This window comes from Schistocerca piceifrons, chromosome 1 (assembly GCF_021461385.2).
Source record: "Schistocerca piceifrons isolate TAMUIC-IGC-003096 chromosome 1, iqSchPice1.1, whole genome shotgun sequence".
Classification (NCBI taxonomy): domain Eukaryota; kingdom Metazoa; phylum Arthropoda; class Insecta; order Orthoptera; family Acrididae; genus Schistocerca; species Schistocerca piceifrons.
Genome location: NC_060138.1, coordinates 329,893,950 through 330,038,128, shown reverse-complemented (window position 1 = coordinate 330,038,128; position 144,179 = coordinate 329,893,950). Strand labels below are relative to the sequence as shown.

Below are 144,179 nucleotides of genomic sequence, written 5' to 3'. Positions count from 1 at the left end.
AATTGTTTACACTGTGTGTTTGTTCAAATGTAGCAATGTTTCATTCCCTTGCCGATTCTTTTTCGCCTGCGGCTCTAAAGAAGTTTTCCAGGGCGGGGATGTAAGGGGTCCGCAGGCCCTTACTACTAGGTTTGCACTCACACAGGTCGACTGGGCAACTATCGATTAGTGTGTTGGGTCGCGAGAGCGAGAGTTGAGTCAAGTTAGTGCGTGTTGTAGGTTCCCGCGAGGCGGGCAGAGCTGAGCAGAAGCCAGCAATTGATAGAAATTACCGACAAAGGGAGTGGCGATCGCCGCGGTTCAACCCCTTTGTGTTAGAAATATACGGGAAAGTGAAAAAGCATAATTACTAGTGTGATTCAGTAACATTTTTGTGCCGATATTTGTATTTTCGCGTCTACCGCGCCGGCATCATTTGGATTGCAGTGTTGGATTGCAGTGTTGGATACAGTGATTAAAATCTGCGTGTGACGATAATGAATAACAAAGAGGACTGTGCTGAGATTAGCCGTTATTAACAGTGTATTAACGAAGGCAGTGGCTGTCTCCTTACTTTTGTGTTTTGGTGATGAATATAGTTCGTTGATTAATGAAGCTGTGTTGTTGTTCTTCTTGGCACCAGTCATTCATTATTACAGCATTCGAGAAGGACAAAATGGAATGTAACAACTCCGTAGCAGTCCAATCCGATTGCCAGCCCCATTAGGTACACGGTCACATCAATTAATATCTGTTTTGGGCTGCTATCAGATCCCGATCGAGCGGGATAAGTCAGTAAATTAAACCGGAGTGTTACAACCATCACTCAGTCTGTAAAAATATCATTGCTTTGACACAGGTCCTACCATGGCAGTTTCTTTCTCATTCACATACCTAGTTCTAGTCTATAAAATATAAACAGTACAGTAAAATATTTCCCCTCCAAAATAAGGATTCTTGAAATAGGTAAGCAAGTCACACGCTGAGTAATGCCAATTAAGATTACACTCGCGAACCTCAACTGAAATCGGATCAAGCACGCTCTCTGCACTTTATCTGTGCAACCATCAGTCACAAAGTCCCACGGAGACAGCGGAATTTCTAAGTACGCACCATATATTCGTGCTTGTCAGTTGGAAAGAAATCACGTGCAAATAATCTCAACTTAAATCTAAACGCGCTAGCCTCATTTCAATTCGTATCAAGCACACTCCGTTCTCATTGTCTGTGCAGCCAGCAGCCACGAGGTGCACCAATGGTACTTCAAAGTACTCACAATATATTCGTGTTTGCCCGTTCAAAAGAAACCAAAAGCAACTAATCCCAACTTAATAATACATTTCACTCACATTTAATCTCAACTTAAAACTAGCACTCACAGAAAATCATTAGCAAGCCTGGTTGCAAAGGATGACCTTTGTATAAGACAAAGGTCCATGGTTTTAAGTCGTTACTACTCAGTTTTCCTGGTAAGTAATTAGAAAATCACCCTTTCATTTGCTAGAAGCATTTCATTAAGAGGAACGGATTAGTCTGTAATTCAACATTTGTATTCCACATACAATATTCTCGTCGACAGCAAATTTAGCGGAGCACATACTAATGTCAAATGTCCATCTCCAGCGTCAGCGTCCGAGTGTCCAACATGGCGGCACCAGAGACCAGTCCCGCTTCCGGAAAGTGGTGGAGGGAAGGACTTTCTACCAAGTCTTCTGATCGTATATTGATTACTGTTGTAATAAAGCTTACTGCACCAGGAATAGATGAAACATCTGCTAAGTATGACGAGAAAATAGCTAGATCTACTGATGCAAGGTCTATCACGCATGCAGAACCGTACACGTCTTCCACCGCTCTTTCCTCCTTTGCTACCAATGGAAGAAAATTCAAGTGGGCAACAGTTTGGGTCTGTACAGGTAGCATATATGGAAGATTACTCTAACATCTGAGAAGACAACACACTCCACACCATTTGGCACCCAAATCAACAACCAGAAGAAAATGAAAATGAATCACATAAATATAATCGCTGAAACAATGAGGACACTTAAGGGTTAGTGAGGGATGTGCATTGAAAACTAAAATAACACAGTTTGTCACCCTTCCCCATAGCTTGCTGGTACCATTGTTCTGAAAAAAAATTAAAATTATGTGTACAAATCATTCCCTGTTGCTTTATCAGCAGTGAACTAAAGTGAAAGGGGTTAAATGGTCCCCTTTCAAGTGTGTTGGTGCACCTCTGGAACGCAATACAGTAGCGAGATATGTGGCAACAGACATTTACGCACAGGTAATCCAATTTTCGTAAATTACAGGCTAGTGCTCAGTGAGCGCTGAACCTCTACGCAACAGTGTCTAGGATGGGTTCCATCGAGTTCAGATCTGCTGAATTTGGTGGTCAAGGCGTCAACATAAGTTCACTGTCATTCTCGTCAAACCACTGTAGCGCGATTGTGGACTTGTGACACGGACAGTAATCCTGTAGGAAGACGCCACCGTCGTCGGGGAAGACATCAAGCTTGAAAGGATGCAGGTAGATCGCAATAATATTCATAGTTGTCATGGAGGCTCCCTGGAAGTTCAGGTGATTGTTCCCCACAGCATATTAGCGCACTCACCATGCTGCTTCGTGGCGCAGTTTCGCAGTTTATATTTCTGGATGACGGATCATCCTCGTGGGACAACAAACGTCATTCATCCCACGGGACGACATGTTTCCATTGATTCAAGGACAAATTTTGATAATCTCGTGCCATTGCAGTTCTAATAGACGATGTCACTGGCTCAACATGGGAACGCATAGGAGTCTGCAGCGGAGCCCCACGTTCATGAATGCTCGCTGAATTGTGTGCTCCGAAACACTTGTCCCAGCAGCAGATCTGCTCTCTGTTGCCTTCTTTCGGCAGTTGTTTATACATACGAAGGCTGGAAATTTAATAGTGGCAACTATTTATTTGCAGCTCGTACAAAATAGACACGTGTTTTAAAGTTTTACTGACCTTCAGAGCAGTCACCAGCATTGAGTATAACCCGTTGCCAGCGATGTGGAAGTCGCAGGATACTCTTAGCAGTGCCAGTTGTGTTGACAGTTCGAGCGGCGCGGTCTATTCCCCGACGAATTTGTAGCAGTTCTGAAGTGAATGCCGAGAAGTGTTTCCTTCAGTTTAGAAATCGAGTTGAACTCACGAGGGCTTAAGTCAGAGGACTGCAGTAGGTGGTGTAGCAGTTAGCAGCTCCATCGGTCAAACAAATCAGTAACAGCTTGCACTATACGTGCTTGAGCATTGTCCTGCAAAATGATGGTCAGGTACTGCAGAAAGTGTCATCACTCCTGTTTCTAAGCTGGTCGTAGACTTGTTCCAAAAATGCTGCAATTTCGTCAGGCAGTAGACCGCGCCGCTCGAACTGTCAACACAACTGGCACTGCTAAGAGTATCCCACGACTTCCACATCGCTGGCAAAGGGTTATACACAATGCTGGTTACTACTTTGAAGGTTAGTAAAACTTTGAAACGAGCTGTAATTAAATGGTTGCCAGTATTAAAGTTCCAACCCTCGTATATCCGCCAGAAAAAGAAATACAACATCTCAAGGACTCTGTCTGGTGGCACCATATGTACATGCTGAGGGGTTGTAGTTTTGTATTCATTTGTCACGCTCGTCGGCGATCACGTGGCGTCCCGGAGACCTGTCTGTGTGCTCTCTGTTTTGTCTCTGCAGACAGGAGCTGTGGTGAGTCTAGAGGTGAACAATGTATGCAATATTGACTGTAGGGTATAGCCATGCCGCGCAGTCGAGTACGTGCTCCTGTTAAACAACTCAGCCATTTGAATAGGGTTGGCTTGTAGGAAGCTGTATAGAAGTACCGAGGGCATCCTGCACATGTTGGGCACTATTGGGCACTATGTACCAGTAGTGTGTCACAGTTTTCAACAGCGATCGATGGATCATTGCCATATCCGTAGAGCAGGTTCTGGACGTCAGCGTAGTACAGATGCACATCAGTATCGACACTTTGTGATAGCAGCTATGGGTGACCTGATGTGTTGCTAAGGACCAGTGGTGACCGTCTGCTTACAGTAGGATTAAGATCACGTGTGCCTCTGGCCATGCTTCCAGTGACACTATGACACTGTCAAGAGCGGCTACTTTGGTGTAGTGAAAGATCTGACTGGGGAGTGCAATTGACTCTCATGTCTCCAGCGATGAGAGTAGGTTCTGTCTGTGTGTGAGTGATGGATGTACACGCGTACGCGTCGATCTGGTGACTACATTCTCCCACGACTTACAAGTCCCACCCCAGGCTTAATGGCGTTGGAGACTGTCAGTTACGTGGTCGGGTTATTTGGGGGAAGAGACCAGACAGCGAGGTCATCGGTCTCATCGGATTAGGGAAGGACGGGGAAGGAAATCGGCCGTGCCCTTTCAAAGGAACCATCCCGGCATTTGCCTGGAGCCATTCAGGGAAATCACGGGAAACCTAAATCAGGATGGCCGGACGTGGGATTGAACCGTCGTCCTCCCGAATGCGAGTCCAGTGTGTTAGCCACTGCGCCACCTCGCTCGGTGGTCAGTTAAGACTCGCTGTCACATTTGGTGTTCCGCAAGCTAAAGTAACCAGCACCCACTACACTGCATGTGTTGTTATCCCCGTGCCACTGTCATTTCTCCGATAGGGTGATGCGCTTTTTCAACAGGACAGTACACGTCCACATACGGCTGCTGTGAGGCAACGTGTTTTTTATGCTGTACAGCAACTCACCTGGCGAGCAAGGTGACCAGATCTCTCGCCAAGTGGAAACATATGGGACATGGAGAAGTGGGTACTTAGTCGTTCTCCAGAGACTGCAAGAACCATCGCTGAGCAGCAACAAAAGGTGCGACGTGTCTGGGACAATTTATCACAATATGTCATTCGCTACCTTTACGATAGTTTCAATTCGCTCCTGCGTTGTCACCAGAGGGATACACTGTATATTGATGTGAGTGTTGGAGGCATCCTTTCCTGTTACATGTGTGTTTCACGTGGTCTGAATTTTTTACCATATACTTCTACAATGGTGAACTACCTGTCACCCTACTTGTCAATAAAATGGCGTTGTCCTTGCGTGTGCTGAATTTTTTTCTAGCAGGACAATTAAAATCGCTAAAATTCCTTTGTTAAACTATTGAGTATTAACTTAAAAAAATTGGCCTGTAGTGCGTAATTTTGTTATTATATTAGGATTTATAACTCTAAAACCACACGAGTGTTAACCATTTTCATTCATCAAAACATCAGTGTTGGCTTGTTCTATGGTTTACGTATGTCAACTGTATACTCTCGTGGATCCTAGCAAACTGCCAGCCTCATGCGGCCCCCACATCCCAAACTATTAATTTGCGCCTCACATGACAATGTCTCGACTCGTAACCCCCCCTCCGGATAATTGTCGACAGCTGCTTTGAAACTGCATCCAGGATTATGACTGTTAACTACATGTTCCATAGGTGATATGAACGATTGTTTTTGACCGGAGCGACATGGAACGATTCTGTTTACAGGATATGTATACATGATTAGGCTTAATATCAATGAACATATTATTTTTAAGTCCTACTCTGCAACTACCCTTTTTTCTCCAGGCTACAAGCTTTTAGAGAAAAAATCGTTCATGTAAAAGATGGAGTTCTTCAGAAGAAATGTTTTTTGATTATATTTAAAACTTGCTTTGCGGATAAAGGGTAACCCTACACTTCTTTCTTACCGTTTCCCGTACAGTGTTCTTGGACAAAGTGCTGATTTATAACTAGAATAAGGCATTCCTACTGTGAGGTAAATTGTAAAATTTTTCATAACGGCAGAGGCCTGTAAAATTTTTCATGGTTGTAGAGGCGATATTTGGATTCAAAGGAAATGAAGAATGCTACAGACAGGTAAGGCAATTAGCTTGGATTATTTCCCATGAAAGGTTTTCGATAGTTTGAGAACGTTACCTCTCCTTTTTTGCCAAACTGAATACAAAATCGTGCCACAAAAAACAAAAAATCAACCATACGGAGTATAAATATTAGGGAAGAACTTATATATCTCAATATAATGTGCGGCGAAGGCGCTGAAATGACCCACCGTTCGGTTGCTGACGTGAGAGAACACGTTTGTGTTCAAAGCATCTAGGTTACGCCGACCTCCTTCAGCAAAAGTAGTACCTTCTTTTTGTCTGCTGTTCATACGTGTTTTGGATCAGTTACACCGTGAATACTACACGTTTGAATTGTTCCGTACTTTAAATTTGATGCATATATCCTATAAATGTACATAGATTTCATCGAGTAATATTCAGGTTCAACGTATTTAAGAAACTCTATCCTAGTTTACTGAAAAACGTAGCTCATTGGTATGCATCAATTGCACTTGATTCTCATCTAAGTACTGCAGTAAACACAACATCGACAGCAATGAAACGTACAGGAGTGCCCAAGGAGGGAACAGAACCCAAGGTCTGAGCTTTACGGAGTACCAGATCTATCAGAGATCACCGAGGACGACCAAGTATTAATTTACAGCTCTAAAAGTGTGTGTGAAGGTAGTCTCTGTAGTGTTTTATTGCAACGCAAGTCAAATACTTGCTACAAAAAGAATGTTTATAGTACTTTAAGACATATATTAATTCCGAGGTCTTGAAAGAACAGTGGATTACCAAGTAATAACTTGCCTGGTAATATGACTCAAGACGATTTCAGTAGCGTCTCATAGTGCGGGGGGCTCCAGACAGCAGGTGTGAACTTTCTACGACAATTGATAGGTAGCTCATGATTACTGCTTGTGCTACAGTCATAAAAGCTGCAAGCAAGTCACATAAGCAGACATATATAATTTCCTGGTCACTAAGAAAAGAACGCCGATATATAGTGGAGCTTCTTCACACGTGATATCACGTCTGTTCCATTGGGCCATAGCATCAGGAAGACATAAATAAACTTTACATTCTTATCTGTTTCACGTCTAAGAGGACTGCATCCTCGTATTGTTTCCCCAGTCTAGCATTTTAATGATAAATCAAACTCAACAAATGAATTATCTACATCTTATATTAGTACTCCATTTCTTTTGTGGTTTTTATCAATGTTTTAATTGCGGTTTTAGGATCCATACTGTTTTTCACAGAGAGGAGCAAGACTGTTCTTTTCATGGATCAGATCAGAAACGCTCACTCATTGGAATGAATCAGCTCTTTTTCATGACTCACCACTCAGTTACTAAAATAAGTGAGAGGAATGTGCTTCAATTCTTTAATTCAAGGTTACCCATGTGTATTTTTACCTTACTTTAACCTGCTTTGTTAGAAGATAGAACGAGGCTAAAGAATTTTCCTTTACATTTCTTGTGGCTTTAAGATTTTCAAAAATTCTACATTTTACCTTCAGTAAAAATTAAAAATATCACAACGAAATTCTGGATATTTTTATCAAGTTGGGAAATTATAAAAATAAAATTCATTCATTTTACTTCTTCATAATGTCACTGAAAACAAAATGTAACATAGAAAACACAAGGTAACTGAAATTAACTTATATACAGTTGTCATTTACAAACTTCATGAAAATATGTCTAGTGCGACAATTTCTGCAGTTGCCATGGCATGCCTTGGTTGGAGCTGACAGAGGGTGGCATCGAACTGCTCTCAGACTTAACAATTCCCACCTGCTATGGCAGTAACGGGTTGGTGATATGTCTTTTTTAAATTTCCTTGTATTTTAGTAAATTTTCTTGTGGTAAATTGCCTCTTTTGAACAAAAAATAACTGCACTTTTGACCTGCTCAACAGTTTTCTGTATCGGTTTTTGCATTGCGTTTAGCGCAATATGATTTAAATAATATGAAAAGCAATGGACATATGGAAGGTTCAGAAGCATGGCAGCTGATTTCATGTTTGAAGCTATGTACGTTATTACGGCAGTGAATTTAAATTTTATGTTATATTTGGTAATAACAGTCTTAAGGCAGTTTTAAATAGTTTCTGTATCATATTGTTCTTCAGACTGGAAGCGCTCTAGAAGGTATGGCTTTAACTGAGTCTTCTTATTTGCCGTGAGTGCATAGAAACTAATGTTATTTATAGCTGTCTCCCCAACATTTTTAATTTTATTAAATATCTAGGCATAGAGAGATAGAGAGGTTAGTAATGTTTTCGAATTTGTAAATAGTAATTTGGGCATAGCTCATTTACGAATTTTGTAAAAATGCTGTATATCCAATATCATAATTTTATGTAATGTGATCGGTTTCATAGCGGTGACAAATTTAGTCATGGGTTGCTGCAAACGAAAATAGATTGGGGTGAGAGTGTAACAAAAGAAATCGGGATCTGGTTGGGAACGAAATGACGCTAGTAGGCTGGATAGGTATTGAGATTCACACTGTCTTCCTAGAAGAAGAATTTAATCGGGATTGGAAGCAAACATCGGTGAAGACGATTCGCAACAAAAAATTCTCAAATTGCTGCTGCAGGATCATTGGTTGTTTCTGATCTTGATCGGCTTCCTGACCCACACCCTCCCAGGGATACTGTTGGATGCTTGGACTTTTAGACTTCTGTTCACGTTTAACGAGGAGACAAAAGAACATAAAGTTATCTGCAAGCGGTAACGACATTTTCCTTTTTTCACCCAGTGCGGTAAAATGATACACGTATCACTTTTTAAAAAACTCCTTCTTGGCAAAAGCGACGTGTTTGACTTATTTCCTGCAGCTCTGGTATATGTATTATAAGGAAAATTAAAATACTTACTCTTAAGACATGCTTTGTAATTTTAAATACTGCTGTAATCTATACATGCACTAATATATATGCAAAATTAAGTAAGGTAAATGTGCAACTGGAAAGGGTCACAGAATATTTCTGTCTGGGTCAATTTGGAAACAGGAAAGGAGACCTAAAATCAGAAATATTTAGACGCATTAAATCGGGCTGACAGGGTTGTGGAAGATACTCTTCAGGTTGGACGTCCAAGACGTCAGTTTAGCTGAAGAAAACAGTTTTTCACCAATGTATAGTGCCAGTAATAAATTATGTCCGTGAGACACTGACATTAAATGAGTTCATTGTTAAAAACTAACAGTAACCGAAAGAGGAATGTTCGAGGGAAAGATGACAGATGGACAAAATAAGTACTAGATTGGTGCCCAATTTACTAAAGAAAGACCAAGTGGAAGATTTCCAGACAAATCAAACACTTAAGAAAGAAAGGCAGACAGAATTGGCAATGGGAAGCTCAAGATCGGCAGAAATGGAAGAAGCTGCTGGATCCTATGTTGCACGCCACCTCAAAGAGGCCACACCACCAACTGATTGAACTGGCTGGTGATGATGATCATCATTATAATTATAATGGGGAGTATCCACTGCAAGCTGAACTGAAATGCAGAGTGTGAGAATCAAGTGGAATTGTGAACTGGATCAATGAAAGAGCCAAGATCGCTGGTCTTTTCAAGTGAAGAGTGGAAATAAAAGGCGAGAAAGTGTTTTCTGCGTTAATGCAGCGTTCTAAAGATCTGCCCTTTGCTTTCTGTTCCTTTCATGCTGAGAAAAGCCACTCACAACAGTATGGTGTATAAACAGTGCACAGCATATTTTTCTGTAGTAAGCTCTATACAATAGTGACTAATTTAGCATTTTGCGTAAATTGCTGCCCTAGAATCTTCGTTCAGCTCACTGACGCTGCAGGAGAGATATTTACGATCTGAAGGTCTATCAATCCTTGTTTCAGAGTCACTGATCACTCTCACCATAGAACGATGTAGCTCTTTGAATCAGTTCAGGAGTGTATCGCTTTCTGTAGCCTTATTGACGATAAGATGTTGGAATTATGTAGTGAACATGTTTTCAGTCTTCAAATGTCTCCCTAGAGTAGTGCCATTATTCACAGTATTATGTAGCGTGATGTTTTCCACCGTGTACAAACTCTAGGGATTGATCAATAAGAGGATACAGAACAAGAAAGGTCTAATGAAGTGATGTCTGGAAACGCATGGTTTCCATGTAAAGACCATTTATGCAGTCATACACTGTTACAGAGACTTCGTGCTGTATCATGCAGCCACAGTTACAGTATGTGTTGAAAATGGTTTCCAAGCGCCTCAACACATATGTGTACACACTGTACCATGTTCTGTCACACATTTACATCGACTATGCTGCATCCAAACAGTATTAAAGTCCGCATGAGTACACTGCTCCAGTATGTACACATGTTGAATGGGATCTGCATTCATGATACTTTTGAAATGGCCCCATAACCAGAAATCGCATGGATTGAGATCCGGTGAACGATCCATCGATCAGGGAAGACACGACTGAGATGCGTCCAAACGTTAACGGCGCAGTGGGCTGAGCCACCATCATATAGTAGCCACATAACTCTTCGAATCATCAACGACACTTCTTCCAGCAGGGGAGGCAAAGTCACTCGCAAGATACGCCGATAATTCCGGGCTGTTAATCGACGTGAAAGGAAAACTGGTCCCAAAATACGGTCGCCAATTATCCCGGCCCACAAATTCCGGCTGGACCGATGCTGATGATTCGTTGTCACCATACCATGACGACTGTTAAGAAAGCCACCACTCCGCGTAAAGATCTAGGACTAGGATGGTTGACACAAATCCCGGAATCGAGGTTGCTTGGTGAAGAAACCAGTGACAAAACTGCTCCCCATGCGGAAAGTCTGTCGCTAGTAAGCCCTGCGCACGCTGTAAGTGTTAAGGGTAGTAACAATGGTAATCGAGAATGTTCCATACGTTCGTCTGGCTTACTCTCTACTGCCAGGCCAACTGCCTGGTACTGACACAGAGGTCGCCTTCCAATGCGTTAATCACATTTTTCTCGATGTCTGGTGTCTGAACATTTCGGGTGCGTCCTTCATGATTTCCTGCTTCCTGCAACGACCCTGTCTCAGACAAACGGCGAAACACTTTTGCAGACATTGAATGCTGTCGTTGTTGTCGGCGGGTGTACGTATCCTAATACAACGTTGCCGTCCACTGCCCATTGCCTTTCCTTAAGTAAACACCTTGTCGGCAAGCTCTCGAATCGAGTATAAGACCATTGTGTACAATGTTCTATCACATACATTGCAAGGTGAGACAGAAAGAGAAGTGAATCAGACACAACATTATCAATTATTACGGCAAGAGAGGCATGCCAGTACCACTCCCTAGGAGGAAACCATGCATACTGTAACTGTGGCTGCATGATAAAACACGTATTAGGCCGCAGTCTCTGTAACGAAGTACGATTGAATAGTTGGTCTCTAACATGGAAACAATGCATTTCCGGACATAAGTTCATTAGATCTTTTCTGTGTCATAACCTCGATCCGTAGAGTTTGTACACTGTGGGCAAAGTAACCACGTAGAATAACTGATTGACTTTTATGTAATTTGATGTTCAGTCACGGTTCAACTAATATGTTACAAAATAGAAAAAAGTGATAACCCTTCCTCCAGGGCTGCTAGTACAGCAATGTGTGCCACAGAACTGTGAAGTTTGGGAAGCTTGAAAACAAGATAATACTGTCTTAAAAAGTAAACATAGGACCACTGAAGTTTTATATGAAAATTCTGAATAAAAATTCAATGATTTGCAACAGAAACAAATCTAGTTGTTTATTGTATGGTGTAAGATTTACCAGCCTTGACGACGCATCGCATGTTTGCGTATCAGTGTCGGGTCTATATATACCTATTGTCTCTCATGTGACCTCAGATCGTCCGGTGAGCCATCATCCAATACGATTCATGCACAAACAAATTTAATTTTACTGCCAGGAATCAAACCAGGAATTTACACATGATCAGGGAGCAACGCTGGTAACCACTAAAGACGAAGATGCTGCTTTTTCGATCTATGTAACTTCTGTCTTGTCTCAGTTGAGCTTTGTGCATGCAGAAGTGGCTTAGATTTTGTTATCAATCTTGCGGATTGTTGATTTTTATAAAAACTAACACAGGATTTGCAGCAGGCTATCCACCTCCCAGCTAGCTAGCTTATGCATTTGCATGCTCCGAGGAGAGCTCTAATCGCCATGAATGATCGCGATTATAATGCTAATAAAAACACAAGGGGCTGAAACGCGACCTATCGTGAAGAACGCCATTTTAGTCCTTATCCGTCCAGACAAAAACTTCGGTAAATATTCGCTTTAATGAGAAACGTATGCACACGTAATTTTCCACAAGGGAACCTACCTGCTAATAGCACATATTAAGTTATTGCTCACCTTTCGTGCCGGCCGGTGTGGCCGAGCGGTTCTAGGCGCTTCAGTCTGGAACCGCGCGACCGCTACGGTCGCAGGTTCGAATCCTGCCTCGGGCATGGATGTGTGTGATGTCCTTAGGTTAGTTAGGTTTAAGCAGTTCTAAGTTCTAGGGGACTGATGACCTCAGAAGTTAAGTTCCATAGTGCTCAGAGCCATTTGAACCATTCCACCTTTCGTAATATGAGTAATGAAACCATGCGGACCGTATTTCCTCGAATTTCGAATTTTTCATGAGCTTCTTACCATGCAATTCGGTCGTCCGCTGCGGTTAGATTACTCTCTGATGAGAGAGGTGTCGCATTTTCGAGGCTACTTAAGCTTCTACCATCTGCAATGAGGTACTCGTACATCTGTAATCAAATACTGATCCGAACACAAAGCTCAGTTTTTGTCAGTATTCATTAATGGAATACTGACGAAATGTATATTCGTTTAATGGTACATCTATATTTTTCTCCTAAATATAAAACATTGCTGCTATGCATTAGTACTCATTAGATCGTTGATATTGCTTTCTCCTTTTAAATTCGATAAAACAGTGAACAGGAAAAATGAGACCGAACGGAAGAAAAACTAAGACGAAAATGACAAAGAGTAAGAAAAAGTCAAAAAAGAGGGGAGGAGGAGGAGGGGGTGGGAAGGGGTAGTAGGCGAGTAGTTTAGTAAGTAGTAGACAATAAACGATATGTCATCTGATTTATTACCGTTGAAGATAGTAATAAAGAAAATCCTGCGACGTGGATATTGTGAACGTAAACCTCACCTTCTTCACATAATACTGATAACTTTATTTCAATTACTGATTTTATCTGTAGAAATTACGGACTCTCGACATTAACAATATCACGTTCTTAAGTAAGATCGCAGAAATGACTAATGTATGGGTTGGTATATGATGATCTGTTTTATAAACAAGTTATGTTGAGATATGTGTGACCTTCGATTCTTTTGGGAAATGTTGATAGTTTACCTTTGACGGCGGTTACTTTTAATGTTCAAACGTAAGCTGTCTCATGTGTATATCACATTATTTTCCTATCTGTAGTCATTTTCTGCATGTATATAGTCACAAGTACAGCATATCATCTGCAGGAAGGGATGCCGTTAATGAATTGGCCCAATGTTTTCGACAATGGAGTCTTGTAATTAGTGTTACTACAAATGTGTTTGCAGATTTGTTATTCCGTACCTGTTAATTACTCCTCAGGCACTCTTTTTTTATGTGAGCATTGCCAGAGCGTTTGCTCTTCTTCATTTTGTTGCTGATTTCTTTTGCTACAAATTACGAAACCACTCCTTCATCGATGCACAAAAACTGGGAGAAGTTAAGCTTGTTTGAATGTATTCTTCTATAACTTTTAAAGAGATTCAATACATTTATTTGCCGATTGTCATCTTGATGAATGAATCAGATGAAAACAATTTTTAGAAACATCTTGTGTAGACTAACACATATATTCAGGAATAAAACTGTGAAAATTTATTGAAATCGATGCGCTGCGGCAGAGAAAAACTGTGACCTCGGTTTCATATTTAGCTTCTAATTAAGAGAATAACTTGAAGAGAAGCACATGTAAACAAAAGTCTATTTGTCATTACAGCGCTGGAATTATTCCAGTTGTATTTGCTTTGAGTATAATCTGAAGGTGAACTCAGTGAAATGTGTGAGGAAGGCGCTTCGATCACGCTGGTGACGTCATTTTGCCGGTTGATCCGTGGAGGAGTGTCAGGGGTTGAAGCCGGCTATCTCCGTGGAGCCTGGATCGCGTTGGCGTGGAGCCTGCAGCGCTGGTTGCCTATCGGTGAGGAACTCGGCAGTGTGTGCTGCGCTCGTCCTCCGTGAGGGGGGCGGAACTGCTGTTGTCCGCCCGCGGCCCACACGCGGCACTGACCCCGAGTTCAACACCAGACCCAGCGACTCCTCTCTGAAACATAAAGATGAAATATTCTAGTCTTCAATAGGGTTTCTACACCGCTGGCCAAGAAAATTGCAACACGATGAAGGTAGAATGCAACAAACGTTGCACTGGCACTACATGTTTGGATATGTTGTGACGTTATTGACATGATGTGACGTTACTGACACGTATTGCTAAGAAATAGTATTCCACTTCGCCCCTGTTTTGGTTATTTCAGTGAATATATTGGACCAGAGTGCTCACCACACCGCAGTGGCGTGTCGCTGGAAATTATCCATGGCTTCTTTAGTCGGCAGAAGGCAGTCAATGAATCTCATTAGGTCAAGAAGGTCTCCTTTGGAGGTAAGGGAAGTTTCACAGAAGATAGTTAGTGAGTCGCTCTGAGCCTATTGAAAGGAGGGCAGCCTTCTGCACCCCTTGTGATCAGTGAATGCCGCGGTCAACGCACATTCCCCCAGATAATAACTGAGCACAACATTTTCTCTTCCTGCACGTACTTCAAAGAGCCAGATCTTTTTACAGTTGTCAACACTTTTCACCCACACTGAGACAGATTCCGATTCATTTATTTTACGACGATTCCTGGTCCTGAGAACCAAAGGCATAGTCGACATGTAATACGATGAACCCTTATCTCTGATGTAAACTTCACAAATCTGAAATGTCTGATAAGTGATGACATCACGTGCGTTGAAATTATCTAGCCCTTTTACTTTATCGACTTTTGGGCCACGTACAAGAGCAACGGTGACCCAGCCGTTACCGTGTTCATTCGTATCCTTGTTAACGAGAGTGAAGTTCAAAACTGCACCGCAACACACCGATGGCCCATGCAAGATGACTTGGGCGCTTACGTAATTATTGGTAGTAATAGAAATGTGGTCTATTGCTTTAAAGACTGTAAGACGCGAACGCCTACTACTCCTAAAATAACGCGGCATAACTAATCTGTCTCGATGTCGCTGCACGTGCGGCTGCTCGACGACTGGCGGTCTTTACAGATTCATTACTTATATAGCCCCCATCATACCAGTGTGGGGGAATCAGTTGCATCACTCTAAAAATTTGTTTCAGTGAATATACTGCGTCACTCTGGACTGTTCTTTGCACGGAAGGCTGACCAATGGTGAAGGCACTGTTTCAGTCCAGTACCAATATTCTGTTTAAAAATGTGCACCTGATACGTAAAGGAGGGAAGTCACTTCCAGTTTTCCCTGCTTTTGATGAATTCTGCACAATTCTCGACTGTCACATTGGCAACAGCATAGAGTCTTCTGCTCCACGTAGAGCTTTTCTGAGATAGGGAGAAAGAAGGAAGTTAGAATCAGTCGGCTCCCGGCCCCATCTCCAGAGATGATTATACGGGGATCACGTCCTAGTGGCCGTATGGTGCTGTTTGGCACATTTTGCTGTTCCTGAGGAAATGTAAGATCACAATCTATCTTAGTGGAATCCATATTATGAGTAGCCCGCTTATTTGTATGTTTCTGATACACGATTCTCATTGCCGATTTGATTTTTCGTTCTTTAACTTTGAATTCGTGAGCTGCACATATAAATATCTTGGTGTTTTATTTTCCATGTAATTTTCAGGGTCAGTTTTGATACTTTCCACAGTGTTAGAGTCGTTATTGGCCATTTAAATTTGAATTTTGAGAGCACTGTGCCCTCCATCAATTTGTTGTTAATTTAATGAAACTTAGTGAGAAAATAAACTTTTGTGATAAACAGACGTGACTTAAATTTCAAGATCCTTTAGCTTGCACCACGGCTTTTCCTGGTTAGGCGACAGATAAAAAAATAAATATAACATGTATGTCCAGCTGGTTAACTTAGTTGTGCCCACATTGTACTTGTGCACAGTGGCTAAATACAAAATAATTCATTTATTATTTTGTGAAATCAAAGGATCGTTTCACACACTTGTCTTGTATCAGTACGATTTGGATTTTACTAACAAAGAGGAGCACTGAAAATGGTAAGCATTTCAACGCAGCCGCCTAAAGTAGGCAGCAGAAACACCTTCTACAGTCTGTATGTGAGGCACTATTACACAGCGCGTTTCTCGTTCAGTAACCACATTTTACTGTTCCCTAATAAAAGAAAACATGATCAGTAGTAGTCCGTAATGCAGACAATCTTTGTTTAAAACGTGCTGTAAAATCATTGTCTGCATGCATCTCCGTATATCGTCATGTGTAAATAACACATTACACAACTCACATTAACATACCATCTTATCGTGCAAACTTCTACTTACCTGTGGAATATTGCGTATTACATGTCATAATTGTGAAATGATTTTTCACCACTCGAAAAAAGCAGGCGATATATTCCATCCCCGCACTGTTAATAGATCCCCATTAACGTGACAACTTTAAACATCATACTGTAAACTTTGCACTAAACACTCAAGCTTGACAAATAACAGCACCTGATATTTTGTTATCAAAGATACACGTTTACCCAAACACTGTAAGACTATTGATAGCAAATGTCAGTCGCACATTACATATACTGCTGTCGTGCAGGACTTCGTTGATGTGTTGTACATCAGAGAATCAGCGACCAAATACTACTTAACAGCATACGAACAGACATAATAAAATATTTTACACAGTACGTTAACAATAACACACAAGAAAAGTATAAATTTTACAAAATATTAACAAAGGAATAATCCATTAATTGTTGGCGAGCCAGACTTAACGAATGCCTTGTGTCGTAGGTCATCAGTGTCTGAAGGCTATGTATGGACATACGGAAACCAATATATTGACACTTTGTACACAAGGGTAATTCATAAAAATAAATTTTCATAGTATTTTCAAATTATATTGTTACTGAAGAACTAGCAGAATCCTATTACAGAGGACAACTTATAAACATAAACTTTTGTCTGTATGTTGGCTTTACATTTAGTTACGTGGGGAACTAATGACAGTACGTAACAAAAGAGCAAAATTTTGCGAACGTAAATGACACTCACTTCTGGGTACACCGTCCTGGACACATGAGGGAAACTATCCTCTCAAAAACGTATATACCATCTTACTTTAATCAAATACATAGTAACCCAACACATTATTTGAGAGAAACGGATGGGATTAAGTAACAAAGTTTAGAAACTGCTTGTTTCATTAATGAGAGAAACTAGGTGTTGAAGTGACATTCGTTAACATTTTTTAGAAAATACATAGAAGTTACCAAAAGATAAGACAAGTTTTGACATCTATAAGCCATTATGCAACGCGAGGCAAATCGGCAGCAAATGGTCCTGCGATAAGAACGTAAACAAAAAAAAGTTCTTTGTTTGCGAGAAGAGTGTGTCATACCACGTGTATCATCTACGCAGTTTCTCGGCCCGCTATATTACCGGCCATGTAAGTCCATGGTTCACACCTGTCTTGCGAATGTCGTATCGAAGGGATCAGGAAAACTATCCTTGAGCCACATTTCAGCCAGGAATTGGGCTTGTCTGCAGCAAGGTAAGCGGTGCAGTGATCTCCGCTGTACCACGGACTGCCTTCACGGCGCCCGTTGTTGCGACGTCTTTTGGAGCAGCAGCAGAGAGACGCTGCCCAACAACAGTGGATACAGAAGTGGCCCTAAGTTCCCTTTTCAGGCGAGTTTTGATCCTGCAAGGAGGGGCATGATGAACATTTCCATGTGTGGAGGCTCCCAAGAGAACGAACGGTGTCAGACCTCATTCGTCATTTTCGTACAGGACAACCTCAGGTTCGCATTGCCTATGATGTGGACAGCAGGCGCATTTCTGAGCTGTTAGGCCGGTGGCAGTGCCTTACCTTCGAGATCTCCAGGACGTAATTGTTCAACCAGATAATGCAAGACTGCGTGTTGCATGTGCTGTCCTGCCTTGCAAATACGCTGCCGATATGGTTGCACTATTGGTCGAAGGATGGCATTCACAGCCGCTACGGCGCCTTCCATGACCACAAGCGGCGTTCGTCGGCCCCACATAATGCCACCCCAAAACAGCAGGGAACCTCCACGTTGCTGCACTCGCTGGACAGTGTGTCTAAGCCTGACCGGGTTGCCAGCAAACACGTGTGCGACGGATGTCTGCTCGAATGCACATGTGACACTCATCTGTGAAGAGCGGTCCATTCGGCTTGTTGTTGGGCCCATCTGTACCGCCCTGCATGGTGTCTTGCATGCATAGATGGATCTCGCCATGGACGTCGGGAGTGAAGTTTCGCATCGTGCAGCCTATTCCACTCATTTCGGATCGTAACACGAAGTCCTGTGACTGCTCCAAAAGCATTATTCAACATGGTGACGTTGCTGTCAGGGTTCCTCCGAGCCATAATCCGTAGGTAGCGGTCATCCTCTGCGGTAGTAGGCCTTGGGCGGCCTGAGCGAGACATGTCATCGACAGTTCCTGTCTCTCTGTCTCTCGTCCTTGTCCGAACAACATCGCTTTGGTTCACTCCGAGACGCCTGGATAGTTCCCTTGTTGAGAGCCCTTCCTGGCACCGAGTAACAATGCTGACGCGATCGAAGTGCGGTATTGACCGTCTAGGCATGGGTGAACTACAGACAGCACCTCCTTCCTCTTGGAATGACTGGAACTTATCGGCTGTCGGACCACGTCCGTCTAATAGCCGTTGTTCATGCATGGTTGTTTATATCGTTGGGTAGGTTTATAAACATTTCTGAACAGTCAAAGGGGCTGTGTCTGTGATAGAATATCCACAGTCGACGTCTATCTTCAGGAGTTCTGGGAAGCGGCGTTATGAAAAATATACCGTCCGCATTGGCGGAATGTTACGTGATACCACGTACTTATACGTTTGTGACTATTACAGCGCCATCTATCACAAAGCGAAAAAAGTGGTCCAACTAAAACATTCATATTTCTTTACGTACTACACGAATATGTAATAAAAATGGGGGTTGCTATTTAAAAAAACGCAGTTGATATCCGTTTGACCTATGACAGCCTCATCTAGCGGGCCAACCATAGCGCCATTTGGTTTCCCCCTTCAACTAGACAAGTTTCGTTTTTTGTAGTTTTTTCGTTTGACGCTTATTTCGTGAGATATTTGGCCCGGTCACGATCAATGGGCCATCCTGTATAGATCAGATGGGGCAGGTCTTGGACACTGCATGTACACACAAGCCATCTAATAAGCCACACCAGATGGTAACAGATACATTATTGGCTCAGTAATGCTTCACTAATTCTTATGCCACCTGTTTGTTGTTCGTTCTATAGGTATTGTTATTAAAATAGCAGTGATCACTTTTCCGATTTTCTATAATAACGCAAATTTAAAAAGGAATGGGAAATTTTACGACAAAAATTGCTCGATATTTAGAAAGGTTCATTTAAAAAAAATTTGCACTGCCGCTATTGCTAATCGATATTTCGATTTTTCACCCATTTATTTATAAAAAAAAAATAAGAAAAAGCATCTGTTACAACCGAGACGAAAGAAATAACGAAAAATGCCGGATTCCAGAATTAAAGTAGCGGTAGCTGTTTTAACTGGTCGGTGTTTCCTATACCTAAGATGGAGACAGGAGCGGCACTGCAGGTCTTTTCATACCAGTGCTGGTTCCGCGTACAGAATCACGATCGACCTATTCGTGTGTACAGGCTCCGAGGAGAGCCAACACTTCTATAGAGTGGCATTCGGTACATAACACGATCACTTCCGGTTCACATAGCCAGTTCGTCTGTTGCTCTGGATAAAAAAAAAATGATCACCGGTCGTTGAAAGACTGCATTGCCATCGCTCGCCGCCAGTATGGCTAATGAAATCTGGTTTAGAGTTGAAGCAGCATGGAGTGATGTACCAGTGCCGAAACACGACGTAGCATGGACTCGACTAATGTCTGAAGTAGTGCAGGGCTGTCCATAATTGCCGGCCGGAGTGGCCGTGCGATTATAGGCGCTACAGTCTGGAGCCGAGTGACAGCTACGGTCGCAGGTTCGAATCCTGCCTCGGGCATGGATGTGTGTGATGTCCTTAGGTTAGTTAGGTTTAATTAGTTCTAAGTTATAGGCGACTGATGACCTCAGAAGTTAAATCGCATAGTGCTCAGAACCATTTGAACCATTTTTGAACCTGTCCATAAATGCGTAAGAGTACGATGGTGGTGATCTCTTCTGAGCAGCGCGTTGCAAGGCGTCCCATATATGCTCACTAATGTTCACGTCTGGGGAGTTTGGTGGCCAGCGGAAGTGTTTAAACTCGGAAGAGTTTTCCTGGAGCAACTCTGTAGAAATTCTGGAAGTGTGGGGTATCGTATTGTCCTGCGGGTTCAAATAGTTCAAATGGCTCTGAGCGCTATGGGACTTTACATCTGAGGTCATCAGTCCCTTGGAACTTAGAACTACTTAAACCTACTAACGTAAGGACATCACATACATCCATGCCCGAGGCAGGATTCAAACCTGCGACAGTAGCAGTCGCGTGGTTTCGGACTGAAGCGCCTAGAACCGCTCGGTTACCGCGGCCGGCTGTCCTGCTAGATTTGTCCATGTCCGTCGGAATGCACAATGAACATGAATGGATGCAGGTGATCACACAGGATGCTTACGTACGTGTCACCTATCAGAGTCGTATCTAGGCATATTAGGGGTCCCATATCACTACAACTACACACTCCCATTACAGAGCCTCCACCAGTTTGAACAGTCCCCTGCTGACATGCAGGGTCCATGGATTCATGAGGTTGTCTCCATACCCATACACGTGTATCCACTCGAAACAGTTTGAAGCGAGACTCGTACGATCAGGCAACATGTTTCCAGTTGTCAACAGTCCAGTGTCGGAGTTGACGGACCTAGTCGAGGCGTAAAGCTTTGTGTCATGCAGTCATCAAGGGTTCACGAGTGGGTTTTCGGCTTCGACAGCCCATATTGATGATGTTCCGTTGAATGGTTCGCACGCTGACACTTGTTGATGGCCCAGCACTGAAATCTGCAGCAGTTTGCGGAAGGGTTGCACTTCCGTAACGTTGAACGATTTGTCTTCACTCGTCGTTGGTCCCGTTCTTGCAGCATCGTTTTTCGGCCCCAATGGTGTCGGGTATTTGATGTTTCACCCGATTCCTGATGTATACGGTACACTCGTGAAATGATCGTGCGGGAAAATCTCCACTTCATCACTACCTCGGTGATGCTGTGTCCCATAGCTCGTGCGCTGACTATAACACCACGTTCAAACTCTCTTAAATCTTGACAACCGCCGGCCGCTGTGGGCGAGCAGTTCTAGGCGCTTCAGTCTGGAACCGCGAGACCGTTAAGGTCGCAGGTTCGAATCCTGCCTCGGGCATGGATGTGTGTGATGTCCTTAGGTTATCAGTCCCCTAGAACTCAGAACTACTTAAACCTAACTAACCTAAGGACATCACACACATCCATGCCCGAGGAAGGATTAGAACCTGCGACCGTAGCAATCGCGCGGTTCCATACTGAAGCGCCTAGAACCGCTCGGCCACACCGGCCGGCTGGAATGTACTATAGAGCATATACACAACAAGTACAATATTTTTATTCCCTATCCTTCTCCTAGTTACAATTTTAATGGCTAGCGGTGTAGTTTTATGTAACTATTAGTTGGCGCATAAAAACTTGATAAAAACGTTCAACAGCTTAGATCACATAAAATATTTCTTTATTTAAGACAACCTATTCGACAGAGCTTGCTGGAAAATCTGTCGAAACCGGTTGTCTTAAATAAAGAAATATTTTATGCGATCAAGGCAGTTGAACCTTTTTTAGTAGGCATAACAGATCACACTTTCAGTACTTTCAAAATGAGAAAATTCAGTTGGTGCATAAGTTTGTAGCGTCCTTGTTTTGCTCGTTGGTATTCCGGTTGCTATGGATTTATTTATCGATTGTCACTTTTTATTTGTAGTTCACTGTTGCTATTTGCGTTTGCATATTGTCATTGTGTCATATGCAGTTATTAAGTGGAGCAGTAGGCTCTAGAAAATGGAATGCCAAGTGAAGAACTCGGAGCGTCCGGCACACTATTTGAGTTCAATAGAGGGATAGTGGCAACGGAAGCAACCAAAAATATTTTCGCCATGTATAGGGATAGTGCCATTGGTCAGAGCACGGAAATAAAATGTTTTTCTCGTTTTCAGGACTTCCCACATTCAGTAAGATCTTTGGCGTTTGATGAAGAGCGTTTAAAAACGTTAATCCACAATGATCCACGTCAGTGTACTCGAGAACTTGTAAATGTAATGAGCTGTGATCATTTCACCATCGTGTGACATTTGCATGTAGTGGGGAGATAAAAAGATCGGGTGTATGCGTATTGCATGCTCTGAGCTAAAATCACAGAAATCAGCGGGTCGCCGTATGTGCATCTCTGCTTGCTCGTCGTCAATTTTCTCTTGAACGACATTGACCATTCCTACCCTGTACCGTTACTGGTGGCGAGAAATTGTGTCTCTATTGTATTGTATGCTAATCGGGGGCCTAGTAACGACGTAGAGGCTCCGTCCCTGCCGCAGCCGCAGTGGTCCACAACTCCACGACGACTACCGCGGCCTACCTCACCCCTCCGCCGTCGCCGTCCCACACCGAACCACTCTTTCAGGGTTATTGTTGTATTGTTGTGCTGTTCGGTCTCCTGTGGGACCCCCCCCCCCCCTCCTCAGGGAACGTCTCACACCAGACGAGTGTAACCCTTATGTTCGCGTGGTAGAGTATTGGAGGTGTACGCGTACGTAGAGAACGTGTTTGGGCAACAATCGCCGACATAGTCTAGCTGAGGCGGAATAAGGGGAACCAGCCCGCATTCGCCGAGGCAGATGGAAAACTGCCTAAAAACCATTCACAGACTGGCAATCTCACCGGACCTCGACACAAGTCCGCCGGGAGGATTCGTACCAGGGACCAGGCGCTCCTTCCCAATTCTGAAAGCCGTGCGTTAGACCGCACGGCTAACCGGGCGGGCATGGTGTCTCTACGCTAACATAAGCAAAAGAAAGGAATGGTTGAGACCAAACGCAGCAACTCCCCGTACAGAGACCTGCACGCATCCACTAAAGGTAATGCTATGCATGTAATGGACTACAGACAGTATGGTGTAGTTCGAATTGCTTCCCGGAGGTGACACCATCACCCATAACATTTATTGTCAACGTCTTGCAGATGCAATCCAAGAACAACGACCAGGAAGATGCTACTCCCTGGTGACTTACGCCCATATTTTGCTAGACGCTATACAGGAGATGGGTTGAGAAGTAATTCCGCACCCAATCTTGCGCTCTCGCATTCTCACCTTTTCCACTCTGTATCGAACAAGCTTCCAGAAACTTCCTTTCCAGATGAAAATGATCCCCGAACCTGGCTCGACGAGTTCGTTACCTCAAAACCACGTGATCTTTACATTCGTAAAATCAAAAAGTTACCTCAGGGTTGGCCGATGTTGTAAATAGTGAAGGAGAATATTGATGACTAAAGGCTCTGTTATGAGTATCTGCTGTGTTTATCAAACTTATGATAAAACGATTATGCACCAACCTAATATAATTTTGTCCAGTAGTTGTGCCTTGCAACGAGTTCTTGTAGATCAACAGACTAACCACATAACAACGCGACTTAACGCTTGCTAGTCACAAAGATGAGGTCCGTTATGTTACCTGCTGGTCCAGTGAAATTCATTTAAAATTTTTGTATACTTTCTCAGTGATTCAGCCACCTCAACAAGTTTTTATTAGCACAGCAGTCTCAATTGTGTGGCTCGTCATTCCCAGATGTGCAATCATCCGTTTATATGAGCTTATTTGTAGGTCTTTCTTACGTGTGGACTCAAAGTAATGCAAAAGAACGTCACTTCTAAAACTAGCCGCCATATTCAATTCTGCATATCAAAGAATCGTTCAAATGATCTATAGAACTTGTAACTAATTAGCTAACGAACTAACTCCATTAACTTTCACTTTTCACGGAACTGGTGTTATCGGAAACCAGGGATTCTAAAATCCTTACCATCAATATTGTCAAGTGTGGGGTATATAAACAGAAGATATTTCTTAATGACATGCATTATCACGTCTTTATACATTTTAGATAACTTCGGAAACAATCTCGTATCATCATCATCTTAACATAAATTCTCTTTGGCTACGCTTTGTAAGTGAGTACAACCAATCTGACGGTCACTGCAACTACATCTATACTGTGCAAACGACTCTGAAGTGCCTGTCAGAGCGCATTTCGTATTGTAACAGCTATTGAGTCTTCTTCCCGTTCAATTCACGTTTGGGGCCCAGGAAAAATGATTTTCTAAACGCTTCTTTGGGGGCTTTAATTACTCTAATCTTGTCCTCGCGATGCATAGGGGGTTGTGGAATATCCTCAGGATCATCACTTAAAGCTCGTTCTTGAAAGTTTGTATACAGACTTTGTCGGAATAGTTTGCGTGCGTCCTTAGGTGCACAGTTTCTGCAGCATTTCCGTAACACTCTTCCAAAGGATCAAACAATTCTGTGACGATCCGTGCTGCCCTTCTTTGTGGTCGCTCAATATCCCTTGTTAGTCCTGTTTCGTACAGGTCCCCACAAATTATTACTCCAGGTATTTGTATGAGTTGACGTAACCACGTGTCACTCATTGAAATTATAGTTATAGGACAATACGTAGTTTCGTTTTGTGAACTCCACAGTTTTATTTTTCTGAACATCGCTTTGAAATCATATCAAGATTTATGTAACTTTTTACAGACATTACTTCATTATAGATGATCCCATCATCTGTGAAAAGCCTGTGTTTGCTATTAATATCTTCCGCAAGATCATTAATGTGCAACGTGAACAGCTAGGGTCCCTACACACTCCTATGGTGTATACACGGTTCTGTATCAACGACTCTCCGTCAGTCAGGCACTAGTAGCCGACCGAGACAGACGCAGCAACAGGGAAGTAGCCGCTTTTGTGACATTTACGAGTTCCTAACCAGGAGCGAATTTTATTATATTATCTGTGTGCTTTAGTATTTAAGTTTCTTGAGTTTATGCGTGTAAATTTAATATTTAATAGCCACACCTCCCGCGTTTTCGTTTGCGTTGGAAAGTAAACCGATTTTGTGACATATTACAAGTTCCTAATCAGGGGAAAATTATTTAGTTTCACCTGAGTGTTTCGGTAGTTAGGTTTCTGAATATCTGCGTATTACTAGACACTGTTCATGCGTTTTCGTCAGGCTCTACAGTAGAGTTGCGCAGCACGTGCCGATAGTCCGTTTATCTGCATAGTTTGGTTTTCCACGGTCTTTAGTATGGACAGGGACTGCGATTGCTGTGTTCGGATGCGAGCCAAGTTGGTGGCACTTCGCTCTGAACTTCAGGCTGTGATGGCTTCGGCTACACAGCTTGAGGCTGCAGTGGATGGAGACCACTGTTGTGGGCCGACCGTGGGGATCCAACGGACGTCCAGCACGTCAAAGTCCTCCGATCGGTCCTCACCGGTGGCCAGCCCAGTTACTGCTAGCACTGAGGCTGACCCCTCACCTGTGGTCGAGTGGGAGGTCACCCCGGGCGAAGCAGGCGGCGAAAGACTTCCCAGGGGGCCGCACGTAAGGCCTCCCCGGTTTGTCTGACAAATAAGTTCCAGGTGCTGTCTGTGGCTGACCCTGTCGCTGAGTCCTTCATAATCGTCTACATCTACATCTACATGGATGCTCTGCAAATCACATTTAAGTGCCTGGCAGAGGGTTCATCGAACCACCTTGACAATTCTCTATTATTCCAATCTCGTATAGCGCGCGGAAAGAATGAACACCTATATGTTTCCGTACGAGCTCTGATTTCCCTTATTTTATCGTGGTGATCGTTTCTCCCTATGTAGGTCGGTGTCAACAAAATATTTTCGCATTCGGAGGAGAAAGTTGATGAATGGAATTTCGTGAGAAGATTTCGTGGGAACGAAAAACGCATTTCTTTTAATGATTTCCAGCCCAAATTCTGCATCATTTCTATGACACTCTCTCCCATATTTCGCGATAATACAAAACGTGCTGCCTTTCTTTGAACTTTTTCGATGTACTCCCTCAGTCCTACCTGGTAAGGATCGCACACCGCGCAGCAGTATTCTAAAAGAGAACGGACAAGCGTATTGTAAGCAGTCTCCTTAGTAGGTCTGTTACATTTTCTAAGTGTCCTGCCAGTAAAACGCAGTCTTTGGTTAGCCTTATCCACAACATTTTCTATGTGTTCCTTCCAGTTTAAGTTGTTCGTAATTGTAGTACTTAGGTATTTAGTTGCATTTACGGCTTTTAGATTTGACTGATTTATCGTGTAACCGAAGTTTAACGAGTTCCTTTTAGCTGTCACGTGGATGATCTCACACTTTTCGTTAGTTAGGGTCAACTGCCACTTTTCACACCATTCACATATTTTTTCTAAATCGTTTTGCAGTTTGTTTCGATCTTCTGATGACTTTATTAGCGAAGTTTGGTGAGCTTCTCTCGGGTCCGCAGACTTGGGTGATGTCTTGCGTTGTCATGGAGAAGGAGAGGTTATTTTGTATTTTTGTGGCGACGAATTAGCTGAAGTTGTTTCTTCAGTTTCCTGAGGGTAGCGCAATACACTTCGGAGTTGATCTTTACCGTACACCATTAGGGACGACATCAAATGAATAACCCTTAAAATCCCAGAAGATTGTCGCTACGATCTTTACGGATGAGGGTGCAGTTTTGAACTTCTTCTTTGGAATAGAGGTAGTGTGGCATCACACCATGGCTTGCCGTTTTGTTTACGCTTCGAAGCGATAAACCCATGTTACATCGCATGTGATGATGTTCGACAAAAAATTGTCTCGATCAACCTCGTAACGTGCAAGCAATTCCTCACAGATGGATCTTCGTTGCTCTTTACGGTCTTCTGTTAGGAAGCGAAGAACGCAGCGGACACACACCGTTTAGTTCCCCACGTGGCGGACGTCTGTAACAGCACTACCAATAGAGACGTCCAGAAGTGCAGCGAGGTGTTTACTGAGATCCGTCGTTCACCTCGAATCAGAGTGTTCGCACATTACAACATGGCAGGAGTTTGAGCTGTGTGCTGCCGGCAGACACGTAGGAGATTGGACAGGTTAGCGCGACGTTGTGCTTGGAACGCACTTTCGCTAGAGACGCCATTTTGAAGGTTACGTATAAAACCGCCTCCAATCGGAAAATCATGAAACGGTAAGTGCTGAAGCTATAGTATTCCACTATGTCCCACAACAAATTCAGCACTTTTTCCGCCGAAAGTGGACGAGCAAAAAAAACGTATTGCATTAATTACAGCACGTCCCTCGTACACAAAATGTGTACGAGTAACGAATTTCGGTTGATACCTCGGACGATAACTCTTTCAATGGAAGAGCTAGGTATGGTAAAGAGTAAAAAGCTATTATGTAGTCAAGAAATGCAGCATTTATATGAGTGTCGGGGTGCATGGATTTCACGATGTATTGTGAAAAAGTACAAAATGAGTTTTGTCTCATGATCGATGTTTTCCGAACCCGTGCTAGTCGGCATGGAGGAAGTCATTCCGTTAGAGATACGCTACTGCCCATTAAAATAGCTACACCAAGAAAAAATGCAGATGATAAACGGGTATTCATCGGACAAATATATTATACTAGAAATGACATATGAACACATTTTCACGCAATTTGGGTGCATAGGTTCTGAGAAATCGGTACCCAGAACAACCACCTCTGGCCGTAATAACGGCCGTAATACGCCTGGGCATTGAGTCAAACAGAGCTTGGATGGTGTGTACAAGTACAGCTGCTCATGCAGCTCAACACGATACCACAGTTCATCAAGAGTAGTGACTGGCGTAACGTGACGAGCCAGTTGCTCGGCCACCATTGACCAGACGTTTTCAATTGGTGAGAGATCTGGAGAATGTGCTGGCCAGCGCAGCAGTCGAACATTTTCTGTAACCAGAAAGGCCCGCACAGGACCTGCAACATTCGGTCGTGCATTATCCTGCTGAAATGTAGGGTTTCGCAGGGATCAAATGAAGGGTAGAGCCACGGGTCGTAACACACCTGAGATGTAGCGTCGACTGTTCAAAGTACCGTCAATGCGAACAAGAGGTGACCCAGACGTGTAACCAGTGGCACCCCATACCCTCACGCCGGGTGATACTCCAGTATGGAGATGACAAATACACGCTCCTAGTGTGCTTTCACCGCGATGTCGGCAAACACCGATGCGACCATCATGATGCTGTAAACAGAACCTGGATTCATCCGAAAAAGTAAGATTTTGCCATTGGTGCACCCAGGTTCGTCGTTGAGTACACCATCGCAGGCGCTGCTGTCTGTGATGCAGCGTCAAGGGTAACCGCAGCCATGGTCTCCGAGCTGATAGTCCATGTTGCTGCAAACGTCGTAGAACTGTTCGTGCAAATAGTTGTTGTCTTGCCAACGTCCCCATCTGTTGACTCAGGGATCGAGACGTGGCTGCACGATCCGTTACAGCCATGCGGATAAGATGCCTGGCATCTCGACTGCTAGTGATTCGAGGCCGTTGGGATCCAGCACGGCGTTCCGTATTACCCTCCTGAACCCACCGATTCCATATTCTGTTAACTGTCATTGGATCTCCACCAACGCGAGGAGCAATGTCGCGATACGATAAACCATAATCGCGATAGGCTACAATCCGACTTCTATCAAAGTCGGAAACGTGATGGTACGCATTTGTCCTCGTTACACGAGGCATCACAACAACGTTTCACCAGGCAACGCCGGTCAACTGCTGTTTGTGTATGAGAAATCGGTTGGAAACTTTCCTCATGTCAGCACGTTGCAGGCGTCGCCACCGGCGCCAACCTTGTGTGAATGATATGAAAAGCTAATCAGTTGAATATCACAGCATCTTCTTCCTGTAGGTTAAATTTGGCGTCTGTAGCACGTCACCTTCGTGGTTTAGCAATATTAATGGCCAGTAGTGTACCTTATCACGTATGAGTTCAGATTGTGTTACAACATTCTACAACAGACGGATGTCATGGATACTGGATGGTACTGTTCTACAGATATCGTTATCTGGATTGGGTGGAGAGTCGCGTGATCTAGAAGACATTTATGTGCACCTGAAGCACAGTGAGCTGCCTGGGTAGCAGCCCCTGATGTGTGGTGCACACCTGATCCGTTTAGAGAATCCCCACAGCTTTCAGCCCAGTTCTGAGCTACGATGAGCGGTCTGAAACAGAGTGTTGTTAAGCAGACGCACCCACCTGTGGCTGTTAGCGAACGCCTGCACGACCACTGGGAGAAGCAGCAGCAGCTTGCCCAGAGGCGCCATCGCGGCCATGTCTGCCGGCCTGTGTCTCGGAGCTCACACTGGTCGCTGTCCGCACACACGGCCGCCTCCATAGTCGCGGAGTTTCCGGCCCTCAGCCACTTGCCGCTTCCTGATGGACGGCTTCCTACCGCTCCTGTCGCGCGCTCATTCATCATCTATCCCTTTACCGACAAGCCGAGCACTTCTCCTCTGCCGCTTATGCAAAGCTTACTAAAATTAACGGTTACATAACAGGACGTACGAAGAATGAATGCCGTGACCAAGTAGTAGGCAATTATACTGCGCGATTTGTATGCTCGTAACAGTCATATTTGCAGCGATGCGTAGGTGCGGGAATCTGGGCGTGCAGAGCCTCTGTGGTGGTTAATGGGTGCCTTATACAGGGTGATTCACAATGATTACGACTATTTCACAAGACTGTATCTTTTACGCGAACGGAAACAGAAATTTGGGGTGAACTTTAACTTTTGCTTCTGAGTGTCAAGATACGGGCTAGGAACAACATACTACGTAAGCTGTTCGGAACAACCTGGGGCTCCACTGGTGAAACTCTGTGCACTTTAGCACTTGGGCTGTAGTAGTTTACCGACAAGTTTTTAGTGTTTCTTCATTTTGTACGCAATATTTCGTTTGAAATAGCATGAATCCTCTGCAAAAAAGTGGAATTGATTTTGAGTCCACCATCTAACATTGCAGACCTTTTGGAATCAATGAACGACGACTTGCTATTACGGAAGGTCGGAATTTACGAAATACCTTGTAAATGTGGTACGGCTTGCATAGGATAGACCACATTCACTGTGAAATAACGCTACATCTACATCTACATCTACGTGATTACTCTGCTATTCACAATAAAGTGCCTGGCAGAGGCTTCAACGAACCACCTTCAGCCCGCCGCGGTGACCGAGCGGTTCTAGGCCCTACAGTCTGGACCCGCGCGCACGCTACGGTCGTAGGTTCGAATCCGCCTCGGGCATGGATGTGTGTGATGTCTTTTGGTTAGTTTGGTTTAAGTAGTTCTAAGTTATAGGGGACTGATGACCTCAGAAGTTAGGTCCCATAGTGCTCACAGCCATTTGAACCATTTGAACCACCTTCAAGCTGTCTCTCTACCATTACATTCTCGAAGGGCACGCAGGAGAAACAAGCACTTAAATTTTTCTGTGCGAGCCCTGATTTATCTTATTTTATCGTCATGATCATTTCTCCCTTTGTAGGTGGGTGCCAACAGAATGTTTTCGCAATTGGACTTGAAATTTCATGAGAAGTTCCCGTCGCAACGAAAACGCCTTTGTTTTAATGATTGCCACACCTATTCACGTATCATCTCTGTGACACTATCTCCCCTATTTCGTGATAATAAAAAATGTACAAATGTGTGTGAAATCTTATGGGACTTAACTGCTAAGGACATCAGTCGCCCAGCTTACACACTACTTAACCTAAATTACCCTAAGGACAAACACACACACCCATGCCCGAGGGAGGACTCGAACCTCCGCCGGGACCAGCCGCACAGTCCTTGACTGCAGCGCCTTAGACCGCTCGGGTAATCCCGCGCGGCACAGTTTAGTTAGAAGACGCTTGTGAGGCACGGTGTCGAAAGCCTTTTGGAAATCTAAAAATATTAAATCAATTTGACATACCCTGTCGATAGCACTTATTACTTCGCGAGGATAAAGAGCTGCATCGAACATCAACATTCCTCTCGCCTTTTGCAGCCAAGCAAGTCCGCTACAGCCGAACACTGTATTTCCACTGGACATACAATGGGGTATGATAGAACCATGATTTTGACCACAGAAACATCTTTTTTGAACTCCATTATCAAAGAATCCATGTCTGGTGGATAATCTGATGAACGGTGATAGCGGCCACAGTACGTGGAACGGCATTACCTCCACAATTTGTTCTAATCGAAGACGATAGAATGCGTCAAAGGCCTTGGCGACCGTTACCCCAGAGGAAAACTGCGTTCCGCGGTTCCACCAGAGAGCGCGCTGCCGCCGGGATGTGTGGTCGGTCTAACTTCGTTTTACCGTTTGAGGGGAATAGTCGCAGAGCGGTGCATGTTACGGAACAGAGCAAGTTTTCGTCATGTTTCGGTGGCTCACCTGAAGGTGACTGGCAGATGCTCAGTCGAAATATCGTTCGATGAATTAAACGACGATTGACTGCAAGCGCGAAATTTGTTTCAGCATTCAATTCTCCCGGAAAAACTTTGAAATTCACTGAGTAATGATAATTTTTCGTGCTTCTTAGGAGTTTACACTTCACAATAATGTAGCTAATATTGTAAACTGCCACATCTAACTACATATGAAATCTTTCTCAATGATTGCTCAGTCCTGTGCGCTTGTACAACTCTGACATTCTGCAACGTTTTGGCACCAACAGAAGTTACGCCTGCTTGGAGTGCTGCCAGCTCCAAAACGATGTACCGCAAGTTCCTGTCACAGGGTAGAGACTCTTTTACAAAATAAGGTTTAGCATATTATTTCTAGTTCTTCAGCAGAATCTATGTATGTTACATGTTATTTGACAGTCGCGCGGGATTAGCCGTGCGGTCTGGGCGCTGTAGTCATGGACTGTGCGGCTGGTCCCGGCAGAGCTTCGAGTCCTCTCCCGGGAATGGGTGTGTGTGTTTGTCCTAAGGATAATTTAGGTTAAGTAGTGTGTAAGGTTAGGGACTGATGACCTTAGCAGTTAAGTCCCTTAAGATTTCAGCCCGCATCTCGTGGTCGTGTGGTAGCGTTCTCGCTTCCCACGCCCGGGTTCCCGGGTTCGATTCCCGGCGGGGTCAGGGATTTTCTCTGCCTCGTGATGGCTGGGTGTTGTGTGCTGTCCTTAGGTTAGTTAGGTTTAAGTAGTTCTAAGTTCTAGGGGACTGATGACCATAGATGTTAAGTCCCATAGTGCTCAGAGCCTTAAGATTTCACACATTTCACACACATTTGAACATTTACTTTTATTTATTTTTTGTTATTTGACATCCCGCAGTGTTGCCACGGTGCACTTTTTACGCAAGAAACTTTTTAAAAAATTTTCTCCTATAAAGTTTATGATCTGTCACATGGTGAAGACCTTGGGTGCGAATTTCGTAACACACTGTACGTATAAAACCATAAATTTTCACGTTTCATTTCGTGAGTTTCTGATATAAGAATCATTTTCACCTATTCAGATTTTGTAAATTTCTGTTGAATTGTAAATTAAGCCAGGCGATCACTTGATGTCTGAACTTACCTCTGCAATTCGTCTGTAGGGGAAGCAGCCGTCACGACATCATCAGCACAGCAAAATAGTTTATCATCCAAAATTTGTTTGTTTCTGTTTGGATGAACATTTAAAACACCTTTCATTCGATGTGTGAAAGTTACTGTCGAATGTCCCACAAGAGAGCCGAACAAAGTTTGTCTGAGACTGCAGTTCTCGCTGAATAGCCTATAGAGCAAGGCTGGCCACGGCGTGCCAAACTTCTCCCGTGCAGCCTGTCATTCGGGTTTGCTCGGTCCTTCTCGGAAGGGCATCTCATGTAGCAGTGCGACGTGGCACTGTCTCTTCCGTCAGACGTGCGGTACTTTTCGAAGTGCCAGCTCTTGTATTTCTCCCCATCTGTTTAAGGTTGAAAGGAAGTGTAAAGGAATAGTGGTTATTGGAATGGCGCATACACTCAGAAAGAGGCACTACGTCGCACTCTCACGACCATTTAAAAATGATTGGGAACTACAGTACTTTTTCAAAGAGAAGGATGGAAATCGTCGGTTTCTATTACGCACTCGCATAATCGTCAGGCATCGCAAATATGCTATAGAGCGGCAATACACCACAATGCACAAGGAATTTCGAGATTTAGATGGCAATGAAAGAGCAAACACGTTGGAGGACCTAAAAAGGTTCAAAAATGGCGCTGAGCACTATGGGACTTAACTGCTGAGGTCATCAGTCCCCTAGAACTTAGAACTACTTAAACCTAACTAACCTAAGGACATCACACACATCCATGCCCGAGGCAGGATTCGAAGCTGCGACCGTAGCGGTCGCGCGGTTACAGACTGTAGCGCCTAGAACCGCTCGGCCACCACGGACGGCCCTACAAAGGTGTAGTGTTGCACAGTGAACTAATCTCAACGTGAGTAGCCCGTGCAAATCATTGTCTTTGCGCTGTTTGTGCGTATATCCAATGTGCTTGCAGTCCATTCTGTTGTTTGTTATTTTCAGCCGGCAGCCAACTCCAGGGGCACGTCATTAAGAGCGAGCTATAAAATAGCGCTCAGAGTAGACACTGCTAGCTAGGGCATAACCACCTATGGTAAACTAACATACGCAAACAGCGACAAACGCCAGTAAGCCCCTGCATATCAGCAACACTGACTGGCAACCACCAGCTGCTATTAGAGCCGACCAACAGGCCACAGCAGGGACACCGACGAGCTCGCCCACAGAAGCACGAACAATCTGCCAACACTCCCTCACACTGTGTCTCCGGTATATGACCTATCGGACACAAGACCGATAACAAACCTAACTGTTGCAGGTTGCAGGACGCTGAACGAGGACTCTGTACCAGCACCTAGCGCCAGCCGCCTAGCAGCACAAACGCACAACGTCAAGGTATCGACATGCATGATACCCACTACTAACAAAGCCTATCCTTGCACAACCTATCGCAGGCAGCAAGACAACCGCTACTGCTCTTGCCGCCCGACCTAACTTTCGCAGAGGTTTTTTCCCCTTGGCTTTTGCTTTGGCACTTTTTTTCCTCTGCCCTTCAAACCGCTACCCTTCGTCAGATTTCGACCAATCTATCTCCAGATGAGCGCATATTAATGGTTAATCCTAACCAGACGTACGCAAACATCGCAGTACCCACATCCTGCGACACCTCACTTTAGTCAATACTAACCCTTATGCAGAGATGGCAGTAGACCTTTTGTGTTGGCCATCATGCCGGTGTGGGCGTGGAGGGGCTCCACCTCTTTTTTTTTTTTAAAAAAAAGGTAGTTGTAATAAACCTTTCGGCGGAGGCAAGTTCGTTAAACAGTCCATTGTTGAAGCAGCGGAACTCGTGAAGCCATTGGAGGTACAAAAGGTTTCCGAAACTAGTTTGTCAAGACAAACAGTAACTCGCCGCATAGCTGTCATGGCAGCGGATGTCTAGAGGCAGTTAACTGACAATGCCAGCAAGTCCATCGCATTCTCAGTTGCTTTGAACGAGTCGATAGACATTTCGGACACGACACAACTTGCGATTTATGTTCGTGGAGTTGACAGCAGTTTGCACGTGACAGAAGAACTGTTAGATTTGGTGCCAATCGAAGACAAAACGAAAGTAGTGGACTTGCTGAAAACTGTTGAAGAGGCTTTCAGAAACCGTTGGCCTGAACTGGAACATGTTGGTCCCAGTTTCTGCCTACGGAGAGCCAGTGATGTGTGTGGCACAAAATGAACTCGTAGCATTGTTGCACAAAAAACTACATCGATTAACAAAGAATTTGTGCGGAATTCATTGTTTCGTGCAACAAGAAGTACTTTGTGCAAAACTTGCACAAACTTTCATGCACGTCATGAAACTGGTGGTCCGAATAAAAAACTATCTAAAGTTACATGGGTTACTACATAGTCAGTTTAAACAGTTTCTGATGGAAGTAAAAATTAAATGAAATGACCGTACGGCATTGCATTGTTGGCCGGGAGGTCCCAATCGGGTTCAACCGCCAAGTGCAACTCTTATTTCAGTTGCCGCCACATTGTGCAACTTGCGGCCGATAATGAGGATGAAATGATGATGAGGACAACACAACACTCAGTCCACGAGCGGAGAAAATCTCCTACACGGCTGGGAATTGGACCTGGACCTTGCAAATGGACCTGATTGGTCTATAGTGTCATTTCCGATTGAAACACAAATTATATTATGTTAAAACTGTCCAGGAGTTGTACGAAAAGTTTCCATGTCTCTCAGGCTGCAAAAATGATATCCATGATTGGGTCAACTTATGTTTGTGAAAAATTGTTTTCAGTAATGACACTAAATCACTCACTGTTACGTGAGGTAGAGACGAAAAGCAGCCGCCAGGCCCACTGTCACTAACAGGGATGATCTGTCGCAGACTTTCCTATAGGTACGTTTCGTTGCCTTGGTCCAGTGACGGAGGAGTTTCATCAGTTTGAACTTACGTGACTAATTCTACGTGCTGTATTCCACCTTAAGTTACCGTTAATTTAATTTAAATAGTTGCTGTGTTTTATTATTTAATTCTAGATGGACACCACTTCCTACTTCCAAAGAGTTAAACAGAAGAATTTCACACAGCCATATTTGATCACCAAATCCGAAGGTAAGCAGATTAAGGAATACGCCGCACAAGGACGTAGCCAAACGGGGAGGGGGTGTGCGGTGATGGTCCGGACCCCTCCCCCTCCAGTCACCTAAAAGAAATAACACACGACCTGTACTAAAATTGAAAGATATTTTGGTTTTCAATCAGACGACGAAGTGAGAGCAGTTGCATTATCGTCATGCAAAAGCCATGAATTGTTTCGCCACACATGCGGGTTTGCCGCAAACTACGTTGAACATATATAGGCAGAATTTGTCATTGATCGTTTTACCTTTTGGCAAGAACTCATCATGCACTATGCCGCCAGAATCGAAGAAAACAATGAGCTGAACCTTCACATTCGATCGCACTTGCCGAGTTTTTTTCCGTCTTGGCAATCGCGAAAGCTTCCACTGGCACGAAAGAGCCTTAGTTTCACCGTCATACCTCTACACTCATGTTTCATCACCTGTTAGGACACGTTTCAGTAGTTCTGCATCGGTGTTGACTTAATTTAGAAACTCCTCGGCAACTGCCATTCTCCGCTGTTTATACTCGAAATTCAATATATTTGACACACATCTTTGTGTCACACGTTTCATACCCAAAACATCAGGAAATATTTCAGGGCATGAAGCAAATGATATGCCAATATCATCAACAGCTTCTCTAATTGTGATTCGGTGATCGTTCATAATCACTTCTTTCGCTTTTCACACGTAGTCATTGGTTGTTGATGTGCTGGGGCGTCCAAAACATTGTCATTTTCAACTTCCTTACGGCCGCCTTGGAAACTCTTATACCATTCATAAACCCATGCTTTATTCATAGCAAACGCACCAAACGCAATATTCAACATTTCCAAAACCTTGTTACATTTTTTCCATTTTCCTGCCAAAATTAGCTGCAAATTCTCTGATCCGTTTTTAAAACAAATAATCGCCATTCGTAAGCAAACACATATAGCCTACTTGACAACTGAAGAGATAGACTAAAAATTCAATATGGCTACTAGATATGTTTCAGACATGTTTACCAATATAACAAAGAAAAATCGCTGGAATTGGACTAATTTAATCCGCGAAACTACAAAATTGCCAATACTTTTTTAACACATTTTATATACGATTATGTCATACATAAAAAACGTATTCCTTATTCTAAACAGATCTATTTTTATAAAAAAATCCTACAGGTATAATACGAGTAGAATGCACATTTTATGAGCATAATGCAACTCTCCGTAGTTCACGGGAGAACTACCCCCGACACACCAACGCTGCTGGTTCCTTCTCGGTTGCCTGCCATGCCCTTACAACCATTCACCCATAACAGCATGTTCAATTTATTGTAGGTTTTTACAGATTAACAGAATTAATATGAAATTAAATCTCTCTTTTATTTACAATTTCATATTTTACGTGTTTGGAGGATGAAGTGCATAGTGACTTTAACTCTTGTTTCTTCGATTTTTTTCCTTGCTTAATCCATTTTGAACGTATGTCTTTTCTTCTTCTTCTTCTATGGGAGCATCATAATCTCTATCGCAGTCATCTCTACTACGAATGCGTTAATCAGTTTGCGCACTGGAACATGAGTGACTTCTACGTAGTTTTGCAAGTGGTATTATACGTCATGTCATTTTCCCTGCAGATCCTCATAGGCAACTTTTAGAACATGTGCAGCATATGATTGCCAGGATTTGTCTTGGTGCTGCCGCGCGCGATTAGCCGAGCGGTGTAAGGCGCTGCAGTCGTGGACTGTGCGGCTGTTCCCGGCGGAGGTTCGAGTCCTCCCTCGGGCATGGGTGTGTGTGTTCGTCCTTAGGATAATTTAGTTTAAGTAGTGCGTAAGCTTAGGGACTGATGACCTTAGCAGTTAAGTGCCATAAGATTTCACACACATTTTTTTTCTTGGTGCTACTTCTTTATAAGTGGTAACTGGCAAGAGGGTGAATTTGTGGTGTTATATCCCAAAGCGATGGGTGCACTTGATTGTTTTGCCACGTTTGCACTTGCAAATACGTTCCCACTGCTTGCTTCAGCGGAATTTTTGTCAGTGTGAAGGCTATTTTCTTTCGATATCTTTGGCTGACATCTATATATCTGGCCGACATCTATATCTCTGCCTGAAAATGTTATTAGGTGTGGTTTATTTGCGTTTTGACAATACTAAAACATATTAGTAGGTGGAAAGTTGAATTCACAAGCCTTTACGTGGAAGGCAAGATTTATGCATAATGAGTGATGGAAAAACTGTGTTTAGGAAACGGAGATTTCACGGAAATCGGTTTACCAACAAAAAAGAGGAAGCTGTTCGAAATGAAGAACATAGGCTCTCAGGTTCATCATCGAAACTTGAGACAGGAGAATTGTACAGGGTGTGAATGATGTTGGTATGGATTCCACTGGATTCAGACTTATTGATTTAGAGCTTCTCTGCCAAACTATAAAGTTTTCATGTTCATGTGTTAGCTGCAAAAGTATGGAATGCATGTTTGTTGTTGAAGAAAGAAGAGTGGGAATAGCTTGTCATTTTTAATTAACTTGTGATTCGTGTGGCTACGAATTTTCATTTTCCCCCTAAAAAAAATAATAAATAAATAAATAAATAAATAAATGCAATTTTAGGTTAGCATATGCTCTGAGATGCCTTGGACAGGGCAAAGAAGGAGGTAAATTATTGTGTGGTTTTCTGAACATGCCACCAACTTATGCAAGGTTTGAAAAAATAAATAAAGAAGTGTCTGATGCCGTATGCGATACTGCCAAAGTTTCTGTGAGGCAAGTAGTGGAGGAATTGGTGGAAATAAACCGAAAAGAAATATATTCTGGGATAGACGTTCATGACAGTGAATCTGTTACAAATGTTACTGACCTGTGTGTGTCTGTAGATGGGACCTGACTGAAAAGGGGTCGCATATCTCTGAATAGAGTTGCATCTGTTATTGGTATTGACTCAGGTAAAGTTTTAGATGTAGAAGTTATGTCTAAATACTGCCACCAGTGTGCAACAACGGAAATGTCCAATAATGAAGACAGTGAGAAACTGTGGCAAGAAAAGCATGCAGTAGTATGCTCTAAAAACTATAGGGGCTCAAGTGAGGGCATGGAGGCTGCTGCAGTTGTGAGGATGTTCTCCAGATCTGATGACCAGCATGGTGTCAGATATACTAAATACCTTGGTGATGGGAACTCCTCTTCGTTCAAAGCTGTAGCAGATAAAAATACGTACAATACAACAATAGAAAAGTTGCAATGTGTTGGCCACATCCAAATGAGGCTTGGTGGTAGGCTTCGTCGCTTGCTGAAAGAGAAGAAAGGTGAAGAACTTGAGAATGGAAAACCACTAGGAGGAAAAGGCAGGCTTACTCTGAAAGAAATTGGTTCTATTCAGTTATTTTATGGGAGAGCTATCAGGAAAAACACACATGATTTAGAGGCAATGAGGCGTGCTGTGTGTGGAATTTTTTTCCACAAACTATCCACTGACCAAACACCAATACACAATCTGTGTTCGAAAGATGATTGGTGTTCAACAGTTCAAAAACAGAAATGACACGTATTCACATTCATATTACCAGAACCTGTTATAAATGCAATGAAGCCCACATTCAGGTTTCTTGCAAATCCTGATTTATTGAGGACGTGTCTTCATTGAAAGACACAAAACACAAAATATAAGCCTGAATAATTTAATTTGGTTTAGATGCTCAAAAAGGACATTTTGTGGACTTGAAGTACTTAAAAGGTGTCTATGATGCAGTTTTATGTTGCAATAACGGAAATAATGACATAATTGAGGTGCTGAAGATAGTTGGTAAAGGTACTGGTGTGTTTACAACAAAAGCACTTTACACCATCGACGAGAGCAGGGTCAAGAAAGCTAAGAGATCGGTGTCTTACCTCCAAATGCAAATACAGGCCAGACAGACCAAAACTTTAGAACTTCCACATAATTATTTAACACTCGCAATCTGTGGCCAATAGCCATCCGCAATAAAAATAGAACCTGGAGGATGAGAAGTAGTAATATGGAGGATTTTAAAACTGAGGTAAGCGTATTACATGTAGAAGTATGAGAAGAAAATCTTTGAACCTCATTTTCTCTGTTTTACATTTTTTTACGTTATTAGAAGCCTTTTCTCGAAAAGTATACGCGCTAATGCTATGAAATTTTCAGAAACTGTTCGCAATGTGTTGCTGTCTCCGTGGAATCAAAACATACGAGATCCTGCAATGAAATTCTGATTTTTAGACGATTGTACCTAGGAAAAGTTAATTTTTGATGTGCAAAAATAAAAATCTGTTAATGATAAAATTTGTACCATAAAATAATAACTGCACTTCAATGGTCTTATAACCTTCTCAGTACACTACAATAAAATTTTCAGATTAATTGCATGATTAGAATTTGAGTTATGGCTATTTATAGAAAGAACAATAAAAAATTAAAAATTCTGAGTTGTGTTTTATTATATTTTTCTGTTAAAACACAGCTCTTTTTCTTTATACAGGCAAAATTTTAGATTTGTACATTAATAAATATTTTTTAAATAAATGTTTACATTTTACCGTTACATCCTCCCTTAATGGCATTAAGATGTTTATACTGGAAAAATTTGTAAGAAAGAAAGAGATTCACCGCAGTTTATAGGGCTAATATATCATATATTTTACTTGTCAGTATTGTGAAGTTAGTGTAGAAAACAAACGAGTTGATTACCAGTAAACGTTATGCATTTTCTTACAACAGTTTTATTCTTTTCTTGCTATTCCTTAATGTTTAATAATTTGCTTTTAATCTCTTCCGTCCGGAAATAAAAATTTATCAGGGAAATTTTACTTTCATATTCTCTGGAAAACAAATAAACAAGCATGACACAAACGCAAATAAAATATTTTGTCATGATTCACTAAGGCACGAATGGAGGTCCACCTCAAGTCTCACTTATTGTGAAAACGTACTACTCTTCGCACTGTATTTTCTTTCCCCTTTCTTCAACGTAAACATTTTATTCAGCAATTCATAAATTATAAGAAACAATAAAGTCTGTACGATATTGCACATCTGTAAGTTGGACGGAAAAGAACAGTCCAATGAAGTTTTGAGAGCGCCTCTCGAGTACACAGACTTACGTGAGGCCTTGCGTCATCATGGAGAAGGAGGGCTTCATTTGCATTTTTGTGGCAATAAACAATCTGAAGTTGTTTCTTCAACTTTCTTAGGGTAACATAATACACTTCAGGACTGATCGGTGCACCATGAGGAAGAAAATTGAACAGAATAACCCCTTCAGAGTCCAAGAAGATGGTCACCATGATTTTTCTGGCTGAGGTTGCGGCTTTGAACTTTTTCTTCGGAGGAGAGGTGGCGTGGTGCACCTCCATGGACTGCCGTTTTTCCGGATGATCCTATGTTGCATCGCCTGTGACGATCTTCTACAAAAAATTATCACAATCAACCTCGTAACGCGCAAGCAATTCACAAAAGATAGTCCTCCTTTGTTTTTTGTGGTCTTCTGTTAGGTGGCCATGAACCCAGCTGGCATACACCCTTCAGCACCACAACTGGTGGAGGAGTGTGTCAGCACTACCAACAGAGACGTGTAGTCGAGTAACGAGATCTTCTATCGTGATCTGTCGATCATCTCGAATAAGAGTGTTTGCACGTTCCAACATTGCAGGAGTCACAGCTGTGAGCGGCGGGCCGGCACCAAGGAGACCGGACACGTTACCGCGACCTTGTTGCTATGGTGACACACACGTCTTCCAACGACTCACCATGCTTTTTCTCACTGCCAGGTCTTCGTAGACATTCTGAAAGCGCCTGTGAATATGTGCGATGTTGTTCTTTTCTGCCAAAAGCAACTTAATGACAGCTCCCTGCTTGAAACGCACCGCTGTTGTAGACCCAATTTTGATGGCTACGTTTAGCATCGCCGCCCATCAGAACTTTATGTGAGTATACGGTACGAAGCGGGAATATTCCATGAGGTTTCACAACAAAGTCCGCATTTTTAGAACCGAAATTGGCCGAGAAAAAATATGTTGCAAAACTTATTGAACGTCCCTCATACATTTAAAATGGTTTAAATGGCACTAAGCAGTATGGGACTTAACGTCTGAGGTCATCAGTTTCCTAGAAATTAGAACTACTTAAACCTAACCAACCTAAGGACATCACACACGTTCATGCCCGAGGTAGGATTCGAACCTGAGACCTTAGCAGTCGCGCGGTTCCGGACTGAAGCGCCTAGAACCGCTCGGCCACACCGTCCGGCCTCATACGTTTATCATTTTAATTTTTGTATAACACAATATTATGCCTGCAACGTGCTATTTTTAATTTTACGTATTGGAAGAAGTAGTATATGAATATTTAACTAGTTTTTTATTGTTTAGAGGAGGTGGTGGTGACAATGTGTTACATTTCGTCGACTACACCAGTAAAGCTTTTGAAAAATTTCTGCCAGTATGTACGATTTCTCATTGAGGAGGTTTTGCTCCTATTTCCAGTTGTGTATGAAGATTTCTAAATAATCATGAATGGTAATTTTGTGGTTTATATTTAGGTAGCGCTATAAAATTATCGTCTGTCCTACCAAAACTGATCACTATTTTTATTGCGGATGGCTATTGGCAACAGATTGCGAGTGTTAAATAATTATGTGGAAGTTCTAAAGTTTTGGTCTGTCTGGGAAAGATTCTGTATTGGGTATTCATTTCACCTAGACTTCTAAAGGTGAAAAATTTGTCAGTATTTGCTCTTACATGCAGTCAATACTACAACTAATTATTATAGTATACTTTGATCATCTGGTGAAAACTTTGCAAAAATATCGCAGCCATAAAAACAAGAATACAACTGCACTCTTACTCGAAATATGTTCCAAACTGAGTTGCGCCAAATAGACAGTAACACTTGCGACTTCCAGCTGGGCGAGGTGTCTGCTGCCATGCGTGGCCGACGTCACAACGCTAAAGGTTGAACACTGGAAATAAAATGGCATCTGAATTTTGCTTTTTCTTATGCTCAGAACGAAGACACAGCCCAAAATTTAGTATTCTGAGACTCTTAGAAGTATCTTATACTTCTTTCATATTCAAGCTTCCGTGTGTGGAAACTAGGGAACGATTTTACCTGGACCAAATGTTCAGAGTTGACATTTGGCTCATCCAGTGGATTTCAGGCCGCTGACTCAGCAAGCAAGAATCACTTCTGTGTGATCACCAAATTGTGCACGTCATTTTACCAATGAAAATGGCCAGACAGACTCACTGCACAGTAGCATAAAAAATATACAGACTTAGTTATGACCACGAGAAAAAAATTCTAAAACCATTGAAAGGATGACATTCTACGAGTCGGAAGCCTGAATGAGTTAGGGAAGCTAGAAAATTTGGAAAGGGAAATGCAGAGGCTGGAGTGGGGTCACTGAAGAGAATCGGGAAAAAGATGAATAAAGGGTAATATCAACGTAATACGGAAATGGTGAAATAGGACTAAGATTGATTGTGAATAGGAAAATAGGACAAAGAGTAATTAGCTCTAACTGATTCAGCGTTGGTACTGTTCACATCAGAATGGGAACTAAAACAACGGCAACAACAACATTGCAGGTACACAGGCCGGCGCCACAAATAGAAAATGATGGAACAAAGAGAGCACACATGGGAACAGAAGGGGTAATCCCTCCATATTATAAAAGCGTATGTATGTGTATGCATGTACGTATGCATGTTCCACAGCTCCTCCTAAAGGAGGACCGATTTCAGCCAAACTTGGTATGCATGTCACTTACTTCCTGGGAAGAACCACTGTCGCAGTAAGAACGGCTCAAATGGCTCTGAGCACTATGGGACTCAACATCTGTGGTCATCAGTCCCCTAGAACTTAGAACTACTTAAACCTAACTAATCTAAGGACATCACACACATCCATGCCCGAGGCAGGATTCGAACCTGCGACCGTAGCACTCCCGCGGTAAGAACCACCTCACTCTGAAAGGAGTGGGGATAGAAGTGCAAAAGGAGGTAGCTCACGACGCGCAAGTAGCCAGGCCATATTCATCCGGTTACCCAGTTCTTGAGAGTGAGAGCACTTAGTGACCTGCAACGAACTTAAAATTTCGAACCTCTAAGGGACTTTTCTTCGATGACAGCCTCCTCCTCCTCCCCCCCCCCCCCCCCCCCCCCGCTTCCCTGAGACGGTGAATGGAAAAAAAATTCGCTCACTACATCTTCGCTGTTCATATTGTAAAACTGCCAACTGCCACATCAGATATGAATTTTTAATTAATTACTTCTTTACTACTAACTGTATTTGCAACACATTTTGCAGACATTATTCTAATACACCACTCAACACAGCTTATCTGCAGAAATATATCATTGTACGGTATATAATTCAGGAGATATGACGTCATAAACACTGAGCTGTGTGAAAGACTGCCGCACCATCCATGATGTTTTAATTTATTGCCCCTTTACCACCAACTCTATTCGAAACACATTTCTCAGACGGTATCCACTGGATCTACCTGCAGAATTATATCATTATACAACGTATAGTTCAGGAGATATGACGTGATAGACGTTGATAACATTGATGTGAGTGAATAGAGGGACACGAGTGAAGAGAGAGACCACATCAAAACTTACTAGAATATCAGAGTCATTCAAACGCATTCCCTCTAATCGACGTAAGAAACTCGCCGAGTTCTTAATTTGGTGCTCACACCGACCTTCTACAGAGCTTTATAGAGTAGCAAGATGTTTTGCACCAAGATATGTCAGAGGACCAATGTCACTCACAATCGAACGCTCTCCTTATAGACCTTAAGGAGGTCATACAACCTAGGAGAACAGCACAATAAGATTCGAGACTCTTTGCGATAAGAATCCTTCCTTCTTGGTCTATCCTCTTGTTCCACTGTCTTATTCGTTACGGTTGAATGAGGTCAGGTTTAGTGCTGAATTAACGAACCTATTTCGACACGTGTTGACTTCCACTTACTTTTTATTCAGTGACCAGTACTACGAGCTGACAGATGGAGTTGCTATGGGAAGCCCGTCGTCAGTTATTATTGCCAATTTATTTAAGGAAGATTTCAAGGAAAGCGCCTTGGAGTAGGTGGACCGGATCCTGTGTGTTTCTTCAGATATATAGACGATACGTTAGTTGTTTGGCCTCAAGGCAATGAGAATTTGAACGACTTTTTAGAACATCTGAATTCAATGCAGCTGAAATTCGTTTCAGAATGGATATGCAAAAGAATGGCTGTCTTCTTTTCCTTGATGTGTTGGTCAGGAGGGAGGTGGATGGTGCGTTGGGACATTCCGTTCATAGGAAGCCACCTCACTTTTGACTTGGAAGTGTGTTTTTTATACACCACCTAATATCAACATCCTTTTAGGTTGCGTAAAGCCGGTTGTTCACCATGTTCCTTGCAGATATCGCGTGTCATACAGGCCTTTTCGTCAGACTATCAGAACTGTGGAGGACCGTTGTATTAGTGTAAGCGGGATACACGCTTAGAACAGCCGAGCAAATCCGCCATCTCAAAATATTGTCTTGGCACTGGTCATCCTGTGGAATATAACGATTCTGGCATCACTTCCAGCTATTAGGACGGTGTTATTAAGGAAGCTGTTGAAATTAAATTAACAAATAACCTTATGAACAGAGATGGTGGTTGTTGTTTAAATTCTGAATCGAATCCTGCTCTCTCACTTGTTAAAAAACAAAAGGACTGTGTGTATGCTACCTCATCCGTTGATTATTAATTTCACTATCGATAAATTCTGACAACTGTCATTTTGGATTTGTGATGGCGCTAGTGTTTACAGTGTGTGTGTGTGTGTGTGTGTGTGTGTGTGTGTGTGTGTGTATCTGCGTATGTATGTATGTATGTATGTATGTGTGTGTGTGTGTGTGTGTGTGTGTGTGTGTGTGTGTGTGCGTTATCTTTACGGAGTTTCTCTGAAAACCGAGGTTTTAAATTCACTTGCACAGCTCTTACTTGCTGCAGTTGTGCATTGAAAATGGCTCCTGTCGAAATATCGGCGGTTGTCGACGCGTCATCTGGCTGCATTCCCGTTAAGTTATTTGAACTTCGCACATTCCGGGTGAAACTAAAGTGTCATATCACTTACAATCTGGGAAGGAATACTGTAGGGGTAAAAACCAGAATCCTCTTAATGGGGTGGGAACAATGGTGGTTCGGGATTAAAAGAGAAATGAAAGAGGAAGAGATGGATGGAAAGAGAGGGAAGAAGAGATGGACAGGGAGGACAGTAATATGGAGATGGACAGAGAGAGGTGGAGGGAGGAGATGAATTAGTAGAGGACTGGGCAGGGGGGGATTCGAGGCCATTACTAGGAGCGAGAGACTCAAAAGAACTTGAGTTCTGGAATAGATTTCAGCTAGTAAATGCAATTACATTGTTCAAAAATTTCAAGAGGACGAGGTAGGAGACACAGGATGATATCTGGCGATTTACGTCATGGTGAAATAGATGTACAGAAGTAAGATATTGAATTATAAGGCGTGTCCAGGCTCAAACATATGAGAATCATTAGGAAAATCATGACAAATCACTCAGATTTATGGGCTGTCAATTCAATTAAATACCTAGGGATAACAATAACAAACAACTTAATCTGGAAAGATCACATAGGTAATGTTGTGGAGAAAGCGAACTAAAGACTGCATTCCACTGGCAGAACACTTACAAGATGCAACAAAGCCACTAAAGTGATTGCCTACTCTACGCTTCTTCGTTCTCTACTAAAGTATTGCTGTGCAGTGTGGAATCCTTACCGGATAAAATAGGTGGAGGACATCGAAAAGGTCCAGAGAAGGGCAGGTCTATTGTATTGTCGCCAAATAGGGAAGAGAGTGTCACAGATATAATAAGTGATTGGGGTGGTAGTCATTAAAAAAAAATGGCGTGACGTTCTCATGAAATTTCACTGACCAACTTTCTCCTCCGAATGCGAGAATATTTTGTTGGCGTCCATCTACATGGGGAGGGATGATCACCTTGTAAAATAAGAAAAATCAGCGAACGTGTAGAAAGGTATAGGTGTTTTTCGATAGTGGAACGGCACAGAAATGGTGTGAAAATGGTTCAATAGACCCTCTGCCATGCACTTAAGTGTGAACTGCAGAGTAGTCGTGTATATTTAGCTGTAGAAGGATTTACGTATAAGAAAGTGGGATACTTTAGTACTGAGGGATGATGTACGTTCTGAGCTCACTGACAGTGCAGATACCGTGATAAGGAGTACTACAGCAGGTAATTCAGTTTAGGAGATACAACTGAAAAAAAAAGACTCAAAACATCGAACAAAGGAGGTTATATAAAAATCTTCAAGCCAAGAAATGATCACAAATATCACAGTGGTTCTAAAAATTTAATGTGAAATGGTTATAGGAAAAATGTGAAATTGTAAAAGACATTGTACTTGGAAGGCCAGTTTTAATACAAAGAAATATGTAAACATATGGAAGTCACAGGAGCCGGCCGGGGTGGCCGAGCAGTTCTAGGCGCTTCAGTCTGGAAGCGCGCGACCGCTACGGTCGCAGTTTTGAATCCTGCCTCGGGCATGGATGTGTGTGATGTCCTTAGGTTGGTTGGGTATAAGTAGTTCTAAGTTCTAGGGGACTGATGACCTCAGATGTTAAGTCCCATAGTGCTCAGAGCCAAGTCACAGGAGATTCAATATTATTGACAGTGGTTGTAATCAAACAAAGCAAAACCATTAGACTACATTACTTCTGAACGTCTAAAATAATTGGAGGAAGTGACAGCTAAGATATTATTCAAGTTATTGTGTAGAAACAATGAGACTAGAGACATTGCTTGGAACTTGCACAAGAATATCATCCACAGAATCCTCATAGATAAACGCGAGAACTGTCATACACTATGCCTGACAGCTCATTTATCCAAGTTTCTCACAAGAATAATATACTCAACAATGGACAAGATAATTCAGGAACTATTAGATGATGATCTGTTTGGCTTTGGGGAAGGTAAGAGGACTAAAGGGTACTTATGACTCGATAATGGAGACAAGTCAATCTACAAACATCACCGAAAAATAGCGCAGTACACAGGCTAACACTAGCAGTTACTATGTATTATTTTTTCGTATCTCTTAAAAACAAAAAGGGACTAGCTGTGAACAGCCAAATGTGTTTGTTGTAGTTTTGTCGTCTACTCTCCGAAGACTGATGTGATGCGGCTCTCCATGTTACTCCAGTCTGTGCTAATCCTTTCATCCCTGTGTAACTACTGTACTCATCATTGACTTGGGCCTGGTTACTGTAGCTAAGCTCTCATCTCCCTCTACAAATTTTGCTCCCCGCACTTCCATCCGTAACATTATACCGAGCGAGGTGGCAAGTGTTAGCACGCTGGACTCGGATTCGGGAGGATTGCGGCTCAAATCCTCGTCCAATCATCAAGATTTAAGTTTTCCGTAATTTTCCTACATCGCTTCAGCTAAATTCCAGGATGGCTCCTTTCGATTTCCTTCCCCCAGCCTTCCGTAATCCGATCTTCTGCTGCTCCGTTTCTAGCAACCAGGCGACAACCACATCTAGATACATACTACTCAATCCACCGTACGGTGCATGGCGGAGTGTACTCTGTACCACCACTCCCAAATTAGCGAGAGAAAAACGACTATTCTCGAGTTCTCTCCCAGGTCATTTGCTAAGGTATGAGGGTTGGAACTTTAATAGTGGCAACTAGTTATTTACAGCTCGCATAAAATAGATACGTGTTTCAAAGTTCTACTGACCTTCAAAGTAGTCACCAGAATAGTGTATAACCTGTTTCCAGCGATGTGGAAGTCGTAGGATACTCTTATCAGTGCCAGTTGTGTTGACAGTTCGAGTGCTGAGGTCTATAGCCCGGTGAGCTTGTATCAGTTCTGAAGCGAATGCGGTGAAGTGTTTCCTTCAATTTCGAAATCGAACTTACGAGGGCTTAAGTCAGGGGAGTGCAGTAGGTGGTAGAGCACTTAGCAGCCCCATCAGTCAAATAAATCAATAACAGCTTGTACTGTACGTGCTTGAGCATTGTCCTGCAAAATGATGGTCAGGTCCTGCAGAAAGTGTCATCAGTTCTCTGTCTATGCTGTTCTTTTTTGGAACACAACCTACTACCAGCTTAGAGACAGAAGTAATGACACTTTTTGCAGGGCCTGACCATCATTTTGCAGGACAATGCTCAAGCACGTACAGTGTAATTTGTTACTGATTTGTTCTACTGATGGGGCTGCTAAGTGCTATACAACCTACTGCACTCCCCTGACTTAAGCCCTCGTAAGTTCAACTCGATTTCTAAATTGAAGGAAGCACTTCACCGCATTCGCTAGAGAACTTCTACAAATTCGTCGGGCAATAGACTGCGCCGCTCGAACTGTCAACACAAATGGCACTGCTAAGAGTATCTTACGACTTCCACATCGCTGGCAATAGCTTATACACAATGCTGGTGACTACTTCGAAGGTCAGTAGAACTTTGAAACACGTATCTATTTTGTACGGGCTGTAAATAAATAGTTGCTACTATTAAAGTTCCAACCCTCGTATGATAGTGGCACTTATTGTATCCTTCGCGTACAGATCTTTTCACAGACGTTCGAAGCTCTACTAGCCTTTGCCTGTCGTCTTTTGCGCGTTCTTTTTTGAACAGCCTTTGCTTCCTGAGCGTCTTCCTCAGCATTTCGTTGTTAAAACATGGTGGGTCATTTCCAGCCTTAATCCACTTACTAGTCACTTACTTCTCGAGTCTACAGTTTACAGTCTATTCAAACTTTACCGATAATTACTCTACGTCTACCTTCTGGAACTAAGTGGTGTGAATCAACTGTCTAAGTGAGATCCTAAACAGCTGATTATCTACTCTTTCTAGCAGATACATTCTACTAGTCTTCTTGACTGATTTATTAACTTTCGCAACCATAGTTGCTGCAATGATATCACGATTACTAATGCCCGTCTCTATACTGATTCTGTCATGTAAGGTTCAGCATCTCTGTAAGTACAAGATCTAAGATATTTCCATTGCATGTGGGCTGCCGAACTAGCTGCTCAAGGATAACGAGGAAGAAAGACAACGAATACTACAAAAATAGTTCAAATGGTTTTGAGCACTATGGCACTTAACTTCTGAGGTCATCAGTCCCCTAGATCTTAGAACTACTTAAACCTAACTAACCTAAGGACGTCACACACATCCATGCCCGAGGCAGGATTCGAACTTGCGACCGTAGCGGTCGCGTGGTTCCAGACTGTAGCGCCTAGAACCGCTCGGCCATACCGGCCGGCTGCTCAAGACAGTTTTCAGAAAACGTGTTCAAAAGGTCTTCGCAAGATTGTCTGTCTGTACCTCCGCAGTGAATCGATAGACGTCCCAGTCTACCTCGGCAGGTTAAAGGCGTCTGCAGCTAGTATGGCATGATCTGAGTTATTTCACGTTACTGACTGTAGACTTTCTTTGAATGATTCTGGAACTGTCACAGGCGAACGAAGTGGATGGTAAAAACTTTCAACAATTAATTTCATTCCACGTAGACCTGTAATACGCGGTCAGATAACTTCACTGTCACACTCATTCTCAACCTCAATACAGGCAATATTTTTGTCAATTGCAGTCAACACTCCCCCTCCTATGGTTCTATTCTGTCTTTCCCATATGCATGCCATGAGTCGCTAAATATATCAGCGTTTTCTACTTTGTGTTTTAGCCAGCTGTCGGTCCCAGGGACCGAGCGAGGTGGCGCAGTGGTAGCACACTGGACTCGCATTTGGGAGGAGGACGGTTCAGTCCCGCGTCCGGCCATCCTGATTTAGGTTTTCCGTGATTTCCCTAAATCGGTCCAGGCAAATGCTGGGATGGTTCCTTTGCAAGGGCACGGCCGACTTCCTTCCCCATCCTTCCCTTATCCGATGAGACCGATGACCTCGCTGTTTGGTCTCTTCCCCCAAACAACCCAACCCCCAACCCAACCCAACTCGGTCCCAGGAATAATTTGAGTGCGAGAACCATTATAGATGGCAGTCAATTCGGGAACTTCGTTACGAATACTTTGACAATTTACTGTAAAATTTTGTCAGTCGAAGTGTCTTTACTCCGAACGCGACTGACTTCCCTTTCAGCGTAACGACCGACGAGTGTTCATCAAGAACAATGCTGCAAATTGTATCTCCGCCTGCGCACCGCGGATGAGGCCAGCAGCCTTCACCACCTGCGCCAGCCGCCTGTGTGAACTGAGGATGGCCCTCAGAACCCACAAGACCGGCGTAGTTCGTGCCGACGTGAGCCACGACTTGCAGAAGACTGCACCATGCATGGTCGATAGACGCACGGAAGGTCGTCTCCACATCTCGGATGAGAGCCCCCGGTAGACATACCGAGAGCACAGGGGCTCCATAAGAAAACTGACGTAGGAGCTCCCGCTAACTAACTAACTCAAAACTTATCTCCCTTCTTCCATAACCATATTACCTATTATTGAGACTTCAGGGTCTGTCGTATCTGAGATGGTCCGCTATCGATATTCAGACACATCGGCGTCGCGTCTGTTGATAATGCCTTCCCCGGCGTCATCGTGCAATGAGGCTTTAACGCTAGTAATACCAAGTCATTTTACATAACGTGGGAGGGGGGGTGGGGGGAATTTTGAGCCCATCCTAAAAAAAATTAGAAAGAAACAAAATTCATTAATTGTTGTTGAATTATATTAACAACATACTTTTCAAAGAGGTACTGATGTGTACAGGTTCCAGAACTTGAAAATGCTTTTCAATGCACTCTTAGCAATAACAGCGCACTTTCAAGTAGTGTGTATTACCGACTTCATGACCGCCATGAAAAATGAAAGAAAATACATATTCAATTCATTGTTGTTGACTTTTACTCTCAACACACTGTTTAAAGAGATACTGATGTGTGATTAAGGCCCTGAACCAGGAAATAGCGAATATGACAAAAATGGCTCTGAGCACTATGGGACTTAACTTCTAAGGTCATCAGTCCCCTAGAACTTAGAACTACTTAAACCTAACTAACCTAAGGACATCACACACATCCATGCCCGAGGCAGGATTCGAACCTGCGACCGTAGCGGTCGCGCGGTTCCAGACTGTAGCCCCTAGAACCGCTCGTCCACCTCGGCTGGCGTGAATATGACCTTCATTGGGGTAAGAGACATGTATTACTGAGACTTAAATTTTTAGGTTAAGCTTAGCTGAAAAATTTAAATCAGGTATGGAAACTGGTAAAAGAATTAATTAAAAACAACAAATATTTTTTCTTCAAAATTCTGAAATATAAAGGAACGGTCTAGATTACGAATATTTTCAAAAGAGAGGCATAAAGTACCCCCTCCCCTTTTGGTATTTCAAGGGTTAAAGCTCTGCACACGCATCGACTCATGGTATTGACACCTCTAGCGAATGCAAGCGCTAGTGAGTCTCGTGGGACGACGAGGGTCTTGTTCGCATGTGGAGTGAAGGCGTTGTTGCGTTGGACACAAGTTCGGCGGCAGCATTTGTAGCAGATGTTCCCAAGGTCATCTTCATGTGATATGGAATTCGAGTTATACTTGTTTCATCTGAGCACTGATAGGGAGGTGTTGTGCCTGTCGGAACGATTAATTCAGTGTCGAGATCACGAGGGTGAATGCGCGTTTGAAAGGGCAGCCTATTTTAGTTCAAGCACAACAGGCATGACGAGCTCAGCCCGTGTCATGTGATAATTTGTCATCGTATTGCCTGTGCATTTTCATCATCGCAAAGGGAGACTGCACAAACGAATAAGCAATGAGCTTCACAGTTCGAAACGCAAACATTTGTCAACTGTGGTATTAATGCACGCCACCGATTAGTCTTGTTTAAGTCTCACGGTGTTTGAGAGCATTATGTTCAGGTCTGTATTGTGAGTGGTACATTCTATGCCCAGACGATTCCCAGTTTTTTCGCATTCTGGTTTCAGCTGAGTGCCGTTAAGTTTTGTGTAGTAATGTTCATGTTTATTGATCTGATCTTTTGTAAAAAAATATACCCGTATGAGCAGTACTTCTCTTTTAAATAGTTTTAAAAGTAAATATATTTTATAACTATTCCCTTGATTACGATTAGTGATCTGTTACCCTTAGATAGATTTTGGCTAAATAGTGATTCAAGTCAAGTAATTTTCTTATGAAATCATCTTGTGGCAAAGGTTTTTTAATCTTTTGATACCTGTATTTGTCCAAGAATTGATAAAATCTTGTCGTTAAAACCATAGTTAAGAGTAGCGTTTTACTCGTTACGGCTCCTGATTTAAGATTTGTTTTAGTTCCTTTACTTGGTTCTCGGATCACATTAACAACGAAAGGATTCTCCTTTCTTTTGAGTGTAAAGCGCGTAGTGCCTTGTTTCACTTTAAAACAAGTATTGTAATTGTTTCTTACGTGTGTTATAGATTACTGAAGAGTATGATTCCCTGTGTATGATAACTAACATGTTTGAGACAGCGCACTGCATCATCGGAAGCCGGATCAGGTGGCTATTTTGAAGCTGTTATGAGCAGCTGGATGCCACAAAGGAATTGTATCTAATGTAGAGTTTGCATTGCACATATCTTAAAGGAAAATATGTGTTTCCCCTGGTATCCATAATTCTTGTTTTCAATTTTTTAAGCTGGCGTCTGGCTCTTTGCGCTTCCGAATTGAATGTTCTATCATGTGGTAATTTTGAGGTAACTCCGTACCGACCTATCCATTCGTTTAGTGAAGATGTCCAACAAAAATTCTTTTCTCCGCGATTCCATTTAGCATGTCTTCATCAGTTATCACATTTATCTATCTAATTTTCAACATTCTTCTGTAGCGCACCGAGCGAGGTGGCGCAGTGGTTCGCACACTAGACTCATTCGGGAGGACGACGGTTCAATCCCGCGTCCGGGCATCCTGATTTAGGTTTTCCATGATTTCCCTAAATCGCTCCAGGCACATGCCGGGACGGTTTCTTTAATAATACACGGCCGACTTCCTTCCCCATCCTTTCCTAATCCGATGAAACCGATAGCCTCACTGTTCGGTCTCTTCCCTCCAAATCAATCAAACACAATCTTCTGTAGCAACACATTTTACAAGCTATTCTCATGATGTCTGTTTTGTTTATTGTCCTTGTTTCACTTCCATGTGAGACTTCACTTAGTCCAGTGTGGTCCCCAACCTATTCTATCTGGTTCCCACCTTTGCAACCCCTGTGCACCCCCCCCCCCCCCCCCCCGCCCTCGTATGTTTTATTTTTTTTATTTACTTAGCTTCCTGTTTTGGTGCTCTGAAGCTGTTAATATCTACCATTTAGATAGGAAAAATAATTCCTGAAGAATACAAGGGACCAATTATATTTCCCATCTTCAATAAGACTGATGTTACACTAATATTCAACTACCTAAACATCTTTACAACGCTGCTGCTAAATCGCTCGAAATCGTTGGCTGAAGGAACTGTGAGCCACTATCAATGTGCCTTCGTCCATGGGTGGTCGTTTGTTGACCAAACATTTACCTTGAAGCAGCTCGTAGAGATATCTTACGAGTTCGTTCGCGAATCACAGCTTACCTTCATTGATTATAGACAAACTTAATGACAGCACTGGTCGCTACATGTTATAGAAAACATGCCATCGAACTACATGTGGCTAATTGCAGCTTGCTACTCTCAATAAACTTGTCATGTATGGGGAAGGAGGTCGGCCGTGCCCAGTGAAAGGAACCATTCCGGAATTTGCCTGAAGCGATTTAGGGAAATCACGGAAAACCTGAATCAGGATAGCCGGTCGCGGGATTGAACCGTCGTCCTGCCGGATGCGAGTCCAGTGTGCTAACCACTACACCACCTCGCTCGGTGCGCTACAGAAGAAAGTTGAAAATTAGATAGATAAATGTGACAACAGATGAAGACTCTATGGATGGATCGGGCATTAACAATCGTTAAAGAAGTGGAGCCTACAGCGGTGGAATGTGAAGCTGGAGACCAGCAACGGTGGACCATCATCTGCCGTAGACGTCTCCTTTGTTGTGAGTGATTGACCTTTTTATTATGCCTTTTCTAACGTGTTCGTTTATAATATTTGACAGAGTGTTCTTTTTTTCCTTTTGTTATGTGATTATTTCTTTTGCTTTCTGCTGTAGGTCGTTAAGGCAATAAATAATGATGATGATTTTGCTTCCTTTGAAAAACTTTATTTGACCGTAATTTGCAATCCAAAATTAAGTAAAAGAGGCTCATCAAATGTAGGGTATACAGAACTATAGCGTTTCAAAGGTCTTGATTACCAAAACATAAATGTTTTTGTCTTTCTTTAATACCTAATGTTATTGATTTCACTTGACAAGAAAAATTCGGAATAGCAGTGAGGCAGTTGAAACTGTTTTCTTTAAGTAGTTCGTGAATGTTCGGTTTGCAGTACTTAAAGCACATCTAAGGTCACTCCGTACTTTCAGGCGACTGTGGTGTTCTGCTTCCATAATGGATAGTCTAGATTCATGCGATTTAAATAATATCTTTTCCGAACAAAATCCTCTTTTGGTTTAGTTTTCAACGACGGATGAGCTGTTTTTAGATGACGTTCCCGACGCAAAAGCCGCAGAGATTCGTTACTAATGGCATTATGACACACAACACACTGTGGCCTTTTCACATTGTCTTTTTCAATAAACCTGAATCCATACTTACTGTATTCTTCATTATACAGCCTTCTTTTACCGCACATTTCAACCCACAAAACCAACAAGAATGGTATTTACTTCTACAGAGTACAACTGGCGTAATAGTGAATTAAGAATGCAGAGCGTAGACCGACGAATGTGTTGTCACCAATAACTTTCTGACGAAAAAAAAGGCAAAGCTGATGCTGCCAACTCTATGAAAAATGCACTCGCTAACTATAATAATTTTTGACTTGTCTGTCCGCATGTTTCTGCTCTCTTCTGATCTGTCTGCGAACCCACCTCCCCCCCGCCCACCCACCCAATAAATATTTCACGACCCTCACATCTCCCGCCCCCCGGGGGGGATTGTCCCCCCCCCCCCCCCAGGTAGGTAATCATTGCTCTAGACAGAAAGTTCAGAAACTACATCCTAACACTAACATTTATGTTAAATAGTAACACAACTCTCTTTCCCATAAAAGGTTCTCTCGCTATTGCGTTTGTTTCTTCATATCCTCTTTATCTGAGCAACAGTCGATTATTTTGCTGCTCAAATACCGAAACTTTTCTACTAAGTTCAGCACTTCATCTTCTAATCGAACTCCCTCAGTATCACCTGATTTAATCTGATGAGACAACCTTGCACTTGCTTTATTGTTATTTATGTTCATCTGATAATCTGCTTTCAAAACAGTACTCACTCCTTTTAAATGACCCCCAAAAACCTTGCTGTCTTTTTATGGAATTAACTACTCATCATCAAACAATAAGTTTGCATTTTCCTGCCAGAATAGTAATTCATTTCCAAAATTTTTCCTTGATTACATTTACTGGTTGTTCAATGTGCAGATCTGATGATTGAATCCCTTTCTTCTCCTTCGAGGGCGAGACCTGCAGTCTGGTTTCTGTTCAAATAGTAGGCTGCGTTTCATTCGTGTACGTATATATATATATATATATATATATAGATATATATATATATATATATATATATATGTGTGTGTGTGTGTGTGTGTGTGTGTGTGTGTGTGTGTGATATTCTTAGCTTTTTTATGCGACGAATCTACACGTGTAGCAACTGATCAGTACGGTTCAATAGATACTTTTGATTGTAGAGCTGTAACATCTGAAATTAAGACTAACTGACGCACCCTTTTGCGGTGGCATTCGACTCGGGGGCAAGACTGTTTGAACCATGGTGGGGAATCAAATTGTCGCTGCTGGTATTTCGCCGGAAAGAAGCGAAGAGATGGTGATGTAAGGTCCTTGACCATCAGTCTTTGCGTCATTGTCCTGGACTAAATTCCAAACCTCTCAGTAGTGTTTCATGGACTGAGGACGTCTGGCATTGACAATGGTGATCAGTCCATCGAATTTGGACGTTAAGCTCGGCGGTCCCTTTGCTGTTATTCGACAGTAGTAGCTTACACAACTCCCACATATCAGCAAGGGAAGGGCCAATATGTGCGGGGTTAGAACACCCTTTCCCGACAGGCGGTTGAAACCACCCTATGGGATATCTCAATGATCAGCAACAATATATAATTTTTTAATCTGGCGTGAGTAAGGTTTTCGATCTGAAATTTTAAAGGTAGATGGGTGATATAGAATTTTCCATGTGATTACACTAATATCATGATTCACATGGTAGCGCAACGGATTTTTGGTATGAATAGGACCTACAATGAGATGCTACAGAAAGTGAAATGCGAATTCTCGGGCTACAGGACTGCCTTTGGAGAGAACCTTCGCATCGTCTCATATAGAAAGTTCATTACATGTGATCGTTGGACTTCGAACGACGGCACCACTGCTGGGATACATTTAACTTCTTTAAAACGCAAGATAACTAAGCGTATGGGACGTCCAGGATGTGACAGAAAACGGTGTACTAGCTCCGATGGAAAAAAAATACTCCTTGACTGTATGGCCACTAAGAACAGTTCATCGAGATGTACAGAAGTCTTTCCCTCCTGGAGTAGGTTGCAGTAAAATTTTACTTAATGGTGTAGTCACACAAATAAGTATGTTCCACTATACATGATTACATGAGGTCAGGTCAATAAAGTTTGCTAGTCGTCAAATGTAGCAATTCCCTTCGTTTTATTTCACAGAAATTTTGGCAAGTGGAGGATGTGTTCTCAATTTATGATACAACGACTGTTAAAGAAGTGGTTGTTTTCAGAGACTTTATAAATGATGCAAAACTGTATTGCAACCAGTGATGGTTCTCTGAAAGCAATAGGCTCATCGCACCCGCCCCCTTTCCAAGAATCATGTATCTTGCCGATGTGGGGTGGATACGTGCCTCAGCGATGCAGATTACCATACGGTAAGTGCAACCCAAAGGAGGGGTGTATGTGAAGAGGCCAGACATTTGTGGTTACTAATCAGGGACAGCAGCCTCTCCAAGAGTCCATGTTTGGATGATTGACAGATCTGGCCTTCTAACGGCTGAAAGCAAGGAGAAATTACATTCGTTATTTTTACCGAGGGCATGCAGCTCTAGTGTATGGTTAAATGAGCGAGGTAAAATTTTTAACCATTCGGATCTCCTAGAGAGGATTAGTCAGGAGGATGTTGTCATCGGGAACAAAAAAACTGGCATTTTACGGGCATTTTCTCTAAATCTAAAAATGCAATTTACGCAGGTCTGCCTTTCTGTAATCTATCTTCTTAGATAATCAGTGATACTAAATATCTCCAGAACGCAAAATGATCTTCCCGGAATGCGGCTTGTAACAGTTTTTTTATTCTTCCGCAAATAATTCGTGTCAGTATTGTGCAACCGTGACTTATTAACATGACTGGTTTCGAAGACTCTGTCTTACCATTATATACACAACCTAAAACCTTCCACTATCTCCACGTCTCTTCCATGTAAACTTCTCATGTGATTCTTAAACTATGTTCTCTGCAAAATCCTACTAGGCACCTTTCTCTTTCTTTTCTTTCTTCGAGTCAGTGGTCTTCTAGTATTTATCCTTCTCTTCTTTTTCCTACAACCGAACTGCTGGGACCCACAACAATTAAACTTTTTGTCCTTTAAATATTTCATCATACATAGTTGTAATATAAAGTTTTACTTGTTTGGTAAGTGTTGTCTTCGTGTGGCTTGGCTGTGACGATAAGTTCACTCTATTGTACATAATAGCTTGCGCGCATTCCATTTTGTTATTCATTATTAAATCTACTCCTGCACTACCACTGTTTGATTTCGTATTTATAATCCTATACTCACACGACCAGAAGCCCTGTTTTCCTGCCATTCCACTTTATTAATTTCCTCTGTATCTAACTTCAAGTTGCGTATTTTCCTTTTTAAATTTTCTAACCTACTCACCTGACTAAAGAAAGTTCAGCGAGGCGAAATAAAAACTTTGAAGTTTGCCGATGACATTGTAATTCTATCCTGTCATCGCGGCAAAGCACTCGGAACAGCTGTTGAAAGGAATGGCTGTTGGCTTGAAAAGACGTTATAAGATGAACATCAACAAACGTAAAACAAGGGTAATGCAGATGAATTACATAGGTTATGCTGAGGGAATTAGATTAGGAAAAGAGATAATAGAAGTAGTAGATGGGTTTCACTATTTGAGCAGGAAAACTGATGATGGCCGAAGTAGACAAGATATAAAGTGCAGACAGGATATGGAAGAAAAGTATTTCTCAAAAAGAGGAATTTTTTAACACGTAATATAGAATTAATTTTTTTAACATGTGATATTAATTCAAGCGGTAGGAAGCATTTCTGAAAGTATTTCTCTGGAATGTAGTCTTGAAGAAAAGATAAAAATAGACGACAAGCAGTTCAGACAAGAAGTAAATAGGAAGCAGCCGCGTCTGTGTTATTAAGAAGTACGATTCAACGTTCATTCGAACAGGTACGAATGTTCGAAGAAACTTTGCATCGTACATGTTAATAATACAGGTAACGCTGTTTCATTTTATTTACCCATACTAGGCCCTCGATTCTCAATAAATATGCTATCCTTGGACGGGAATATATGTAGCATACGAGTGCAGGTTGCGACACATGGACGACGACATGTGGAAGATGGGGTATAGCCGTGATTTCTGCACGGATAGCCGAAGCGGGTAAGGCGATCTCTCGCGTAAAGTGGGAAATCTGGATTCGAATCCTAAAATTTTCAGTGTGGTCATTCCGCTGTACAGCCGATGAGTTGGCGGAACTGTCATTTGTATTCCGGTGTGTCACGTGAAAAGGTTTCCGAAGTGATTATGGCCGCACCGCATGGAATTAATAGACTTTGAACACGGAATGGTACCTGGAGCTAGACGCATGGGACTTTCCACTTCAGAAATCGTTAGAGAATTCGCACTTGCGAAACATTTCCCGGAAGAAGGAAACAGAAGGTTTGAAAATTTGGCGCTACTATAGAATGCTAAAGGTTACATATTGAGATCGAGTCATTAATGAAGCGGAACTCAATCGAATTGAGGGAAAAAGAGATTTTGGGACAACCTAACAGCAACATTGGGTCAATTAGCTGAACATATCTTAAGGCATCAAGTAATCAGAATTTGGAAGTGGGGTGAAGCCTGGGAATTAGATGGGGAGGCCGAGCGATGAATATAGAAATGATGTAGTAGTTATTGGGAGATGGTACTCACACAGGACAGACTAGCATGGAGATGTGCAGCAAACCAGTCTTCGAACAAAAGACTGCAACAGCAACAACAACAACAGTAGGCTCGTCAAGTAACAAGGTGAAAAGTCGTTTGAAAATTAATCCAGGAGAAAGGTGCATAATGTGATGATGGTGGTGGTGAAAAACTGCGCTCATTCGCATCTCTTCCACTGGGCGTCCAAATTCTACAAACGCAAAATTTCTTACGATATCAGGATTCGAACAGTACGTATCTGTGTCGAGTATCACAATACTCTGAGGTGACAATAGTCATGGGATAGCGATATGCACATATAAAGATGACGGTATAATCGGGTACACTTGGTATAAAAGAGCAGTGAGTTGGCGGAGCTGTCATTTGTATTCCGGTGTGTCACGTGAAAAGGTTTCCCAAGTGATTATGGCCGCACGGCATGGAATTAATAGACTTTGAACACGGAATGGTACCTGGAGCTAGACGCATGGTGCTTGCATGGAACAAACTGGGTCCTGACGAATTGTTGCACTACGCCGATCAAAAGGAGATCTGACATAATATTAGGAGATATCCCGCGTCTTCTGTCACCTCAGTCGACACTGCGGGTGTGAAGGGAGTTTACACATAATGTGTACTACTGGCCATTAAAATTGCTACACCACAAAGATGACGTGCTACAGACGCAAAATTTAACCGACAGGAAGAAGATGCTGTGATATGGAAATGATGAGCTTTTTAGAGCATTCACACAAGGTTGGCGCCGGTGGCGACACATACAACGTGCTGACATGAGGAACGTTTCCAACCGATTTCTCATACACAAACAGCAGTTGACCGGCGTTGCCTGGTGAAACGTTGTGATGCCTCGGTTAAGGAGGAGAAATGCGTACCATCACGTTTCCGACTTTGATAAAGGTAGGATTGTAGCCTATGGCGATTGCTCGCGTTGGTCGAGATCCAATGACTGTTAGCAGAATATGGAATCGGTGGGTTCAGGAGGGTAATACGGAACGCCGTACTGGATCCCAACGGCCTCGTATCACTAGCAGTCGAGATGGCAGGCATCTTATCCGCATGGCTGTAACGGATTTGCAGCCACATCTCGATCTCTGAGTCAACAGATGGGGACGTTGCAAGACAACAACCATCTGCACGAACAGTTCGACGACGTTTGCAGCAGCATGGACTATCAGCTCGGAGACCATGGCTGCGATTACCCTTGACGCTGCATCACAGACAGGAGCGCCTGCGATGGTGTACTCAACGACGAACCTGGGTGCACGAATGGGAAAACGTCATTTTTTCGGATGAATCCGGGTTCTGTTTAGAGCATCATGATGGTCACATCCGTGTTTGGCGACATCGCGGTGAACGCACATTGGAAGCGTGTATTCGTCATCCCTATACTGGCGTACCACCCGGCGTGATGGTATGGGGTGCCATTGGTTACACGTCTCGGTCACCTCTTGTTCGCATTGACAGCACTTTGAACAGTGGACGTTACGTTTCAGATGTGTTACGACCCGCGGTTCTACCCTTGATTCGATCCCTGCGAAACCCTACATTTCAGCAGGATAATGCACGACCGCATCTGTACAGGCTTTTGTGGATACAGAAAATGTTCGACTGCTGTCCTGTCCAGCACATTCTCCAGATCTCTCACCAACTGAAAACGTCTGGTCAGTGGTGGCCGAGCAACTGGCTCGTCACAATACGCCAGTCACTACTCTTGATGAACTGTGGCATCGTGTTGAAGCTGCATGGGCAGTTATACCTGTACACGCCATCCAAGCTCTGTTTGACTCAATGTCCAGGCGTATCAGGCCGTTATTACGGGCAGAGGTGTTTGTTCTGGGTACTGATTTCTCAGGGTCTATGCACCCAAACTGCGTGAAAATGTAATCACATGTCAGTTCTAGTAAAATATATTTGTCCAATGAATACCCGTTTATCATCTGCATTTCTTCTTGGTGTAGCAATTTTAATGGCCAGTAGTGTATATTGTAACTACAAAACCAACGTTATAGTATGGGGATTTATTGAAAGTAGAATACATATTGTAGAAAAAAGCTTGAAATAGTTATTCAATATTTAGTAGCAAAGCGGAAGTATAAGCTTCAAGGACAGGCAAACACACGTGCACATCTTCATCACTGTTACTGGTTCTTTCTTCATTATAGGTCACAGAAACGAACAGTCGTTATACACTGCCACAATAATATTTAGGTCTCAAGCTCGCCACATTTGTTAGGCAGACTCGCTGCTGTCTGCAGCAGACGTGGGGGTGCTCGTCGAGTTGTAGACGGGTAGCTGCAGTGTCGTCGACAGGGCAAGCGCCGGTGAGCTGGCGCTGGTTGCTGCAGTGGAAGACGGCGCTCTGGCAGTCGTGGTGGTGGTGGTCGTCGACGTCGTCGTCGTCGTCTTTCTCGTCGTTGTCGTCCGCCGGCGGCCAGTGGACGACGGCGCGGTCGTGTCGCTGGCAGGCAGGGGCTTGCTCGTGGTGGCCTTCACCTTCTGCCCGGTCGCGCTGCCGCCTGCGGAACTCTGCCCCGTGTCTGACGCCCGCCGGCCGCCGGTGCTCGTCGAGCCGGTCTTGGACGTTCCGCCGCCCCCAGAGCTCGTCCCCGTCTTGGACGTCCGGCTGCCCCCAGAGCTGCTGCCCGCCCTTGTGCCTCTCGCGATTCGCCCCGGCCGTGGCCCCGAGGTCAGCCATGCCGATACTTCCCTGCAACACATTACAATCGACACGCTTTTTTACCCCTAAAATTTGTGACATTGCAACAACCATATAAAATGACCTGAATAAATGTTAATTCTCCGTTTGTGTAGAACAGTCTAACAACAATATGTTATTAATACAGGGTGTTACAAAAAGGTACGGCCAAACTTTCAGGAAACATTCCTCACACACAAATAAAGAAAACATGTTACGTGGACATGTGTCCGGAAACGCTTAATTTCCATGTTAGAGCTCATTTTAGTTTGTTCTTCCACCTACGCTCAATGGAGCACGTTATCATGATTTCATACGGGATACTCTACCTGTGCTGCTAGAACATGTGCCTTTACAAATACGTCACAACATGTGGTCCATGCACGATGGAGCTCCTGCACATTTCAGTCGAAGTGTTCGTACGCTTCTCAACAACAGATTCGGTGACCGATGGATTGGCAGAGGCGGACCAATTCCGTGGCCTCCACGCTCTCCTGACCTCAACCCTCTTGACTTTCATTTATGGGGGCATTTGAAAGCTCTTGTCTACGCAACCCCGGTACCAAATGTAGAGACTCTTCGTGCTCGTATTATGGACGGCTGTGATACAATACGCCATTCTCCAGGGCTGCATCAGCGCATCGGGGATTCCATGCGACGGAGGACATTTTGAACATTTCCTGTAACAAAGTGTTTGAAGTCACGCTGGTACGTTCTGCTGCTGTGTGTTTCCATTCCATGATTAAAGTGATTTGAAGAGAAGAAATAAAATGAGCTCTAACATGGAAAGTAAGCGTTTCCGGACACATGTCCACATAACATATTTTCTTTCTTTGTGTGTGAGGAATGTTTCCTGAAAGTTTGGCCGTACCTTTTCGTAACACCCTGTATAACAAAGGGGCAGTGTTCTGTGATATGGCGTCCGCAGCGCGTGGTCGTGCGGTAGCGTTCTCGCTTCCCACGCTCGGGTTCCCGGGTTCGATTCCCGGCGGGGTCAGGGATTTTCTGTGCCTCGTGATGACTGGGTGTTGTGTGATGTCCTTAGGTTGGTTAGGTTTAAGTAGTTCTAAGTTCTAGGGGACTGATGACCATAGATGTTAAGTCCCATAGTGCTGAGAGCCATTTGAACCATTTTTTGTGATCTTGTTCAGAGCACGCACTGTAATCGATTATAGTTCGCTGTCCTGGTGCGGGTGGCGCTCCGGTGGCGATTTCCTATGACGTCGCTGGCGTGTGTGTGCGGTGGTCGGCGGAAAGCGAGAGGGTAGTTGGTTTTTTGTGTATTGCACGGAACGTGAAGTTCGCTCTGCCTGGCCTGCTAGTGACTAGCGCTAAGGTTGTTGTGCCTCGCAATGTGAGCAGAGTAGTCTGGGGCGGATGCGACTCGCCGCTGTGCTGGCCATGCGGTGGTGATTAATTGGAGTTGGTGTACTTGTTCTTCCTGCCTGTCTGATGTGGAGGTCCGGTGGGGTCCTGTGATACTCTGGCCCGGAGACAACTAGTTGCTGAATTTTGGAGTCGTCTGCCAGGTTAGGGTGTGGGGTTGGTTGGCTCTTCAGATTTTCCCCTGGAAGCTCCAGAAGCGATTTCTGAACTTTTCTCAAGTGGGATGGTGTTGTTAGAACTTTTTGCTGTGTATGTGGCTCGTTACGATATTTGTTGGTTCTAATTTATTTGCTCAACTGGAGTCCTGCCCGGAGTTGCGTTCATGTATGGTACATTTGGCAGTCGATGTGTTCGGTAAAGTCTGCCTAAGAAGGTTCAGATGGCTCTGAGCACTATGGGACTTAACTTCTGAGGTCATCAGTCCCCTAGAACTTAGAACTACTTAAACATAACTAACCTAAGGACATCACACACATCCATGCCCGAGGCAGGATTCGAACCTACGACCGTAGCGGTCACGCGGTTCCAGACTGTAGCGCCTAGAACCGCTCGGCCACTCTTGCCGGCTGCCTAAGAAGGGCGGTTTTGTACAGTATATACATAGTGAATTACTGCTGCTTGGTATATGTGGTCTTCTGGGACCTGAACAACACCATCTCGTCAGTTTGGTTGTGTAACAGCATTTAGTGGTATGTTCTGTATTTTTTTTTCACTGTGTTATTATTAACTTGGTGGAATAGTCGCGTTTGGTGTCGTTAAGGCACTTCTAAGACTGTGGTTTGCCTATTCGTGTGCGCTTGGCTTTTATTGTTTCGTTTTAAGAAGCGAGAATTGTTTGAGATTTGCATGTGTTGGCTTCCGGCACTTATTAAGAGCGCCCGAGTTAACGTCGCCGTTTTTATCATGTGCTGTCGGGATGTTGTACTGTATTTTTGAATTTTATCTTGTGTTGATATGATCTGTCGTGTGTTACAGAACATAACCAAGGGGCGTAAGTTGTGGGAGGCATGTCGGGGAGCTCTCAGCGGTTTATTTCGGGGGACCGTTTCTAGTGGGAAGGCTCCGAAGTGTTGAGAGCCTGCTCGTCTGTGATTCCGTTGGGAGTTGCCCTCGCCCTTTGGTTGTATCAAATTACTATTTTGTTATTATGTTTATTGGTTGTGTGTTGCGCTTCTTTCATTTTATGGTGTCAAGCGCCATTATCTTTCTCGAAGTTTTTTATATAAATCATTTTAAATTGTAATGCCAAGTTAACTTATTGTTGGATTTTGTCTTTTGGGTAACGTCCGGCCATCCTGATTTAGGTTTTCCGTGATTTCCCTAAATCGCTCTAGGCAAATGCCGGGATGGTTCCTCTGAAAGGGCACGGCCGACTTCGTTCCCCGTCCTCCCCTAATCCGATGAGACCGATGACCTCGCTTTTTGGTCTCTTCCCCCAAACAACCAACCAACCAATCTTTTGGGTAAACTCTAAAAGCACTATTGTAAAAGGTTCTTGATTTTATGGTGGCAAGTCGCCGTTATTGTTTTTTAAAGTTCTCTCTATCGCCATTTGTTAAGTTTTGTAAGTTATAGACTTTGTTGTTATTTAAAAGACTTTAGTATTGGCATTTTAATAAATTGTGTACAGAGTCTGCTGTTTGAATATTATTGGGTGGAACTTCTTCGATAGTTGTTCTATAAGAATACACATTTCATTCTGTATAACAATGAACAACACCATCATTAATACGCTGATGGAAAAAAAATCGCATCCCCAAAAAGGCGTTGTGCGGCATAAACGAAAGTTGGCAGGCATGTTTCTACATCCGAAAGACGATCTCTATTCAAATTATGCCCCATTCTCTGTAGAGTGGCGCTAGTAGCACCACTATGACGATGCAACTCAGGTGTCCTTTAACGGTCGTGCGCGTTAGTTACCTTTGCGATTGGAAGTGGGGGCTTGATGTTAAATAAAAAATGCTTTAAGATGACAAAGACGACTTTATCGCCACCGCACTGAGTTTGAACGATGTCGTGTAATAGGTCTACGAGAAGCTGGATGTTGCTTCTGCGATACTGCAGAAAGACTTGGCAGGAATGCAGCCACTGTAAATTATTTTTTTCTTGATGCAATAATTTACCAGCAGCCGTATGTATTGTAGAAATTTATTTCATTTTATGAACTTCTATGTGCTACCAGTTTCGGCATTACATTGATGCCATCTTCAGGCCCCTGTACAATGAGTAGGAGAAATGTACTATTATAAAAAATTATAAAAAAATATAGAACATACGTTAACAATTTAGAGGTATCATGTTAACTATGTAAGTGGCTCAAAGAGATATACTGTATATCATTGGTTCAAATGGCTGCGAGCACTATGCGACTTAACTTCTGAAGTCATCAGTCGCCTAGAACTTAGAACTAATTAAACATAACTAACCTAAGGACATCACACACATCCATGCCCGAGGCAGGATTCGAACCTGCGACCATAGCAGTCTCGCGGTTCCGGACTGAGCGCCTAGAACCGCTAGACCACCGCGGCCGGCAATGTAAATAACAATAAAATAAATTAAAATACAAGAAAATGTGACAACCATGTCAGAATACATACACTCCTGGAAATGGAAAAAAGAACACATTGACACCGGTGTGTCAGACCCACCATACTTGCTCCGGACACTGCGAGAGGGCTGTACAAGCAATGATCACACGCACGGCACAGCGGACACACCAGGAAACGCGGTGTTGGCCGTCGAATGGCGCTAGCTGCGCAGCATTTGTGCACCGCCGCCGTCAGTGTCAGCCAGTTTGCCGTGGCATGCGGAGCTCCATCGCAGTCTTTAACACTGGTAGCATGCCGCGACAGCGTGGACGTGAACCGTATGTGCAGTTGACGGAATTTGAGCGAGGGTGTATAGTGGGCATGCGGGAGGCCGGGTGGACGTACCGCCAAATTGCTCAACACGTGGGGCGTGAGGTCTCCACAGTACATCGATGTTGTCGCCAGTGGTCGGCGGAAGGTGCACGTGCCCGTCGACGTGGGACCGGACCGCAGCGACGCACGGATGCACGCCAAGACCGTAGGATCCTACGCAGTGCCGTAGGGGACCGCACCGCCACTTCCCAGCAAATTAGGGACACTGTTGCTCCTGGGGTATCGGCGAGGACCATTCGCAACCGTCTCCATGAAGCTGGGCTACGGTCCCGCACACCGTTAGGCCGTCTTCCGCTCACGCCCCAACATCGTGCAGCCCGCCTCCAGTGGTGTCGCGACAGGCGTGAATGGAGGGACGAATGGGGACGTGTCGTCTTCAGCGATGAGAGTCGCTTCTGCCTTGGTGCCAATGATGGTCGTATGCGTGTTTGGCGCCGTGCAGGTGAGCGCCACAATCAGGACTGCATACGACCGAGGCACACAGGGCCAACACCCGGCATCATGGTGTGGGGAGCGATCTCCTACACTGGCCGTACACCACTGGTGATCGTCGAGGGGACACTGAATAGTGCACGGTACATCCAAACCGTCATCGAACCCATCGTTCTACCATTCCTAGACCGGTAAGGGAACTTGCTGTTCTAACAGGACAATGCACGTCCGCATGTATCCAGTGCCACCCAACGTGCTCTAGAAGGTGTAAGTCAACTACCCTGGCCAGCAAGATCTCCGGATCTGTCCCCCATTGAGCATGTTTGGGACTGGATGAAGCGTCGTCTCACGCGGTCTGCACGTCCAGCACGAACGCTGGTCCAACTGAGGCGCCAGGTGGAAATGGCATGGCAAGCCGTTCCACAGGACTACATCCAGCATCTCTACGATCGTCTCCATGGGAGAATAGCAGCCTGCATTGCTGCGAAAGGTGGATATACACTGTACTAGTGCCGACATTGTGCATGCTCTGTTGCCTGTGTCTATGTGCCTGTGGTTCTGTCAGTGTGATCATGTGATGTATCTGACCCCAGGAATGTGTCAATAAAGTTTCCCCTTCCTGGGACAATGAATTCACGGTGTTCTTATTTCAATTTCCAGGAGTGTAGTTACTTATGTGTGGTCTAGGTCGCGTTATGTGTGGTACGACAAACAGCTGCCGCAATATTAACGATAAAAAGCATAAAAGAGTTTGTCTTAAAACCCAATTGCATTCCCGAAGTAAACCAATGCAATTGTACTATAAAATCATCAAACACCTGGTCATCGTGGACACTTCATTAGAACCCTTATGTAGACCAGCCCCACATTGTGCTGAGTGGATTACTGCAATGCCAGTAGCTGCCTCATGTAGTCATGGTTTGCCGTAAATTATAACTGGCAGCGGTTGTCATGAGAAGACAGGACTCCTAAGGCCACGTGACACTCTCGAGAGGGTAGATCATCGTGGTCGGCATATGGCTCTGGCGCATCGTATTGCATCTGCAGCAGCAGTTTGAGCAGCAGAGCAGCAGTTGGCACCACAGTGACAACAAACTCTTACAAATCTGTTACTTCAAGGACAGCTCCGAACCAGACACCCTGTAGCGTCCATTGTCACCGAAGCACCGTCATTTGCGACTTCTGTGGTGTTAGCAGAAATCTCGTTGGAGGGCAGGATGGAGGCATGTTGTGTTTTCGGATGAAAGCCGGTTCTGCCTCGGTGCCAGTGATGACTGAGTGTTGGGTAGAGGGAGGCCAGTTGTGGGAAGATGCACTCTAGTGGTTATTCTACGAACCGTGACTGAAAAATTGTACGTAACTCCGGTGATTCGACCTTATGTGCTGTCATTCGTGAAAAGGATTTTTAACATCGTGCAGCCCCGTAAGCAACTGTGGTAATTAAACATATAACACTCAAGCTTCAGTTGCAAATAGAAACTAATCTTTACCTAGGTTTCAGCCAAAATAATTTGGCCTTCTTCAGAAGCTATTGACACTAAACTATTGCATGTCAAAGTTTGGCCATGTCAGGTATAAAACTATAGCACCGTAGTACCCAGTCATAAATCTACATTACTTAGCTGAAGGCCGGCCGCGGTGGCCGTGCGGTCCTAGGCGCTCCAGTCCGGAGCCGTGCTGCTGCTACGGTCGCAGGTTCGAATCCTGCCTCGGGCATGGATGTGTGTGATGTCCTTAGGTTAGTTAGGTTTAAGTAGTTCTAAGTTCTAGGGGACTGATGACCACAGCAGTGGAGTCCCATAGTGTTCAGAGCCATTTGAACCATTTTTTGAACTTAGCTGAAGAGAAATAGCAGGCCCCACTGCGCGGACGAGGTTGGTAGGCTGCGACAGCTGCGCCGATATAATAACTCGGGCAATCACTACAGGCCACTCCGGTCAGACAGGGAGAGCCCTCTCAGCTAGATATAAAGAAAATATACCCACGAAAAGTGGTGATCACGCGTGGCTCGACTTTTGCCGAGCACCTTGTTCACTTGGCCCAAGTTCCCAATCCACCAAATAACACAGATCTATTAAACTGCGAGGTTAAAAACACTAGGCTTGACATCCTTGAGCAGTTGCAGATCTTTAAACACCTATTTCTTGATAAAGAAAACCTACTGTATGACCAGTTGCAACTGAGAAATAAGAACTTTTTCGAAGGTTTTCAACCTTTGCTTCACCGGCCCTGACGTTACGTTGCCTTTGTAGTCGCCGACGCCTGACTCCACTTTCTTTAGGCGAATAGTAATGTATTAAAAATTGACGAATAATTTTGCCGAGTAATAGCTAGTCTTTCTTACGGGCTCCGAATCCGTTTATAGGGTTCTCGTTCTCCTCAGAAGTAAGTTCGGTTACAGATTACGCCATTAACAGTTTTAATACTTATATTAATCCAATTCCTAACGTAAAGGAAGCTACTGTTTATGAATCTATATTTCCACGTGCGCATGCGCATGACCATCAGCGGCGCTCGAACATAGCTGCTCGCTGCAATTAGTTCCGGCTCAGCTCTCGCGGCCTACCGATCTCGTCCGCGCAGTGCGACCTGCTGTTTCTCTGCGGCTAAGTAATGTAGCTTTATGACTGGGTACTACGGTGCTAAGTTTTATATTTGCCATGGCCAAACTTTGGCATGTAATAATTTAGTGTCAATAGCTTCTGAAGAAAGCCAAATTATTTTGGCTGAAACCTAGGTAAAGATTGGTTTCTATTTGCAACTGAGGCTAACGTGTTATATACTTATATTCGTGAAAAGCATTCCAAGAGGACAAAGCTCACCCACATACCGCTGTTGTAACCCAACATGCTCTACAGAATGTCGACATGTTGCCTTGGCCCACTCTATCATCAGATTTGTTTTCAATCGAGCACATATGGGACACCATCGGGCGACAACTCCAGCGTCATCCATAAACATCATTAACCGTCCCTGGATTGACCCACTAAGTGCAACACCCATGGAACTCCATCCCACAAACTAACATCCGGCCCGCGTACAATGCATACTCCTTTGCGTGCTTGCATTCAACATTCTGGCGGTTACAACGGTTATTAATGTACCAGAACTTCACATTTGCAATTGCTTATGTCGTGCTTACATGTGATTGTATAGTGTTAATGACTTACAAATATTACCTAGACCAATGTATTCACAAAATTTCATTACTCTACATTAATTAAAATTTGTGTTGCGATTTTTTCCATCAGTCTATTTTCCTCTCAACTTTGGCATTCCCCAAGGCCCCATCCTATCACCATTCCTTCATCTCCTATACACAATCGATGTTCCTAAGCAATTCTCTTCCGCATTCCACTTCGGTATCATGATGACATTATTTTCCTTGTTATGTAAGCCACCGCCCGTTAGTCCCAACAATCCTTCGATCTCCATTAATTTCATCTCATATCTCTCCAACAATTCTGCAAAACACATGAAACAGTTATAGGGTAAACCACGCGAGCTTTTCACCCTTGAGATCTCTCACGTTACACAACTGCTCAGGTGACCTAACTAAAATATCTTCGACTAAAACTCTATCAGAAGCTATCTTTTGACTCCTACCTGAAAGAAGGGCCACAATACACAAAACCTGCTAAAATGATTAACCAGAAAACCATGTGACTAGATCTTTCCACTTACCTAAAAGACCCTTCTCTACTCCAGCTTCATCTCCTTAAATGTAGTAGTAATCTCTACCGCTCCAAGTCTATGAATGCAATGCACTTCTTCTCACTTTCCATATCCATTTACACTCTGCCAGCCGTCTCCTGTAGTAGCTCATAAAGTTCCCGCATCTCAAATATCAGCAACATTTTCACAAATTCTGTCTCTCATAAAATCGAATCAAAACTCCCCATTGCAGCCCCATCCACGAGAACCTTAACTGTTGCCTCAAATTCCACCTTTCTTTCATTTCTGCATGCTCCATAGGCCTGACCACTGTTTTTAATTGCCTTTCCCTCCAACAGCATGAAAGTTTTAAGATATTTCTTCTTTGTCTCCTTAAAATTGTCAATATATTGAACCAGTGTGGAATCAAATGCATATGGAGGACAATAGGATCCATGGAAATTCAGATTAGAAGTCAAAATTCACTATAGCAAGTGTGTTAACTTTGAACATTGAATTATTGGTCATACTGATATAAACTGTTAAGTCAATCGTTTTCAGGCACAACTGCTGGAACTTATAAGATGCTCGGGATTTTCCTTTGTGCATAGGCTTCAGCCATCGAATTTCACCTCCGCTACCTCTGGTCAGAGCCCCCACCACTACTAGTATCCTATCTCCTACTGTGCTGTCTGGGCAAATGCGAGCCAACTTATTCTATGCGCAGTGTAGAGTCGACATTGTTTGCCGCTTCCGGCCGCTTAGCGACGTGCTGCGATGGCAGAATGGAGGCGTTTGCCCTGCAATCTTTCTCAAACTATTTTACAGAAACTATTCGGTAAAAAAATTTCATTTTTGCATTTCTTATAGTTTTATACATCATCTTCGTGATGACTTGCCGATCATTTTGTTAATGGTCATATTTGTGGCATTTGCACTTGAGTAAAACACTGCGTGAAATTCGAAAAAGTTTGCAATGAGAAATAGGGGTCGCTATGATTCTGTGTTAATGCACTTACGAAATATGTTGCTGCATATGAAATCTAGCTAACATACTGAATTTGTCTTTACACTTGGACAGAGGTCTCTATCTGTCACCAATCTTGACCAAATTAATGCACACCAGCAATGTCATATTGAAATATCTGTAACATTCCTCATATCTCATAAACGGATTTTGAGATATCGAAGTGAGAATTTGGTAAATGACAGCACACAAAGAAGAGACTATTTTTCAATAAGATTAGTATGCAAAACTTCATTATGTACTGTTTTATTCCAAAAATTACAGACTTTTTCGATTAAAGAATGTAATTTGTGAGGGCCATCGATAGCTGGTGAAACAAAAAATGCTGTGGGGGCTGTAACAACAGCTACTGACCTTACTTGTTCTCAGTTCCTCACTTAAGTAACCACTGTTTCAGACTTCTCTCTTAGTTGTGTCTACACATCATCTTAGTGAGGTGACATTGTGGAAACTTGACCCTGTTTTGGCAAAAGGTACAAATTCTAACGTGGCAACAAGAGAAATGCTAGTTTTACTCAAAAGCTACCACCCATAATTTTTTATGAAAATTAAAATTGGTTGACAAGTAAGGTAAAAATAATTCGCTGCTTTTCCATTGGAATTCTTTTTAGATTCTAACCAAAGCAGAGATGTTTTTATGAAAATTAAAATTGGTTGACAAGTAAGGCGAAAATAATTCGATGCTTTTACAGTGGAATTCTTTTTAGATTCAAATCCAACCAGAGATGAGAGCAGATCTTTTTGGATGGTTATCATGGCACTGTGGGCGTGGAGGGCTCCACTTAATATTTACAGAAAATGTGAACATAGGCTTCAGTTCAGAACGCCACTTCCTCTCCACTGCTCGGCATTTCCCCTGCAGCATGCTGACCACATGCCCACAACCCCCACCACAACCGCTCTCCCCAAGCTTGCCCCGCCTTCTGCACTTCTACCTGTCACATTATTCTGCACTGACTCTACTTCCAATAAATATAATATAATGTGTGTACACATGAAACGAAATCCTCTACTGTACAACTACACTGTTGATGACAAATTGCTGGAAACAGTACTTACCATAAAATATCTGGAAATAACAATACAGAGCGACAAAGTGGAACGACCATATGAAACAGATAGCAGGTAAAGCAGGTGCAAGACACCTGTCTTACAACGCGCTTGTTCAACGAATACTTTTTTATCAACTGGGGACCCCAGGTAGGACTGAGAGAAGATCTAGAGAAGATCCAAAGAAGAGAGGCGCGGTTCGTCATGGGATCGCTTAGTCAGCGCGAAAGCGTTACAGAGATGTACAACAAACTCCAGTTGCACACACCACAGAAGAGGCATTGTGTATCACAGAGTGATTCAAAATGGTTCAAATGGCTCTAAGCACTATGGGACTTAAATCTGAGGTCATCAGTCCCCTAGACTTAGAACTACTTAAACCTAACTAACCTAAGGACATCACACACACCCATGCCAGGGGCAGGACTCGAACCTGTGACCGTAGCAGCAGTGCGGTTCCGGACTGAGGCGCCTAGAACGGCTCGGCCACAGCGGCCGGCACGGAGTGATTCGTTCTTGAAATTTCGAGAGAATACAGTATTCGTGAGGAGTCGGCCAACACATTGCTTCCTCCCATATTCATCTCGCGAGATGACCACGACGGGAAAATCGAGAAATTAGAGCTAATACACAGGGTTACCGATAGTTATACTTCTCATGCGACTCTCGAGAGGGGAACAAGGAAGGGGGGGGATCAGTTAGTGGTAGCTGAAGCAGGCTCCACCACACACCGTCATGTGGCTTGCGGAGTATTCTTGTAGTTGTAGATTGGAAAGACATACCGATGACTTAGCTCATTACCCTCAGCAGTCCCGTAGGCGGACAGCGCAAATGCGAGCACCAGCGGCAGCAGCAACGTTGCACTGCCGGCCGCCATGTCAACACTGCACACCCGCTCTGTCACCTGCGCGCGTCCATATATGCCGCATGTGAGCCGTTACGAGCTTCCGGCCGCGGGACTCTCGAATGCTATCGCGACGGACAGTTTCCCGTGCTCGCTCTTTGCCCGGCCGCGTGCTTAATAGCCGAGCTCTAGGCAGCTCTGCCGAGCGAGGCCGCGGTGAGGTTAAAGCACTCCACCTGTTTTGTGGAGTAGAGAGGTCCAAATCCCAGTCCGTTCGCATCATTTCAGTAACGAACTGAGAACATTCAGTTCGAATTTCACAAACGCGGAAGAGTCGTGACTGTAAAACACGTTCTATATAAAAACATCACGTTCCAGATAAACACATTCCGCATCTACATCTACATCGAAATAAGTGTCCAAGGAATAGAAAAGCAACTGAAATCACTCAACAGAGGAAAGTCCACTGGACCTGACGGGATACCAATTCTATTCTACACAGAGTACCCAAAGAACTTGCCCCCCTTCTAACAGTCGTGTACCGCAAGTCTCTAGAGGAACGGAAGGTTCCAAATGATTGGAAAAGAGCACAGGTAGTCCCAGTCTTCAAGATGCGCAAAACTATAGACGTATATCTCTGACATCGATCTGTTGTAGAATTTTAGAACGTATTTTTTGCTCGCGTATCATGTCATTTCTGGAAACCCAGAATCTACTCTGTAGGAATCAACATGGATTCCGGAAACAGCGATCGTGTGAGACCCAACTCGCTTTATTTGTTCATGAGACCCAGAAAATGTTAGATAACGGCTCCCAGATAGATGCTATTTTCATTGACTTCCGGAAGGCGTTCTATACAGTTCCGCACTGTCGCCTGATAAACAAAGTAAAAGCCTACGGAATATCGGAATATCAGACCAGCTGTGTCGCTGGATTGAAGAGTTTTTAACAAACAGAACACAGCATGTTGTTCTCAATGGAGAGACGTCTACAGACGTTAAAGTAACCTCTGGCGTGCCACAGGGGAGTGTTATGGGACCATTGCTTTTCACAGTATACATAAATGACAGAGTAGATAGTGTCGGAAGTTCCATGTGGCTTTTCGCGGATGATGCTGTAGTATACAGAGAAGTTGCGGCATTAGAAAATTGCAGCGAAATGCAGGAAGTTCTGCAGCGGATGGGCACCTGGTGCAGAGAGTGGCAACTGACCCTTAACATAGGCAAATCTAATGTATTGCGAGTACATAGAAAGAAGGATCCTTTTTTGCATGATTATATGATAGCGGAACAAACACTTGTAGCAGTTACTTCTGTAAAATATCTGGGAGTATGCGTGCGGAACGATTTGAAGTGGAATGATCATATAAAATTAATTGTTGGTAAGGCGGGTGCCAGGTTGAGATTCATTGGGAGAGTCGTTAGAAAATGTAGTCCATCAACAAAGGAGGTGGCTTACAAAACACTCGTTCGATCTATACTTGAGTATTGCTCATCAGTTTGGGATCCGTACCAGGTCGGGTTGACAGAGGAGATAGAGAAGATGCAAAGAAGAGCGGCGCGTTTCGTCACAGGCGTATTTGGTAAGCTTGATAGCGTTACGGAGATGTTTAGCAAACTCAAGTGGCAGACTCTGCAAGAAAGGCGCTCTACATCGCGGTGTAGCTTGCTGTCCAGGATTCGAGAGGGTGCGTTTCTAGATGAGGTATCGAATATATAGCTTCCCCCTACTTATACCTCCCGAGGAGATCACGAATGAAAAATTAGAGAGATTCGAGCGCGCACGGAGGCTTTCCGGCAGTCGTTCTTCCCGCGAACAATACGCGACTTGAACAGGAAAGGGAGGCAATGACAGTGGCACTTAAAGTGCCCGGCGCCACACACCGTTGGGTGGCTTACGGAGTATAAATGTAGATGTAGATGAAGGAACAGAAGCCGGTAAAGATGCAGCAGGGTTTAACAGCACCGTTTTCAGAAGTTTTCAGAGTGGGGAAACAAAGGCTGTTACAGTGTCACATCAAAAGCGAAGCTAGGGAAACCGATGCGGAATACATAACAGTGACTCGTGCATTCGTGAAAATGACTATCCGTCAAGCCTACAATAATTTTCACAATCAATTCTTGGCGGCAAATGTTTCAGAAAATGCTAGCGAGCTATGATGTTCCTTTTCTTTGGGTTATCAGTCTTCTGAATGGTTTTGATGAGGCCCGCCACCACCCTCTTCATCTCAAAGTGGTATATGCACCCAACGTCCGCAATTGTTCGTTGGATATCTACTACGTGACCAAAAACATCCGGACATTCCTATTTGACGCGGAACTGACCACTAGATGTCACGAGGACGGGCCCACCAGTATAAAACGAGATAGAAAGTACTGTGTTGCCTATAGAGAAGCAGGAACAGAAAAAATGAGTGATCTAATTGTAGAGTGGAAATGCGAAGGAACAATCACAGCTAAATCAAGACCAGCCAGTCGTCATCTACATCTACATCTACATCTACATACATACTCCGCAATCCACCATACGGTGCGTGGCGGAGGGTAGCTCGTACCACAACTAGAATCTTCTCTCCCTGTTCCACTCTCAAACAGAACGAGGGAAAAATGACTGCCTATATGCCTCTGTAGGAGCCCTAATCTCTCTTATCTTATCTTTGTGGTCTTTCCGCGAAATATAAGTTGGCGGCAGTAAAATTGTACTGCAGTCAGCCTCAAATGCTGGTTCTCTAAATTTCCTCAGTAGCGATTCAGGAAAAGAAAGCTTCCTTTCCTCCAGAGACTCCCACCCGAGTTCCTGAAGCATTTCCGTAACACTCGCGTGATGATCAAACCTACCAGTAACAAATCTAGCAGCCCGCCTCTGAATTGCTTCTGTGTCCTCCCTCAACCCGACCTGATAGGGATCCCAAACGCTCGAACAGTACTCAAGAATAGGTCGTATTAGTGTTTTATAAGCGGTCTCCTTTACAGATGAACCACATCTTCCCAAAATTCTACCAATGAGCCGAAGACGACTATCCGCCTTCCCCACAACTGCCATTACATGCTTGTCGCACTTCATATCGCTCTGCAATGTTACGCCCTAATATTTAATCGACGTGACTGTGTCAAGCGCTACACTACTAATGGAGTATTCAAACATTACGGGATTCTTTTTCCTATTCATCTGCATTAATTTACATTTATCTATATTTAGAATTAGCTGCCATTCTTTGCACCAATCACAAATCCTGTCCAAGTCATCTTGTATCCTCCTACAGTCACTCAACGACGACACCTTCCCGTACACCACAGCATCATCAGCAAACAGCCACACATTGCTATTCACCCTATCCAAAAGATCATTTATGTAGATAGAAAACAACAGCGGACCTACCACACTTCCCTGGGGCACTCCAGATGATACCCTCACCTCTGATGAACACTCACCATCGAGGACAACGTACTGGGTTCTATTACTTAAGAAGTCGTCGAGCCACTCACATACTTGGGAACCAATCCCATATGCTCGTACCTTAGTTAGGAGTCTGCAGTCGGGCACCGAGTCAAACGCTTTCCGGAAGTCAAGGAATATGGCATCCGTCTGATACCCTTCATCTATGGTTCACAAAATATCATGTGAAAAAAGGTCGAGTTGCGTTTCGCAGGAGCGATCCTTTCTAAAGCCGTGCTGATGCATGGACAGCAACTTTTCTGTCTCAAGGAAATTCATTATATTCGAACTGAGAATATGTTCGAGAATCCTGCAAGAAACCGATGTTAAGCATATTGGTCTGTAATTTTGAGGATTCGTCCTTCTACCCTTCGTCATGAACTGACGGACAGGGACCGTCGAACATTACGGAGGCTGACTGGAAAAAATCGCGTGAAATCTGTGGAAGGAATCATTCGTGAGTTCCACAGTGCTCAGACAGTTCAATGATTGTGCATAGCGAGTCAAAAAGAATAGTGTACAATGATCGAGCAGCTCCGCATAAGACACAATTATGCAGTAAGCGCTGAACGAGGCGGTGTAATGAGCTACGTCACTGGAGAGTGGAGGACTGGGAACGAGCGATTTGCAGTGATGACTCACGCTATCTCCTGTGGCAGTCCCATAGGAGGTGAATATTGAAGAAAGTTGCTTGTCCAGTGCCAACAATGAAGTACGGAAGACGTGGTGTTCCGGTACTTTCGTTGTTAGGCTTGTGTCCAATTATTTTTAAGCGAACGTTTAATGTGAAAGGACACCTTTTACAGCTGTGTGTACTGTGCACATCAGAGGAACAGTTCGGAGACAATGGTTGTTTGTATAAGTAATGCACCCTGCAGGATCTGTGAGGCAATGGTTTGTGAACAATAAAATCCCTGAAATGGGCGGGCCTGCCCACAGTACCGACCTGAACCCAATGGACCTTCGACATTTCGCCCCAGACACCACCGGTGCAACAACACCACTACCTTCTCTGGTTTCGTCTCTTGTTGAACAATGGGTTGCCATTCCTCCAAAGATATTCAGATACTTCTCTGTAAGTGCCCCCAGCATAGTTCAGGCCATGATAACTGCGAAAGTTGTACGCACCCTATGTTAACGCACACTAACAGTTGTACGGATACCTTTTATAAAATAGTTTACCATACTCTTGGTATCCATATACAACTTTTACCAGCCAGACGTTGTGGCCGAGCGGATTTAGGCGCTTCAGTCCGGAACGGCGCTGCTGCTACACTAGCAGGTTCGAATCCTGCCTCGAGAATGGCTGTGTGTGATGTCCTTAGGTTAGTAGTTCTAAGTCTAGGGGACCAGTGACCTCAGATGTTAAGTCCCATAGTGCTCAGAGCCCTTTGAACCATTTTTTGAACAACTTTTACCGTGTACAGCCACTCAAGTATCACGGTAGTTATTCCTTCACGTCTTAGTAAATATTCTACCATCCCATCGCTTCTTACATCAACCATTTCCACATGTTCCTCTCCTGGGCGATTCTGCGCAGAACCTCTTGATTTCTTATCACATCAGTCCACATACTTTTCAACATCTTTCTACAATAACGCATTTTAAACACTTCGATTGTCTTGTTTGAGCTTTCCCCACAATATATTAATCACTTGCATACAATACTGTGCTCCAAAGTAAATTCTCAGAAATTTCTGCCTCAAATTAAGGCAAATCTTATAAGTCACTAATGCCCTCTTTGTTTTTGCTAGTTTGCTTTTTAATGTCCTCCTTACTTCGTCCCAGATACTTTATTTTGCTTCCAAGGCAGCAGAATTCCTTCTCTTCACCTACTTCGTGATCCCCAACTTTGAGGTTACGTTTGTCGCCTATCTCATTTCTGCTACTCCTCATTGCTTCCGTTTTTCTTCTGTTTATTTTCTGTCCACATTCTGTGCTCATTAGACTGTTCGTTCGACTAAACAGGTGTTGCAATTCATCCTCGTTTTCCTAATGATAGCAATATTATCACCGAATATGATCACTGATATCATTTCAGCTGAATTTTAATCCTAGTCCTGAACCTTTCTTTTATTTCCTCCATTATGAAGCGAAATGTTATAGCTGCTTCTCTGGTGCCTTTACCTTTCCTGAAGACAAGTTACGTCAGTAAACGGACGTCAGCATTCCATCTAGTCAGTCACAAATCTCTCTGGTGTCGAAACTGTAGGCAAGAGACAGAGAGCTGAAAGCTTATCCCACTCTGTAAATGCTTTCATGCAAGACGATCCTACTACCGACCACAGTTTGACCCCAGCACTAACTCTGAAATGGGCGATACTGACACTATCAGTCTCGACACTGTAAATCAATTAAAACTGTGTAAATCGAACAGGATGCCAGGCAGTGAAGAAATTTCAATTCGTTGTTAAGTACACAGCTGGTATATATTTTCTGAGAAAAAACCGTCCCATGTGAGTAGAACAGGGCGTATTTCGCACCTGCCAATAAGAAGGATAAAAGAGCAGATGTACAGAATAACAGACGAACGTACTTCATCATAATCTCTTGTAGGACGCGGTAATATAGGTTATTTTAAATTAGAATGTTATGAAGTCCTGGTGAAAATGACTTTTATTTCAAATAATCTGCGTGGCTTCAGGAAACATCATTTATGTGTCATACTGTTCGTTTTGTTTGCACAAGATGTCTTGCTACTAGCAGACATATCTAATACGGTAGTTTCCGTTCTTTTCCATGTTGAAAAGACATTCTATCTCAGGTCATCGACTGATAACGAAGGTAGATCATTATCACATCTTTTCAGATTTTGACTCAGTAAGTTGTTCAAAATGGCTCCAAGCACTTCACATCTGAGGTCATCAGTCCCCTAGACTTAGAACTACTTAAACCTAACTAACCTAAGGACATCACACACATCCATGCCCGAGGCAGGATTCGAACCTGCTACCGTAGCAGCCGCGTGGTTCCGAACTGAAGAGCCTTGAACCGCTCGACCACAGCGGCCGGCTCAGTAAGTTGTACTGGACAGAAAAGTGATACGAAAATTATTGGGTAAGCACTGACGAACGTAAAAGGGACGCTAATGGTCTTAACGTATGCACAAATTTATCAAATATGTCGCTGATGATTCTGTTAGCTACAGGAACAAACTCTCACCAGGCCCGGGTCTAAAGGGTGGGTGGGGGTGGGGGGGGGGGAAGGGGCTGGCAAACCGGGGCATCTGCCCCGGGCGGCATTTTCAGGGAGCGCCAAATTCATATTCTTGAAGAAAGAAACTTTGTCTCTCAAAGCGCCTATCATCCAGTGCACGTTGTCCTATCGATTATTCCTATGACTTTGGAACGCAGCCCTATTGGTTTTCGAACATTTTTGAACAAATTCTAAGTTGATTTCTGAACGAGTCATAGATTTTTGAACGCGTGCATAGTGTACGTGATGTTTCAGCAAGGGAATCGCCATTGCATCTAGAGATAAGAAACTCTCCCGCAGACAAAAGGGGTCGGGGCTATATGAGCTGAACCGAATAAACCCGAAAGGTTGAGTGCCAATTGCTGTTTATTTACATGGTTAACTGGGTGTGCGAAAGATAAGCGTTGTTATAATTACTAGCAAGATCCATAGATTCAGATTAATAGAGTGGAAATAAACGACTAACTAGAATAACACGTAAGAAAGATTGCATATCAATCTTCTGGGGACGTCCAAGAAAATGAAGCCGTGCGGGGTAGCCGATCGATCTAGGGCGTCTTGTCACGGTCCGCGCGGCTTCCCCCGTGGGAGGTTCGAATCCTCCCACGGGCATGGGTGTGTGCGTCGTCCTTAGAGTAAGTTAGTTTAAGTTAGATTAAGTAGTGTGTAGGCTTAGGGACCGATGACCTCAGTGGTTTGGTGCCGTAAGACCTTACCACAAATTTCGAAATTTCCAAGAAAACGAAATTCTGACTAAAAATTTTTGCCAGGTCGCTCTCCTACTAAGGGCCAGTTGTACAGTCACCGGGAGAATAATCTCGGGATAGCTAAACTGGTGATTCTGGCAGGGTTAGTGAAGTTAACTGGACAATAAGTTTCGACAATGGCAGGAATAGTTACGTAATTAGTGATGACAAGATTTTCTGTTAGAACAAAGAAAGAGAAGGAACGGGGACATCACACAACTTATGTGGAAGAATATGACGATTCCAAACTTATATAAAAATTCGTACTACTACTTTTCGATATCAGGCTTGAGAATCGAGAGCTGATGAAATGTAAAACTATTTCCTAACATAAAATTTTTTGCTTGTAGTAGGTGTATTAGGCATTTGTTATTGACACTTCGTGAATTATATTCTGTCGTGTTATTTATGTAAATGAGGTAGACAAAAATGTCCATTCGTGCCAAAACAGTCTCGCTATTTAGCGTCTGTTACAAGTGCTGCAATATCAGAAAGGCCCATTTCGTTTTATATAGCAGGCAGTGACAAAATAGACATAACCGAGAAACCATACCAGTCTTGAATACTATTCGTATTAACAGCTTTTTCAGTATTAGACAACGAAATTTTGATTTTTCAAGTAGCAGAACGTTTGACGAACTTCGATGAGGTAGTAGATTCTTCCGCAGAAAGGAAAGCAAAGCAGGCCGTGTAAAGGTGCAGAAAGATTAGGGAGAAAACATGCTGGGGCCTTAGGACTGAGGAAATGTGTACTGTCTTATTTGTCTCTTGGCTTTACTGGTTTTATGTTTCCTATATTAAATATTATGTCACACAAAAGAGGAAGTTATTAGCTAATAGGTAATAAAGAGTGCAAATTTTCTGAAGGGTTCTTGTTCTGCCGGTTCCAAATAATCACATCCAGTATTAATTGTATTTTTTAAGGGGATGGGGGGATAGAATGTGAAATCGGTAGGCCGGCCGGGGTGGCCGAGCGGTTATAGGCGCAACAGTCTGGAACCGTGCGACCGCTACGGTTGCAGGTTCGAATCCTGCCTCGGGCATGCAAGTGTGTGCTCTCCTTAGGTTAGTTAGGTTTAAGTGGTTCTAATTTCTAGTGGACTGATGACCTCAGAAGTTAAGTCCCATAGTGCTCAGAGCCATTTGAACTTCTTTTTTTTTTTTTTTTTTTTTTTTTTTTTTTTTTTTTTTTTTTTTTTTGAAATCGGTAGACTGGGAGCAGGAGAGGCATCACAGGACTTTTAATTTCCATTGTCCTGAATATATGTTTGATGGCTTCCATTACAAAATGTCCACAGAGCGAAATACAGTGATTTGCGATAAAACAATGCTGGGTGAAGACGCATGGCACTGCACTTTGGTACATTTAAAACCAAATAACGTGTCTTACATTTCCTCGAACATGTATGTCCTTTGTATCAAACTCTTCAGAAACATGTGCGCTAGAAAATGAACATATTTTTGGAAAATCGATTTTTTTTTAAATTTTCGACATCCCATCCCAAACGCTCGAGGGGCAGCGGGGCGCGATTATCAAGTTTTTGCCTCTCTTCGTTCGTAAATGCTCAGGAGCTGACTATCACTGGGAAACTGTAACGAAATGCAGTACTTTCCCTCGTTGTACTGAAAGTCAGTCTTTTATAAGTGCGGCTAAATGTCCGTAAACAAAAGGAAGACCCCGTTGTTATCCGACTACGAGATTACTAGTAAACTTCTGAAGCTTGAAGTGATGCAACACCTACAGGTGAAATTTACAAAAATTGAGCAAACCTTTACAACACTAGATGCCGTCGAGTGTTTAATTAAGTAATTTCTTAAATAAATCATGCTTGTAAATGGTTTACTGTTGTTAGGCACGCTTGACAGCGGCTTTCTGTGTGTGGTCCGATCTGATTCTTTTATTCGACTGTGGATATCTCTTCAAATAAAAATTTCTTTCATAGGAATTAGAAAACCTTTCCTCACCGAACAAATGGTTCGTACTGTTATTAATGTGCATGAACACGGAACCTTTCGCCATGTCAAGACACAGTACAGCTGAGGATGACTTTTAACATAAAGTAAAACAAATATTAAGTAATATCACTATATTCAATAATCACACAAAAACAATAAATTTACAATGAGACTTACATTAGATCAGTTGCTATATGCAATAATATTCGAGTGCGCCTAGTGTGATTGCGCCTCTACAAAATATAAATGATACTGGCGGTGTCGTATGAATCAGCCGTAATCGCCGAAAAGCGTCCATATTGCTCGCTGCTAAAACAAAAAGGTGCCGTCCCCCTCACAAAAATAATTGAGGAACGTAATTTTACATCTGCTTCTGCGCGTGTGTCCTACAGTGGATACAATCGTTTATAGTACATAATTTTTAATTATTACTTTATTTATTACATTTTAAATATTTCGTTTGTAAATTACGCTCCTCCCGCGGATGCACCTTAAAATGGTACATCTTAAATTTAGAAGACATGTACGTAACTGCCTACAGAGCATATAGAATCTGATAACAGTTCATAAATGCAAATCATAATTTAAAGCGAGACAAGCAAAATTATTTAGGTTGTTGATAGAAAAAGGATAAAGAACAGTATAAATACACAATTTTCTTCTGATGCGTTAGTATCCTCTGGCAATAGAACAGCTTCCTGAAGGTAAGGATTAAGAAATACTAGAAGCGGCACTGATGAACAGTCCTTGGTGCGGTACAGAACTTCTACGTGGGAATACACTAAATCACTTAGTCAGTCTAAACTGCTGAGTCTTCTAATACTGGGGCTTCAAGCCACTTAGTGTTTTATCTCTTTTTGATTCGCTTTTGATTTCATAACAATATAGCCATCCATAATTTATAAATTAACAATGGGCATCTGTGAGCGTCACCTATGTACAGCATTAATAGCCCAAAGAATAATATTATTGCAATTACAGAAGAAAAAATTAAATTAATTCACTGTATGTATCCTTTACAGAGTGTGTGTCCATTTTTCCTTCTGTCGTTTTGGTTGGTTGGAATCACTCTTACTGGTGATGTCTTCTTTGGTTTTGTACGAGGGTTATTCCAAAAGTAAGGTCCGATCGGTCGCGAAATGGAAACGACTATGAAAATCCGATAAAGCTTTGCACAGATGTGTTGGGTAGTGTCTCTAGTATAACCCCAGTTAGCATCACGTCGCTCTTCGCATTTCTGAGCTCGCAGTGAGTGCGTAAAGATGTCTAGAAAATAGTGTCTGCCGCCAAGTACGAGGGCCTGGTGAGAAATTTCGCCTGAAGCTATGCAGCCAACATTACATAACTGTCGTGCTGTTTCGTCTTCACGACAATTCTCAGCCGCATTCTGCAGGGGCAATGAAGATGCTCCTGCATCGTTTTCAAATGGAAATGTTAGATTACCCACAATACAGTCCGCAATTGTCTCCCCCTGAGTTTCATCTCTGGTCACATGAACCGCTGTCTTTGACGACAACATTTTGACACAGACAACGAGGTGTAGGCCAGCGTGGAGAATTGGCGGAAAGCACTGGCGGCTGCCTTCTATGATGAGGCTATTGAAAAGTTGGTACAACGCTATGACAAACGTCTAAGTCAGAACGGCGACTACGTAGAGAAGTAGCTGAAAGGTGTAGCTAATTGTTACAAGTAAAACATTTCTGATGTTCACTGTGGTTTAAATTTGGCAATCAATCGGACCTTACTTTTGGAATAACCCTCGTAGTTCTAAATACTGCTGTTGACACCTCTTAGTGGCCGTACACGGATGTGGTCGCGTAAAGCAGGTCTTCTCCGGTTTCACTTATCTTCAAATATACCTTTCTTGTGATGTCTAGGGCAAAAAAACATATCTTACTTTCACGATCTAATTTTTCTAGTGGCTGGTTATATGGACTCTCCGACTTTCTTACACAGAGGCTTATAAACTCTAATATTTTATGTCGCCAACACAGTGGTAATACCCTTTGCGCCTTTATACCCCACAACACTCAATTGCTTTAGTGTTGTAACTGTCATGGCTTTATTTTCAGTAAATTGTAATTTATGATGTGGCTCCTAGCTTCACCGTCTCCACATGAGCAACAATGGGCATGAATCTCTTTAAAAAGTTCATTTGCGACCACGACACCAGGTCGCGACCCGAGCGTGAATTTTGCCAAAAACTGAGCGACAGGGATTCGTGCTTCAGGAAATTCAGTCGGTTGACCGAATTGAGAAAAAGACTTCATCAATTGTTGTGAATTCCTTGATGTGGATGTATCAGATGGGAGGACGACGAGAAGAATAAGCACTCAAAAGGAATAATTAATCTTGACGTTTGTTCTTTAGTACAAATTGACCTTCCTAGCTGAGGTACCTCCCCGCTAAAGTCAAGTCCTTTCACAGCGACAGTGGCAGTCTGTCACCGTTCGGATTGTTAAATGAAACAATAGTCTCAAAATAGGATCAACAGAGCCTTTCAACCATCCAATTGTGGACCAGCAATGTCAGCCTAACACTGTATCTACCTCCGTCCGCATAGGCTTTCGCTCCTATTTCCACTGAATCTGTCTGCTTCTCTTCGCTACTGTCTCTCCTGTATGCCGCTGGACCGCTGGTTCCAGCATTTTGTTCACCTTTCCCATTAGACATCACCATCCCCTGACACGACCTGGCGTCTAATACTTCACATCGCTTACTGGCTAAATTGGTTTGTTATTCTCCAGTTATCTTTCAGAGGCTGTGTTGGGGGGTTACGAAACCTTTCCCACAGAATTCAGCCTTCCATTGGCGTATTGTAGCCCGTCTCTCTTTCTCTCTTACAGCTTGCGTCTCTGTCGCGCAGTTATTGCCTAAGGACCTTGATTAATTATTCTGCCACTTAATTTGTCTACATCTACATCCACACTCCGCAAGCCACCTGACGGTGTGTGGCGGAAGGTACCTTGAATACCTCTGTCTGTTCTCCCTTCTACTCCAGTGTCTTATTGTTAGTGGAAAGAAAGATTGTCGGTATGCCTCTATGTGGGCTCTAATCTCTCTGATTTTATCCTCATGGTCTCTTCGCGAGATATACGTAGGAGGGAGTAATATACTGCTTGACTCCTCGGTGATGGTATGTTCTCGAAACTTCAACAAACGCCCGTACCGAGCTACTCAGCGTCTCTCTTGCAGAGTCTTCCACTGGAGTTTATCTATCATCTCCGTAACGCTTTCGCGATTACTAGATGATCCTGTAACGAAGCGCGCTGCTCTCCGTTGGATTTTCTCTATCTCTTCTATCAACCCTATCTGGTACGGATCACACACTGCTGAGCAGTATTCAAGCATTGGGCGAACAAGTGTACTGTAACCTACTGCCTTTCTTTTCGGCCTGCATTGCCTTAGGATTCTTCCAATGTATCTCAGTCTGGCATCTGCTTTACCGACGATTAATTTTATATGGTCATTCCATTTTAAATCAGTCCTAATGCCTACTCCCAGATAATGTATGGAATTAACTTCCTCCAGTTGCTGACCTGCTATATTGTAGCTAAATGATAAAGGATCTTTCTTTCTATGTATTCGCAGCACATTACACTTGTTTACATTGAGACTCAATTGCCATTCCCTGCACCATGCGTCAATTCGTTGCAGATCCTCGTGCATTTCAGTGCAATTTTCCATTGTTGCAACCTCTCGATATACTACACCATCATCCGCAAAAAGCCTCAGTGAGCTTCCGATGTTATCCAAGTCATTTATATATATTGTGAATTTGTCTTTACTATCTAAGGCCTTTATCTCATTAATTCCGTCGAATAACCTATCCATTATTTCTGTAGGCCTCCCGAGTCGCTCTCGTGTGCTTCTATAGCCCAGCACGTGACTTGTCTCTATAAGTTTCTTAAATCGGCGTGACTCTTCTGCTATACCCAAAGCTCCGTCTCTGACAAACTTTCAGTATTGTTCACAGGGCTTTTCTTTTAGCTAAGGAAGTGACAACCATTCACATGAATAGACTTTGTAGTTTAAACCACCGAGTGACACGAACAAATTGGTGAGTCTGCAACGCATATCTTGCGGATGTGGCTGGGGAAGATCTCGTGATGGGAACGCGTCCGTGTCACGGACGTTAGGTATCGTCTACCGTACGTCCTATCCGTGAACCATGTTCTTCTGGGGCGGAGCAGCTCAAGCTTTACGCTATTGACAGTCAGCCACCGTCTTTCTTCTTACTTTTCTTTCCGTGCATTACATGTCCTCGCTTTATCTTCGGGGATGCAGTCGGACGCATTGAAATCCGGAGTAAGTAAATCCCCTTGTGAGGAGGTCTACATATTCGCTACCTTGGTGCGATGGAATCCAAAGAATCACTACCGCTCAGTCATTTTATGCATGATGTTCATACGAAAAACATTGTTGTGGCTATACATTGCTGAACTGATAATGAGAGCTGATAGCTGATAGCGCGCTAATGTTTTGTTGATACTGTTTAATGCTTTTTTTGCTATGCATGACAATGTCACAACCAAAAGTCACCTAGATACTGTAGACCTTCCTAAAAGTCAAATCAAGAGCAACTCGTATCAGAATAAAATAGCACTACATCTCTGGATTCTTATGAATGTCTGTTTTTATACAAAAAAAAAGTAAGAAAGCAAGCAATGCAGTCAGCTACCAAATGACTTGCCGAAGATACTGGTTTGTTCCAGATTGATATTTACGGAATATGTTGAAGTTGAGACGTTGTGTCAAACCTCAAACAACAACACTGGTACCTGTTCTCGTTAAAGTTCTCCACATAGGATGAGCTACATTCTTGTATAACGAGTTTTATTCACTATTTTTAATCTAGGAATGGAGACTGATATTACAATGGTTGTTGTCTCAGAATGAAACAAAACCCAGTAAACGAAGTGGTAAAAAGGTGTGATGTAGATTCCTGGGAACCGTTCATTTTTACTCGTTCACCGTTCATTGTGCTTGGTATATGGTTCTTATGAAAAATTTAAAATTAGTAGCATAGGTGACTGAAGATGGAAGACGCCAAGAGGGGGCACTTGCCTCCCCCTGGAGTACAGAGTTTTTATTTATTACAGAGTTCCAGAATGAGATTTTCACTCTGCAGCGGAGTGTGCGCTGATATGAAACTTCCTGGCAGATTAAAACCGTGTGCCCGACCGAGACTCGAACTCGGGACCTTTGCCTTCCGCGGGCAGGTGCTCTACCATCTGAGCTACCGAAGCACGACTCACGCCCGGTACTCACAGCTTTACTTCTGCCAGTATCTCGTCTCCTACCTTCCAAACTTTACAGAAGCTCTCCTGCGAACCTAGCAGAACTAGCACTCCTGAAAGAAAGGATACTGCGGAGACATGGCTTAGCCACAGCCTGGGGATTGTTTCCAGAATGAGATTTTCACTCTGCAGCGGAGTGTGCGCTGATATGAAACTTCCTGGCAGATTAAAACCGTGTGCCCGACCGAGACTCGAACTCGGGACCTTTGCCTTCCGCGGGCAGGTGCTCTACCATCTGAGCTACCGAAGCACGACTCACGCCCGGTACTCACAGCTTTACTTCTGCCAGTATCTCGTCTCCTACCTTCCAAACTTTACAGAAGCTCTCCTGCGAACCTAGCAGAACTAGCACTCCTGAAAGAAAGGTCCCGAGTTCGAGTCTCGGTCGGGCACACGGTTTTAATCTGCCAGGAAGTTTCATATCAGCGCACACTCCGCTGCAGAGTGAAAATCTCATTCTGGAAACAATCCCCAGGCTGTGGCTAAGCCATGTCTCCGCAGTATCCTTTCTTTCAGGAGTGCTAGTTCTGCTAGGTTCGCAGGAGAGCTTCTGTAAAGTTTGGAAGGTAGGAGACGAGATACTGGCAGAAGTAAAGCTGTGAGTACCGGGCGTGAGTCGTGCTTCGGTAGCTCAGATGGTAGAGCACCTGCCCGCGGAAGGCAAAGGTCCCGAGTTCGAGTCTCGGTCGGGCACACGGTTTTAATCTGCCAGGAAGTTTTATTACAGAGTTCTCATACAGTTGTAGAAGTCATTTTCTTGATTCTGCAAAACCTCTCGTTTAGCCAACTGTAGCGTTATGTGGCTAACCCCAGCAAAATCCGAGTAATATGAGGTGGCGCACAAAAACTGGCCCCGAGCCAATTATGCACGAGTGTTGACCGCTACGAGCGGAATATAAAAACATGTAATAATAAGGCAGTAAAGAAGTAACAAATAAGTAACGCAAACACCAACTTCGCAACAACAGATGACGATTGGAGGGCGACAATGAGCACTCTAGTACTCGGAGCCGATTTTTCGTGCGTCACCTTGTACCACTGAAATAATATTGTAGAAGTTATCATATTCTGTATACAAAATGTGACGCCAGTCACTCGATTATAGAACGCGAACTTCATTGGGCTGTAAGTCGGTCTGCCTTCCATAACAATAAACATGCTCTTTTACCCTGGATCAAAAAAAGACGGAAAATGGTCACTCTTGTGTACCATGCCGACTTCCTTTGCATGTGTAATAAAAAAAACTTTCCTGTTTATAAGTATGCCTTCAGCTGTTTCCGAAATAGTGAAATAAGCTGATATGACCTTTTGTTACGTGAAAAGATGTACGTATTACATACCACGTAATTATTATGTAATTTACGTAATTATAAAATACGTTTTAAACACCGCTCGTGGCCGCTGAATAGAAAAGGTTTGAAACAGATCTAGAAAAGGCGTGTGCAGCGAACGAAACGAACAACAACGCGATACTGAACTAACTAGGAATAGTCAGCAGTGGAACTGTGACGAGTGGCCACGCGAAGAGGGACGAGTCCGGCCGAGAGAGACCGAGACCGAGACACAGACGAGAACGGGACCGAGGCCGGAACGAGACCGAGCGTTTCCCGTTCCCGGGAACTATAAGCAGAAAGTCGCGACCGAAGTGAAATATGAAAGACCGTTCCTTAGAATTCGTTCCTCAGTCATTCCGTTCATCTTGGTGAACCGTTCCTTTGGACCCGTTAGTTCCCGAACGACACATCTCTGTTGTCATGTAGGCGTACAGCTTATCACAGCTTTTATTTGATTTGTATAACAAAGACGAGCAGAAAGGAGAGAGATAAAATTTCAGAACAGCAACAAAACTGCATGGGAAGAGTGGAAATAAAATAACTTTCCCATACCTGTGCAGACGGCATGGTAGGGGGAGTGGGAGGGGGTGGGGTTGTAGTGGTGGTGGTGAGAGCTACGTTGCGTGCGGCCAACAGCGGTAGGGGAGGTGCAGTTCAAAGCTGAAGGTCATTCACAAGCAGAACTTCTGAGCAGCAGCTAGCGAGGCTGAAAACGATCTTATTACCAGATTATGATAGTAGCATCAATAATTCGACAAGTCAGTAGTCACTGAATAGAGTACCAAATAGGAAAAACAGCTCGCAAAGACCTGAGGTGGCCCCGCCTAAAGGCAGAAGCGCGCAACTCACCAGGCGACAGCAATCTAAAGTGGCCGCCCCTTCAGAACAGACGTGTGGACTCGCCAGGACTCTTGACAACTAGAATGCATTTCAGTGCATGTGTCCTGTTATTTTGCGTGATCTCTAATAGATACTATTGCTAACTCCGGCATACGACTGCGCCCTTCTAGGCGAAAATAACGAATACATTGTTTTTTAGTGGCATGGGTATCTACATGGGAGAGATGAACTAACGATAAGCTCATTGAACCAGTTTTTGTATTTAGTGCATTTACACAGACTATAACTGGATATACAACAGAAGAAACAGTCAAGAGAATAAAAATAGCCTGAATGCTTTCAGCGAACTAAATAAAATTTTCACAAATTGAACCTCTATCGCCGGCCGGAGTGGCCGAGCGGCTAAAGGCGCTGCAGTCTGGAACCGCACGACCGCTACGGTCGCAAGTTCGAATCCTGCCTCGGGCATGGATGTATGTGATGTCCTTAGGTTAGTTAGGTTTAAGTAGTTCTAAGTTCTAGGGGACTTATGACCACAGCAGTTGAGTCCCATAGTGCTCAGAGCCATTTTAACCATTTTTGAACCTCTGACGTAGGACTATTGTAGTGGTTAGTTTACAGTCAGTGTGTCTCATAAATTTTTACTTCAGATAGTGACGCATAGATAGTTAATGTGTAAACCACCCAGATGGCTCACTGGACATTGCAGCTACATGTCTTGGTAATAGTAGGAAGAACAGGAAGACAAATGTATAATTTAACAAGCTAGAGTCAAAGACGTAATTATGAGTGTAATCGAAATGAAATGTAGGTGAGTAGGGCATACAGATAGGTGAGAGAATGGTCGATGGAGCAGCGAAGTATTCTGTAAGATTTCAAACGGAAAGGAGAAACCATGGCGACGACCTAAAGAAAACTGAATAGATGAGGTTAGAAAATGAGCAGAAGCTACATGGATGCATATAACTAAAGAATGCAAACTGTGAGAAAGAATGAAAGAGGTCTTTGTATCGCAGCGGATGACAAATAGTTGATGGTGTTAATTAATTAAGTGATTGTACAGCTTTAGTGGTCGGAAGAACCCATCTGGGGTTTTCCTGCCGTCACTTCGGCGACTTGCGCGTCTTTCTCCGAAGTATTTCATCTCATCTTCTTCACAAAGAAGATGAGGTGAAATGGACAGGACAACACAAATACCCAGTTGTCGAGCGAAGAAAAGCTCTGACCCGGTCGGGAATCGAATCCGCGACTCCTTGCTCTAGCGGTAACGACGCTAATAACTGGACCACAAGCTGCGGACATGCCGTTATGACAGTCACTGTTGATTATGGATAACGAGGAAGAAAGACAACAAATACTACAGAAACAAGCGAGAGTGGCGGTGTTTCTCATACGTCAGTTTTCCAAAGTCATTAGCGGTATTAATGTTTCTACGTGATGCATGCTCAACGTTACCATTTGTGACTAAGTGCACCAACTATAGCACGCGATGTGGGGCACAAACGGGGAAAAAATAGTCGACCAGTGCAGTGTCGTTTGTCTCTCTCTCTCTACTCTCTCTACACAGGACGCACCACATAAGTGCTTCTTTTTGCGGAACACCAATCCTAAGGAAGTAAAACACCGAACAGTGTGTAGAAACGATTGGTAACAGCAACATTCCTCACAGCAAAGCACCTTTAAGAAAGGCTTGCAGCACATGAATAGGGTATAGAAAAGAAAAAGAAAATACTATTCTGTTTCGTTCACACAGTTTATGTCGAAGATTAATGGTTCAAATGGCTCTGAGCACTATGGGACTCAACTGCTGAGGTCATTAGTCCCCTAGAACTTAGAACTAGTTAAACCTAACTAACCTAAGGACATCACAAACATCCATGCCCGAGGCAGGATTCGAACCTGCGACCGTAGCGGTCTTGCGGTTCCAGACTGCAGCGCCTTTAACCGCACGGCCACTTCGGCCGGCTCGAAGATTAAAAAATTAAACTTGTTTTATTAACTTTCTGATAAGATTTCTTACTAACCAAACGTTGATCAGAAATTTACCAAAGACATATTTCGAGAAGCATGGTCAATTGTTTAGCATTTTCTCAAATGTCTTCAAATTAGACACACAAGTTGATAATCCGTGGTAAGGTTGCAAACAGCTACGTGCAGTGTTGCTTACGGAAGCATGGACTATAATTTTCGAATATAATTCAAATGCAAAGATTCATAGGTACAGTCTAATAAAATTTTTCTTTCCTGGGAACGATTGAAGACATCCTTTGGAACACATAACTTATTAAATGTTGTAAATAAGCTTGTCACACATAATGTTTCATAGTATTCTTCGGTGATGAGCAAAGGACACACAGGAATCATTCTACATGAGCTTGACGAACATACATCGACCAGCCAGATCATTATGACCACCGACCTACTGTCGATATAAACCCATCCAGGCGGTAGCAGCATCACCTGGCGATAAATGACTGTTAGTCAGACACACGCACGGTACTACGTGTAGTATCAGTGAGCTTGCCGTCCGTGTGTAGAATGGGGAAGGTGCGCGATCTATCTGAATTTGACCGAGGGCAACTGCACAACTTGTCGGGTGTTCGTGGAGTTCTGTGGTGAGTGTCTTCAACCTATGGCGACAGATGTTGGACGTTGTAGGCTGGGGAGAGTGGTAAAACAGGACAGGCGGCGAACTGTGGTGGAACTAACATCAGACTTTAATGCTGGGCAGATGGTTCAAATGGCTGTAAGCACTATAGTACTTAGCAGCTAAGGTCATCAGTTCCCTTGGCTTAGAACTACTTAAACCTGACTAACCTAAGGACATCACACACATCCTTGCCCGAGGCAGGATTCGAATCTGCGACCGTAGCAGCAGCGCGGTGCCGGACTGAAGCTCCTGGAACCGCTCGGCCACAGCGGCCGGCAAACCTGGGCAGAGTACAAGTGCTTGTGAACACACAGTGCACCGGACATTCCTAACGATGGGCCTCTGCAGCCGGCGACTCATGCATGTGCAAATGTTAACGTCACGACATTAGCAACTACGACTGAAACTGGCATGTGACCATCGACACTGGACGATGGCGCAATAGTAGACCATTGCATCGTCTGATTAATCTCGATGCTTTCTTCATCATTTCCATGGGAAGACACGAATCCATCGTCTCCTTGACACCTGTACTGCGGGACGGAGACAAGCTGCATTGTGCATGTGGTGTCACCGCCAGACACCACACTTGCTAGGTGGTAGCCTTTAAATCGGCCGCGGTCCATTAGTATACGTCGGACCCGCGTGTCGCCACTGTCAGTGATTGCAGACCGAGCGCCACCACACGGCAGGTCTAAAGATACTTCATAGCATTCGCCCCAGTTGGACAGCCGACGTTGCGAGCGATGCTACACTGACAAATACGCTCTCATTTGCCGAGACGATAGTTAGCATAGCCTTCAGCTACGTCATTTGCTACGACCTAGCAAGGCGCCATAGCATTTGATATTGAGATTATAACATGTACCGTCAAGAGCGATGTACACCAATTGTGGATTAAAGTTAAGTGTTATATCAACTACGTACTTTATTTGCTACGATTAATTCCCTTAACTGTTCCAGACCTCACGCCAGTCAGCGTGTAATTAAACGCGTGCATTTCGGCCTCCTCTAGCAACACAGTGTTGGCTCTTCTGCCAACACTTCAGTGCTCTGGGGAATATTCACGTGGGCATCCATGCGGCCAATGGAGCTCGTGCAAGGCCCCATGACGGCCAAGGAGTATCGTACACTGGTCGCAGACCACGTACACCCCTTCATGATGATCATGTTTCCTGACGGCAGTGTCATTTTTCAACGAGATAATGCGCCATGTCACAAGGCGAGGAACACAGTCCCGAGTTCCAATTGATGTGTTGGCACTGCAACTCCGCATATCTGAACCCGATCGAACACACCCGGGTTATGGTTGAAAGTGGCGTCAGAGCCCATCGCCTCCCTCCCCGGAAATTAGGGGAATTAGGTGACTTGCGTGTGCAGGTGTGGTGACAGCTCCCTCCAGCGATGTACTAAGCAAGGCCTAATTGCTTTCACAACGGGCCGCCGCTGTTATCCGTGCCAAAGGTGGACATACCGGCTATTAGGTAGCTGGTCGTAATGATCTCGTTGATTAGTGGAATGTTTTAAAATATTTTTCAGTGGTGAATAAAGGAGACACCGGGACCATTTTTCTCAACTAAGGAGTGCGTTGTGGCATTTTTGGCATCCTCTTCTTCTACACATCCGCCTACGACAGCCAAGCTGCATCTTATTACTCTGTTTCCATCTTCACTCATTTTATTCTCTTTTTATTGATTTTATGCATAAATATTCGGCGAAATGGTCCTTCATACTTTTATATCTGATTGTGTGTAATCAACCAGATCTTTCCACTTCTCTCAGATAGCTCTTTTGTTCTGCTTGAATATACTCAGCTGTCTTCACTTACAACACCAGTGGTTTCCGAAAAACATGATTTCGGAACATTAGTGGACTTGTAAAAGTTCAGTGGCGTCTCTTTCCGTGAGTTGTTTTTCGGTTATCTATTTTCTGGCCTACACATTTTTCTTGATGTGACTATTTTCCTCTAAATAACCTTATCATATCCTAATATAAATGGCTCTGAGCACTATGCGACTTAACTTATGAGGTCATCAGTCGCCTAGAACTTAGAACTAATTAAACCTAACTAACCTAAGGACGTCACACACATCCATGCCCGAGGCAGGATTCGAACCTGCGACCGTAGCCGTCGCTCGGCTCCAGACTGTAGCGCCCAGAACCGCACAGCCACTCCGTATCCTAATATAATTTTACTATCTAAACACGAGCGTTTCACATTGTTGTAACAACTTATTACCAACAACATTTTTGTTCTCAAGGTTCTTTTCCCCAAACAGCCATAGGAGTAATTTTTCATGTCGATATCTATTATTTCCATTAAGTTCCACATGTTTCGTCTGCTAGCGTAATCGAAAGCTTTTGTATGCCTATTAATGGCACGTGGGTGGTTGTGATAAATTCTCTTCACTTTTCTATTGTTTGCTTTAATATAAATACAGCATCCTATTGTAAATCTTCCCTTACTTTCGACTAAAAACATAACAGAGCAGAAAATAGTGGGGAAGTATGCGTCGAAAATTATGTCTTTAACTGCAGATGTTTTATGTTTGGCTTGACCGTTACCGATGTGAATATCAGTTGAAACTACGAAATACGTAGCAGATACCATTTGTCATTACTATTATTATTATTGTGTTAGTATTATATTAGGTCAGTGGATGCAAAGTCTAGGTGATTTAAACGGACCAGAAAAGTCGTACATTCAGTACATCTGTACCTTATTACTTGACATAAACCCACGTGATGGTGGAGGTTGAACTCTCTAAAACGGTTTTTGGGGATAATAATAAATTGTGTCTGGTTATCGTAATTTGTGTTTCAATTAAAATGATGTCCTTTAGACAACTGAAGATGCCTTTCACAAATTATGAAACAAAACAGATATCATACCTCGACTGTGACTAATGACGTTTCGTTACTGTGCATCGGCTGATGATAGATGTGTCGTTCGTATTCTGGTCGTCGTATATATATATATATATATATATATATATATATATATATATATATATATATATATACTTTCTGGAAGATAATAAAGTAGAATTTGCGAAATAAATGAACAGTGCTTTTGGATTAACCAAGTATTGTGTGACTACTTACGTAGTGAGTACTTAGTTTTCAGTGTGCTGATATCGTTCACAGTTTCTGAAAAATTTTTGTCTTTGAAGGTTTCCCTTGTGTTGAAGAAAATTCCCATAATAAAGTTAATTACCATACTGATAAGATGAACCGCATACTGCATGCATGGACGTGAAAGAGTAACCTATGGACGTGGATCAGTTGAACCTGTATACTAGCTGATTATCACCCTTCGAAACCAATCAGAAGCTGCTCTTGCGTCGTCAATGCCCAGTACTGAATTTCATCCTAGAATATGATTTGAGAGTCACATCAAACGTTCCTAATGAGAGCAGGAATTATATCTTGTGAATCTGATCACATACGCTTCAATAGAAAAATGACATCTTTGTAGAGTCCCTCAATTTTGGCTACTAGTGAGTTCAGTGCATCTCTTGGTACACTTACAGTATTGATGCGGAAGCATAGGAGATCGCAAAACAGTAACGCCGCTCATGCCGCAGTCGTTCTTTGGAGTTGAAAACTTTCGCGTTTCCTAAGTTGGCAGAAAGCAGGAAGTTGCCCCATGTACGCCCAGTGCGCTAATGTCTGCCTTGCGTGACCTCTTACACGCCTGCCCTCTATTTTTGCGCCACTTGACTTCGTGAAACCTGCCATTTCTTTCCCCTATAATCCTGTAGTGAACATTTAAATATTTAGGCATTTGTTGAATTTTTTGATGGTAACTGTTTAAATACTAACTTATAACGTAATCACTAAATGTGATTCATTAAATTTCACAATATACACATAACCAAATAATTTTGCTAATCAACATATTTATTCACCGCCAAGTGCGCCATTACTGTATCAATTTGCAATCTTTTTTTCCAGTGGTACAGCTCATTCGAATTCTTGCACATGGAAATGAGAGCATCGAATTTTTAAATTTGCAGAGGGAGTTAGACATGACTGTTTTTTCTGGTATGCCTCTATAAATATAAAACTTACCATTACAATGTCTTTGTTTCAAGAATAATCTTTTTGAACAAAAATAGACGACTTTAGAAAAAAAGGAAGTATGATTACTCGTTCTGACAATGTTCATGCCAGAACTAAAGGCTATTTTCTTTTAATAGTATTCAGGGACATGAAAGCTTCCCTATGGTGTTACTGGCTTCAAAACGAGGAGACTGGTTGCAAACAAATAAAAGCTTCCGTGGAAGAAGCCTTTTGTGCGGAATGCCGAGAGGCCATTTCTACCCGTCTGTCGAATAGCTGGAGGCATTTTTGCTGCGATCGTGCCTGTCCTATTCTAGTAGCGGTCCTCTTCCTCCCTGGATCTGGAGATAAAAAGCGGCTCTGAGATGTAAGACGCTTTAATGTTATGGGAAATACAGAAGTATAGTGGAGAAATGAAGCCGCTGTGCAGTCTACTAGAGTCCTGTGAAGGAGTCGTTGATGGAAGAGAAGCAGTGTGTGGACACCTATGTATCTCTGGCAGTGGATGTTTAGTATGCCAGTAGTATGTCAGTAATTTTGTTCGTGTTTTTCTTTTTGAATTCTGAACATCGGTTATCGTGACCACGTTTTAAGTAATCAAATGCTAAGATGAGGTCTCTGCTGACTGCACAAAACTGTTGCTGAAGGAGGACTGAAGGTTGCGGGGTATGTTCTGCGTATGAAGGATGGAAGCGTCCCCATATCAGCACTGCCGTGGATACCAACGGATGCATACTGATGTAGAGTAAGGCTTCGTAATACTTGGAAATGAACTTGTGCAAAGGATCTTCGATGCATGGACATGAAGTGGAAGGAAACTCAAACTCTGGCAGTTGATCGAGTCCGCTGGAGGAAACTTGTTGTTCGGTATGTTTCTCAGCACTGTAGGAACTTTCCTAGAGTGGTTTTATTTTAGATGTAGTGGCGTTTACTTTCCTTTCCTATAGCACACTCATTATAGCGACTGACTTTAGGTCAAGAATGTCAGAACCTAGCCCCATCAGCTTCTGGGGTACCCAGGGGTCCATTTATAAATAGCGACTGAAGGCATACGGGTCTCTGTAACGACAGAGGTAGATGATGTATTTGCTTTTAATTTTACTTTTTGAGGGATACGGCTTATTCTGATATGAAATTGATATTGTTGCTATTTTATTGCTAATTGTTACTTCACAGCTTCATTTTCCAGTTATGATGTTTGGAGGAAACACTGCTTGTTAGTGACAAAATGATAGTGAAATTATTGAAAGCTAAGGATTAGCGACACTATCTGAACCAGGGAGTACGTAAAATGCAATAAAGTGACGACTGCCTAGAGAAATAAAATCATGGGAGTATCACGAGACGCAAAGATGCTACACTGAAATCTAAGGGAGCAACATCCTAATTTAGGCATTTAATGATTTATGTAGAGTCTTTTACCACAAGGGAGGAAGGGATAGGACGTCGTTTTGGGTGGCCGGTATCCTCTTTTTACAACACAAATGCACACGTAGATTAATATAGTTCTTTATTTACATGAACTGGAAACATTTACTTAACTTGAATACAGTCCAGTTCGAATCCTATCTTGGGCATGGATGTGTGTGATGTCCTTAGGTTAGATGGTTTAAGTAGTTCTAAGTCTGTGGGACTGATGACCTCACATGTTAAGTCCCATAGTGCTTAGAGCCATTTGAATCATTTGAATAGAGTCCATGTTTCGTGGTACAAGCACATCAGAAATAGTCCTGTTGTGTCAATATCGATAATAGCGCTACTACAAACTAGTTTCTCACTGTTAGTAAAGTACAATTCTGGTTGATGTAAACTAGTCACTACGTACTGTCATAGTCTGTGACGAACTAAACCCGCTCTGGGAGTAAACTGACAGACACCAAACTGGATAATTGAGTGAGACCGTCCAGTCAGCGGCGGGGGTCTAAATACAAGTTGTGTGAGAGGGTGTTGGCGGTGTGTCGCTTGTAGGTGTGTCTTTGATCCCTCTCGTGATATGCGCACTTGACCCAGCGCCTACTAATTGATCTTCCTGCTCCATCTTTGCAGACTGGTGTGCCGGCGACAGTTTATGCCAGCACAATTTCTTTAAAGCAAATGCTGTGACAGTTTCTTTTACAGATGGCAGCTACTTTCTATCCCTATCTCTTATTCTGTCTCTAATGCCCTCCCTTAAATCCGTCTTATTCTTCTGTGAGATGGTGGATGGGCCCATTCCAGGAGAAGACGTAAGTAGAGAGTGTAGTCAGCTGCACATCGTTGCTCATGCTGGAACTATTTGTCTTTTTTTTTTAAATTTATTAATCGCATCTGAGTATCAGCTATACAGCCAGCCTCAGAACCATAAACAAAACAGTCATCTGTTACATCCATTGAAACTGATCTAAGTCAACAATCTAGGCAAATTGACATTTTTGCTCTATTTTAACCCAAAGACATTTTATTTTAGTTTATTGTTATTTGACTCTCTGTTACATAATAGTATAGAAGCTTATACACTTTTGTATCTTCATTGGTAAAAGAGGTTTAAAGTTTGTGGGTAAAGTATTTCCAGAGGTCCTCAGTTCAGGCATTAGTTTCGCATTTTTTGATGACTTCTGTGGCAATCGAACAAACTGTGATTAGCATCTTCTTCACAGCCGCATTCACATGAAGATGATGTGATCATGTAGAGGAGGAGCCGGCCGCGGTGGTCTAGTGGTTCTAGGCGCTCAGTCCGGAACCGCGGGACTGCTACGGTCGCAGGTTCGAATCCTGCCTCGGGCATGGATGTGTGTGATGCCCTTAGGTTAGTTAGGTTTAAGTAGTTCTAAGTTCTAGGGGACTGATGACCACAGAAGTTGAGTCCCATAGTACTCAGAGCAATTTGAAACATTTTCTAGAGGAGGGAGACATGTTGCCAGAATCTCCAGAGACTGAAGCGCAGTCGTGCCTCTCTCACTATAACGTTTCTGTTATCTCTGCAGTCGTGGTATCAAGGAGGTGATGAGACATTAGGTACAACTGCAGCATAGTGTCTCCCTTTAATGTCCTAAGATCATTGGTGGTTTTCATTTCATTGGGCCCTGATTATAGTCCGAAGATAATAGTCAGTTGGCACTTTATTACATTTCAATGAACCAGTGTATTCAGCTTCCTTGCCCAGAGCATCTACTTTGTTATATCTCTTTATCCCGCCTTCACTCATAAGATGATGGTCGTCTTATTTAGGCGTGAAAGCTCCAGCACTGCTTCTAATGTGTAATGCGATACACTACATAACTTGACATTGTAGCATTTTAACAGCATCAGTGATGATTGTGAGTCTGATGAAGTTGCGTGTTTAAGTGCCTCAAAAATCGCTATGAGATCTGCAGTGAGTAAGGACGCAAGTTCAGCGAGTTTGAATTTGCCTCCTCGATTAGTCTTGCCATCTGTTCAAATGGTTCAAATGGCTCTAAGCACTATGGGAACAGGGTTGGAAGGGGAATCCGAGGCGAAATAGAGGCGGACGGATTAGTAATACTAAACAACGGGACATCAACGAGTATTAAAAGATCTAGTCAACGACGCAGCGATGTAACTAATTTTGCACCACAAGTTAGCTGAGAAGTGCTACAAGAGCCCCTCGAATCTGATAAACTACCGATATTCATAAAATGTCAGAATAACCCCAGTAGAAGAGTACAGATCTTTCTGCAATATGAATGGAATATAGGAAAAGTAAAGAGGGCAGAATATGGGGAAGCGCTGACAGAGAATCTGAAAGATTTTGAGCGAAGTGGGTATGTCAGAGTTGGCTATGCCAGCCTAGTATAACCTCAGTCCCACAAAACACTGCTAGGTCACCTCCGGTCTGGTGAGACGAAGAATGTGAGGCGACTGCCAAGTAGATGAGAGAAGCACTCAAAACCCCCAAGCGACAAGTCACGGAGGGGCATTTTTTCACTTTAAATCGCACCCAGGCAAGAACGAAGCATTTATACGAAAGTAAAAAGAGGGAAAGCTGGTGGAACTTATGTAACAGTCTATAACTTCATAATCTCCCATCTGAGGTTATCAGTCCCCTAGACGTAGAACTACAAAACCTAACTAACCTAAAGACATCACACACATTCCATGCCCGAGGCAGGATTCGAACCTGCGGCCGTAGCAACAGCGCGGTTCCGGTCTGAACCGGCTAAAACAGCTCTGCCACAGCGGCCGGCTTTGTCATCTGTGAATGCACATCCTGTCTCATCTTTTTGTTTAGATCCACCTGTGTCGATTTGTCTTCAGGATGACCACGTTGCAAGGTAGGCGCATAAAATTTTCTCATTCACTGTAGCTTGGATGAATCGAAGGTGCATCTTGATACTCAGTTTCACTATTGTTATTGTAGGGCATGCTGAAGCAGCTTAAATTTGTGGAAGTGGTTCCGTATTCACGAAAAGATAAAGCATCGAAGTAAAATTCTGCTAAGGGCGGTAGTGTCTTCTTAATCCTGTATCTGCCTGCATTGAACTTTGTAGTGAGATCTGTAATCTTCGTTCATACGCTGTCGTTCAAAAAGTGGAAACGTTTCAAGAGAAATTTGGCAGTGATGTATATCCTGCGTAGTTCAAATAGCATTTTATTTACTGTCACCAGCAAAGTGTTAGTTGGAGTCGATTTCAGTGCTCTAATACAGACTGTGATAACCTCACACAGGAACTTGTCTAGTTTCTCTAGGCTATTTTGCGTTGCTGAACCATAACAGATGCATCAAAAGTTTATGTAAGGTCTCATTAGTGCGCGATGTACAGGGTGAGTCAGGAGGAAAGGTATATGATTGAAGAGGTGATAGTATTAGTGGTTCTGAATGAGAAACGTCATAGGAACAATTGTCCCGTTCTTAACATTTCAGAGGAAACGAATGAAAATATTGGCGAACAGGACAAATGTAACATTGTGATCCAATGTTTTGTTTAATTTTGTACATTTCCTCACAAAAGACATTGAAAACGTCCACCGTCGACTGCAAAGCATTTTGAAGCTGTTTTAGACAGCTGCTGTGTTGATCTGAGTTCAATCGCACGGCCCTTTACTTGAGCACACGCATACAAAATATGAGCAAGAATTTCCTGCTTCGTGCCCACTGTGCACTTGTAATGTCGCTCTTAAGCCAAAACCACAAAAAAGCAAGCTAATGGAGTAAAATCGGGTAACCTCGATGGCCAAGGAATGACTCTAGGATACATTCAGTCAAGTGCAGGTGAAGTGCCCGCTGAAGTGGTCAGTGAAGACAACACTACGCAGCCGAAAGTCGCTCTGATTGTACTGGCAAGTGAGTGCTTCTGAGAAACGACAGGCGATTGACGCCTGTGATTTTCTATGTCGGATATGGTTAAGAGAGGGGCATATGTTCATTTGAAGCTTTTTGTTCAGAATCACCAATACTATCAGCCCTCAGAGCGTGTATCTTTCCTCTTTACTCATCCTGTATGTTAATGCAGATTCTTGGGCTACTTCCCCAGCAAACAGCTGCCGTAGAGGGAAGTACATTATTGTGATGTGACCATGTTAACTTACGATCGATGTAAAGCCCTAAGTACCTGACCACTCTTTTTAACGGAGGTATAACGGGGCCTTATCTTATATTTCTTGTTTCGTTGAGTCTAGGTCTCGTATCTACGCATACAGATGATTAATGAGGCGATATGTGGAGCCAGTTCTCATTCAGCCATTCATTAAACCATTCAGCCATTCATTAAACACTATCATAGCGTTAACCATCTGCTGCTGACACTCAGTAAAACTATCGCTACGAGTATCAATAAATAAACCATCTGTATACTGCAGTACTTGTACACTTGGGTCTTGGGTCAAACATTGATGTAGACAGATTGAATAGCAATGGCAACATCAACGAGCCTTGTGATAACACTTTGCTTGTTCTCCTTAGCCCTACTGTTTCATTGTTTCATGTAGTAATCAAAATTCTATCAGTCAACAATCGGTGTAGCTTTTAAACGAATGACTCGGGAATGTCATGGTTCTTCACCTTCTTCATCAGCAGACACATTAGAACACTATCATAAGCGTTTGTGATATCCCTATACACTCCTAGCAAGTATTGTCTCTGAACGTAAGTTGTATATCAGTTGCTAATGATACCAGTGTTTCAGTTGTGCCTTTACCGTTTAAAAACCAGTTTGTCCAAAGGGGGGGCGTTCTTCGACTCTCAATCCACCATTCTAATTTGTACTTAATCATCCGTTGCAACGTATTGTGCATACACGATAGAAGAAAGGTGGGCCCGTATGACGAAGCGCACTCAGGCGCATTCCCTGTATTAAGCATTGGTACGATCCGAACAGTCCTAGCTTCTGAGATTGAATTTGCTTCGTCCATATTTTATTTAATATGTTCAATAGATGAATTCGTCCATTTCCCGGTTTGTTTTGGAGCACTGAACAGTGAATGTTAAAAAATGGTTCAAATGGCTCTAAGCACTATGGGACTTAACATCTGAGGTCATCAGTCCCCTAGACTTAGAACTACTTAAACCTAACCAACCTAAGGACATCACACACATCCATGCCCGAGGCAGGATTCGAATCTGCGATCGTAGCAGCAGAGCGGTTCTGGACTGAAGCGCCTAGAACCGCTCGGCCACAACGGCCGGCTAGTGAATGTTATCCGGTCCTTGGACGGGTACTGCTCGAGTCAGGGAGAAATTAACATTTAGTGAGTTTTCCACCTGACTGTTTAACATGTGCTCTTTTTTCCTGTTCTGCGTCTGGGGTAAGACTGAATAAAACGTTTTCCAAAAGGTTTTTAGATGTTGCCTGCGCTTTCCCATGGCTGTATCAATTCGCCTTACCCTCTTGATGTTATTCCAAAAGATAGTCACGGGAGATTATGAAGTTAGTGACTATTACACAAGTTCCGCCAGCTTTCCATCTTTTTACTTTTGTATAGACCCTCCGTTCTTGTCTGGGTGCGATTTAAATTGAAAATATTTCCTTCCTTGTCTTGTCGCCTCTCTCATCTACTTGGCAGTCGCCTCAGATTCTTCGTCTCATCAGAGCGGAGATGGCCTAGCAGTGTTTTGTGGGACTGAGTTTATACTAGACTGACATAGCCAACTCAGACATCCCCACTTTGCTTAAAGTCTTTCAGATTCTCTGTCAGCACTTCCACATATTCTTCCCTCTTTACTTTTCCTATATTCCGTTTATATTACAGAAATATCTGTACCCTTGTACTGAGTTTATTCTGACATTTTATGAACATTGGTAGTTGATCAGATTCGAGGTGCTCTTTTAGCACTTCCCCGCTAACTTTTAGTGCAAAATTAGCCGATGCGAAACTGACGACTACATCGCTGCGTCGTTGACTAGATCTTTTAATACTCGTTGGTGTCCCGTCGTTTAGTACAACTAACCCGTCCGCCTCCATTTCGCCTCGGATTCCCCTTCCAACTCTGTTTTCATCATTTAAGTCCCATGTGGGTAATAGGCATTCATGACCCCGATTATTACCTTTGGGTGGTCGACAGCGTCGATTAGTTGTCTTATTTGTTGTCTCATTGTGTACTCGTTAGGAGCACCATAAATCGATAAGAGACTTACATAGCAATCCCTCGTTCGCACAGTGTGGACCCACAAGCCTCTACTGCAATGTTTTGAAGGCTTAGTTGTATAGGCGAAAATTCTATACCATTTTTATAAGGATGGTGCTGCCTCTGTAGCTGTCCCTCCGATCTGTAGCTTGGGTCAAACTGGTGAATATGGCGGCACTGGTGTGTCCGCTGAATTTTATATCTGCCTGCCTCCTGGCTTACGTAGCTTCATGTCGTCTCCGAAGCAGATATCTGTCCATCGTTGTGCATATGCATGAAGGGAAACTAAAAACGTAATTGATTTCGTAATAATTTCGACTGTAAATTTGCCTGCTGTGATTGGGTTTGTCTGGTTGCTGAGGCATACGTTGTACAAGGGAAGAGGCTTTCGGCGACTAGTGTGTACTGCGTTTTAGATTGGGCGAGAGCTGCAGATGTATACGTACCAGCTCGTGGACGAAACAGGAAAATGATCGACAGTTAAAGATTCTTATAATTAGCTGTTCAAACATTCGTTAAGTCCCATTATAGAGCTTTCTAGCCGGCCGAGGTGGCCGAGCGGTTCTAGGCGCTACAGTCTGGAACCGCGCGACCACTACGGTCGCAGGTTCGAATCCTGCCTCGGGCATGGATGTGTGTGATGTCCTTAGGTTAGTTAGGTTTAAGTAGTTCTAAGTTCTACGGGACTGATGACGTCAGAATTTAAGTCCCATAGTACTCAGAGCCATTTTAACCATTCTTTTGACCTTTCTACGAAGAAAGGGGAAAAACACAGTGATGTCCATCTAATACTAGAACTTAATAATATCTTTAAAGGGGCTAGGAACGCATACATAGGAGAAACTTCCTATTACAGGGCCTGCCATGGCGTGCCAGACATCATGTTTGCAGCAGCGTGTGCGGGTCAGAAGCGGGCCAAGGCTCGGCCTCTCAATCGGCTTTGCTCGGTTTTTCTCGGAAATACACGGAACAGCACGATGTTTCACTTAGCATTGCGGTGCGTCATTTCTCGGTCGGTGCAACTCTCTGAATTCGGCAGAAGCGTACTGTCAGCGCTATTTAGCCTTCGCTATTTCTTCATGGTGTGAAGGGCGTTCACTGCTCCAATATCTGTTTGCACTTCGCAGTCCTTTAAAATGAATGAGAATGACAGAAGAGAGGGATGAGAATCCGTAATTCGCATGCTTGACAGACACTACATATTTGCTATGAAACGAAATTATTATATCACGCAGAAAGACTATAAAGATTTGGTTGACAATTAACGAGCAAAAAATTACAAATACCTACAGATGAAATTCGTTGTTCTGTACATCAAAAAGCACTTTGTGATAAATTTATAGGCCTGGTTCACATGAAGACATTCATGGTACGAATAGTAAAATTTGTGAAGTCTCACGCATTATTCCATTGTCAGTTGCAACAGTTTCCAGTGGAAATGAACGAAGAGTATGGATACTTCATATACTACTGCAAAGTACGATGGTTAAGTCGAAGGGGATTAACGATTTTTCGATTTAAAACTCGCTATTGTCGAATTTGTGAAAGACAAAGGAGTGCAAGAACGAAAATCAGAACATCCGGAAGGGAGTGTAGACTTCCCATTTTAAGTGGAATTGGCTGCACACTGGCCACAGTAAGACATTGCAAGGTAACTTCTTTCTAGTTTGATGGGGATGCATTTAAGAAGAAAATCACGTAGTAGGAGGGACACATTCTGACAAACACAGTCCATTTCCATAAGCTCAGCGACGTTACAGAAAACGCGAGCTTTGAGGAATTCATTGTAGCCTTGAAAGAATTTCAACGATAAGTTGATAAAGGTTTTGAGGACACTGTCAATCTTATATCTGTCTCCGGGCTGTTTTCGAGACCGTTTGCTGTTTCAGTTGACAGTGCCATTGTGCCTGTGCAGATGTAACCGACAGACCTTCAAGGTAATTCTAGTTTTAATAACAGCTCTTGTTACGTTAAAACCGTCCCCGACGTCCGTATTGCATACTTAAAGTACACTTTCCAAGCCTTCATAATGGGGTTGCAAAAGTGCTGCAATATTTCGATCGACATATTTGCGCGAAAAACCTTTTTTCGGCTATGTAACTAAACAAGTCACGATTACGTGGCAACTTGAGTGCGGAACTCTGTCTGCGTCTGTCCGTATGCCGACAGTTTGTATCAGTTAAAAATTATGTTTCCAGAGCGCCGAAGTAATACCGAAAATTCGTTTTGTTTGCGACCTATGTTATGAAGAAATGTGAAATATAAAAACAAGTACTATGCAATGTGGCTGCACTTGCCATTTAAATAAGGCGCGTTTGCTGTTTTCCCTTCCTCCGCCTCCTCGCGCTCAGACAGCGTGGCGTGGCGACGGGGTAAATGTGAAGCGAGGCCGAGCACATCGACACTCACGTCCGGCCACGCCCGCGAGACGAAATCGTGGCCGCCCCTGCTCTAGGAGGCAGAGAAATCATCACTCAGTAAAAAATTACCTTGTAGCAGAGTCAAAACTGAATCAGACTGTGACCTCCTTTGAATAAGAATAAACTGGCACAGTAGTTTGAATTAATTTTAATCGGACGATCTGAACTCCATATTTAGTTCAAGACAGCCTAAGCTTAACAGCACGGGAATATCAGTGTTAAAGAGTACGGTGCTATAGAAAGTGGTAAACGATTTTTATCCTACCTGGTGTATACATTACATTAGCACTGATGATATAGACGAACAGCCTTTCGATATACGTTAATTTTTGTGAAATTAGCAACAGTAAGAAGGGTATACCTCACTAAAGTACCACAGATTACATATTTGAGAATAACTGAATGATAAATTTACTGATCTGACAACAGCTTTGATAATTCAGTATGTGGTGAATTCCTCGAACTCTTCAATCAGAACCAAGGTAGACATTCAAAAAGAGCCTCGGTATGACCCCATGAAAATTCCCTCCGCATCGTACGTACACAGACTCTCAAAGCATCAGCAATGGTTGTCGCAGGACTTCGCTCTAGAAGTTGTCGACCAACCATATCTCAGACATCTTCGATGGACGATACGTCAGGTAAATGTCTAGGTCAGCGAAGCCAGCGAACCATTGAGGTGTTCGACATTGCACTCGACGAATACTCCGATTTTTCACACACTGAAATAACAGTCACATTACAACAAGTGAACTAGCCGTAAGCTATCCACTCCGAGTCAAAGTTCAGTAGAGCCCAAAACTGAAGACGATCGTTTAACCAGAATATTCAGGTATCCAGAGCCAAGCTGCCGTACGCAACTGCAAAATCTTCCAGTATGTCAGTCCAGTACGTATTCGAGTTCACAGCAACAGCAGGTTTCCTCGATCGGTTCAGGCTCATGTTACTCATTGCCTGACAATCCGAAATGCCCTTGCACCGCCGATGCAGCGCGTTTCAGAATGTCTTTAAAAAAAATTGTGTACAGGTTCCTTCAATCAAAACACAAAAAAGGTCCAGTAAACATAGGTTATAAAATGTTTAACTTAAGAGTTACGAGCACTTGTTCATCTTCGCTACAGTGAAACACATTTCTTCTACTGAACACGTGCTCATGGCTCTTAAATATGCATTATAGAGCTGACGTCTACTGAACATTTTTGTTGTTGTCTTGGTGTGAGGAACTTGTCTCCAAATTTGTAAAACGTCATTCTGACGGGTTGCGAGCGCCTCCTAGAGCAGGCCGCGTTATCTGCGGTTAGTGGAACTTCGATGTCGGCTTTTGCGGCGGAAATAAAATTACCTTTAGGGCGGGATGGTAGGGAAGTCTGATGAAATTCTTGCCGTATGCGGCTGAGAATTCTACCAATGACATAATGCATGTGAGATTTTTTAACGATCCTTGAGATCCAAAATCTTGTTGATGAACATGTTATTGTTCAGTTTAACATCAATATGTTTCAGTCGAGATGGCGTGTGAAATCCAAAGATAGCCTAACAGAATATTTAACGTTTATCGGCTTTGCCTCTCACTAATATAAGCTATAAGCTTGCAGTCACTACAGCATCGTCAATCACTCAGGCATCCAGTTTGTTTGAAGAGTGACTTATTGTAAATCATTAGTAGTTCTCCGTCAGCACTCCAACTTCGTAGCTGACATGCTCAGTGTGACATGTGGCGTTCGTGATTCTGCCCACTGGTATTTGATGCAGTGGTGCCCGTGTCACCTGTATAGTTCGTGTAACCAGTAATAAGCGACAACAGACAGTCGACGTAGACAAATTAACATTCTTTGAAGTGCCCCAGAGCCGAACGAAACCAACTGTCGGGTCAGCTGCGGCCGTACAGGAAAGATGGAGTTCCTTGCATGCTGTGGTCCATGTGCATAGGCCAATACCCTCTCTTCGCCGCGTAAGACCCTCTTCTGTCTGCTCGTTCCACAAATACATTACTGTCGAAGGAGCGAACCTGTCGAACTGAAATTGTACCATATGGGAAGCCCACTCTAAAAGCGATTTGATTTACCCTACAAGAATTTGCTAACATGTTGCTAGTACACCAAATGACTGGTCAAACATGTACGTACTGTAATTTTTGTTACGTTCCACTTCATGTAACTCTTCTTGACGTCACATTCATAATTACTTCTTAGGCATGGCGCTCCATAATAATGTCTAACTCACTTTCTGAAGTCCACTCGCATATTTACAGACATAATGGATCTCGTAACTCTGTCTGGTCGGACCTGGAACCGCATCCCGCTCCTTTCGAATGCGACACATTTCACGTGCACCGCTCTTAAAAAACTGAACTTGAAACAACCCAAATCGCTTTTGGTGACAACCATATTTAGACCAATTTCTTATCCATTGTGAGGCAGTAGCTTTGGCAGCTTTGATAACATAATGTCTTCTTGAAGGCACCAGCCAATTTCTGGCAGACTAATAGGCCTACATGTACCAACTAGAAGGTGTTACTTAGTTAGGCTACCGGCACTCAGGTAGTGCTGTGGATATTAAATATGACTGAAAGAGTTGTTATCAATTACAAATAATTCAAGATTTCGATTCTTTTAAGATCAAATTTAATAATCAGTCGCAGTCCTTTCTTGGAGTATACGTCTAAAATTATCGATCTGGAAGATCGGTTCGCCAATAAAAAAATTAACTCATCGATAAGTCAGGAGCTTTAGGCATAAGCTAACTTGCAACTGGTCAGAAGTGTAACCCTTTTTTGGTTGAATGAAATGTAGAAGTTTTCGAGTGAAATGACATCGAAATAAACAATTCTATGATGAAGAGGAATTCAAAGGCCGAAGACTGATGGAGTTGCTGTGGAATTCCTGTTAGTTTTACGAGGAATATGTCGCGAAATTGATTCTAATTATGTCGAATCTCTACCTCATCTGCGGTAATTACTCAGAAGTGTTGGTGAAGTATGTAACATGGTTAAGGGTTATGATGTAGATGAAAATCTGACTTGCATGCAATATATGTATATACTTCTCAGTTCTCAAATTCTCCAAGAAGAGCTTCGAATGATGTCAACAACCTACAATGTAGTACATTGCTTAAGATGTTGGACGCATATTTTCGACAAGGTGTTCAAATCATGGAAACATCAAAATTTGTGTTTTTTTTCTACTCATTTTGAAGCATCAGTTGAGAAAACCACATGGAAAGTTTCCTGAATTATTCTTTCGCTGTTTACTTATCACATACGTTATTTATCCCCAGTATTCTTAGCTGGTGCAGGCTCCTTAAATTTCTTTTTCCCGGAAATCACTATATCAGAAAACATCTATTTTGTATGTCTATGATTTTTTAAATCTGCCACTACCATTATTGTTATTATTGCCATTACTATCATTATTATTATTGTTATTATTATTACTATTAATTGATCAGCAGGAGCAGCAGTACACGTATTGCCAGTATTAAATATATTAGTTCACAGTCAGTATTGCTTACATTGTCGATACAGACATTCAAATCACTTCAATACATTTGTCGTACTAAAATTGTTATTAGGTTACTATGATGTAAAAAGCGTACTGTATGCGTGAAATCCTGGTCTGAAGTAAGAGAGGACATGATGGTCCTAATCAGATCAGGCTAAATAAATAAATGAAATAAATAATAAACAAAATATGTAATGAGCTTGATAATGGATATATCAACAAGATTGACGCGAATAAGATGCTCAACAATTCAGGATAATATTTACATTGCTGTGCTATAACGTTTTCCTGCCCATATCAGATAACTATACTAGCCTATTATGCTTTGGTTTCCACCTTAAATTTTAGCCAGTCACTTCAGATGGAATTAGCTGCACATGATAGAGCTATTTGATATTGTTGACATATAAGGAAATGCGAATTTGTTTTTAAAACAGAAATTTACAGATTTTACAAGCAGTGAAATGTGGAACGTGTATGACATAAATATTAATATTTTCGATCATTTGTTGAATTCAACTTCATATCCAACAAACTGCCTGAATAATTTAGAATGAATTTAAATCATTTCCCCTACACATCACTGTATTCCTACAAACGGAATCATGACTTAAACGCTACATGAACTGGTGAATTCTAGATATAAATTTATAAAAAATAATAATACATAATTTGTTTCAGTGTCCATCTATAATCAAATAAAAACATTATTTTCAAATATTATAAAGTCATTGTTTGGTTTAGAAATCGATAAATAAGTTTTATATGAGAAAGATTTTGAGCTATTCCTAAGTTTCATCATTAACATGTACCCTGTTATTTTCAGAAATTCAGGCATCTTGAACTTGATTAATTTTATACATTTTCTCCAAACACTCTTACATCATGTGTTCTATTCTCTTTTATTAATGTGGGGATATATATCTATGAAGAAAATATTATAATCCAATTTTGTCATTCATACTGTTACATTCTTTCATCAACTGCATTCCAGTTTATTTCTTTGAAGTTTTTTAAAATTCATCTTCATTTATCCTCTTTTCCCTGTTTGTCCTTCTTTTTCAAGTCTATTCCAGAAATAAATAGAATCTCCTTAAATGTTTAGACGTTGTAGGCACTGTATCTACTACGGTCAACATTATAGTTCAACTATCTATTCCTAACGAGTAGTTTTGATGCAGTAAGGTGATATGTACAGATTGAAATGTGAAATGCCATCCATTATTAGAGAAATTACTTAAGGATGTATAGTATATATTATTACCACCAACTTTCAAATCGTGCAATGATCACGATTCAAAGATAAAGGAAATAAGAGCTCGTACTGAGGCGTTCAGACAGTCGCTTTTCCCTCGCACGATCCGTGAGTGGAACAGAGGGGGGAGGAAATATGACTTTGGCGCGAATTGTGCCCTCCGCCACACTCCGCTTGGTGGCTAGCGGAGTATATATGTAGATTTAGATGTAAGTTGTGAATATACAGGGTATATCAAAAAGAATCATCCGGTTTGGTACGTCTATATCCCTGAAACTAATAAATATATGCAATGAATTTTGTTTTTTTGATGAACAGGAAACTCAAAAACTTTCTTTTTCATACCTTTTCATAGGTGTTCAATAGGCCCCCTTGAGATGCACGGCATATGTCACTGCGGTATTCAAATCTCAGTTCTTTCACTGTTGTTGGTAATGGGGACACATAATTGGAGCCTGTTATAAACCCACACAAGAAATAATCACATAGAGTCAGGTCTGGTGACCTTGACGGCCAGTAGTGTATGGCTGAATCGTTTGGTGCAGTGCGACCAATCCATCGTTCAGTAATCCTTTGATTTAAAAATTCCCGCACTTCCAGATGCCAGTGTGGCGGTTCTTCATCCTGTTGGTAAATGAAGTCATTCGAGTCAGTCTCCAACTGTAGGAAAAGAAAGTTCTCAAGCATATCGAGATATGTGCTTCCTGTAACAGCGTTCTCGACAAAGAAAAATTGACCATACACCTTTTCCCGTGAAACTGCACAAAACACATCAAACTTTAGAGAGCCCGTCTCATGTTGTACAACTTCATGTGGTTGTTCCGTACCCCATATTCTCACTTTATGACGGTTCACCCTTCCATTTAAATTGAATGTTGCCTTGTCACTGAGGCTCCACGTCACACCTAGTACGAAAGTCACGCTGAACCATTGTTACTGACCCGCACTGCGCAAAACGTAGAACATAAAACGCAGTCTGTTGTCCCGACACAATTTTTACTAGAACTGAAATGGGCGCACACTGCTGCTGCCTATCGGAAACCATGTAAAACTCGAGATTTTGCTCTTTCCAACATTTCATTGTTCACGTGCATATCTCAAATGACATAATAGTTATGATTTTTTAAAAATCGGATGACTCTTTTTGATACACGTTGTACTGTATCCATTTATAAGGAGGGAACTATATATTTCGACAACAAATGTCAATCTACCCTTTGTACGGAAAACAAAACAAACAAAAAAAAACAAAAAAAAAAAACGAAATGTTTTTCATCAGTGACACAAATGAAGCAGAAATATGTAATGTTTCATAAAATCAGCTAGATCATTTCCTTAGAAAATATTAAAATACACATAATGGAATAAATAAATTGATAAGTGCACTAATTTGAAAACAATGACAAAAAATATAATAGAAAAATTTATTGTATTAATGCAATTGTTTATCCTTGACTTAATTTAATAAAAATCCTTCTTTCGTCATTTTTAAAAATGGAGATACGTGTTTCCCTTCTCCAAAAAGAAACAATGAAAGAAAAATACAAGCAACAAATTATTCATTGAAGAGAAAGTCAAACAAAACAATTCGTATGAGAAAGTCCCAAATGATTAAGTGTAACTGCATAGACGTTACATTCAATGTTTCTGTAAAAGTTCGTAGTAAGTGTATTTTCATAACTATATTCTGATTTAGACAGATGATATGAAGTAATTTTCATTGATTAAGAATTTGTTAAATGAAATGGAAGCAAATATCATTGAAAAATATGTTACTGATTAATGAAATATACAGGAAATTTTACGTAGATGTTCAAGCAAATTAAAGGCAAATGTACTGTTATTTTATCAGTTATATATTCTAATTACGTACTTTCTAAGGTGTACATGTTCCAGTACTGTAGGAAACATATATATGGCTTACAACATTAGTTACAAACCAATACTTCTCACACGCTAGTGCATGCTGTGCTACGAAGGACACTGAACAGCGAATGTGGCATGGAATACAGACCAACGATACTATAGAGACTGTTAATATTATTCATAACATATGACAGTCGCAGATAATATAATGGCATTAATCACACACTACTCTCTACTCTTACTAGCAACTAGACTGACCACAATGGGAGTACATATTGAAACAAAAATTCAGCTACGAAAAATTTTATAATATCTAATACAATGAGTGTATTGCGTCTATACGTATTAAGTCATACGTCTAGTATGACGGAAAATACGTAATACGGAAGGGATTACGCTTTGACTGAATCTAATGACCAACTCGGTAACCCACAAAGAACTACTGTAAAGGCGTGAGAGAAACTGTGGATATGTTTATTTTTCCTGACACCTGGAGTGATTTACTGAGTGAGGTGGAGTTACTGGACTCACGTTCTGGAGAATGGAGTTGAAATCCCAACTGGTATCCAGATTTAAGTTTTCTTTGTATCTCAAAATTGATTACGGCGAATGTCAAATGTCGGCTGTAGCCGCCTTATTTATCCATTCTTCTCCCATCCTTCCTTACTTTCTGTCTCTAATGATCTTGTCGTTGATGGTACGTTGAACTATAAATTTTCTTCCTTTCTTCTGAATGTTAACGAATATGTTCGTAGTTTCATTGTAGACAGGGTAGCTAGTTACTGTAGGGTCAGACTACTGCAGGTTGTTCCTGAATAAAGAATGAACCAAACGGTGTATGTCAACGACCTTCATGCGACTGAGTGCTAGCATCCGTATAAACCTTCACCATCATGGATTACCTCATTCTTCAAAATATTCTATATTGTCACTGAATAGTGCTCATGTCGCTTACCTTGCACGATATTGTTCAGTAAAGGATAGTTTAGTATTAAATAGAATCTCCTTGTTCTGTTTATTTTGTTTATGTTGCTGAGATATTGCTAGACAATGATACAAAAGAGGCTCCGTCGTACATAAGCAGCATCATCCGATGTGTTATCGAAGACATACCTCGTCAGTGCAAAAAGTTTAGATACTAGATTAACAATCAAACAAAAATAACGGAACGTCAAGATGGTGACTTGAATGCTTAAGGTTTTCTAGTAGTCCCACCTCTGTACTTGAGTACAACACACAAAACGTTCATACAAGCACGGGAAACTGTCAAAAGAGTCTGTTTGGGATGTTGTTCAATTCGAGTATCACATTGACTTGAATGTCGGTAATGTCGTCAAAGAGTTGTTCGGTCATGTGAATTTTTCTGCATTTTCGTTTTGTCGGAGGTTCGCATTAATAACACCAAGTCTCGTCATCAGCGATCATTTGTCACAGAAAATAACTGTCCGCCTTTTGCATTTCGATCTCGTCGTTGGAGGTGTCCACTTGCCGTTGTTTTTGTTCGGAGCCAAGATATGCAAGACAGACTTTGCATAAACTTTTTTCAAAACATTCTTGATAATATCTTGGACACAGGTTCAGAGATGTTGCTCCATTGCGATTTGTGTCACTACAACGTTGACACACTACGGCCGCACGTCCACTACTTAACACTGCCTGCTCCCTGTAGACTGGTCGAATGCACAGCTGTTGTTTACATCTGTTAGTTCAAGCTGCCACAATAGTTACAGCGCTGAAGTCGCATAAACACCAGAAATGAAATCAGTCTCGAAAGACTTTAGACGGACATTGTATCTAGAAAACGAATGATAAAGTGTTTTGAAGGAATTCTCAAGTGTTGAAGCGACATTTCATAGTGATGACATCATCGATCAAAAGAGCCACTATGTATTGGTTGAAGAAAATACAGCATTAGGAACTGAGCATTAACGTTTGGCTGTGCTTTTGGTGGCCACCTAGTTGGACGCCTTGTTCTTCCAATACAAAATGTACGAGCTCTACACATCACCATCACAACTGACATCAATGTTTGGCCTATTGTCCTGTTATACCTCAGAACTATTCACGCTATCTTTTTAAAAGGTGACCAGTGTTTCGATTTCCTTTGGGATTACACTCGTTAGTCCGCGTCTGGCCCTTATGCAAGCACTTATTCGATATGACATTTACTGATAGAGTTTGTTGGAGGTACTCCTGTGGAATATCGTGCCAAATTCAGTCGAACTGGCGCGTTAGATCGTCGAAATCCCGAGCTGGCTGCAGAGCTCTATATATGCTATAACGCTCCAAACTTTCTCGGTTGGGGAGAGATCCGGTGACCTTGCTGGCCAAGGTAGGGTTTGGCAGGCTCGAACACAAGCAGAAGAAACTCTCGCCGCGTGCAGGTGTACGTTATCTTGCTGAAATTTAAGCCTAGGATAGCCTGCCATGACGAACAACAAAACTGAACGTAGAATGTCGTTGACGTACCACTGTTCAGCAAGGGTGACGCGGATGACAACCGAAGGGATTATCGGACCGGAAGACGGGCGACAGTGAGTTTAGTATCCCACCGCTGCCCAGACACCGCTTCGCTGGTCATCAGTGCTCAGTTCTAAGCGTAACTCATCAATGAAGAACTACTTCATTCGATGAGATTCCAAGACGAAGGCGTGTCTGGCTGTGCCTCGGAAGCGATGGGATACCAAGCTGACTGACGTCCTACATATGGACCGACAACCAGGAGTGATGGCCTGGGTTGCCATTTCTTTTCATAGCAGGACCTCTTTGGTTGTCACGTCGACGATATTCTATGTCCCATCTTGTGGTCCTTCATGGAAACCACCCTAGGCTTATATTTCAGCGAGATAGTGCCAGCCCGCGTGCGGCGAGAGTTTCTGCTGCTTTTCTTCGTGCTTGCCAAACCCTACCTTGGCCAGTGGGGCCACCGGATCGCTCCCCAACTGAGAGAGTTTGGAGCGTTATACGATTATGGGAAGGGTTCTCCAACCATGTCGGGATTTCGACGATCTAATGTCCCAGTTGGACAGAATTTGGCACGATATCCCACAGGAGGACATCCAACAGACTATCAATAAATGTAAAATCGAATAAGGACCAGGTGTGGACGAACGCGTTACTGACTTGCTCAATTCCTGAAGCTCTTTCTCTTGAAAAGATCAACCAATTTTTTTTCTGAAATCGTAATCTTTTGTTTACCTGTATATGTACATCACATCTACCTATTTCTGTCACATTCAGATAATTCCTTCGTGGGTGCTTCATTTTTTTGTCTTAGAGTGTGTCTGAGAAGATTGCACACATCCATTACATAATAAGACCAAGAGCTGGAGTATCGAAACACGCATCTCTACAGTTGCTGTGAGTTACACCACACTGTCTGGGAGTCGCAGTGTACCCCTGTGACCCAAGTTAAAAAGAGGGCGTTGTATGGGAGAGGTATGTAGACAACCTATGTGTTCGGTCGTCTCGTGAACTCAGAAATGTCCGCGGTGTCTTCACCATCATCTGCAACAACCCAGACGGCAGTGCGAGAAACTTCGACGAGTGGTGCTCTTAGAGAGGCTGAACTTAGAAATCCTCGAGAAACCAAAGCAGTGGATAAATTGTAGTTCCTCCTGAAACCCAAGCCTATGGACGGAAACTGCAATCAAAATAGTTACTAATGACTCCTGCAGTAGGAGAGGAAACGTTGGAAAGAAATTATTTCCTGAGGCTATTGGACAAGTTCATAAAATTACATGTAATCATGAAACTAATAACGTAGTCCCCTACAGCTGAACTATATTAGCTTTTTTAAATTATCACGACAAACTTAAACGTAGTTTTCAGTACTCTTTCGAGGATATTTTTACGCCTACTTGGGTTTGAAACACAATAGTGCCACCATGCACAATTCACTCCTTTCCTTTAGAAATATCTGACACCGCTCGTCTTGACGTGGATCAAGACGTGCTGTTTTTTGCTAAAATGACGCGTTTATTGTGTACCCAAAGCAAAAAGTGAATAATGCATAAAAAAAAGATGCGATGGTCAGCGTCGAATCCAGAACGTCATATTCGCTCAAGAGATTACTGTCATCCAAAATCTTTTCAAGAGAAAAAATCCTTCGAAGGGTGCCTGGACCAATTTTTGAAGGAGGAGGATGGCGACGAAGAAATAACAGGGAGATCAGAGATGTACATAATGAACCAGACGTTGTTTCGAAAGCGAAGACGAGGATATGAGATGGGGCGGCCATGTCAATAGAAGAGGGGATCGATCAGTGTTGATAGAAGGGTGAAAAAGAATCTCGAAGAATGATGACCTTTAGGAAGAATGAAAATAAGGTGTAGAGACCAGGTGGCCAACGATCTTTAGATACATGGAGCAAGAGGAAAGATGGCAAGGAGGGAACCCTATGGAAGAGGCAACTTGTCGAGGACAAAGCGACTGTGGTTCGTGGGGCTAGGAGAGCAAGAGTAGAGTAAGAGTATGTTGTATGTTGTATGTTAACCGGGGACCTAGAAACGACGGAGAGGCTCCGTCCGTGCCGCAGCCGCAGTGGTCCACAACCCCACGACGACTGCCGCAGTCCACTTCACCCCTCCGCCGCCCCACACCGATCCCAGGGTTATTCTACGGTTCGGCCCCCGGTGGACCCCCCAGGGAACGTCTCACACCAGATGAGTGCAACCCCTCTGTTTGCGAGGTAGAGTAATGGTGTTGTATGCGTATGAGGAGAACTTGTTTGCGCAGCAGTCGCCGACATATTGTAGCTGAGGCGGAATAAGGGGAACCAGCCCGCATTCGCCGAGGCAGATGGAAAACCACCTAAAAACCATCCACAGACTGGCCGGTTCACCGGACCTCGACACAAGTCCGCCGGGCGGATTGGTGCCGGGGCCCAGGCGCTCCTTCCCGCTTCGGAAGAATAAGAGTAAGTAACATGTGATGAGGCCTTGGAATTGACAACTTTGGGGACCTGTGAAGCAATGTCGCTTGTTATTTTATTGAAACGTCTTCTCAGTTGTCCTCTCGAGGTCGCCTAGACCCTAATAAATAACTTTCCAGTAAAGAAAAAACGAAATGATCATTCTTAATCGAAAGGATGAATTCGTCGTTAACAGGTGTCGGTGTTAACCTTCAGTCTGAAATGGGGCTTCTGTCCAGCGGTGGATTTCAGTTTTCTGCTGCTGATGACGACGATAGTGGTGATGAAATATCGCATTATAAGGGCAAGCTTTTATCTGGTAGATTCTCCTTCTAAAATGAGGGTTTTGTGGACTTCTAAAGCTGTTGGTTCATGAATTGCAGCATCGGAAGTTTCAGAAAAATGAGTTTTACCGTCGCGTCCATCCAAAGAAAGCTCCCATTATTTTCCTGTTTATGTCGAATTATTTTCTTTTGTATTTTTTATTCTTCGCAACATAATCAAATGAGCGTTTCACAATATCGTAAGCGCTTTAGTCTTTTTTATCTTTATGCAGATAGTTAATTGGCAGGTTAATAGATTCTATAATGATTCTGTGTCTCTTCCATTTTTATTGAAAATGTGACCATTGTCCAGTCGAAACGCTGTGATATGCTGATGTAATTTTGTCTTAAAAATACAAAAACAAAAGAACATAATCAGTCAATCTACCAGTCAGTACCCATTGGCACTACATAATTTTTTCCGTTGTGTCGAACATCACCACAAACACTACGCCTTCAGTTCTTTGTGGGAATGTCAACCGAACGCTATGCATCTATCTCATGCTCATGCACCGAGTCCTTCAAGTGGGAGGGGACGAGTGAACGGAGGAAGCTTGCCTTCAGGCGACTCCGTGTAAGAGCGCCGCGACGCCGGCGCCGGCCAGCATCAGCGGCGCCCGCACCTGCAGCTGCGCCTGCGCTAGCTGGCGCACAGTGGCGAGCGCAGCACTGGTCGCGTTAGCGCCGTCGCCGTAGTCCTGGTCCGGGTACTCCTCTTGCTCCTCTTCCTCGTCGCGGCGCCGCCAGACTTTCTTGCGCTTGTACCACTTGCTTTTCTTAGTGCCGAACAACGCCACTGGCACCGCCACTTGCGCCCACAGCGCCACCACCAGCAGTGTCGCCAACATTAGCCACGTTCGTACACGCATTACGCACCTCGCAGCAATGCGTGCTACTGTGGAAAGACATTTATCCAGTAGTTATGGATTCCTCTTCATAGGTGCAGAGGACTGCTTAAATATCACACTCGAGTCGGTAAGTGCACCGAACCACTGCTTGTTAAATCCTGCGTAAGATTCTATTTGGATATGGCTCGCAAATTAATGACCCTTGCGCTGCCCAATACACCGTTTCAAATCCAAGGTACTTTTCCTTTTGAAATAAACTTCCTCCAAAAAGCAGCTCACTAAAACCTCATTTCTTATCACCGTCCTCTATTAACAAGGATAAACCATAAGAAAATTTGAAAATGAAATGCCTTACGGCCTTTTGGGCACAACATTTGCTATAGTTTCCAGCTTTACATCCAAGATATCCGCTTGCTCTTAGGGATGCATGAAGAGCCAGAGCAGCCTTCCAATATGTGGATGGAACTCAGAAGGAACTACAAAAAGTCTCTACACAACATGCATACTGCAGCTGATCTGCACCTTTAGAGGTCTTAACGCTAATCAATGAATTTTAGTACAAAAAGACTAAAGCAAAGAAGTTTTTCATAATAGAAATTTTACTAAGTTAACGTGAAATGGTAAGACATGTCAAAGCCTATGTTCCGTTATTAAGGCGCAAAAAAAGACCCCAAACTCTAATTTAACCATTTTTCCTACAGAACAAGGACGTTATGGCCAAAATAATAAGTGTGTTGTAATATGGTGGTTATTCCAACCGGTTTTCAAAAAAGGTACTATCAGTCCAGAGTATAGAACATGTTATAGACATAGATAATATTATGTGAGGATTTTTGGAGGTGATCATCTACCTTGAAAAATAGAGAAATATTTTTCAATATCATGTTTATCCTTCAGTTGGCCTCACTCGGTGGCTGTGGAAATTGAAATGGAGGAAAGTAGCCTTCTGTGTTTTCGAACACGTAAGGGGCAATCAAAAATATTCCGTTTGAGGACGGTGCTGCAGTGTGTATACAACCAAGCGCGACTCCGATGCGGGTATATCAGCATCGACATGCAGGCAACAGGTTAGTGTGGTCTTCGACTGGAAACTTTTTGATCGCCCCTTATACATACGGTCCAATCATATTGTAAGAGGTCCATGACTAAGGAAGTTTTTGCTAGCGCACTCTAGCAGATGTAATTTCGATGGATTGCTCACACACTGCCTGCGATATGTAAGCTATAAGAGAATCTCAGACCAGAGAGCAGTGTTGACTGCAGTAGGAGTAAGTAGTAGCGAGCAGTCTGGTGTATCGAGTTGGCTGGGCCGGTCTTGGGGAGCGATGGCGGTAACTGAGCGATGTAGTATAAGGTAAAAGCAGCCACGCGCATATGTACTATTGTTATATCAAGTCCCATGTAAATGTTTTTAAAAAATCACTTATAAATAATCTCTCTTATAAAAATTAACTTTTGACAATCATTCATCTCAATTTAAAGAATTTAATAATTTCTCCAATCCACGGTCATCCCGATTATTGTAAAGGAAAATCAGTTGTTTCTTTTTATTAATGAGAAATCTATCGGCCAGTATTGCACAGGGCTGTGCCAGAAAATATCTTATAGGAGCAGATATATATGCGTTATCCGGCGACTTCATTGAGGTAAGATTTTTCAATTTATTCAGAATGAATTTTCAGGGCCATGACGCAGCACTGCTGAAGTCCAAAATTTACCAGTTTAAATTCACAGTCAATTATTAAAAGGTTATAAGTGAGCCACAATTTTATTGAGAGATTAGTCGCATTTTATTATTGTGAGGTTACTGAATTATAAACGGTTGGGAGGTTACGCTGAATGTGAATGATACATAATTTTTTTTTTTTACTGTTGGGAGGTTACAATATTAGTGTGACCATCGCATACGTTCCACGTCAAGGTGCACACGGCAGGGGCGGCATAGGGGCAGCACTAGCAGTGGATAGTACACAAAGCTTGTCGGGTGGGATGAGGGAGGAAGAAGGGGGTGACGCGGGGCGGGGGTAGGGGGGGAGGGACGCAAAAACAGTGCTGTCGTTGTCATAGTGCGGAAATAATGGGTGATCTTGTCATTCTGTCATTCTCGAAGGCACAATGAATCAAAACAAGTATGATTATATCCTTGGGAATCATGTCCATCCCCACATGCAGTTTGTTTCTCCTCGGCACGATGGCATCTACCAGAACGAGAATGGAACGTGTCACACAACTCTCAATGTACGTGCGTCGTTCGAAAAGCACCAGGATGAGTTTACCATACTCTCTTAGACCCCAAACCCCCTTATTAAAACCCGGTCGAGAATCAGTGGGACCATCACATTTCGGCTGTTTGTGTCATGGATCATTAACCATGAAACCTAGGGCAGCTTGTCACGGCGCTGGAGTCGGCATGACTCCATATCCTTGTCTGGACCTTCTAGTACCTCGGTGACTCTCTCCCTACATGCCCGCGCTGCAAAAGGTCGTTATTCAGGCGTTCGACAGTTGGTCACATCAACGTGACTGGACCGTGTGGAATAGCAAAAAATTGTTTAAATGGCTCTGAGCACTATGGGACTTACCATCTGAGGTCATCAGTCCCCCTAAACTTAGAACTACTTAAACCCAACTAATCTAAGGAGATCACACACATCCATGTCCGAGGCAGGATTCGAACCTGCGACAGTAGCAGCAGCGCGATTCCGGACTGAAGCGTGCAATAACAATTTTACCTCTCAGATCGTAAAATATTGCATGACAAAAGTTGATGAAGGATACTGATTTTGGGGAAAAATGGTAAAATGACAAATGAATGGTGAGCCTGAAACATATAAGAGTGGAACACATAGTATTCTGAAGGCACTGTGTGAGGGCGCCTCCTGCACCACAACTGCCCTTTGCAATTAACAGTTAATTCCTGCGTAATGATTGTACCCCTAATGTGATTTGCGCCCGTTGTGTGCAAGGAATCTTGAAAGTGGAGAGAGTCTGGGTACGTCGGGAAGTAAATGTTGGCAATCTCATCACATCGTGTAGAAGGTTTTGGATATCTAGTGGTCATGCAGTTATGTAAATGGCCTGTGGAACTCTATCTTAAGATTAGATTTTGTAAAGATATATCACGAAGATAAACTTTGTCAAGAAAACATACTAGGACGGATCGTGGAACTTGATTACTTCACAACGAACACAAGGCTTTGCGCCTACAGCCACGGCATTCGGCAACCCATTAGGCACCGGGGCTTGACTGTCATTGCTGTGTAGGCGCGAGCTGCGTAGTTTCGTAGAAGACACTACATACTACTAAAGACCGTCACGCCGTTTCCACGTGTAAGAGGTTTACACGAAACGCTTCACACAGGTCTTCGATGCGTCCTAAGATTTACAGATCATACTCAGCTGTAAATTCGTGGAAAGAAGTCACTGATATTACGCGCCAGTGCCGAAGCTTCATTTACCACGTAGCTTTGCGAGGAAAACGGCTAGATAGACAAGGTAAAATAGTGTTGTGGTAACAAATGACGCTACAAAACAATGAGCGTTAATGATTCGACAACAATGCTTCTAATATAAAACGTTAAATTTAAAGATGATGGTTTTTATGAAATGGAAACTTGTTGGATGTTAACAGGCTCTGTTTGTTTTAGTTCATTGTTGAGCCTTGTATTGTCCTCAGACTTAGTTCATAATGTATGTGATTCTCGGCCGACTGTAATTGTATTTCTCTTTTTATCGAAATACAGGAATGTGGTTTATTCTCTTACTTATTGTAACGTAGAGTATATTAGAAATGACCATACTTGTACAAGGTAACCCTGGAATTTTGTTGTTGTCCATTACTAACAGATAATTAAAGGTGTTGTTTCGTGAGACGTATATGACAAATGAATCCGGAACGAAATCCGTGTTACCGCCTTCATGCACAAGAATTAAATGTTGCCCAGTACTTTAGTTCGGCGAGACTTCTCGCACGCTATCTCCTTACCTACATTTTTGAGTCTATTTTTTTTTTTTATTTACTTACACGTCAAGTTCCGTAGGACCAAATTGAGGAGCAAATCTCCTAGGTCATGGAACGTGTCAGTTCATGAAATTACAACATAAAAGTAATAACAGATAAAAATAAATGCTCATGAATCTGAAAAAAGTCAGTCCATAAGTTTAAGTAAACGTTATCAGCAATACAATAAGAATCAGCTTAATTTTTCAAGGATCTCCTCGATAGAGTAGGAGTGACCCATGAGGAAACTCTTCAGTTTCCATTTGAAAGCGCGTGGATTACTGCTAAGATTTTTGAATTCGAGTGGCAGCTTATTGAAAATGAATGGAGCAGTATACTGCACACCTTTTTGCACTAGAGTCCGATCCAAATGCAGGTTTGATTTCTGCCGAGTATTAACCGAGTGAAAGCTGCTTATTCTTGGGAATAAACTAATATTGGTAACAAGAAACGACAGTAAGGAATATACATATTGAGAGGCCAATGTCAAAATACCCAGACTCGTGAACAGAGGTCGACAAGAGGTTCTTGAACTCACACCACTTATTGCCCGAACCGCCCGTTTCTGAGCCAAAAATATCCTTTTAGAATGGGAAGAGTTACCCCAAAATATAATACCATACAACATAAGCCAATGAAAATAAGCAAAGTAGACTAATTTTCGTGTCGAAGTATCACTCACTTCTGATACAGTTCGAATAGTAAGAATGGCAGTATTAAGTCTTTGAACAAGATCCTGAATGTGGGCTTTCCACGACAGCTTACTATCAGTCTGAGCACCTAGAAATTTCAACTGTTCAGTTTCACTAATCATATCCCCGTTCTGTGAAATTAAAACGTCAGGTTTTGTTGAATTGTGTGTTAGAAACTGTAAAAACTGAGTCTTAACTGTGGTTTAACGATAGTTTATTTTCTACAAGCGGTGAACTGAGGTCATGTACAGCACTATTTGAGACCGAGCCAATGTTGCACACAACATCCTTTACTACCATGCTAGTGTCATCAGCAAACAATTTTTTTAGAGTTACCTGTAATACTAGAGGGCATATCATTTATATAAATAAGGAACAGGAGTGGCCCCAACACTGATCCCTGGGGCATCCCCCATTTGACAGTACCACACTCAGATCCCACATCACAGCCGTTATCAACATTGTGAATAATAACCTTTTGCTGCCTGTTGCTAAAGTAAGAGGTGAACCAATTGTGAGCTACTCCCCGTATTCCGCAATGGTCCAACTTCTGGAGCAATATTTTGTCATCAGCACAATCAAACGTCTTAGTTACATCAAAAAATACGCCAAGCGTTCGAAGCTTTTTGTTTAGCCCATCCAGTACCTCACAGATAAAAGAGAATATGGCATTTTTAGTTGTTAAACGATTTCTAAAGCCAAGCTGTACATTTGATAGCAAATCGATTTAAATAACTTTTGCAAACACTGATGGCATAGAAATAGGTCTAAAATTATCTACATTATCCTTTTCTCCCTTTTTATAAAGCGGCTTTACTACTGAGTACTTCAATATGTATGAAAGAGCGATCACTTTTCGTATTTGCATTACGTGGTACCAACATGCATACCTCTGAAGCTGAACGTGGCTGAATCTAGTCATGTGACTTCGATGCCGCTAATGCCGGGTCTACGGTTCATGTTGTCGAGTAATGCAGTGGTGAGCAAAGAGGTACATAACCAACATAAAGAGGCTGTCTATGCGTTACGGCGCTCTGAGTGACAGCACAAACAGCACTGGCCGCCATATTGTGTAATGTCGGGCACACCAAACACTGAATTTGGATACATGCAACAGACTATGGAAAATCATATGCTTTTTTGATCGAAACACATTTTGAAAAGTATTTTATTGATCATAAATCGTGCCCAGTTTATGGCGGTTGGACAAAAGTATGGAAACACCGCGAGAAATGCGTGCTTGAAGATAGATACAGATGCTAGACAAACATGCAAGTGGCGCCGTCGCATTTAACCAAGTACGGCACCTGTGCAATATCCTCAATACGCTTCAAATATCGGAAACATCAACGGCTCAGAAAAGTGTTCTGTGAAGTTGAGAGCGCATTATGTTGGAGCTAAGTGAATTAGAACGTGGGCAGACTGTTGGTGATCGTATGGTTGGCGCTTCTGTAAACAAGGTAGCTGAAACGTTTGCAGTTTCAAGAGGCACCGATTCGAAGAATTATACAGCAAGCAGGGGAAGAGGAGAAACATCATCCACTAATACACAACGCGGATGATAGTGTGTGTTGGTGATCGTGACAGAAGCTCACTGAAGAGGACTGTAATGAAAAATAAGAGGACGACAGCTGCAGAATTCACTGCGGAACTGAATGTCACACCCGCGAACACTGTCACCAACGTAACCACACAAAGGAAGTTCCATAACCAGGAATGGTAGGGCGAGATGGAATTTCAAAACGACTCATCAATGATGCAAATGCCGAAACCATAATACTCCGACTATTGAGAAATGAAAGAAAGCCAGTCGGTCTGATGAGTTTTGCTGTACATTGTTTCCATATTCTGCCCATGTTTATTGATTGAAACATGGCGGGGGTTAGGTGACGATTTGGGCACACAGTAACATTGTTGTGAGCTCTATGGTGGCTCTGCTAAGGATAATATAACCTTTTTGGCTGGTCAACCCCATCCCAACGGTGATGATGTGGGCCGAGATGACAGAGCCCCTGTCCACAGAGCTCGCATAGTGCAGGACTAGTTTTATGAGCTCGGGGATGAATTGTCACATCTCTCCTGATCATAACAGTCACCAGGCGTCAATAATATTGAGCCTTTGTGATCTGCTTTCGAGAGATGTGTGACTGATTGATATTCACCTCCCTTATCGTTACTTGAATTTGCTACTGTTTTGCAGGAAGGATGGTACAAGATTCCCTTGAAACCCATACGGGACATGCATTTATCCATTTTGAGAGGAGTGGGAGCAGTTTTGAATGTCAACGATTTTCCTACACCGTATTAGACATTGAAATGTGTTGTGTTTCGAAGTTTCTGTATTTTCCTCTGTCCCTGTATCGTCGTGATGAAATAATTAGAATATCGAGCCTTATGTGCGTTTTCACTTTTAACGTTTCTTGTACGTAACTTTTGTGTTTACCATATTTCTGCATTGCATTTTCTGGATCTTCATGATCGTCTGGAACGCTGGTCAAACGCCTTTATCAAAGTACACCTCTCTATGGCAATTAGGGATACGCAGGTTTGTTCAGAGTAAAATTACGTGTTGAACTATAAAATATGAGATGTGTGTTTATGTAAGCTCTAATTAGGCTGGTCTTTATTTTTTGTATAGAATTCCTTTGAAAAAGAAGATACTAAGGCAGCGACGGGTAACCAGTACAAGGCGGGAAGAAGTGGCGGTCTACTTATTACACTTATACATGGTCTTACCATCTTCAGTGTTCTGGTAATTACTCTTTTTCCCAGAAACAAAAATCGTAACTCATTATGAGTTGAAACATGGCAGTCCTATTTTCCATCAGAGATGCTGACATGCACACACACGCACACTTACACAAACACTCACACACACACACACACACAAGCATTAAGCTAGAACATAAAACTGTAGCTCATACGTGTGGAATTCCCCACAAAAGCAACGAAAATTAAGCCCTCGAATCACGTATTAAAATGATTGGCGCTTACTATCGTTTACCTTCTCTGTAAATGCCAACGACCTATTACATCTCTTTCATAAATATGTCAGACGGAACTCCCTAGCTTGAAACACGCGAAAAGTCGTTCAAGTCAAAAACGTAATAGCTGTAAGTAAAAGTTATAAAGAGTTTCGCCATTATCTACACGGTAAGATACATCAGTAATCACACAAACGCACGTGTTTATGTTGTAGTAAAGAATAATACAGCAGGTCGCACGTCACAAATATCATGCTTAAAATAAGATTGTCGTGAGTGCTCCAGGGCAGTGTAATAGGACGGTTATTATTTTCTCTACACACAAATGATCAGGCGAGCGGGGTGGATAGCATTCTACGGCTGTTTCCTGATGATGCTGGGGTGTGCGGGAAGGTGTCGAAGTTGTGTGACTGTAGGAGGATACAAGATGACTTGGACAAAATTTCTAGTTTGTTTGATAAATTTCAGCTACTTCTAAATTTAGAAAAATGTAAGTTAGAGCAGATGAGTAGGAAAAACAAATCCGTAATGTTTGAACACAGCTTTAGTAGTGTGCTGCTGGAGTCACGCCGATTAAACACCAGGGCGTGACGTTTCAAAGCGATATGAAATGGAACGAGCATATGCGAAGTGTGGTAGAGAAGGCGAATGGTCGACTTAGGTTAATTGGGAGAATTTTAGGAAAGCGTGGTTCATCTCGAAAGGAGATCGTATGTAGGACATTAGTGCGACTATTGAATACTGATCCAGTATTGGGATCCGCACCATGTCGGATTAAAGGTAGACATCGAAGCAATGCCAAGGGGGTGCTGCTAGATTTGTTACTGGTAGGTTCGAATGGCATGCAAGTATACGGAATACTTTGGGAACACATACGGGAACGCTTGGAGGGAAGACGTTCTTTTCGAGGGACGCTACTGAGAAAATTTAGAGAACGGGGATCTCTTGCTGACTGCAAATCGATTCTGCTGCCATCAACTTGCGTTTTGCGTAAGAACCACGAAGATACGAGAAATTAAAGGCTCGTACGGAGGCATATACAGCAGAAGTTGTTTTTCCCTCGCTCTGGACTAGTAGTGGTACAGGGTACCCTCTGCCATGCAGCGTTCAGTGGCTTGTGGAGCATATATATGGATAAAGATTGCCGAAACGCGTCATGCGGACAATAAATAAAGAAAAATCACCATTAGCAGCTGCAAATGTTATTATACATGATTCCACGCTACTAGATGATTAGTTTCACTCAACGAGAAGTTGAAAAAGATCGCTGCTAAGTTCCCATTCGGCTTCAAATATGGCGTCGCCTCGGCCGTGTATGATGTTTATGTGTAAGGGCGGGCTTACCTGAGCACCGGCGCCACAGCGAGCCCTGGCAGCGTCCCGGTAGCACTGGCGGACAGAGGCAGCCCAGCCTCCGAGCACGCAGCCGCCGATCGATATCTGCTAGTAGGGCTCTCAGCTCTCATATATCGACCACTGGCACACGGCGCGGACCACTCAAACACGCTCTGCCCGACTGCTCGCATCTCGAGTATCGATCGCTGTGTTACAGTCCTTACTAGCATCTTTGGTGGATGAGTCTTGTTCCTTCAGAGCTCTCGTAAAAAGAAGTTTCTAATTGTGTAATAACAATTACTTATGGCAATTTTATGCCATAAATAAGTAAATTAATACCTATTGTAAGCTAACAATTGGGCTCTGAGCACTATGGGACTTAACATCTATGGTCATCAGTCCCCTAGAACTTAGAACTACTTAAAGGAGCTAACAATGGAAGGTTTAACATTAAGCTGCGTATTTTTCAGAAAAAGAATACATTTTATAGGCGCTAATTTTGGAATAGGTTTTGTTTATACTATCGTATACTGTAAGTTACATGATTATTTCAGTAAAGTACAGTTTGTGATGTTAGTTTATTATTACACGTTATCCATTTGATTCTCTAGTAAGGAGCCAAAGTGAAAAGTGCGGAAATAAGTGGAAAGTTCATCTAGTATAGGCTCAGCTCCTTGTTTACTTTTGTTTCGTCACGTACATAATATACATTTAATCGTTGTTATTACTCCTGAAGGTTTGAATTAGTATCCGAACTTCAGCCTAAACTTTATCCGAAATTTAATATATTAATTGAGAAGTCTAGGAAGTTATTTCTTGTTTAATTTAGACTAAAGCTAAAATATGTTTGCAATGAGTGAGACGTGTATGACTTGCCGTGGGATCTTTCGTTTCACGGTGTGATGTGAGGGCTGTGGAAGTTTCTTTCATGTGGATGACTGTAATGGCGTCGGAATTGAGGAAATAAACAAGGCCCATTGGTTGTGTAGAATTTGCTGTAGTGATAGGAAGACAGTGGTACAGGAACAAAAGATTGCTGCCTTCAGAGCGGTACTAGCTAAGAAAAAACAATATCTGGAAAGTTAAGGGGGGAGAAGGGAAAAGAGAGGTGGGATGTGACAAGTGGTCATAGAAGAAATAGGAATAGGACTTTCTCAGACAATTTTGTTGTCAACGTGGGAAAAGGGTTTGACCTGTTGTCACAGTTGGAAACTGATGAGCCACAAGTGGGCGTATGAGTAGACAGAACATAACAAACTTTAAAAACTTTTTTGATAAGTAACAAGTCATAAAAAGTTATGAAGAGGAATAAACTTTAGTTGTTAGGTAGTTCACATGGTAGAGATGTTCGCCAACTGCTGCTGGATGAACTTAGGTCACGTAACAAGGTCACAATTTTTTTTTTTTTTTTTTTTTTACCTTGTGCAAGTCTGGGTCAGGTGGTAGAGGATGTAGATTTACTTTGCAAAGACTTCACAAAATAAGACGCCGTGATAATAGTAGGTGGGGCAGGCAACAGGATTGAAAGGGACTCTAATTATTCATTTGAGGGTGTGACTAGGGCCTCCCGTCGGGTAGACCGTTCGTTGAGTGCAAGTCTTTCGTCATTTGAGGGTGATCCGCTAAAGATAGCTACAGCAACGAGACCTACTGGTGTTGGACTTGTATCTGTTCTGAGGCCCCACGGTCGGCCCCATTTAAACAATTTTATTAGGAGGGTTAATTTAGAACTGGAACGGCTGCTTGGATCAGGTATGGCATCTGACATCGGCGTTGTTTCTTGTGTGTGAAATCCTATGGGACTTAACTGCTAAGGTCATCAGTCCCTAAACTTACACACTACTTAACCTAAATTACCCTAAGGACAAACACACACACCCATGCCCGAGGGAGGACTCGAACCTCCGCCGGGATCAGCCGCACAGTCCAGGACTGCAGCGCCCCAGACCGCTCGGCTAATCCCGCGCGGCGGCGTAGTTTCTGTTGGCTCTGTCAGTAGGTGGAACTATACTAGACATGCTTTTCACCTCAACAGGGAAGGGAGGAGAAAACTGTCTCGCCTAATAGCAAATAAATTAAGGATGGGCACTAACACAAATGGTAAAGTACAAGTGGTTACAAATGACAGAACAACAGTTTTTTCAGCGTAGGGAGGGCAGAAATAAAAGATGTTCAGAGACAGGCAGAAAATAACATTCACCTTGATAAAATAGGCAGCCATAAAAAAATTTGTAGCGTACATGGTTCATGCAAACAGCCCCTGACTGAAACTGCAGATATTAAAAAACCGACAGAAAAATTAGATTCATCCAGTTGTAATTCAGACAGTACACGAAATAAGATCTTATTGCATCAGAATATCCAAGGACTAAGGGGGAAACTTAATGAGTTGCTTATTAGTGCTGAACATTTAGAGTTGAGCAAACCAGCTGGTATAATCTGTCTCTCTGAACATCATGTCATCACTGATATAGATAAGTTAAATGCTATAGGATTCACGTTACCCTCTCACTTCTGCAAAGAAAATGTGGATAAAGGGGGACTTGCCGCATTTGTCAGAAACTGTTTTGATATCGAGAATACTGATATTAATAAATTATGCTCAGAGCAGCACTTAGAAGCTTGTGCAACAGAGGTAGTATTTCATTACAATCGTAAGCAAATGCAGAGCACCTTCAGGAAACTTTAACCTCTTCATAAAGCTTACCAACAGCCCATAAATATTTCTTGGACGATGGTTGTGTCAAAACCTGTTGGCAGTCAACATTAAAATGAGGCCTCTACTAGAGGGCAATGGAACGTTTTGACGCAGCCATCGCCCAAGCAATATTTATGGGCTACTGCTAATCAGTCGACAGTTGAAACCAGTGCAGTCATTGAACAATTTCGAGACCATTGGATGAAATAAACTTTATAGTGAAATTTTCTGAAAGCTATAATTCCAAAATTTCGCAGTACAAAATATCAATCTCGACAGTGTGTGGCATCATAGACAGAGGTAGACTGTTAAACCGGAATATGCCAAGATGATAGTAGTTATTTTCAGTTCCAGAAGTTGCCTTATAACTGACGAATAGCTGGCGAAAATGTTGGTTGAAACTATGGTATTACATTTATTGCTGCGAAAGCACTGTCCAAGTAAAAAATAATGTAAGCTTAGTGCCAATGGGTGTGTGCTGTATGTGAAGTATCTTGTAATATTAAGTGCACACCTGGAGTACTCTATGGAAACAGCTTAAACGATAACCACTGTAACAATTAACTACATCTAGTTGTACCAAGTTTTTGTCATTCCTTACTGAAACTAACCTAGCTTACCTGTTTACAGTTTTGCACCGCAAACGTAATAGTCAGCATGAAATACAAATGCAGTAATTCCTTCAACATCAAGATCGCTTTACACTAGCCACACACACACACACACACACACACACACACACACACACACACACATGCACCACAAACAATCGGGTTGTGATCTCGTTAATCACCTGTGTCTTGGTCAGCAACGTACACATTTGTTGTAAAACATAGAGAAAAAAGCGATGTCACACGCAGTGCGGATCGTTCACTGATTTACTATATGAATGCGACTACAGTGAATCTCTACTAGTTGTATTATCTTCATTTAAAGACTTTGTGGGCACTAATATTGTATAACACATTAGTTACAGTTAAACGTTGAATTTATCTGTTTACAGTCAGTACCGTAGTCACAAAATATTGTAACAGAAAACTTTTACACAACGAAGTTAAAGTGAAAGAAAAAGTTATTCTCTAAACTCGCCATCTACTTTTGAAAAATATCATATTATTACAAATGACGACCAATTTGAATATTTAATGAAGGTGGTACAAAGCGTAACCTACTTAAACCCAAGATATAGTGAAAATAGATGAAAATGTTTTAAGATCTAATTTTTCAGTCGGGATTATTCTATAAAACATTAATTTTTTGAACCAAATAAATACAACCCAATGATGATGACGGCACAAGTGTACCGAAACATGTTTCAGCAATAAGAATATTTTGTTGCTGTTGTTGTCTTCAATCCATAGACTGGTTTGATACAGCTCTCCATGCTATTCTATCCTTTGCAAGCTTCTTCATCTCCCAGTATCTACTGCAACCTATACCCTTCTGAATCTGGTTAGTGTATTCATCTCTTGGTCTCCCTCTACGATTTTTACCCTCCACGCTTCCCTCCGATACTAAATTGGTGATCCCTTGATGTCTCAGAACACATCCTCCCAACCGATCCCTTCTTTTAGTCAAGTTGTGCCACAAATTTCTCTTCTCCCCAATTCTATTCAATACCTCCTCATTAGTTATGTGATCTACCCATATAATCTTCAGCATTCTTCTGTAGCACCACATTTCAAAAGCTTCTATTCCCTTCTTGTACAAACTATTTATCGTCCATGTTTCACTTCCATACATTCCTACACTCCATACAAATACTTACAGAATCGACTTCCTGACACTTAAATCTATACTAGATGTTAACAAATTTCTCTTCTTCAGAAACGCTTTCCTTGCCATTGTGAGACTACATTTTATATCCTCTATACTTCGACCATCATGAGTTATTTTGCTCCCCTAATAGCAAAAATCATCTACTACTTTAAATGTCTCATTTCCTAATCTAATTCCCTCAGAATCACCCGACTTAATTCGACTACATTCCATTATCCTCGTTTTGCTTTTGTTGCTGTTCATCTTATATCTCCCCCTTCCGTGAACCATGGACCGTGCCGTTGGGGGACAGGCTTGCGTGCCTCAACGATACAGATAGCCTTACCGTAGATGCAACCACAACGGAGGGGTATCTGTTGAGAGCCGAGACAAACGTGTGGTTCCTGAAAAGGGGCAGCAGCCTTTTCAGTAGTTGCAGGGCAACAGTCTGGATGATTGACTGATCTGGCCTTGTAACATTAACCAAAACGGCCTTGCTGTGCTTGTATTGCGAACGGCTGAAAGCAAGGGGAAACTACTGCCGTAATTTTTCCTGAGGGCGTGCACCTTTACTGTATGATTAAATGATGATGGCGTCCTCCTGGGTAAAATATTCCGGAGGTAAAATAGTCCCGCATTCGGATCTCTGGGCGGGGACTTCTCAGGAGTTCGTCGTTATCAGGAGAAAGAAAACTGGCGTTCTACGGATCGGTGCGTGGAATGTCAGATCCCTTAATCGGGCAGGTAGGTTAGAAAATTTAAAAAGGGAAATGGATAGGTTAAAGTTAGATATAGTGGGAATTAGTGAAGTTCGGTGGCAGGAGGGACAAGACTTCTGGTCAGGTGAATGTTGTTGTTGTGGTCTTCAGTCCTGAGACTGGTTTGATGCAGCTCTCCATGCTACTCTATCCCGTGCAAGCTTCTTCATCTCCCAGTACCTACCGCAACCTACATCCTTCTGAATCTGCTTAGTGTATTCATCTCTTGGTCTCTCTCTACGATTTTTACCCTCCACGCTGCCCTCCAATACTAAATTGGTGATCCCTTGATACCTCAGAACATGTCCTACCAACAGATCCCTTCTTCTAGTCCAGTTGTGCCACAAACTTCTCTTCTCCCCAATCTTATTCAATACTTCCTCATTAGTTATGTGATCTACCCATCTAATCTTCAGCATTGTTCTGTAGCACCACATTTCAAAAGCTTCTATTCTCTTCTTGTCCAAACTATTTACCGTCCATGTTTCACTTCCATACATAGCTACACTCCATACAAATACTTTCAAAAATGACTTCCTGACACTTAAATCTATACTCGATGTTAACAAATTTCTCTTCTTCAGAAACGCTTTCCTTGCCATTGCCAGTCTACATTTGATATCCTCTCTACCTCGACCATCATCAGTTATTTTGCTCCCCAAATAGCAAAACTCCTTTACTACTTTAAATGTCTCATTTCCTAATCTAATTCCCTCAGAATCACCCGACTTAATTCGACTACATTCCGTTATCCTCGTTTTGCTTTTGTTGATGTTCATCTTATATCCTCCTTTCAAGAGACTATCCATTCCGTTCAACTGCTGTTCCAAGTCCTTTGCTGTCTCTGACAGAATTACAATGTCATCGGCGAACCTCAAAGTTTTTATTTCTTCTCCATGGATTTTAATACCTACTCCGAATTTTTCTTTTGTTTCCTTCACTGCTTGCTCAATATGCAGATTGAATAACATCGGGGAGAGACTACAACCCTGTCTCACTCCTTTCCCAACCACTGCTTCCCTCTCATGTCCCTCGACTCTTATAACTGCCATCTGGTTTGTGTACAAATTGTAAATAGCCTTTCGCTCTCTGTATTGTACCCCTGACACCTTCAGAATTTGAAAGAGAGTATTCCAGTCAACATTGTCAAAAGCTTTCTCTAAGTCTACAAATGCTAGAAACTTAGGTTTGCCCTTTGCTACGCGATATCACTACAAGATAGACACGAAGCCCACGCCTACTACAGTACTACAAGTTTATATGCCAACTAGCTCCGCAGATAACGAAGAGATTGACGAAATGTATGATGAGATAAAAGAAATTATTCAGATAGTGAAGGGAGATGAAAATTTAATAGATATGCGTGACTGGAATTCGATAGTAGGAAAAGGAAGAGAAGGAAACGTAGTAGGTGAATATGGAATGGGGGTAAGAAATGAAAGAGGAAGCCACCTGATAAAGGTGAATAAAGGGTTATAAATACAAAATCAAATAGGTGTAACGCAGGAGTAGGTTTAATAATGAATAAAAAATAGGAGTGCGGGTAAGTTACTACAAAACAGCACAGTGAACGCATTATTGTGGCAAAGATAGACACGAAGCCCACGCCTACTGCAGTACTACAAGTTTATATGCCAACTAGCTCCGCAGATAACGAAGAGATTGACGAAATGTATGATGAGATAAAGGAAATTATTCAGATAGTGAAGAGATATGAAAATTAATAGATATGTGTGGCTGGAATTCGATAGTAGGAAAAGGAAGAGAAGGAAAAGTAGTAGGTGAATAAGGAATGGGGATAAGAAATGAAAGAGGAAGGCGCCTGATAGAATTGTGCACAGAACATAACTTAATCACAGCTAACACTTGGTTCAAGAATCATAAAAGAAGGTTGTACACATGGAAGAGGCCTGGAGATACTGGAAGGTTTCAGATAGATATGTAATGGTAAGACAAAGATTTAGGAACCAGGTTTTAAATTGCAAGACATTTGCAGTGGCAGATGTGGACTCTGACCACAATCTATTGGTTATGAACTGTAGATTAACACTGAAGAAATTGCCAAAAGGAGATTGGACCTGGATAAACTGAAAGAACCAGAGGTTGTACAGAGTTTCAGGGAGAGCATTAGGGAACGATTGACAGGAATGGGGGAAAGAAATACAGTAGAAGACGAATGGATGGCCTTGAGGGATGAAATAGTGATGGTAGCAGAGGAAGAAGTGGGTAATAAGACGAGGGCTAGTAGAAATCCTTGCGTAACAGAAGATATATTGAATTTAATTGATGAAACGAGAAAATATAAATATGCAGTAAATGAAGCAGGCAAAAAGGAATACAAACGTCTCAAAAATGAGATCGACAGGAGATGCAAAATGGCTAAGCACGGATGACTAGAGGACAAATGTAAGGATGTAGAGGCATATCTCACTAGGGCTCAGATAGATACTGCCTAGAGGAAAATTAAAGAGACCTTTGGAGAAAAGAGATCCAGTTGTACGAATATCAAGAGCTATGATGGAAGCCAAGTTCTAAGCAAAGAAGAGAAAGCAGAAAGATGGAAGGAGTATATAGAGGGTCTACAAAAGGGCGATGTACTTGAGGACAGTATTATGGAAATGGAAGAGGATGTAGGTGAAGATGAAATGGGAGATATGATACCGCGTGAAGAGTTTGACAGATCACTGAAAGACCTAAGTCGAAACAAGGCCCCGGGAGTAGACAAAATTCCATTGGAACAACTGACAGCCTTGGGAGGGCCAGGCCTAACAAAACATCTGGTGAGCAAGATGTATGGACAAGCGAAGTACCCTCAGACTTCAGAAGAATATAATAATTCCAATCCCAAACAAAGCAGGTGTCGAAAGACGTAAAAATTAGCGAACTATCAGTTTAATAAGTCATGCCTGCGAAATACTAACGCGAATTCTTTACAGACGAATGGAAAAACTGGTGGAAGCCGACATCGGGGAAGATCAGTTGGGATTACGTAGAAATCTTGGAGCACGTGGGGCAATACTGCCCCTACCACTAATCTTAGAAGAAAGATTAAGGAAAGGCAAACCCTCGTTTCTAGTATTTGTAAACTTGGAGAAAGCTTTTGACAGTGTTGACTGGAATACTCTCTTGGATATTCTGATGGTGGCAGGGCTAAAATACAGGGAGCGAAAGACTACTTACAATTTCTACAGAAACCTGAGGGCAGTTATAAGAGTCGAGGGGCACGGAAGGGAAGCAGTGGTTGGGAAAAGAGTGAGGCAGGTTTGTAGCTTATCCCCGATGTTATTTAATCTGTATATTGAGCAAGCAGTAAAGGAAACAAAAGAAAAATTCAGAGTAGCAGTTAAAATCCCTGTAGAAGAAATTAAGTCTTTGAGGTTCGCCGATGACATTGTAATTCTGTCAGAGACAGCAAAGCACCTGGAAGAGCAGTTGAAAGAAGTGGAAGGTGTCTTGAAAGGAGGATATAAGATGTTTTATGGTTTGAATAAACAGGCGAAACCCAATTCCCTCAACGTAGCTTGTAAACATAGGAGCTGGTAGAGCATAAAAATCGATGGATGGTGATTTCCGTTATTTGACCAAATCAAACGATGTGCACAGCCTTACTCTTTCAGTGAGAACTCCGAGGCCTGTTTCTGGCTACATAATTGTATATCTTGTTCCTACAGGCACAAAGGCGCTGAAAAGATTCTCGGAAATCTGTTACATAAGGTTTAAGCGTTAAATGTGACTCAAAAAGTGTTGATGATGACGACGTATGGAACTGTAATAAGAGATTTTATCATCTGTAGAAGAAACTTATTTTAGGAAGCGTGGTGATAAAGTCTACTTTCTGGAAATATAGTTGCTATGTTCTCCAGAAGATGTGGCACGCAGCCTCACGGATAAGTGCACCAACTGCACAGTACTCAGGTGCATTGAGTGAAGACCAGCATCCAGTGAGGGCACCACTCAATGAGGCCTATTTCCTGCTTCAGCCGTACGTCACTCTGATAGTGCTCAAGTGACATCCACACACCAAACGGTGGTAGAATTCGACGTCTGGCTCCACTCAGTCAATATCAACAGTATCCACACAGCATCAGTAGACTATCAACAGTACCTCAAGAGAGCATCAGGATCATATATATATATATATATATATATATATATATATATATATATATATATATACATATATATAGTCGATGCCAAGAACAGCCAAACCAGATATTTTACAAGTGACCACGATTACTGTTCACTGCATTCAGGACTAGGCCAGAAATAGAGATGTATCAGAGCAAATGAACACGGAGTTACAGCCGCTCCCTACCTCCATACTATAGTTACACTACTGGCTATTAAAATTGCTACACCACGAAGATGTCGTGCTACAGACGCGAAATTTAACCGACAGGAAGAAGATGCTGTGATATGCAAATGATTACCTTTACAGAGCATTCACACAAGATTGGTGCCTGTGGCGACACCTACAACGTGCTGACATGAGGAAAGTTTCCAATCGATTTCTCATACACAATCAGCAGTTGACCGGCGTTGCCTGGTGAAACGTTGTTGTGATGCCTCGTGTAAGGAAGAGGAATGCGTACCATCACGTTTCCGATTTTGATAAAGGTCGGATTGCAGGCTATCGCGATTGCGGTTTATCGTATCGAGACATTACTGCTCGCGTTGGTCGAGATCCAATGACTGTTAGCAGAATATGAAATTGGTGGGATCAAGAGGGTAATACGGAACGTCGTGCTGGATCCCAACGGCCTCGAATCACTAGCAGTCGAGATGACAGGCATCTTATCCGCATGGTTGTAACGGATCGTGCAGCCACGTCTCGATCCCTAAGTCAACAGATGGGGACATTTGCAAGACAACAACCATCTGCACGAACAGTTCGATGACGCTTAAAGCAGCATGGACTATCAGATCGGAGACCATGGCTGCGGTTACCCTTGACGCTGCATCACAGACAGGAGCGCCTGCGATGGTGTACTCAACGACGAACCTGGGTGCACGAATGGCAAAACGTCATTTTTTCGGATGAATCCAGGTTCTGTTTACAGCATCATGATGGTCGCATCCGTGTTTGGCGACATTGCGGTGAACGCACATTGGAAGCGTGTATTCGTCATCGCCATACTGGCGTATCCCCTGGCGTGATGGTATGGGGTGCCATTGGTTACACGTCTCGGTCAATTCTTGTTCGTATTTTTCCATATTGTTGTATAAACCTGTTTTACCCTGTGACGAGGCTGTGTTGTCGCTGTGTGCAAGCAAGCCCCCTCATAACGGGAATTAGTTCCTTTAAACAAACAAATAGTGTTTCCAGATCGACACGTAAGACGTGGGACACATTAACAACCGTGACTCCGTTAACACGCAAATGATCTATGTCTGCATGAAACATGATAATAAGTTTGACAATCCTTTCACGGGTCTTCCGATTGACAAGTGCACAAAGGAATTAACAACACCGAGATATTAGCTCATTTTATAGCTTGTGGAGAACTGATGTACAGGGGTCTGTTTGTTTTCTTTTCATGGAGTTCTAAGCTACCTTGATGAACTGAGGTGGTCAACAACGCGTCGATGAAAGGATCGTCGTTATGATGTTGGAGGTGTAACGGTGGACAGGCGGAACAAGCGACGCTGGTCGCTCAGCAAATCAGTGCCGGACCTATTTAGCCGTCTCAGTGCAATGTTAGGGCACCCACAGCACAAATGAGGACTGACTATCATCAGCAATAGCGCAAAAATAAATTGCCGAAGTAATTCGTTGATGCAGAAATAACACGAATCAACAGTTCAATTTACGTGTGCGTGCTGAAAAGTAATGCCTCCGAACTTTTCATTCTGTTCTCAGTATTGCTTGAGGTATTAGACGTCAAGCATATTGCTCGATCGACTCTCCGCTTCTCTGACGGAAGTTGCAATCCTCTACCGCTAGATGGTTCAGTACTGTAGCATGTAAGATGGCGGTGTGTAACGTAACGATGTCGGTGCGTGAGAAACGACGTGCTGTAATCGAGTTTCTAACCGCAGAAAACTTCGTCCACACACAGAACATCCTCTCCTTCAGCATGACAACGCCAGACCACACACGAGCGCTGCGACATTCGCAACAGTACGACTCCATGGGTTCACCGTCGTAGATCATCCTCCATACAATCTCGATCTGGCCCCGTCCAATTGTCATCTGTTTGCAATGCTTAAAGAGCACTTTTGTGGGATTCATTTTAATAGTGATGAAGTGATACAAGGAGAGGTGAGATTGTTGCTCCGTCAGCAAAGTCAAACATTTTACAGTGACGGTATCAACAAACTGGTGTCTCGTTGATAGAAATGCGTTCATCGCCAGGCCGACTATGTTGAGAAATAAATATGTAGACTTTAAGAATAAAGATGTAGAACGTTAATAAAGTTTGCTTTATTTAAAGGCATTTAGAGTTTTCACATATAAAATTCGGAGGCATTACTTTTCAGCACGCTCTTGTAGATTTAAGAAATTCAATCATCGGCTTCAGTATTTATATTTTTCTCAGGAGTGTTTATAGCTCTTCGTGTATTACGATGCAATGCGCACGTGTACGTTATTCATTTTGGTCAGTAACTGTGTATAATATTAGCTTTTTGTCTGTCTCCACAAAGGAAAATCTCAGTTCTTAAGAACAGTGATCTTACTGGTCTAATACTACGGAGCAACACATCTGTTATATCTTGTGGATAGAAACTGTAGCGACTTCATCATCAGGACACTTGACCTCTTTCTTTGTCAAAGAAAGCCGTCCAATAGTAGTGTCGACTAATTTGTTAGTACTTCACAGTACGAGAGCACCGTAAAACGATTCGATGACATGACGAGCCCAGTTACCCGTTAGTCGATCTCACAACAATGATAAAAACGCCGATGTCAGTTACTGTTGTAACTGATGCCATCACACCCGGAAGTAGTATTACAACGAAATGGTATAAGTTAAACCAACCAGCGAGTAGTTATTGTCAGTCAAAAAAACTCAAATTGTAAAGTACTTTTGTTTGATAAAGATGTTGCAACTGCAGGTAAAGAGAAGAACATAAACTGCGCTGACGTTACACTCGTCATATTTCTGTATGAAGAGCAGGAATTTGTGTTGAATTTTGTCGTACGGCTATCACATGGCTTTATTGCATGCGCTGAGAACGCCCTCTACTTCATCGACATATTCTTCAGTTGCCCATGCAGTAGAAAATAGTATACTGTGCAAAGTGGTAATCCCGTAAATTTCAATGATAATTTGAGTACACACGGCCTTATCCTGTACTCAGTACTTACCAAGCCTTCTGTGATATTCTTCACAAACAGCGTTGGAATTTTCGTCATAAAACCCTTAAGCACACGTCCTGCCGGCACATCTTAAATATGAAACGATGTGCATCGTTATTTTAAATTCTTCTGCTGTGGCAACCAGTAAATTTGGACCTACGTTACCGTTTGAGGCAGACACCAAGATAGCGTGTGCTACTCATCTGTTCCAGAGTAAAGTTTGCGCATCGGAACTATACAGATCTGCCCTATCTCCAAAGTCACTCAAAATTAGAGGGATATTATACGAACTTTTTAAATCGTAGTTGTCCGCATACTGCTGCTGGAAATTATTTTCGTGTATTCTGTAACTTTCTGCGTGAAGTTTAACGACGAATGCATCTCACGAAAAGAAATTATATCAGGTGACGATCTATATGTTGCTCAGATGAATGTAATAGGCAATATGAGGCACAAAGCTTATTGTTCCGGAAAACTCAATTCGAGTCCCGACGTATTGCGCGGAACGCCTTTGCAGTGATCTACAGAAACATTTCGTGCGAGCTCCTAGAACAGTTCCGTTGGTATAGGGTGAAAAAAGACATTAGAGTTGAAATACGTTAAACCGCATGCTCATAACGAGTATTTTTTATCGCCCATGCCTCAGACGTTAAAACGAAATTATGGCGTGAGGCAAATTAGGTGTAGAGTGTCTGTGAAGTGTGCAGACGGCACAGTTCACAGCCGAAGTCCGGTGAACATCTAGGCAGAATGGATGCTAAATGAATGCACGAATACATTAACCTTACGATGCGCTCTCTTAACTGCCGTAGCGCCAGGGCCAGAAACCTTGCGTGCGTCTCGTAGCGCAATTAAGCTTTTGAGAACTGTACTGCTAACGCGTGCGGGTAACTTTTTTTCGGTCGTAAGAGAAAATCAGAAAACATTATTCATATGGAACCTTACCGGAGCCTTATCATAATGACATACACTCGTTCAGTTTTCCGCAGTAGCCTCGCATTATGTTCTTACACTGATTTAGTAGCTGAAATAGCGTAAACAGAACCAATGTGTGGGTAGTGTCAAATTCAGAACTGAAATGCGGAGTCAAGCAAGAAGATTATATACCACCAGAAATGGAAAATGGTGTTTTCCTGTAGGCGACTGGCAGACACAAAGTTACGTGCCAAAATTAGTGGATTTGGTAAAGGAAGATAGCCAAGGTATGTCAGAAGCAGTCTGGTAGAAGTATTGGTGCCATGAGTATGCAAGTTGCATTGCAGGTGAGATGCAGCACGGATTTGATACAATTCAGGTGGTTTTGATTAAGTTGTAAATACTAAACAATCGGTAAAAGTTTATTGGGCTGTTTTAAGTTCCTTGCTGATTTCATCTTATGTAGAGTGAAGATATTAAAGCAAACATACTACGTTGATGAACTACATTATTTAAATATAAAGGGTGTTAAAAAAAGTATTCCATATCTTGAGAGGTGGTATTAAGGACCAATACAAGACAAAAATGTCCAATAAACATGGGCTGTAAAAGTGTACATTAAGAGCTATGAGCATTTCTTTATCTTTCCTACTGTGAAACGCATCTCTTATACAGCAAGCCGTTTACCTTTACGAACGATCTACAGGATGCAGTAATGAAAGGACTGAACCAACGAGGGCATATTATTCAGTTATTGAAACAGCGGAGTTTCTATTGTAATCTTCTTGGTATTACATACAGCTTACACTTGTGAGCCATCGCTAAAGGAGGTTTTTAGAGCGGTGTCCATTCATAGTAAGGCATACTTCTGTTCGACGTCTTAGGGAATCACACGCTCTCTGCAAAACAGCCAGTTGGCCACGTATGCGCCGGCAGTCATTGAACGTACTGGACATCGCTGATTCATCCATTGCCCATTAAAAGTCAGTGTGAAGTGTTCTCGGACATTTCGGAGAAAAAGTGCTAGTGCTCCATTACGCATGAACAACTCCAGTCGTTTTTGGAAGGGTATTTCCTCTAGCAGGAAGGGTAAGACGTTTGGTAGGAACTAAAGGTTTCTTGCGCTAGTCACCTTGTTTGGTAATATTGTAATAAAGGAATTTTCATCGTTTCGTTAAGCACTGTGCAGAGACATACGTATATCCTTCATCTCGACGAATTACAGTAGATGTATTAATTTCGTTCTTCTTTTATATAGAACCAACGAAGTTTCTTAGAGTCCTACTTACTTCCCACTCCTTCTTCTGTCTAGATGCATGTCA

At 42.7% G+C, this 144,179-nt stretch overlaps 1 protein-coding gene across 1 annotated transcript; it reads right to left on the bottom strand.

Moving 5' to 3' along the window:
* Window positions 1-62,220: 62,220 nt before the first annotated feature.
* LOC124804905 lies at window positions 62,221-129,470 on the bottom strand. The gene is made up of 2 exons (XM_047265284.1): window positions 129,438-129,470; window positions 62,221-62,906 (listed from the first exon to the last, which is right to left on the bottom strand). The coding sequence occupies exon 2, from the start codon at window positions 62,892-62,894 to the stop codon at window positions 62,382-62,384; it is 513 nt and encodes a 170-aa protein (XP_047121240.1). The 5' UTR covers window positions 62,895-62,906; window positions 129,438-129,470; the 3' UTR covers window positions 62,221-62,381.
* Window positions 129,471-144,179: the final 14,709 nt, after the last annotated feature.

What these genes read in the sequence shown, in the direction of transcription:
- LOC124804905 (XM_047265284.1), bottom strand. Translation starts at nt 62,894, where the DNA reads ATGGCTGACCTCGGGGCCACGGCCGGGGCGAATCGCGAGAGGCACAAG.